This window comes from Equus przewalskii, chromosome 8 (genome assembly GCF_037783145.1).
Source record: "Equus przewalskii isolate Varuska chromosome 8, EquPr2, whole genome shotgun sequence".
NCBI classification, from domain to species: domain Eukaryota; kingdom Metazoa; phylum Chordata; class Mammalia; order Perissodactyla; family Equidae; genus Equus; species Equus przewalskii.
Genome location: NC_091838.1, coordinates 57,161,626 through 57,305,804, shown reverse-complemented (window position 1 = coordinate 57,305,804; position 144,179 = coordinate 57,161,626).

The window sequence follows — 144,179 nt, the reverse complement described above, 5'->3', positions numbered from 1 at the left end:
AGATTGGCCATGTGTGGGCACAGAGAGTTCACAGAGGGAGGAGGTCTTTGAGAGAATAAGAATGGGTGAGATCAGGCTCAAGGAGAAGAATTTGTCATTTATAAGAACATGAAAATATTCCATGGTAACAAGAGGAAAGGCAGAAAAGCTGAGTAAAGAAACAAGTTTTTTGCATATGATGTTAGGAATATGTGGATAAATTCATCTGATAGCTTTCATTTTCTTAATGAAATATGAGAAGTTACTGGAAAAGTATATGTAATTGGAAGTTTGAGGAAAAATAAGTTGTAACATAGATAGATCATGGGGAAAGTCAGCTTATCAGGCAACAATGTAGATTTGATGTTGTTGAGACAACGAATTTAAAATAAAATCACTGGTCCCCACTTGTGAGATGTACTTCAGCCTCTTAGGTGAAGGCATTAAGAATGCACAGAAATTTTAGTCTATGACTTGGATAGGGTTGGAGTTTCATCTTGTGAATAAAATCAGGAAAATGAGAGACTACAGAGAGAAAGGGAGAGAGAAGAGACAGTTGAGGTATTTGCAAGGACATGTTTATAATTATGTGTACTGAAATCTAAACTTGATAAAGAAGGAAATGAAAACAGAAATAAAGTAGTGGATACTAAAAGGAGTTGGAGCCAATGGAATTGAAGTCTGAGTGAAGTTAAGTATTTCCCATGGGAGTACTATGGAGAGTCCTGGGATGGTGATGAGAGAATGGACGCTTGAAATGATTTCAGAGGTAGTGTAGTTTTTGAGGAGAGAGCAAGGTCTTGGATGTTATCACAAAGTGATAGAAATATTTTGGAGGTAAGGAGTTAATCTCTTTCCATCTCTTTTCTTTCTCCATATTAGTGAAAGCAAACACTCCTTTTTATTGTATAATCTTCCATCATATGATTTTATCATAATTTATTTAACTAATCCACTACTTTGTTGCTTCCAGTTTTTTTTCTATTACAAAGGATATAACTCAAAGTATCATGAAAATTTGCTATTTTGTCTAAAGGATATATTTTAGCCATAAATTTTGTTTTCCAAGAGTAAGTGTTCCCCAGAGAGTTGAGCCAAAATATAGTTCCCAAAATATTTTATTAAGATGCAGTTTTCCAAAGACCCTCACCTGCAAGGAGTATCACAAAACTTTCAAATTTTCCAACTGAAAAGTGATATGTCACTGTTTCAATTTGCATATCTTCAATCATGAATGATTTGGGGCCTTTACTCTCGTTCGTATTTCTTTTCTATAGGGAACTTGCTCGCAATCCTTACCCATTTATTTCTGGGGGTTATTCTTAGTTTTCTTATTGATTTTTAAGTGCTATGTGTTAGTTTAACTTGTAATATACACTGTTGACAACATTGAAATGGTGCTAGAAATTTATCCCATGGCTCAGGAGTTAGAAGAACACCCATTCCTGCACGTCATCACTTTCATTGGATAATTCCAATCTTTGTTTTCCTACCTGATGGCAAACATCTTCTATCACTATTGTTTAAGTTTTGTTGCTTCAGCATTTAAAGCTCTCAGAGAATGCCCACTTTCCCCCATTTGGATGATTACCAAATAAAAACACTTTTACATAAATAATCTTACCTCTAACAACATCTTCTTGGTATAGGGGCAGAAACTTGACACAACTAAGCCTTGCAGAGCTTTTTCCTGATAATTAGTTTAGCTTCAGGTCAATAACTGAATCTCAAAACCACTATGGTTTGAACTATGTAGACATATCTGACTCACACAGAAAATCAGAGAGAAGAGAAGAAAATGCCCTGAGAACTTTCAGATCTCTTGTTCCAGGTCTTATTAAAGTCCAACAGAACTGCTGCCCTTTCCTTAGTAGAACATGTCCTTGGAGAGAAACGAGGAGCCTTCTAAGAAATTCTCTGATTTACCTAAGATATCTCTGCATTCAACAAATATAATCTTAACTAACAAAGAAATAGTGTAGTCTAACATATACACAGTACGCTGAATTCACCTGGGCATGTTGGTTGACAAACTGTTAGATGAAACAATGGAACAGGGAATTTATGAGGATTGAAAAGGTCTTTTCTGAGTTAAGAAACTTAAAAGTGTAGGTCCTCCTATGAACAGTCCTATCTTTCCTAAATTGTGCAAAATATATCCATGATGTAGGAGTCTACCAAAGCTTTTCTAGCAACTAATTTTATTTTACCTTCAGTAAAAGAGGAACCATTACATTTATTTCTCCTCACCTTCATCTCTTAAGTCCCAAGACTTGCCCACTTTTTATTTTAATAGAATTTGCTTAAGTAATATACCTGTTTCTTTTGTTATTTTCTAAACTTCAAAGTTGTCCTCCTTCAGTTTTGCTTTTCTACATTTGAGTTCTGTCTAATGATGTCTGTTCTCGAAAATAAACTTTTCTATGCCTTTTACTACCCTCTTTGACTGTTTTTTATTTTCACAGCTCCACATGTCTCACAAAAGGTCTATCATAAAATATACTCATAATTCTATTACGGTAAATATTCTGGCTTTGGTTTTCAATACTATTTAACCTAGAAACAAATATGAGTTCACATCCTCAGAGATAATATGGGCACCTCAATATGATGTGTACAGGAAGGATATAATCCTATACAAACATAGACAGACTTACGTAATGGGCTTTATGACAAGTGAAAAGCTGTTGTTTTATGTGTGCATACTACAACGCTAGATGCAAAAGAGGAAAATATAAAGTAATTTGCTTACAGCATCTTAGAATTTCCTAATTGTTGGACCGTTAGAGATGATACCCGCTGGAAGTACCAACAATAATTTAGATCTTATTATCAGACTACTTATTATCAGACTACTAAGATCAAGTGCTATAAGCACTTGTGATTTAAGTAAATTAACCTCAGTGCTGTAATCAAGCATCCCTTTACGGTGAAGACCTTTCTGGCAGTTCCACTTGAGCACAGTCAAAAGGAAAGTGTAGCATTGCCCATGCAGCTGTTCTCTTTGCGCTACTTGGATTCGTAGAAGGATGAGTTAAAGCAATAAGCTACAATTTGGCCACAGCTGGATATAAATCTTTTTTGTTTTTTGTTTTTGCTTTGAACTTGTATTAAGTCTGGTGCTGGCTGAGTTATAGGAGTCCTACAGGGGCTCTCTGGATGCAACTTTACACATCACTGTTCAGACTGAATAGAGATTTTAAAGATTACTTCCTCCAAGACAGTAACTACTGATAAATCCATGTTAAACAGATGGTAAGATGAAAAGTTAGACACAGTCCAGAGGTTTGCCTTAATCTTAGAAAATTTTCATGTTCTAGCATGAGCCTCATGATTTCCCAGCATGTGAACTTTTATAGAACGACAGCTACAAACAACATATTAAATCTCTGAATATGTCTAAATGCTTATGTAACTTTCATCATTAGTCCTTGGGAAACTGTCCAGCCTTGAATCTTTATTTTTGCTATCTTAAAATTTTGATTTGTTAAACAGTTCAGCTGCCACCTCATAAACAAACGTAGAGACTACTTCTTAAAAATTTATCTTTTCTTTTTCTGAAACCCCACAGCTACTTCATGGGGCTATTGACACAAAATATTGAGCAGCTGCTTCCCTAAATATAGACTGGAGGAGGCTGCTTGAAAGATGGAAGGGCAAAAAATAATATAGACATGAATCTGAGCAAAGATGAAAAGCAAAGCTCCATATTTTTACTCCTAAACTTGCTTTTCCTCCATCAGCAGTAGAGAAACTGACTTGTATCTTGAGCTTTTATCATAATTCATATGCTGTAATGCTAAACCGATGCTGAAACATTCCACTTGCCTTCTATGATAACTTAAAATTCTGAAATCAAGTGACACTTTCATTGTCATTAAATATGTGTATGAACAAACGTGTAAAGTGCACTAAACTTTTTATGCTAAGAAGCTTTTTCTGTCCATCTTCAGAAAGATGTTATTGTATTTAAAGCTGCTTTCATGAAGCTGGTAGTTGAAAATAACACTGTGTTAACTAAATTTAGATAAGAAACTACTGCTACCATTTTCTCCCTAAAATTTATTTTGATAGATAAGGAAGACAGAGAAATATTAAGAAATATATTAAAATAAAAATGATACGTTACATTATTTTGTTCTTTAGACAGGAGTTGAAACATCCATTGGAAATACAGGAATGTAGTAACAAAATTAATAACAAGGAAGTTATTTAAAAATCTCCTCAAAGTAATGGTAGTTAATGGATTTATTGATTATCTTCAAATACAGTATATCAGAACTTCTAGTCTTCGAGCAGAATTAAAGAACAGGTATCTTTCGGGCGGTGAGGGCTGGTCTGGCATAAGTTGAGAGTGGGGATTTACAAAAATAGCAAATAATATTATTCTAGTATTTGGATAATTGGGAATGAAGTGTTAAATTACAGCTTTGCTAATACTATCTAATTTCTTCGACAAGTATCATAAATAAGATTTTTCTTTAACAATGTGAAACCACTTTACACGACAGAAATAGTGAATGCATTATATTTTGGCTGGTTCATTATGCCATGGTCCGTGAAGTAGAGGCTCACGATCTGAATGCAATGAGGTGAAAGCTGCATATCGCACCATGCTAAGTGCACACGTTGAGAAATTCACCTACCATATGCCGTTTGCATTGTCTTCAAATGCGAAGGAAATTATGCGGAATGTGAATGTGACACAAAACACATTCTGAATTTCTACCACTGCAGAAGATGACAGAAAAGGTAGGCTTCTCTTGTTAAATTAACTAGGATTAAACACTTAATAGACATCATCTCCCCACTCTTTTTATTGCTACATGTCTGCACACTCCTTAAAACACCACGATTGAGCTTAAGCAATATTTCTCTCTCTTCTCTGTCTTCTTTCTCTTCTCTCTCCTTTCCCTCTCTCTCTCTCTGTCTTTCTCTCTTGTCAGTTTAAATTACTTGGAGTGAATTCTTAATGTTTTGTGAGAAGGAATTGTATGTTGGCAGGAATAAAAATGTGTACAGAAGTTGAAGTAATTGCTTGTGACTTCTCATCAATTTGAATATTTTCGAAATGAGTACTAAGGTTAGCTATCTCCATATTATTTACATTGAGAAACAAAACCTAAAAAGAAAAAAGTGCACAGTTTAGAAACATAGCTTTATAGTTAAAAGGTATTCTCTATGAATTCTTTACACTTTTTAACTTTATGAATATTGGTAGGTAATATACTATCTCTGTGTCCTTATTTGTGATTGATTTTTAAAAAGCTTTGCTTGTTTTTCATCTTTTTAAAAACAGCTAAAGATACTTCAAAAATAAAATCTCTGTACATTATTATAAACACAAATTTCCTCTAGTTAAAGAAAAACAAAAAAGATAATATTAATTACTAGAAAATTATTTATTAAGTTATAAGATGTAAATAATAGGGTGATGAGATTTTGATAAATATTTTTGTCACAGTCATCACTGACACAGAAAAATATGACTATCCAGAATATTCTCAAAGAATATCACTGTGTTGTTCTTATTCCTGAAAAAGAAATAGGCTGGGGAGAAATATGAAAAATAATTCTGAAATTATTTGTCTACCCTTACAATATTTGCAGGAAGCCAAGTTTTATCAATTTTTCTCTTTTCCAACCAAAAGATCTGTACTACAGATGTTAAAAAAATTCAACTGAGTGGATTTTAAAGATGTTATTGGCTTTATTTAATGATTCATGAATCGGGCAGCATCCAATCTAGGAGATAGAAATGAGCTCCAGAAAGCTATATGAGGAGAGAAATTTTATAGGCAGAAGGGAGTAGGATAAAGAAATTTATAAAAGGCAAACAGCAGCTTGTTTATTGCAAATTTACTTTCCTTATAGGGGATGGCAGGGGTCTATCAGGAAGATTACTTAACTAAGGCTGATCAGGCCATTCCTGATTGACTGGTTTAATATTTCATTTGTGGGAGAGCCAAAACTGTAATTAAGTTAAGTCTCAGTTTGGTGATGTGGGGCTTAGCATAAGTGACTTCACTTTGGGCTTGTTGTAAACACAGCCTAAGGCCAAGAGAAATCATAAAATATCATCACAATATGGAAATACTAGAGGACTTCAGGTATCCAAAAGCAAACTTGTTAGTAAAAATAACCCTAATATACTACCCTGACTTGTGTTAGATATTGAACCCTCAGATGTGATTTCTAACTCACACCACAACCCTCAATTATTGCTCTTCTATGTATGAGGATATAGAGACTTGTCATGCTTAATTGAATTGCTCAGTAGTTCACAGCTTGGAAGTGCCTGAGTGAGATTCAAACCAAGGTGTGTGTAACACCAGAGTCTCCTGTCTTTCTGCCTTATCATTCTAGCTTCTCATTATCTCCATACATTTAAAAAATTCTCTTAAGCAATTCATTCTGTGGCCAGACTATCTGGCTTCAACAGTCTGCTCTGCCATTTGCTTACTGTGTGACCTTGGGCAAATCACTTTACTTCTCTGCAGTCCAAGTTTCATCATCTCTAAAACGGGGTTGATAAGCACAGTGACTGGATCACACAGTTTCTTTGAGACTCAAATTAGTTTATTCAGCAAAGATTCAATTAATATGTGTAAAGAACAGAACTGTGGATGGAGCATTGTAAGTGCTATCTAGCTGTTTCTATTATTCCAACCTTCCTCTTTGGGCCTTGATTTCCTTGTACAACTTGTTTAGTGAAGGTAATAATAACAGAATTTTAAGATTATTTAGTGATGCCATCATATTTTAATAACCTTGAAAACATTAAGAGAGTGTTCCCTGCATAACAACAATAATATATAATTTTGAAAGCAGTAAGAGTGTCTGTTTTCTGATATCCAGGATCAGGAGAATAATTTGAATAGTAAATAATATTGAATTTTGATGTAGGTAACTGAAAATTTGAGAGACAATAAGCAAAGAGAAGCTTCTTTTCTTTTCTGAGGATTACCTCAATTAATACAAACAAAGCAATTGAAGGGAAACTGGCATATAGTGAATACTCAATAAATGTTAGCTATTATTGTTGTGCATTACTCACCATGAAAATACTCCAGTGTCTAATAAAACACCTAATATTAGGCACTCAATATAAATTTGTTAGGTTGTGTTAGAAGGACGTAACATTAAGCCAACCTGGGGGATAAATGAATCAATGTCTACGTCTTTATATCTTCCAATCTAATGAAGAATAATGAAAATCTACCCAGGATAATTATTTTAATTTGAAATTTGTCACAGATATGGGCATCTTTCCAACATTAGGCAATAAATTGAAACACAGATGTTGCCAAGATATCAGAATTCCTGGAGCAGTGGGGCTTCAGTGATTATCACATATATACGCTTTCGCTTTGAGCAAGGTAAATCCCAATATTTAAAGCCCCTGAATTATCTTTTAGTTATAATCATTGTCAATATAGTGTTTTATATTCAATATTACTATAGTCTTCATGACAAAGTGTATAAAAAATTAACAAGAAAATATAGTTGACTGCACCCAAAAAGAGTAGTTTATTGTGTCATATGGAATTATTTTAGAGTATTAATTTTTATCAAATATAGAAAGGGTTAGCAGATAAATGAGAGTGTTTTTTAGCTCCAACTTAGGAAAGAAGTTAATTTTCCCATCAAAACCAGAGACTATTAAAAAATCTTAATTGCTTTAAGAGTACAAATAACCACAAGTTGCCGAGCATGAGAGACAAAGAAAATTTGAAAATGAGAATAAAAAGATTGAGTCAGAATGTGTCTGGGTTCCCTCCAAAATGATATGTGTATTTTGGTTAAAAAGCATTTTGCAGATCACATTAGAGGAAAGAAAATTTTCCTTCCTTTGCTCTTCCTTCCTTCATAACTTCCTTCCTTCCTTCCAACTTCCTTGCTAACCTCCTTCCTTCCTTCTCTCCTTCATTCCTAGCATTTCCTTCCTTCTTTCCTTTTTCAACAAGCTGTTTCAACAATTTGTCAAGTGGTTATTCTTTTCCAGGCACTTGTTAAGCATGAAGAATATTGTGAAAAACAAAACACAACAAGGTCTACTCTTGTGGAACTCACCTTCTAGTGGGAGAGGGAAAATTGCTAAATAGTTAACAAATAAAATAATGTCTGGTTGTGGTACGTGATGCAAATAAATATAAGTCAGAGAAAGAGGACAGAGAAAGCTGGGGAAAATAATAGTATTTAGGGAACATAGACTGAAAAAGACCCCTCAGAGACAACATTTGAGCAGAGGGACATGAGGAATAACAATTTGAATACCTAGGGTAAAATTATGCTATATGGAGGGAAAAGCCTTTAGGTAGGCATTTCTGATATTTTCCAGGAACAGCAAGGAAGTCAGTATTGCTAGAAAAGTAGTGGGATCGAGGGTTGGAACTCCACAGAGACAGGACTGGCAAAGTCAGCAGGGCTTCACAGGCCATATTAAGGAGCAAAGACATTCTTCTAAATGTTAGGAGAAGCCACAAAAGAAATCTGAGCAGAGTCTTGTTATCCGATGTATAATTTTACAGTGAACAGGCAAAAGATTTATTATAAATGTTGGATGATTCATTTTCCCTAAGTTCTGCTTAGTTTCCAGAAGGCTGTGAGTCTTCCTATCTTGGAGTGAATCCCAACTCTTGAGTGACAAATTATTCTTATACCTCCTCTATATCATTTTTAAAATGTAAACTTGATGTCTCCATATTGAATCAAATCTTAAAATATTATTTTTCATAACCCAAGTCAATGGACAGAAATATTTCAGTCACTGCTTAGGTCAATGTTCTCTGGATTTAAGTACAATCAAAGTTCTCCTTTGCTGTTCTTTCTGAATAGTTTCATTTCTCAAATGATTGATAGCCCAAAGGAGATACACTTAACCTTTTGATTTGAATGTTATATTATCCCATATGAAGATTGTGTATAAATTTTTAATTCATGGTTAACATTTACTTAAATATATGAGACTTTTATTTTTATGATTTTTAGACAATTTTTTTCATCTTAAAATCATTTCTGTCATACAGTGATGTGCTGGTAAATGTTTCCTCTTCGAGGGAAAAAAATAGGTGTCTATAGACTTACACAAATTTATTATAAATTCCTCTGATATAAGGGGTATGTAGTACACAATGTACAAATAAGAATAAAACATACAATACTTTTTATTGTAAATTCCTTATAGCCATTGATTCTCACAGAATGTTTTCATTGATTTTCGCTATACTCTGTATCTGTACCCAGCTATGATTGCAACTCAACCGTGATTTGACAATGGTGTTTCTGTCCAATCCACGGACTCTTTCCTCAGTAGAATTATTATTATCAATTCTGATATAGGATCTACTATTTAGCTATTTTTTAACCATCATAAAAATTATATTAATTAAATTGAAACTTCTTTTAGCTTTCTACACATGTGGAAAATTCACTGATCCATGAATGATGTGAGGGAATTTTTTTGTCAATTACAGTAATCCTGGAAGAATATTGCCTTATTGTTTGTGTTATAGACCATATAACTGCTACAGACACAAAACACTTTTATCTTTAATCTACATTGTTAGTGTTTTCTCCTTGTTAACCTGTACCAGGAGATCACCTTGTAAACTCTGCACCAGAAGTTGGTAAACTTTCTGTAAAGGGCCAGAGAGTTAATATTTTAAGATTTGCAGATCATAGAGTTACAACTACTCAACTCTGTTTTTGTATCTCCAAAGCAATCCTAGACAATATGTAAATAAATGGGTGTGGCTATGTTTAAAAAAATGTACATGAAGAGGCAGGGGACTAGGTTTAACCCAGAGAATGCTTTTGGCATCCTCTGTTCTAGACAATCAATAAAACAATAAATCAAGTCATGATTTATAATTTTTGCCAATTTTTGAGTTGTAAATTCTCTCACCATAGCTGAGTTCAATCTATCAACTGGACATTGCTGAACAGAGTTGGGAGAGATGTGCAGTAGCATGTCTTTATATTTCTACCACACAGATATAATAGGCATAAATACCTCAAGAGCATGTATAATTATAAAATGTAGTGAAATAGAAAGTAATGAGTTTTGAGTAGTTATTACTTTTGTTTTAATATAATTTATTTAATTGTAAGTTTAAGTAATTTAACCATTAATAATGGCTGAGTTTAACATGTCCTGAAAACTTAGCAATCATATCTTGGAAGACAGTACAAGATGGTTCTGGCACTCTATCGAATAAATAAGCATTTTTGTGTGTTTCTTGGGTGTAAATATGAATTGGTAACATACATACTTGGTCTGACAAAAAAATAAAAGACTAAAACTGATTTTTAAAAAGGACACTTTAACCTTATGACATAGGAAATAAAAACAATTTTTTAATGCCCTACTTTATAATTAAAATGAAAATACAATATATGTCCTTCTTGAAAGTGGTAGGCAGGACCAACTTTGTTCTTGAGAACTTTTTCAGGCTTGTGATTAATGATTCCATATGTTAGGCATTGATCAAGGTAATAAGCCATTTGTATGCTTGGTGAGGCCAACTTACAGTACTAACCAACTGCCACGCAATTCAGACTGGAGCACGCAGGATTAGCATGGAGAGCAGATCAAGTAGAATGATCTCTTAGGAAAATATATTTTGTTAATTCTCTTGATTTAAATTATGCTCAAGATATTCTGCACAACTCATATCATTTCAAAATTTTATCTTTGGATTATTTCCTTATGGTCTGGAAAGTTTAAATGCAGTGTCAGACTTTGAGCAGATGAGGTGACTGAGTTTCACAATCTGGCATGTACTTGATATAACATGTGCTGCCCAAAATTCCAGTTCTTTCATTGATGCAGAGGAAAGCAATAGATACTTTTGTGCATACAGAAAGAATGCTAAATTCTTGGACTTAATCTGTTTTCTTTGTGCATTAAGTCACTTAGATTGTTATTGGCCACTGAGTTATGGTTTCTCAGCTCCAAACACAACCTTCTATACTCATCTTGAAAGGCTGCAACTGGGACTCTGCAAACCCCCCTTCTGCTTTGCAAGCTGGTTGCTGCTGGCCTTTGCAAAAGGGATGCTAACAGGAAACTGAAAAGTTGGAGGAAGAGAGTACCTTGTTTTTCTTGTTTGCTTCTCATTCACTTCCTGTTTGTTTCCTCTTCCTTGAAACATTACTCTGGCAATGCTGCTTCATGCTGACATTGACAGTTTCTGCCCATCACAACAGTTGAATCGAGTTTGTTTTAAAACCAATTTCATGGCCCCCTCAGAGACACCAGCCCAAGTCAGCCACCACATTCTCAACAGAGTTCAGTGTCCCAGCCCCACAGCACTCCTCCTCTAAACTCAGAGACACTGTCATTAGCTGAGCACTGTCCCTTTCTCAACTGTTGTAGCATCAGCTCTGTGAAGCTCCTTCAAACTTCTAAGTTGTACAATTCCAATGCTTTCTCCTTCTATTCCCCAGTCATGAAAGTGGAAGCTGCTTCCTGCACTTGCTGACTCCATGACGTCTTAGTGTTCTCTGTATTTTCCATTAAATAATTAACATTTAATTATTATTAATCATTTTAATATTAAACTTCCTCCTTTAAAAACAGTACTAAACGATGGACTTTCTGTTTTCTGAATGGACCCTGACGTTAAAAGAATCACACACCATGATCTAGTAGGATTTATCACTGAGATGCAAGTATGATTCAACATATGAAAATCAACAAATGTGATACACACACTAACAGAATGAAGGCTAAAAATCATATGATCATCCTGTTGATTGCAGAAAAGTGTCTGACGAAATTCAACATCTTTTCATGATAAAAACTTTCAACAAATTAGGTATAGGAAGAATGTACCTCAACCTAATAAAGACCATATATGAAAAACTCACAGCTTACATCACACTTAGTAATGAAAAATTGAAAATTTTCCTCTAAGATCAGTAACAACACAAGGTTGCTCACTGTTGCCAGTTCTATTCAACATAGTACTGGAGGTCGTAACTAGAGCAATTAGGTAAGAAAAAGAAATAACAGCTTCCAGAATTAGAAGGAAGAAGTAAATTTGTCTCTCTCTGAAGATGACATAAGCTTTTATATAAAAAAATCCTTCAGACTCTACCAAAAAACTGTTATAACTAATGAAGGAATTCAGTAAAGTTGCAGGGTACAAAATCAACATACAAAAATCAGTTGTATTCCTATACACTAACAACAATCGGAAAGAAATTAAGAAAACAATTCCATTTACAATAGCATCAGAAATTATACAATAATTGGGAATAAATTTAACCAAGGAAATGAAAAATCCATATACTGAAAACTATGTCATTGATGAAAGAAATTAAAGAAGACACAAATAAATAGACATTCTGCATTCATGGGCTGGACAGCTTCATACTGTTAAAATTCCTTACTACTCAATGTGATCTGCAGGTCAATGCAAGTTCTATCAAAGTACCAGTGGCATCTTTTACAGAAATAGAAAAAAATCTTAAAATTCATAAGAAACTGCAGAGAACTCCAAATAGTTGAAACAATCTTGAAAAAGAAAAACAAAGCGGGAGATATCATACTTCCTAATTTCAAAATATATTACAAAGCTACTGTAATTAAAGTAGTGTGGCACTGGCATGCAAACAGACATATAAACTAATGAAAGAGAATAGAGAGCCCAGAAATATTGCCACACATAAACAGTCAACAAACCTTTGACAAAGGCACCAAGAGCACACAATGGGGAAAGGATGGTCTCTTCAATGAATGATGCTGGGAAAACTGTATTTTTACATGCAAAAGAATGAATCTAACTCCTATGAAACACCACTCACAAAAATTGATTCAAAATGGAATCAAAACCTAAGTGTAAGACTCCAATCTGTAAAATTTCTAGAAGAAAACACAGGAGGAAAGCTCCTTGCTATTGGTCTTGGCAATGATTTCTTGAATATAATACAAAAGCATAGGCAACAAAAGTGAAAATAAAATAGTGAGACAACATCAAGCTAAAAAGTTTTTGCAAAGCAAAGTAAAATATTCACAAAATAAAAAGGCAATCGATGGAATGGGAGAAAATATTTTCAAACTATACATCTAATAAGGATCTAATAACTGAAATATATAAAGCATTCAAATATATTAGCTCATACAACTCAATAGCAAAAATCAAATAATCTAATTAAAAAATGGACAAGGGATCTGATGAGACATTTTCCAAAGAGAAAACACAAATAGCCAACAGGTATGTGAAAAGATGCTCAACATCACCAATCATCAGGGAAATGCAGATCAAAATTACAATGAAGTTTCATCTCACATCTGTTAGGATGGCTATTATTAAAAAATGTGATGTAACAAGAGTTGGCTAGGGTGTGGAGAAAAGAAAATCCTTGTACACTGTTGGGGGAAATGTAAATTGGCACAGCCATTATGGAAAACATCATGTAGTTTCCTCAAGAAATTATAAGTAGAACTACCATATGATCCAGCTATCCCACTTCTAGGCATATGTCTGAAGGAACCAAAATCAGTATCTTGAAGATATATCTGCACTCTCTTATTCATTGCAGCATTACTTACAACAGCTCAGATATGGAAACAACCTAAGCGTCCATCTACAGATGAATGGATAAAGAAAACATGATATATAGATATATATACATATAAAAGATATATATATATATAATATATAATATAATATATATAATAGAAAAGTCCTCAGCCATAAGAAATAACGAAATCCTGCCATTTGTGACAACATGATGAACCTGGAGGACAATAGGTTAAGTGAAATGAGCCAGACAGAGAAAGACAAATACTATATAATGTCACTCATATGTGGAATCTAAAATAACAAACAGAGTCAAACTCAATGAAACAGAGTAAAATGGTGGTTGGGAGGGCCTGTGGGATGGGGGAAATGGGACCATGTTGTACAAAGGGCGTAAACTTTTAGTTATAAGATAAATAAGTTTTGGGGATCTAATACACATCATGATGACTATAGTTAATAATAATGTATCGTATACTTGAAATTTGCTAAGAAAGTAGATCTTACACACTGTCACCACCCACACACAGGTGGTATGTGAGGTGATGGCTGTATTAATTAACTTAATTGTGGTAAACATTTCACAATGTATATCAAAGCATCACACTGTACACTTTAAATATATACACTGTACAATTCTATTTGTCACTTGCATTTTAATGTAACAGGAAAAATTACTGGTTCATTAATGTTGTGCGTTCCTATATTTATCATAGATAAATAGGATCTGTACTTCTGCTGCTTTTGAACAATATTTAACTTATCTGTACTGCATGATGGGATATTCTCTAATGAATGGTTTTTTTGTAATAGAGTTGAATAAATAGTGCCTTAAAATCTTGAGCAGCCCCTCCAAAATCTTTCAAGATTGATATGTACTCCTTCTGATGACGTCACGAAGCTCCTCTGTGCTGTTTGTGAAGACTTCTATGGTTGGCATTCCAGGAATGAATTTGAAACTGGAGATTTTGAGTCGAAATCAAAATGCACTCTTACTTTGGTAAAGCAAAAGGGAAAACCGAGAATATTATCTAAAAATAAATAAATAAAAAGAGACTTTAAATTTTTGTCTCAAATTTCAAGATAATTATGTGAAAAGTATTTTAGTTTTTCTTAAAATTGCACTAGATGACTTTTACATTTTCTACTTTACTTTGCCTAAATTTGTAGAATATGAATTACAATTTTACTCTTGATGTTGAGAACATATCTTGTTTTTCGTTTTTTATTTTTTACTTATTTATCATTAACAGGGCCCATAACTCTATATTTTAAAAAATCTTTTAATTTTTATTTCTTTTTTTATATCCAGCCTTAATTATTATCTAATTAGTTGGCTGCCAATCAGTGACACCATATGTTCTGTGAAGTGCTAATTACATTGTCAGATTATACAAATGTTTCACAAAAAATGTGACGATAATAATTTCAGTAAAATTGCTGTTTTCCAGCTAGAATTATGAGAGTTTAAGTAGGAAAATGATTCTTGCATAGAAAGATTGGCCCTATGGATTTTGATTTTTGACACATTAGTGGCTTAGATATATTTGGGGCACCAGGGATATTGAACTCTAACTGGTACAACTACACTCAACAAACAAACGAGCCTACTTACTATTTTACATAGGGCATTCCCATTTTGACTCCGTAATCTGGACTTTTTTTGGGTACGTGTGAGGCAGATTATCGCTGAGCTAACATCTGTGCCAATCCTCCTCTATCTTACATGGGACATCCTACAGCATGGCTTGACAAGCAGTGTGTAGATCCATACCCGGGATCTGAACCTGCGAACCCAGGGCTGCTGAAGTGGAGCATGCAAACTTAACCACTACACCTCCGGGCCGGCCTCTGAAATCTGGACTTTGAATTTTAATCCATTGTGTGAAGTACTGCAAAATAGTCACTTATATTTCAGTTTTTGTTTGTCATATTTTGTTATGAACTTGGTATTGGGGTAGTATGAGTAGATATTAAAGTTATTGATAAAATAATCATTATATGTATTGAAGCAGAAATCTTATAAAGCCTAACAATTTTATTTTCTCAGTGAACCTTACTGAACTTGTCTTTTTTGACTACAGGGCTTGTCCTAATCAAAAGGTGTGTTGTCCATGACTCGTGTTCAGCATGTTCAATTACAAGGTTCATAGTTGCATATCATCCAGTTTTGTGTTTGTCATGTTAAATTAGGACTACAATGACACACCAATGCTGTTGGCTAATAAAAATACTTGTACCGTTACCTAGTAATCAAAGTGTTTTATGTGTGCCTTATTGCAGTAATGACAACGTATTAATATAACTCATCAGAATTTATATGACATAACAATAAAAAAACTTTTAAATAAGCAAATGTAAAAGTGAACTTCTAAAATGACTGAAATACATAGATTCATATCAATGGCCTTATGTTTTAAATTGAACAATTTGTGATACCCTCCTTGACGTCTTATATTTATGCATCATCATTCTCTTTTTTAAATAAATTTTAATAGTTTTAGAGTAGTTTTAAGTTCATAGCAAAATTGAGATGAAGTTAGAAAGATTTCCCATGTACTCCCTGCCCCTACATGTGCATAGCCTGCTCTATCGTCAGCAACCCTGACCACACTGGTGCATTTGTTTGTTACAATTGATGAAGCTACATTGACACATTATTATCATCCATGACCCATAGTTTACACTAGGGTTCACGCTTGGTACTGTATATACTATAAGTTTGGACAAGTTTAATGACACTTATCACCATTATAACATCATACAGAAGAGTTTCACTGCCTGAAAATCCTCTGTGCTCTATCATCATTCCCTTTTCATTGTTAGCGATGGTCATGTTTCTTGATTACTTCTTTCTAAGATTTTGGTCCAAATATGAAGACTTCAGTCTTCTGTGTGTTCACTGAGCAGTCTTGGAGAATCTCAACACTCTTCTCCTCTGATGCAACACTACTTCAACACTAACTGTCTACTGCTTTTGACTGACTATAGTTTATTTCATTTATACATTTTTAAAAATTATCCTTTTCAAAGTGTAATATATCAATTATACTTATGAAATGATGGGGGAAATATAGAATTATAAAGACGAATATCACCCAGAATCTCTGGCACAGAGAGAACTACTGCTCACATGTTGGTGTCATATGTCATCCTCTCCAGCGCCACTGAATATTCTTCATAAACACTATTTTTGATAATTGCATGATAATTCATTGTTAAAGTATCCATTTCCTATTCCTTGCATTATTGTAATGACTATCTTTGGATATAAATCTTCAACACATTCTTGCTTTTCTTGTTTATAGCTGATTCCTGCAAGTAAAATTTCTAAATAACAGGTTTGAACCAGTTTTAAGCTTCTGAATGTATCTTTCTAAATTCTGTAGTATTTCTGAATTTAAGGTAGCACTTTGATTGAAGAGGAGAAAACCATTTATAATGAGTGACTTGGGGACATTCTTTTATTTTTTTCTTGCCTCTCAGTCTACTGTGAAGGCACAAGGTTATCTCAAGTGCCTCTCAGCTTCTCTGACAGATTCAGATATCTAAAATCGATCCCTTCAAAGAAATATTTTCAATTTTAGTAAGTGTACGATATGTATGGATAATATAAGTTAGTGAAAGGGGAAAGAAACTGATTACTCTGCTGTTCTAAATGGATTTCATGATGGCTCTGCTGTTTTCTCCAAGACCTATACCTATTGTTTATAAATTTTATCCCAAACTAGTTCTCCTCTGTGAATTCTGTGAGAAAAGCTTTTCATTCCTGTGGTATTTTTGGCTACACGCCCCTCTGCTCTTAAACGTCAACCCATGCAACACATATTCTGTGTGTTCCAAGATTTCTTTTCATCTTTGCTCCCTTGCCATACTCTCATTTTATTTTCAGTGCTATTATGGGTTTAAGGCTGTTTTAGTTCATTTGAGCTGTTATGACAAAACACGAGAGACTGGGTAGCTTGTAAACAAAAATAATGTTTAAACAAATATTTATTTCTGAGGGCTCTCGAGGCTGGAAGTCCAAGGTCAAGGTGCCAGCATGGTTGCCTCTGGTCAAGGCCCCTCTTCCTGGGTTGTAGCTGGTGCCTTCTTGCTTTATTCTCATATAGAAAGGGTTAGGGAGCTCTGTGGAGTCCTTTTATAAGGCATTAATCTCAGTCAGGAGGGCTCCATCCTCATGACCTAATTACCTCTCAGGGCACCTTTGGAGGTTGGGATTACAACATACGAATTTTGAGGGGGACAACTTTAAGAAAAAAATTATTGTATTCCCATCATTGGGAGTTGGAGAAAGGGGATGTAAAGATTTTTGTTCAACTTAAAATCTTTAACCAGCAATCATTACATAGTTCAATTGTCTAATATTTATTTTTCTCTGTTTAGAATTATTTTTATGTTTATCTTTCCCATGCTTATCTTATTTTTACTTACTCTTGAAATGCATAATAAGAATTTTAAATGCTCCTTTTGACAAACCTACAAGAGAGTAATAATAGTCTTTATGTTTTCTTTAACTTGGCAAAGCCATATTCATTTATATTGTTGGTTACAATAATTAACCAGATAGTGCCAAATGGCAGAATCTATGACAGAGTGGCTTGCAGTGCAACTTGAATTCTTTAATTATATTTTTCCGTGTGGGTATACGTGCATTTGCTATATGTGAATGGTGGTTCACTTATAGCTATCTTACACCCAGCTTCTATTAATCATATATGCAATTAGTTATGCTTATGAGAATATCAGTCAAGTATTTGAATAAAATTAAAATGCATGATGACATGAATTTCTTAATTTCCAAACATATGGGGAATTTTTAGTAATCTTATTTGTTTTTAACACAGTTTTCCTGAGGTCAGAGAAAATAATGCATAAAATTTCAGTCATTTGAAATTTACTGGAACTTGCTTTGTGACACAGAATTTGGTATTTTTAATAGAATCTCTCTGTATGTTTTTAAAAGACTAAACATTGTGAGGGTTAAGTGTTCCATATGTGTCAACTGATTATTTACTAATCACATTGTTCAAATATTCTATAATTTATGTTTTTAGTTAATTTATCAGACTCAGAAAGATATGTATAAAATATCCCGTTACGCCTTAGGATTTGTTTATTTCTCCCTTTATTTCTGACAAGCTTTGCTTTGTGTGTTTTAACCTATGTTACTATTTGTCCTGACTATGACTTTCCCCAGAATAGCAAATCTACTGAAAGAAAATTGGATTAGTCTGTCATGATTTATTTTTCTTGCAAGGGTGCTCAGAAATTATACTTTATTAATAAACAGAAATTATAAAATAGGTTTATGATTGTGAACAAGGCAGTTTTAAGTATCTCAGTTTTCGGTGTCTCTGTTTATGTTTCTATATTTATTTGATTATTTCTATGTATTTGTCTACAATCCACTTTTCTCCTTAAATTCTTGGGTACTTAGAAGAGGACATATGATTCCTCTTTTTCATTTTCCTGTAGATCTCTGTCCTTTATCGCAAATACATCACACTGGAAAATGGAGGCAGGTAAATCAGAATGCTCAGATATCTCTTGTCCCAATATTAGCAGGTTTCAACACAAATCTGGTATTAAATCAGTTATGTCTAAGTACCAGGTGATCTCAAGGTGTTGATTGGTTTCACTTTTGAAGTTCTTATGACACTTAGATTTCTGAATTTATGTTTACTTGAATCTATTTTGGGGATTTACAAAACATTTTGGAATATTCTGTAACCATATCTCCTAGAAAAAATAAATTATTGTAGGTTTTTTTTTTTTCTTAAAGATTGGCACCTGCGCTAACATTTGTTGCCAATCTTCCTTTCTGTTTTCTTCTTCTTCTTCTCCCCAAAGTCCCCCACTACAGAGATGTATATTCTAGTTGTGAGTGCCTCTGGTTGTGCTATATGGGACGCTGCCTCAACATGACCTGATGAATGGTGCCATGTCCGCAACCAGGATATGAACGGGCAAAACCCTGGGCCGCCGAAGCAGAGCGTGAGAACTTAACCACTCGGCCACAGGGCCTGCCTCTATTGTAGGTATTTTATTTGAAACTTTCTCTGTAAACTAAAATAACTAAATTCCACCAGTTTTACTTATGCTATGCTGTGTCATGCTTGATGAAAGGACATCACAGCCTGTGGAGACATTTCAACTCTGGAGTTCTACAGACCTGAGTTTCAATTTATCCTCCACTGCTTACTGACTCTTTTAAATTGAGTAAGTCTTAATTTTCTTATGTACAAAATTTGGTAAGGATATTTATTACATTAAATAGTTTTTGTATTAATGAAATAAGGTGATTTTAACTGTATAGATTTATACTACCAATTGTTTATCATAATCTACAAGTGACATCTTTAATCCAATGATAAGGATATGTTCAGTTCATAACATACATAAATAAATTAAATTAAAAATAGGATTTGCCTGTCTTCCTTTCTCTAGAAAATTATATATTTTTAATGGTTTCATAATATCAGTAGTATACGCTCACATAAAAACATATACAAGAATTTTCTACTTGTGGTATTTTAATATTTAGCAGGAATTCAATAAAATTTGAAATATGTTTATTTTGCTAATTATAATTTTTAGGAATAACGAGTTTAGGACATAACACAATTTTAATATATAGAAAGAGAGTCGATTCTAGTGGAACGTAAAGTGTTTGGTAATGCCTACTGTCAAGATGATAGGACTTCTAATTTTGCAAGGATTAGCTGCCTAGGATAAATATTTGGGGTATCTGTCTTGAAGTTAATTTTTTTCCTACTTTAATTTTAAAACCACATTAGATGTGTTCAATGACTATTTGAGAGACTTTCTTTTGGTACACAAAGGGAAATCCATCAATTAGTGTGTCTCATTTGCAGTAAATGAAAATGAAAAAGTCCTAATTACTGTATATTATACAAAACCTTCAAACCACAGCTGCATCCTACCAATGATTCACTAAAAAATCTCTAAGTAACCAAATCTGTTCTTCCTAGTATTTTAAAACCCTCATATGCACAACACATGCCTCTCTGATTGGTAAACATAGTTAGAGCTTACTGTACATTAAATCATCATTGGAGTCTTCAGAGATGTCTGTGGAGTGCTTATCTGTGAATGGTGAAATTTTCATATGATGCTATATAAATAATAAAATAACATGTTACTTTACTAAATTCTAACTCTATGCCAGGTGATTATAACCCCTCATATACATTACCTCATTTATTCTTTATAAAAACATTTTGAGATAGGTACTCTTATTGTTACTATTTTACAGAGGATGAAATTTAAGGAGAAACAAGTAAGGTAACTTGCCCCAAATCCCAGAGTTATCTCTTACTTACAGATGTTTTCAGCCAGCTGTTCTGACTCCATAGACCCAAGAGCTGCACCATTCACCTTATGAAGAGTGAAAGTAAATAGAATTAAAAAAAATAATTTAAACACTATACATAACAAGTTATCTCATCGAGCTTAAGGCAAGATAGTATGGTACTTGGAAGAGAGCTCAATTATCAGCTTCACAGGGGAAAGGTCATGCACTCTGAATAAAGAGATAGGAGGAGAAGGAATGAACTGTAGAGTCGATCTAATATACCTGGACTATATGACTGGTGCAATATTTTTTTGTAGAGACAGCAGGTGTGAAAGAGTGAAAGGGTACTTACAACCGAACAATTTGGCCTTCCAATCTTTAAAACCTTGATGGCAATTGCAGAAATTGGAAAAAAAAAAAAGATGTTACAAAGCTAGGAAGTAGAGATGACAACTCAATGCCCAAAGGACCGTGAAGCGAAGTAAATAAGTGAACCACAGTGTAAGAAAGGATATAGAGCGGTGCCTTTAAAGAGCAAAATTTCTCTGTGTGATTATTTCAAAAGCCAAGTACATACAGCAAAATTGAAACTCTGTTAACAACATAGTTTTTGGATAAATGGCTTTTCTATATAAATATATATTAAATATATATGTGCATATATGTATGTACACATATATCCACACAGTGTTTCATGTATCTTGCTTATTCTTGGTGAAGCGTGTGCGTGTGTGTATGTGTGTGTGTGCATGCATACAGTTATTGAAACAAAGGGCAAGGCATAATCTTTATTTGATCTTGGAGAAAGAATCACTAAATGGAATTTGATTGGCCTTAGCAAAGCTGAAATGTATTTCTGATTAGTGTTCTAGTTAGAGTTGTTGAAAACTGAACAACTGAGACTTGGATAGTGGCAAAAATGGCTGCCCTTACAAGAATACAGGCTAGGAGCTAGCTGTGAAAAGAGCCATGTTTAAAAGCAGGGCGACACATATGGGAACCACAGGGGAGGGTCAGGGCAATGGACTCAATGAAAAGTTATACTCTGAAACCAGCACTTTTTCTGTTTTTTCTTTAATTTTTAATGAATTATTGCTAAAATTTAGAGAAAAGTTTTATCTGTGCCGTGGAAAGATTTTTTCTTCAATTAAACTTGGAAAATTAAAGTAAACACAGTTTTTTTCCCCCAAATCTAGTATTGTGCACTGGCAGTAACCCCTGTAGGAGGCACAAGTCCATAGTATGGAGCTAAGTATCAGTGAAATCTAAGCCATCATCCAAGACTGACATAAGAGCAAATGTGAGGGAATCTGTGCAGAAAGACTGTGCCATGCTGTCTTCCAGGAGTACAAAATATTTCCTGGAGATACAAGGATTATCTGTTAAGGTAGGTTTATAATCTGTAAAACACAAGCTGCTGAACCATGGAGGGAATTTATGTAATATAAATATGTCATATACAATCTATAGTTAATGGGGTAAAATAAGGCTATGATAGTTAGGTGCTTGCTTAGTGGAAAGCAATAATCTAATCAGATAACAATTTTCAGAAAATAGAATAGGAATCCTCCAGATTTCAGATAGAAAGCAGACACCGAGCCAGTTCCTATCATAATATATATATATGGAAAAATGCTAACTTTACCCTTGTTAACATAGTTTTCTAAGGTAAATGTGACAATGAATCTGTTTTTTGTTTTGTAGCAAGAAGTCGAACTCAAGATTAGCTGTAAAGTTTTATTCAAATAACCTATCATTCCTTTAATTTTTAGTTGGCCATTTGTGATAAATAGTTAATAAAAGGTTTGAGTGAATGTAAGGAAAAAACTGAAGAGATCCTTGGGCCACTCTAATGTGGGTCAGGAAGTATTAATAACCCACTTATTAAAAATCAATTTATTGATCCATGAGCTAGACTACATGGATCTGGTTCTAGGGACACTGATAAGAACATTTGATGAAATTTACCCAAGGGAAAAGCAATAAGAAATTTTCCTTGGAGGACAAAATGAAAAGTAAACTAAAATTAAGATACAGGGTGCCATGAGAGCATTAAAAAAAGCCATGTAAAATGGGACAGGGAACACTTCTCTAGGAAGTCATACCTAATATAGATTTTGAAGAACAAAGTTAACTAGCTAGATATCTAGGTTCATAGGATGAGATGACAGAAGACATTGAAAGCAGAAAGTATAGCTCATGAATATATTCAAAGATGAGAGAGAATATTGTCAACAACTGAGAAGAGTGTGAGATTTTACCCTAATTGCAAGGTAACAAGGTTAGCCTTCCATAGTTTTGTGGATTTGGTATGAGACATGCAACTCCAGAGTCAGAGACAAAGACCTGCTGATCGCTCACAGTGTTATCTGTATCCGGAGTATCAACTTTTTTGCACTGGATCTCCAAGTCCCACTTCCCACAGGATGAAATAAAGAGAGCTTGATGATACCTGTAAACACAGCGGGTTGCATTACAGGAAAGGAACACAGATTTGGAGGAACATGAACCTGTTACAGTGAATAATGATCATGTTTGTCCACTACTCCAGAAGGGGACACTATCTCTATCTTCCAGCGATACAAACAACCTTCTCTTTACTCCTGAGGGAGATATTAGCTCTACCTTATATGATGTTCAGCAGTTTTCTCTTGTGGACTATTCACGTGCTTTGACGGTTCAAGCATCCCTAAATAGAGATTTTTCCATTCTTTTCTGTCTGGGCCCTATAGTTTTCAATAGCAGTGGACAATTTTAATAATTTCTGGGCTTTGAAATTTGGCAACTTGCAGGAAGTTTTAATTCAGCCCCAATATTTCTATATGGTAAGAGTCTGGAATTTTTATTGCTTCTAGGTGATTTTTCCCCAATCGAGAGATGAGGCAGATGGCATATAATCTTGCTTTATTGCAGGAAACACGAACAGAGTTTTCGCAGTTCCTCTTTCACAGATGGAGGCTTCTTAGAATAACCAAGCTTTATACAGGAGTTTCAGTTCCAACTGCCTCTACTCTAAGCACCTAGGAACCTATTTAACGTTCACATGTGGATATTACATACTTGGCCCATAAATTTTAGAGCCTATATCAGGATCTGGACCTCCAATCGTCTGTTTCAGCATTAAATCATGCTTACAGTTCTGACATTGTTTTCTTTTTTTAATTTCTGGTAATTAGAGCACTCAATTCCATTCTTTCAAGCCCAGATATATTTGCTGTTGGTGGTGTTGTTATAGTTCATTTTATATGTTTATTTACTAGATGATTTCATCCAATGAGTTTGAATGCTATGTATATGCTGCTAAGTCCCTAAATGACATACCTAGTCCAAATGTGGTCCCTGAATTCTATTCACACATCCAGATGTTTTCTTGAGATAACTATGCTAGGTACCTAAGAGATTTCTCAAAATTATGTAAAACTGAATTGTCTTAACTCACATTGCCACTCCTAGATGAGACATTGTCTTCTTGCATTTCCCTCCATATTAGTAAACAGGACTTTCATTCTTCAATTGCTTAGGCAGAACCCTTTGGAGTCATACTTGACTCCCCTCTTTCTCTCACATTCATGTTAAATTGTCTAAAAATATTGTTGACAATTCCTCTTAAATATAATCAGAATCCAACTACTTCCCAACACATCTACAGCACCTACTGGTCCAAAGTCCAAGTTGTTTTTTTTTTTTTAAGATTTTATTTTTTCCTTTTTCTCCCCAAAGCCCCCCGGTACATAGTTGTGTATTCTTCGTTGTGGGTTCTTCTAGTTGTGGCATGTGGGACGCTGCCTCAGCGTGGTCTGATGAGCAGTGCCATGTCCGCGCCCAGGACTCGAACCAACAAAACACTGGGCCGCGTGCAGCGGAGCGCGCGAACTTAACCAGTCGGCCACAGGGCCAGCCCCCAAAGTCCAAGATTTTTATTGTAAGAGTTTACAAATTTGTCTTCTTACTTTCACTTTACCCCTCTACCTACCTAGATTAAACAGAATGGTCTCAATGAAATTTTTAAAATCTGAATTGTATGTTACACCTCTCCTCCAAATCTTCCAGCTTCCCAACTCCCTCACAGTGAACTCTGATACGTGTCTCAGGATTTACAAGGTGCTCAATAATGTATTGCATGACCTCATCTTTCTGAACACTTTGCTTACCATTGTTCACACACATTGGCCTTTTTATGGCTCTTTGACACGTAAAGTTGAATCATATGAAATAGCTGTTTTGGTTAGTGAAAAATGGTCAGTTTTTGACTATTTTATATGACAATTTATTAAGAAAACTGTCACCTTATGGCATTTGTACTTGATGCTCTATCTTTTCTCCCAATGACCACTTGAACCCCTCATTCTCTTCTCTCAAGACTTGTTTAAATGACATTTATAAGATAAGCCTTCACTGACCTTCTTTATAACAAAATATAAAGAATACTGCTTATCTTTCTTTATTCTGACTCTGCTTTATTTTTCTTCATCAGACAATAACCCCTCCTGACACTATATGTTTATTTGTTTATTCACTTTTTCCTCTAGAATATAAGCTCTTTGAGGGAAATGTCTGTTTGTTTACTACACCAACTGTAGTGCCTGTAAAAGTGCTTACCTTAGTGATGTCAGATCATATCCCCCACTCAGCAACAATGATCTGGTGTCCATCGATGGGAAAAATTGCCTTTGGGGAGCTGTGGGATCCAACACCATACGCTAAATGACCAGGCAGGAGTCTTGCCCACCTGTGTGAAATTAGGCATAGATTGCTTAACTATGACAACAAATGTGTCATCAATAAAAGAATAAATTGATAAACCAGACGTCGTCATCATTAAAAACTCTTGGTCTTTCAAAGACATTGTTGAGATAATGAAAAGACAAACCACAGAGTGAGTCAACATATTTGCAAATAATATGTCTGATAAAAGTATTGTACCCACAACATATAAATAACTCAAAATTCAATAATAACACAAATAACATATTTAATAAATATGCAAAAGATTTGAACAGGTCCTTCAACAAAGAAGATACATAGTTGGCAAATAGGTGTGTGAAAAGAGATTCAACCTCATTAGCCACTCATGAAATGAAAAAACAAAACCACAGTGTAACGCCATTTATTTTTGTTAAATGGTTAAAATTAGACTAACTATATCAAATATTGGTGAGAAAATGGTGTAACTGGAATTCTCACTAACTTCTGGTGAGAATGTAAAATGGTACAACCATATTTAAAACCTATTTGACAGTTTCTTAAAATTTAAACAAAATGAACCATATCATACATTCTTATCACTACTAGGTATACAAGCAAGAGAAATAGAAGCATATGTCCATACAAAGACTTTTGTATGAATGTTCATAGTAGCTTTATTTGTAGTAATATAAAACTAGAAACAACCCAAATATTCATCAACTGGTTAATGAATAAACAATGATATAGCCACACAGTGCAAACTTTCTCATCAATAAAAAGGAATTAATTATTGATATCTGCTACAATATGGATAAATCTTAAAATCATTATTCTGAATGAAAGAGTCCACACAGAAAAGACTACACAATATATGACTCTGTTAATATTAAATTTTAGAGAATTCAAACTGATCTATATAGGGACAAAGTAGCTTAGTGCTTGTTTGGGGACGAAGCTGGCAGGGAGGAGTGCCAGGAGTGGCAGAAAGAGCAGAAGACGAATGGTCACAGGAAACTTCCTTGGGTGATGGATGTGTTCTTTATCTTGATTGTGCTGATATTTTCAGAAATATGTACACATAGCAAAATTTATCAAGCTGAAATTTTTTAAATGCATAGTTTAAGTGAATTATGCCTCATTAAAACTTTTTAAAAGGAAAATTAAATGAAATAAAACAATAAAAGGAATAAGTCACAGATGAAATTCTGGTGGTTACTATTTTTAAACAAAGAGTTAATGCTGCATTTCCTGGCAACTAATGCTTCAATAGAAACATAGTTCATTATGAATTTTCTCTGTGATGAAAGAAAGTAAACATGTTTATCTGAAGGGACAAACTTCTTCCAGTCACAACTGAAAGTGGAATTTATTGTGTAGACTCTTATTTAAATGCTAATGTCTTCAACTACAGATGTGCAACAGACTCAAACAATTTTTTTCAATCTAAAATTATCATTTTGCCTTTCTATTAAAGCTGAATATCTAGGAATTAATTGGAATTTGGTAAAGGCACCACTGCAGGAAACTGAATTAGCTATATTATTTCCAGGTATTCTAATTAAAGCAAAATTTAGGAAAGGAACTTAGGTACAAAGACAAGTGAACACTTGGCATGTCCAACAGGTCAGTTATCTCAAACATGAAATGTCTTGAGCAATTATCTATCAAATGTTGCATCATAATCACTTTCTAGTTGTAATTTCTCACAATTGCTGGGCGTGCAAATATTCTCTGACATTGCTTTAAAAACCCACATATATATACCTGATGTAAGAGTGTGAAGGTGTTTAGAAATGCTCCCTGCATTCTTGCTCATGCTGTATGTTACCACATATAGTATATGCATAACACATATTTGACATGGATATAACTTAAGACAGGTGTCAGGAACTTTGATCATGAAAAAATTTCTATGAGGCTTATATAGATTGGATTTAAAGTGAGAAAATCCTGCCATATGGAGTAAAATAAAATACAGAGTTCTCTTATAACAAATATAAGAAATCAAGTTTCTAGGAGCCAGCCCAGTGGCAGAGTGGTTAAATTTGCATGCTCCACTTCAGCAACCTGGGGTTTGCAGGTTCAGATCCTGGGTGTAGACCTAGCATGGCTCATCAAGCCATGCTGTGGTGGCATTCCAAATAAAATGGAGGGAGATTGGAACAGATGTTAGCTCAGAGACAATCTTCCTCAAGCAAAAAAGAAGATTGGCAGCAGGTGTTAGCTCAGGGCCAAACTTCTTCATCAAAAAAAAAAAAAAAAAGTTTCTACTGAAAAGCAGAATGAAAAGTACTAATTATCACCAAAATTTGAAGGTTGACTTGACATGTATTAAGAGAGTTGTAAAGGAAAGTAAACTTCTAGCTCCATATATTAAAACGGCCTAAATACTTACTGTCTCTAACTCTGGGAACTTTTAAGGATAAGAGAAGTACTAAATTGCTTTGATTTTTAATCTACTAGAATTTTTAACTTTTTTAATTTTTTAATTTTTTTTTATTTTTAAAGATTGGCCCTGATCTAACATCTGTTCTCAATCTTCTCTTTTTTTTCTTCTATTACTTCTCCCCCTGGTACATAGTTTTATATTCTAGTTGTAGGTCTTTCTAGTTCTGTTATGTGGGATGCCACCTCAGCATGGCCTGCCTGATGAGCACTGCCATGTCTGTGCCCTGGTGAAACCCTGGGCTGCCAAATCGGAACATGTGAACTTAACCACTTAGCCACAGGGCAGGCCTCATAATCTACTAGAATTAAGCTCCATAGATGCAGGATATTCCTTTTGTCCAAATTTATGTGTGAATTACATAGAATAGTGTCTGACAATATAATACTTGCCTAATTTAAATATCTGTATATCTGATCTATCTACTATATTTTTGTTCATTCTCTTGGTTTTATAAAATATTATCAATTACAAATATGATTTCTTTTTATGGAAATCATTGGTGCAGTGACCCAGGATTCATAAAATCTTTTTTTTAAAACTGTAGAGATAAATAAGAAAATTTTATTAAATATTTGGAAAACCTAAGAATAGTGACAATAAATCATTATCAGCAAGAAGATATTTTAAGTGAATCAAGCTTTTGTGTCATGTTCAAATGGCAGCAATGAACTAGAAAATTACTATACCATTTCAAAGACCGTGCATTAGATGTTGTAATAAATCACTTACTGAAGGCTATTAGAGTTTAAATTAAATTCATTTATAATTAAATTCAAAGGAACTTTGAACATACTGCTTGAATTCAAAAACTATGTTTGATATAAATTCTAGTATTTGTAATAGCATTAACACTTCAAAAATATCATTAAAATGTCACATCAAGACTGGTGTACTGTGTACAAGGACTGAATAAATTTAGCCAACTTTCCTGGATTAAACAGTTCAATGAAATTGGAAATCGACAGTTTTGCTCTTTCTTCTTTTGAGTTTTTACTGTTACTTTTACTGTGGTAACAGTGGTTTATAACATTATATAAACTTTTATTTTTCATAAGAAAAATAGTAATGTAAACAAATTATAGAGATGAATCTAAAGATTATTGAGGAGATCTTTGCTGTGCGATAACACCAAATAATCAAAGAACATTTGCCCAAAAATCATTTAGTTAAGCCTCCATTTTACAAAAGAGGAGACTTGGTTGATACCGCTATTTCTTACATGAAAACTCATTTTCATATAGAGGTACACAGTAGTAGGAATAGCATCAGAGAGTAAATAAGCAAATATATGATGTTAGAGGCAATAAGGACATATAGCTTTCCCCATGTCACTGATAAACGGAATTCTTTTAACCATGGAACAAGCCTTCCTTTCAGCAACCATTGAAAGCACCAATCATCCACACTGGAAAAGTTTGATCACTGATGTATATTTTAATACATTATGAATGATCAATATCTAATTTTATCTTGAAGCGTGTTTTGGTGAGAGAAGAGGTGTGGATACTTGAACTGGAGGATGCTAGGTCAGAAGACGGGCTGGAAAAAGAAGCTCTCAGTCCAGCACGCAAACATCTTGTAAGACAATTTATTTGGTCCATATGATTAAATTGAGAGTATAGGTGAAAAATTGAAGCTTATATCTGGTCAACAATGAAAATAAGAAAAAAAACCACAAATGTTTTGTAGCACAAGAAAGAGAACTTGGGTTGGTTTATTTTATTTACTTAATTTTAAGAAGCAATTTTGAATAATTTCTGTCAAATTTTAACAGAATGAAAAAAAAAAGGATGTGAATCAATTAAGAAGCATGAATGAGTGCTTACTCTGAGATTAATACGTTCAGAAATTTTTCTATGGACTATCAACCTGAAATGAGCACAGGTTTGGGAGCAGATAAATCTGGTTTCAAACCTTAAGTCTATCACTTAGTAGTCAAGTGATCTGGGAAAGTTCCATACGTATATGAGCCTCATTTGCCTGACCTGAAAAATGCAAAGTATGAAAATCAGAAATACTGTATGAAAAATGTCTAAGAGTGTCTGGGGTGTGGCAATTCCATGAAATTACTTTACGATTACTACTACACTACTTCTGATATTCCTACTAACATTATCTCTCATAAGCATAAAGCAGGGAGCATAGATGTTGTTGGGGAAGAAAAATGGGCAGGTGTAAAGCAAAGAGAATAGAAGACAATAGAGAGCACAGTTTAAGGCTCAATTTTGAAATTAAGAATAATGAATTTTAGAGAAAACAAAGGGAGATTGGAATAGTTAAAGAAGTCTCTGTTGATGATCTGGGGCTTGACCAATGTTTGAGAATTCGTAAGGTCTGGACATGTGAAGTAAAGATACAACTATTCTAGTCACAAAAATTAGGTAGGAGTAAAGACAGCGACAGTAAGAAATTACCCTAATTGGAGTGGCTGTAGAAAATATAGGCTTACTTTGAAGATTAAATGGGATCATGCATCATAATCACAGAGAACATTTTTTATGTATTTTTATTGTGATAATATGTGCATTACATAAAACTTACTATTTTAACCATTTTAAAATGTACAATTTAGTGGTATTAATGACATTTTCAAAGTTGTACAACCATCAGCACTATCTATTTTCAAAATTTTTCGATAGAAACTCTTCAATCATTAAGCAATCACTCCACATTCTCCCTCCTCACAACCCCTGGCAACCTCCAATCTGTTTTCTCTCTCTACGAAATTGCCTATACTAGGTAGTTCATGTAAGTGAAGTAATACAATATTTGTTCTTTCAGTCTGGCTTATTTCACTTAGCATAATTTCTTAAGCTTTCATCCATGTTGTACCATGTATCAGACTGAATAATATTCTATTATATGTATATACCACATTTTGTTTATTCATTCATATCTGAGGTTGTTTCTACCTTTTGTCTATTGTGAATTATGTTGCATGAACATTGGCACACAAGTATCTGTTCAAGTCCCTTCTTTCAATTCCTTTGGGTGTATACCTTGGAGTAAAATTACTGGATCATATGGTAATTCTATGTTTAGCTATTTGAGGAACAACCAAACTGCTTTCTATAGTGGTGCACCATTTTACATTCCACCAGCAATGCATAATGGTTCCAATTTCTCCATATCGTTGTCAACATTTGCTATTTTCCATTTTGTTTGTTTGATAATAGCCATCCTGATAGATGTGAAGTGCTATCTCATTGGGTTTTGATTTTTATTTCCCTAATGACTAATGATGTTGATTGAACACCTTTTCATGTCCTTATTGGCCATTTGTATGTCTTCTTTGGAGAAATGTCTATTAAAGTCCGGTGTCCATTTTTTAATTAGGTTGTCACAAAGAACATTTGAAAGCAAGCAAAGCAAATTAAATATGGTATAAATGAAAGATCTGTTTGAGTCTCAGAACAGAAGTGTGATTTCATACCAGTAGCACATCATACTGATACTACAAACAATTTCAAGTCCTTTGTCTGTTTGTATACAAACAAACATATGTTCCATGACATCATCCCAACTAACTCATTTTATCTTCACTTTGAAATTAGCAAAATAAGTATTATAGAGGTTAAAATATCTTAACCCAATACTCCACAGGCCTGTATGCAACCTGTATACTTCAATTAGCAAAAAAAAGAGAAAAAATCAATACAGTTACTATATACTCTGAAATTCCTGAAAACCAGACAAAGAAAAAATAATAGCATCTTATAAATAGTCTGAGTAAAAATATTAACAAGAATAACTGGTATTTTCTATACAATAATAATAAAAATTTAAAGCCCTTAAAACAATATCTTCATAGCATTGAAAGAAGTAACCTGTCTTAGTATTCTAAACCCAGCAAAACAGATTGTAAGAATGAATATGAAATGAAGATGTATTTAGACAAAGAAAGAAAAAGAGACTTTGTCCCTACTAGGCTTGAACTAAAGTAAATATCAACGTGTTATTTTAGGAAAAAAATGAAAATAATACTTAATAAATGTCACAAAAAGAGAAAATATATAGACAATAAGAATATTGAATATGAAAATAATAAGAGTATTAAGATATATATATATGTGTGTAGTGTCTGTAAGAAAAACAACTTACCAGGAGGGAATAATATTATTGGATACAGTAGTATTGTTTTAATTATTTTACTGAGTCAGATTGGTTTATAACACTGTGTAAATTTCATATGTATATTATTATATATTAATTTCTATATAGACTGCATCGTGTTCACCGCCAATAGTCTAGTTTTTATCCATTGCCATACATGTGCCCCTTTACCACTTTCGACCTCACAGCACTACCCCCTTCCGCTAATCTGTTCTCCTTTTCTATGTGTTTGTTTATATTCCACATTTGAGTGAAATCATATGGTGTTTGTCTTGCTTATTTTGCTTAGCATAATACCCTCAAGGTCCAACCATGTTGTTGCAAATGGCATGATTTTGTCTTTTCTTCGGCTGAGTAGTATACCATTGTATATATATACCAGATCTTCTTTATCCATTCATCCGTTGATGGGGACTGGGGTTGCTTCCACCTCTTGGCTATTGTGAATAATGCTGCAATGAGCATAGGGATGTATAAATCTCTTTGAATTGTTGATGTTCTTTGGATACATACCCAGTAGTGGGATAGTTGGATCATATAGTAGTTCTATTTTTAATCTTTTTTTAGAACTTTCCATACTGTTTTCCCATAGTTGCTGCATCAGTTTGCATTCCTACCAGCAGTGTATGAGGGTTCCCTTTTCCCACATTCTCTCCAATATTTGTTATTTCTCGTCTTGTTAATTATAGCCAATCTGATTGGTGTTAGGTGATATCTCATTGTAGCTTTGATTTGCACTTCCCTGATGATTAGGTCATGTTGAACATCTTTTCATGTGCCTCTTGGCCAATCTGTATATCATCTTTGGAAAAATATCTGTTCATATCATCTGCCCATTGTGATTGGATTGAGTTTTTTTTCCCCAGTAATTTTATTGAGATCATAATGGTTTATAACATTGTGCAATTTCGGGTATATATTATTGTTTATTAATTTCTGAATAGACTTCATTGTGCTCACCACCAGTAGTCTAACTTTTGCCCATCACCATACATATGTGCCCCTTTATCCTTTTGCCCACCCCCTAACCCCGTTCCCCTCTGGTAACCACTAGTTAGTTCTCTTTCTCCATGTATTTGTTATCTTCCACATATGAGTAAAAACATGTAGTATTTGTCTTGGTCTGGAGTATTTTGCTTAAAATCCTACCCTCAAGATCCACCCACATTGTTGCAAATGGGACAATTTTGTCTTTTTCTATGGCTGAGTAGTGTTCCATTGTATATATATACCACATCTTCTTTATCCATTTGTCCGTAGAAGGGCACTTGTGTTACTTTCACATCTTGGCTATCGTGAATAATTGAATAATGCTGCAATGAATATAGGGGTGCATAAATCTCTTTGGATCATTGATTTCAAGATCTTTGGATAAATACCCAGTAGTGGGATAGCTGCATTGTAAGGTATTTCTACTTTTAACTTTTTGATAAATCTCTATACTCTTTTCCATAGTGGCTACACCAGTTTGAATTCCCACCAGCAGTGTATGAGGGTTAACTTTTCTCCACATCCTCTCCAACATTTGCTGTTTCTTGTCTTGGAATTACAGCCATTCTGACAGGTGTAAGGTGATATCTCATTGTAGTTTTGGTTTTTTTTTGAGGAAGATTTGCCCTGAGCTAACATTTACTGCCAATCCTCTTCTTTTTACTGAGGAAGACTGGCCCTGAGCTAACATCCGTGCCCATCTTCCTCTACTTTACATGTGGGATGCCTGCCACAGCATGGCTTGCCAAGTGGTGCCATGTCCACACCTGGGATCCAAACCAGCGAACCCCCAGGCTGTCTAAGCAGAACGTGTGAACTTAACCACTGCACCAGCAGGCCGGCACTCTCATTGTAGTTTTCATTTGCATTTCCCTAATAATTAGTGATGTTGAACAGTCTTTCATGTGTCTGCTGGCCAACTGTATATCTTTTTTAGAAAAGTGTCTGTTCAAATCCTCTGCCCATTTTTTGATTGGGTTGTTTGTTTTTCTGTTGTTGAGTTGTGTGTGTTCTTTATATATTTTGGAGATCAACTCCTTGTTAGACAAATTATTTGCAAATATTTTCTCCCTGTTTGTGGGTTGTCTTTTCATTTTGTTCATGGTTTCCTTTGCCTTGCAGACACTTTTTAGTCTGATGTAGTCTCGTTTGTTTATTTTTTCTTTTTTGTCCCTTGCCTGAGTAGACAGGGTATTCGAAAAGATGCTGCTAAGACCAATGTCAAAGAGCATACTGCCTATATTTTCTTCTAGGAGTTTTATCATTTCAGGTCTTACATTCAAGTCTTTAACCCATTTTGAGTTAATTTTTGTGAATGGTATAAGATAATGGTCTACTGTCATTCCTTGGCATGTGGTCTTCCAGTTTTCCCAACACCATTTATTGAAGAGACTTTCCTTTTTCCATTGTACATTCTTGGCTTCTTTGTCAAAGATTAGCTGTCTGTAGATGCATGGTTTTATTTCTGGGGGTTCAATTTTGTACCATTGAATTATGTGTCTGTTTTTCTGCAAGCACCATGCTGTTTCGATTACTATGGCTTTGTAGTATATTTTGAAATCAGGGAGTGTGATAGCTTCAGCTTTGTTCTTTTTTTCCAGGAATTCCTTTTACTATGGCTTTGTAGTATATTTTGAAATCAGGGAGTGTGATATCTTCAGCTTTGTTCTTTTTTTCCAGGAATTCCTTTTGCTGGTTGGTGTCTTTTGTTTTTCCACATAAATTTTAGGATTCTTTGTTCTATTTCCAAGAAGAATGTTATTGGGATTCTGATTGAGATTGCATTGAATCTGCAGATTAATTTAGGTAATATGGACATTTTAACTATGTTTATTCTTTCAATCCATGGACATGAAATATCTTTCCTTTTCTTTATGTCTTCTCAGACTTCTTTCAATAATGTTTTATAGTTTTCAGTGTTTAGGTCTTTCACCTGCTTGGTTAAATTTATTCCTAGATATTTCATTCTTTTTGTTGCAATTGTAAATAGGATTGTATTCTTGACTCCTCTTTCTGCTAGTTCATTATTAGTGTGTAGAAATGCAACTGATTTTTTATGTTTATTTTATACCCTGCAACATTTATGTAGTTACTGATTATTTCTAATAGTCCTCTGGTGGGTTCTTTAGGGTTTTCCATATAGAGAATAATAGTATCTACAAATAGTGAGAGTTTTACTTTTCCTTTGTAATTTTGGATCCCTTTTATTTCTTTTTCTTGCCTGATTGCTCTGGCCAAAAATCTGGTACTATGTTAAATAAGAGTGGTGAGAGTGGGATCCCTTGTCTTGTTCCTGTTATCAGAGGAATCGTTTTCAGTTTTTCACCAAAAGTGTGATGTTGGCTGTGGGTTTGTCATATATAGCCTTCATTATGATGACATAGTTTCCTTCTATGCCCATTTTATTAAGGGCTTATATCATAAATGGATGTTGGATCTTGTCAAATGCTTTCTCTGCATCTATTGAAATGATCACGTGATTCTTATTCCTCATTTTGTTAATGTGGTGTATCACATTGATTGATTTCTGGATGTTGTACCATCCCTGTGTCCCTGGTATAAGTCCCACTTGATCATGGTGTATGATCCTTTTAAAGTATCGTTGTATTAGATTTGCTGATATTTTGTTGAGTATTTTCACATCTAAGTTCACCAGCAATATCGGTCTGTAATTTTCCTTTTTTGTGTAGTCCTTGTCTGATTCTGGTATCAGGGTAACGTTGGCCTCATAGAATGAATTAGGAAGCATTGCGTTTTCTTCAATATTTCAAAATAGTTTGAGAATGATATTTATTAAATCTTCTTTGAATGTTTGGTAGAATTCACCAAAGAAGCCATCTGGCTGTGGACTTTTATTTTTTTTGAGAGATTTTTGCTTACTATTTCAATCTCTTTACTTGTGATTGGTATATCCATATTCTCTATTTCCTCTTGATTCAGTTTAGGAAGGTTGTATGATTCTAAGAATTTATCCCTTTCTTCTAAGTTATCCAATTTGTTGGCAAATAGTTTCTTATAGTATTCTTTTATAATCCTTTGTATTTCTGTGATATCTTTTGTAATTGCTCCTATTTCATTTCTAATTTTATTTATTTGAGTCTTCTCTCTTTTTTCATATGGCTATACTGTTTCTAAGGTTCTTTCATTGTCAATGAAGAGGTAAAAGTATTAATAGACTTTGGTAATTCAAGTATGAATATCATAATCCTTGAGAAATCACTAAAATAATGAAAACTGCATGATTTATAAAAAATAGTAATTCAAAAAAACTCACTACAAATATGAGAAGAACTTAGAAATAGGGAAAAATAAAGAGTATATATATAATTTTACACTTTTATAATTAGATAAAATGTAGATAGAGTAGATGCTCTAATTTCAGAATATCAAGTAAATTAACCCAAAGAAAGCACATTGTACTCAAAGGAAATAGAAGAATGGAAATAGTAAAAATACAAGAAACAAGATTAATACACTCAAAACAAGAAAAATTCATAAAATTGGTAGCACCTACAATTTTTTTTTTGAAAAAGCTAATGACATTTATAAGGTTCTGGTGAAAATAACAAAAAAAATTACAAGCACAAGTATCGTGAACAAAAAGTAAAACATCCTGTATCTTACCAGTATTAGCAAACTTTTTGAGAGAATGGTGTAAAAATTTTTGTGAAATTAATTTGAACATTAAGATGAAATTAGATAGGTAATTTGATGATCAAAATGTACCAAAATTGACATAGGAAAAGAGAAAAACTGAATAGTTTTATCATTACTAAGGAATTATATTTTCCCACTAAGAAAATACCACACTCAGATTGCTTCACAGGAGAATTAATCAAATATTTGAGGAACATATAAAGCCACATTTTCTCCTAAACTCTTTCAGAATGAAGAAAAAAAGTCAGCCCTTGTCACATTTTTTCCTAACCTCTTCCAGAACAAAGAAGAAAAAAAGACCTGTCTATGTAGCCAACAAATCTTTGATAAGAACACTTAAAAGGCCATCACCAGAAAGAAAAACAATAGGTCAGTTATCTCATAATATTGACACAAAAATGTTCTAGGCAAACTATATCTCCACTTCCGTGTTATCTCCACTTCTATAACCAAGAGTGTAATATGGTAAAACAAACAAAGTGGCTCGAAGATCAGAGATAAAGTAATCAAAGTATTTATTTACTGATGATATGTTTATGTAGAGAGAAAATCAAAATGGATCTAAAATACTTTATTAGAATTATTTAATAAATTTAGTGAAGTTGCTGATTTAACATCAGTAGAGTGGCAAAAAGCAGGTAGGCAAAAAATTTTAAAATGTCTTTTAAAGCAGCAAAAAAATATAAAATCCAAAAAAATAATGAATTTAAAATGTGTAACTCTCTTAGGAAAATTTAAACTATTTTGAGAGAATTTAAAGTAGATCTAATACATGGAGAATATGATCACATGTTGGAAAAGTTTTATTATAAGGAGGTAAATTTTCCACAAATTTTGCACAATTTATGTGTGCATCTGAGCATATAATCTTTTACATCAAGATTGAGAGATAATACAATACAATACCAAACTTCAAGAAAATTATACATGAAAAAGACAAGCCAATTCCAAAATTTAAGTGAAAAAGCAAGGAAATAAAAATTGCCAACATATTTGATGGGACAACAACATAGGGTGACTTTTTTCCTATCATTTGTCAAGATGTATTATAAATCTTATATAATTAAAGCAGTGTGGTATTATATAAGTGAAGCCAAAAAAGGACAGAAAGAGATTCACGTTATATTACAAAAATGGCACTACATTGCATTGGGTAAAGATGTTATCTGGAACAAATTGTGTTGGTTCAGCAACATATGCACATGCTAAAAAGTGAAACTTCACCTTTATTTCAATTATACGTAAAATTTATTTAAAATATAATTCTGTACAGCAGAATAATAAACATCATACAAGATCATATAGGAGAATATTTTGAGCATGTTGAGGTAAAGAAATATTTTTTATATAAGACAAAAAGGTCTAACCATACATAAAAACACTGATAAAATGGACTACATGAAAATTAAGAAATTCTATTCATTAAAAGACTATTAAAATGTACAGTCTGAGAAGATATTTGCAAAACACAAAGGCACAAAATCTTCAGGATATATGAAACATTTTTATAAATCTATGAGAACAAAGTATAGAATAGAAAAGTGAGAAAGAGACTTGTATAAGCATTTCAGAAAAGGAATGTCAATGTCCAGTAAACAAATTAAAAGTCAGCAACCTCATTAATACATAGGAAAATACAAATTAAAGTCAAAATGCAAATTAAATCACAGCAGAGGGATAAAATTAGAAAAAAGAATAAATAACTTCATTAATACCAACTGTGGAAAGAATTGTGGTATATTCATATGTGGGATGAATAAACAAACTATACTTGACACACAATATATGAGAGGATGAAGGCACACATGAGACATATATAACACAGATTCCATTAAATAAAAATGGGCCAAAACTAATGTATTAAAGCTGTACAAAATCTACCAAACAAAAGGTTATATGCATTGGACAGCAACCGGTTGGAAGCCTCCATACTTGAGAGAAGGAAAGCATGTGACGGGAGCCTCGCACGCACCTCAACCTTGCTCTTCAGGGCATTTTCCAAACTGCTACAGCCCCCCTAGGAAGGAGAGGAGGCTAAGATATGTGTGGAAAGACACTAAAGTAGAGGTCGATGGAGTTAAGGAGCCCCCAGATTCTTTGTAAAAATTTACTTCAGATACTTGGCTGACTTCTGAGCTGTCCATGTATAAGGTGAAACAATGCAATTCTAGCAGAGAATAGCTTCTGGGAGGAAGAATGCTAAACAGAAAATTAAAGAAAATATAGATAAAGTAGCTAAAATTATGGAGAATTTCAACAAAGGACTAACATCTTCAAAAAAGAGTCAAATAAACATTGCATTAAATAATATAGCGACTAAAACTAAGAATTCATTGGATGTAATTAACAACAGACTAAATACAGGGGATGAAAATTAGTAAACATAGTGGCCGAACAATAGAAAACGTCTAAACAGAAACACAGAGGAAATAAAGATAAAAGAGATGTGGGACACTGTCAAAGAATCTAACATATGTGTAATTAGAGGACAGGGATAACGGAGTGATGAGAAAGGTCTATATGTCCATCCGGATAGCAGTTGACAGGGTATTTACATGTGGAAAATTTCATTGAATTGTACTCGTAATATTTGTGCACTTTATTAAATATAATTTACAACAAATTAAATACGATACTTAATATAGTAAGTATTTGGGCCACACTTACCTTTTAATGTGGTACAGTTCGGGACGGCAAATCATACAGCTTCCCAGATAAATCTTTATCATCTAGAAGCGGAAAAAGATATGAGAAGAGTAGGGTAAATTTTCTAGAGGAGGAAAAGTAAATTAGAACTGTGGAACTGACAATTTAATATCTACTGTGTCCAGGAATCACAAGCAAACTACTGGCTGACGGCCTAGAGCGATTTATATGATGAATGAAGCCTGCATTTGAATTGCAAAATAGTGAAGCTTGTTTGTTGGACCAACTCACTGAACCTAAGAGTGAGCCTAACCACAAATATGAATACTTCACTTGACTCTGTTATTATCTTACTGTCCTTATATATGCATAAATTCTTATGGAGATGCACAAATATTGTTTGTTTGAAAATGTTCATAGGGTGAAATGTAAATTTGTAATGGGTGATGAAGTGACAAGTATTCATGACGTGAAGGTAGACAGAAAAACTCATTATTTCAACAAAGATATCATGTGGAGAAAAGACTAGATCCTGTTCAAACATATTGTATTTGTACACTTGGGGAAATGTAAAGATCTTAGAATTTCGCTCTTCTGGAAGGCAATAGTTTGTTCTAATATAAAAATCTAGCACAAGGAAGTGACAAAAGAAAATAAAGGCATGAATACAGTAAAAATTTGAAGAAAGTGGGGCCAGCCCCGTGGCCAAGTGGTTCAGTTCTCGCCCTCTGCTTCGGAGGCTCAGAGTTCGCCCATTCAGATCCTGGGCGTGGACCTGACACTGTTGATGAAGCCATGCTGAGGAGGCATCCCACATAGAGGAACTAGAAGAACATACAACTAGGATATACAGCTATGTACTCGGGGGTTTTCAGGAGGAAAAAAAAAGAGGAAGATTGTCAATAGATGTTAGCTCTGGGCCAATCTCCCAGAAAAAAAGACGTTCTTTTAAAAAAAAATTGAAGAAAGAAAGTACAGACAGAGGATAATCAGAAAAGGCTTCACACATGATAATATCCAATTTGAATATATGAGGTTTAAGATAGAGGCTGATATGTAAGTAGAAAGACGGAAGATTAGTTTGAAAGACAATGATGGGCGTTAGTTTATAATGTAGCTTAGATTATGCATATATACCAAATTTATTATCTAGCAATTATGGCAATGGAAAAAAAGGAAAAACCTTGAGATAATGAGAGATATACTAGTACTGGACATAGGTTACTGGAAGCATCTGTTTATTTTCCTCAATGTCTCAAAATATGGAAAATTAACTTGGTTTATATTTTGTTTTATTTTGCTTCTTTCTATGTGTAAATCTTGAATTTTTTTTGCATTAGATACAAATATTTGTGAGTTTTATGCAAATGATTTGATACATGTGCATTAGGCTGCCTGTGTCTCAAACCATAATACTTGAAAGGAATACTGACACTTTTTTCCAATAACTTTTAATTTTCCCTTGCATTAGAGCAACTTTAGAGTTGGTTTTGTGTTTATCTGCTCAGATAGGCAGAACACATACATTAATCAGTTTTTTTGAATGGGAATTGTGACTGGTGTTCAGCTAACACTAGAAGATTTTCCATGATATTATTTTTAATCAGTTAGTTGGCCTCAAATGAATGTCTATTCGTTAACTTAATTAGCTTTTGCAAAAAGTACAAAAGATGGAAAAGTAGGTGGCCACAGGAAAGTAATTCATATAAAGCAGGGGGAATCCTTTTACTAGAAAATAAAATAAATTAAAAAAAAAATCTTGAGTTTATGAGACCATTTGTTTGACCATGGGAAAGCCAATCATGCCCAGACTAGACCTCTTACCTTAGAGGAAAGAAAGAAAACAAAAACAAAACAATCATGGATTTGTTGAACGCTTACTAAGTGCAAAGAATTGACCCAAAGTGTTGTAATATAGTTCAACATCATAAAACATTTCATTCAGTTCAAATTATCTCTTCAAGAAATATGGACTATTCTTCCCATTTTACATGTGACAAATAAGAACTTCCACACCAATAAAGCTACTTGGACAAGTAGCAGGGTTTGAATGTCAAAGTGACCAGGTGTCAGAATTCACCTGAGAGAATTCATCTGGGACAAGTTTGGAGTCACTGAAAGCCAGTAGTTTTTGTGATTCCTACCCAGAGCTCTGCTGTGTGTCCTGGAGACAAGGAGATCCTGAAACTTTTACATTTCTTCTGTCATTCCCCCATCCTGAAGATACTTTCAGGACCCCAGGGTAAGTGGAAAAATTTCTAAAATGCAATACACTTCTGTATTATCTTATATTTTAATCATTCACACAAGTCTGGATACTTCCAACTGATTTGTCTTCCATTTCACTAATTTCCCCCCTTTTCTTGTGACTATGTATGCATAATATGATATCAAATAGGTTTACTCAATTGTTATTTTCAGTTCCAGAATATTCTATTGACTTGTATTTTATAGATTCTTGTCTCTTCTGAAACTGTCTATGTTTATCTCTATTTTCCCAGGACCATAGTTATTTTACTATCTCTGTATAAAACTTCCATACCTGAATCCTCTCTAAATTTATTTATATTGCTAGTATTTTTAACTGTTTGTTAGTCATTCACACCATTTTTTTAGTATGCCGCAGAATTTTAAATTGTATACAGGATATTGAGTCTGACGTTTCATTGAGGTCCCAGATATTATCTTCCTCCATGGAGAGTTAATTTTTCTTCTGCCACGCAGAAAGCACATAGGTAGGTCATTTCTTCCTGCCTGTCATTTCATTCTAACCCTTTCTTCTAGGTCATGGCAATTACCTCTAAGATATGGCTCTTCTTGGATTTCAACCGATAAAATAGGGTATTGATCAATGGCTCCACCTTGGCAGGCTCTGAACTCAACCTCCACCTCTTTAGCATCACGCAGCTGCTAAAATTTCTGCTCAGCACTTTAATCCCACGAATGCCACTCTTTACTAGGTTCCTACCAGTTTAATCTTGCACAGTGGCACTTTGGGAATCAGTAAAAACCTTGAGGGGAATTTGCACACAGAGTTTGGGACTCATGCTGCTGAATTCCTGCTCCCTGTGATGTTACCCCTCAAATCTCAGACTGTTTGGTAGCCCTGAATTCCATCATCTCTCTGCCTAATTTTAGACTACAGCTTTCTGCTGTAACTCTTTTCCTTGTACTGACTATCAACAACTTCCCTTAGGGAAAAAACCAGGGTGAACGTGGAGCTCACCTTCTCTTCCCTTAGGTATTGCAGCCTGTTCCCTTCTGCCTGTGATGGTTGCTCTCCATTGCCTTCAAATATTTGCTACATGTAGTTTTTCCTTTCTATAACAGACTAGTTCAATATAAGCTTCTTAGTCATGGCTGACATTGGAATTCCTTTCTGTAAACTATTCTAACTACATACATTTCAATTACTAGGATAATAATTAAAAACAGAAAAGGAATAAAAGAAAATAATCACATTTAAGAAAAAATATTAACTTCGGAGGTAAATTGTGTTCTGTTGGTGGCAACTATATTGGAAGTTGCAAGATATATCTCATTCCTGTTTTAATTAAATAATTTATGGTCTGGTCCTTATGACATTAGTGTGCTAATTCAGAAAAGCACTGACTAGGTATCAAAAGAATCATCCTTATTTACTTCTTAATGCTCTTTTGGTCTGGGAACAGTTATTAATCCTTATTTTTCTAATCTATTATTTATACTTACAGTTTTATTTTGAAAAATGTGATAGTGCATATTAATCTGTTTATTAAGTTATTCAATAATACCTATTATGTGCTCTTTTCTAATTGTGGAGGATAGAGAAGACAACAAAGAGATAAAGTCCCTGATTTTATAAAGCTCTAAAAATACACGAGCCAGCCCAGATGGCCTAGTGGTCAAAGTTTGACATGCTCCACTTCAGGGGCCTGAGTTCATTTCCTGGGTGCAGAACCACAACACTTGTCTGTCAGTAGCCATGCTATGGTGGCAGCTCACATAGAACTAGAATGACGTACAACTAGAATATACAACTGTGTACTGGGGAGAAGAAAAACAGAGAGGAAGATTGGCAACAGATGTTAGTTCAGAGTGAAACTTCCCCCTGCCAAAAAAAAAAATTTGGTAGAGGAGAAAGCATAAATAAAGTTAAAATGCATAAATAAGATCATTTGAATTATGATATTTGAAATATGATAATTTAGTGGAAAGTGACAGGTCAGTGTGGTGAGGAGAGTAACATTGGATAGGAAAGCTTCTCCTAGGCTTGGTATTTGAACTAAGACAATAAACAGGCAAGAATCAGACATTTTCAAGGGAGAAGAACAATTGCCATGGCTTTTAGAAACCTGTTTCTAAAAAGGAAAACAAAATGGTCAGCGTGACTACAACATAATTGAAACCAGAAATAAAGTGGTAAAATAATAAAAAGAAGGAGGCTGAGTGAGATCTAGTAAGGTATTGCAGATTATGTTAAGTTTTTTGGTTTTCATTTAAAGTGCATTGGAATCCATAGTGTGGTTGCAGACAGATGAAAGTCATGATGTAATTTATGTAAAAAAAATAAAATAAAACCACCCTTGCTGCTGCTGTGTGGAGAAGGGGGTGGATTAGTTCAGACAAGAATGGAGTAAGGAGACCTGTTGGGAAAATATAATAGCTCTTGTGAGATTTGATACTGGTTTAAATTAGGTTGAAGAGATTCAAAATCGAAAAATATGGGTAATTCATGATACCTTTTGGAGTTAGAATCCACTTTTGTTGTGGAGTTGAACGCAAGGGATATAGATAAAAAGGGAAATCAGGAGAAATTTTTAGCTTTTATTCACAAACATATTTTAATACCCTAAAACCACACTCAAAAATACAGCAGTTTAATAAGACTTTCAAGCATTGATAGAAATTACATTGGAAACAATCTTTACGCCTGTGCCACTGAACTGCAGAGATAAGATAATGCTGTATTTATTTACTGTTGACTTCAAAATTACTTTCACTAAACATCAATATAAAAATATGCAAGCATTTCCATTTGAGTAGTTAACTGCTGGTCAATACAGCCAAACAAAATTGATTTGAATTTATGACTTGAAATGAAAAGCATGAAACCTAAATTACACAGCAATCGTGTACAATTAATCATCAAGTGCAGTTTTCAACAGTGCTCCAAGGTCAGATCTCATTGATGGTATCCGCATCTGTTGAGGAGAAAAAATAAAATAGTTATGAAGTCATGTTATAAAGTGTCAATTAGACAGCGTTTGAATAATTACAGAATTTCTTCCTGATCTAAGATATTTGAACACTTTTGAGAACTTTATTTGTCTTTAAAGGCTAGAACCAACGAAATAAACTTGATCTATTTTGAAACTGATCTATATAATGGCAAACAGCTAAATTAAGGTTCAAAATCATACTAACAATAAATTTAATATTCCCTATGAGTTTCTCATGAGCTTCCTTTCCTCCCTAGTTCTCATATAGTCCTTTGATTCAAATTATCTTTTTCTTGGTAGTTCTCATATACTCCTTTGATTCTAAATTAATTGAGGGTGTCACAGGTCCTCCTAAGTAATTTGGATATACAATGCTGGAAATATTCTGAATAATCTTTTGATGCAGACCTTGTTGGTCACAGGACAAGCAGACTCAGAAACACTTGCATCCAGGCTGAGAGCCAGGTAGGTGAGGGGCAGACAGCAGGCTACCAGTAGAAGTGCCTTAGAAATCTAGAAATCATGGCTAGGATCCAAGTGGCAGGACAGCAGTTACAGTCCATGGGGGATTAGAGTACTGGTCAGATTAGCAAAGCCAAAGACTCGGAGGGAGTCAAACACAGGGATCCAGTCGGTCAAACATAGAGATCTGGTTCCCATAACTAAAGCTTGGAGAAAGCGTCATGGGAGCTAGAGAAAAGCCTAAGTCTAATAATTAGAAAAAAAAAAATCAGGGCCCATAAAGATAAAGGGCTATTAAGTGCTAAAGAGTTTTGCAGGATTGCTTAATTAGCCCTTTGGTATAGACTGGGTCCAGGGGCAAGCTTATGACTTGCAGGTAAAAATTAAACTGTTCCAGTCATGAAGCAAGAAAAGGATTCCAGATAGACCCTTCCATCTTATATTTTAAGGAGCAAATGAAACTCAGGAATAATGTCTAAGAACACGTGTTTGCAAATATATAAACAACATTTACATTGGCAACAAAAATAGATAAAATGTTTACTAAATGGTGAAAGAATTTTTCACTGTGTGTAACCTCTAAGTGTTAGTCAATTTTGTTTCTAGTAATATGCCTGGCTAGATACCTTAAGACATTCTCCATCTGAAAAATAACTCAAAATTCTGGCTAAAATATTTTATGCAGTTTTGGCTGACACACAAAAGAGCTAGCTGGAGAGTAAGTGGAAGCTGGAACACAAGGAAGAAAAGACAGTGCTGAGCACAGAGGTCAGCAGAGTTCTAAACTTACTGTTGCTCTGATGGTGGTTGCAAAACTGGTTGACATTGAGCTTTGAGCTTTGGCTGGCAGAAGACAATACCCAGATACTACTCTGGTTGGAGAGTCTTGTAGGAAGCCATCTTTCAGAAAGCTGTGACTCCAAATGTCTACACCAGTAACATTAGGTCCAACCAGGAGTAAACGCATCCTGCATCCTTATCCCAAAGGTAGTATCTTCAAAGTATTAAAGAAGTTAAATGCCAAGCGGAAGTCCTACACTCAGTGAAAATATATTTCAAGAACAAGTGTGAAATAAAGACGATTTTAGGTAAAAAAAAAAAAAAAAATGGAAACTACAATCAGCAGACCTTACTAGAGAAATTCTACAGGTTGTACTTTAGGCAGAAGGAAAGTGATCCAAGCAGAAAGGTCTGAGACACATTTAAGAAAGGAATAGCTAAAAATGAGATAAGTATTTTGACATATCTAAGTGCATATTAACTATATAGACCAAAATTAACCATTGTTTCATTGTACATGAACATGAATTATATTATTTTAAAAGTAAAATTTAAAAAAGATTTAAAGAAAACAAAAAATACAAGAATCAAGTAGAGATCAATGCTGAAAGTAGATTATGAGACAAATATTATGATTAATCAAGTTCTCTGCTCCAGAATGAAAATAATGAAAATCAACATTCTGTATATTAAAAAATCCATTAAAAAATGAACATGTGCTGCATATTATGTACAATAGCACACAAATGTAATATGCTTAGTAATAAATTCAGTAATTACATAATTATAAGGCATAAATTACTATAAGTTATTATGAATAAATAAGGAATTAAGAAGGAATAAATAAATGCATAGATATACTATGTCCAAGACTGGAAGAATAATAAAGAGGCTAATTTCTACCAAAATGATGTAAAGTCTTGATATAATCCCAATCTCAATCACCTTGGGTGATTTTGTGGACATTAACGGAGAGATTCTGAAATTCTTTTTGAATAAAATGATAGTACTAACTCTATCAGATATCAAGATTTATTATGAAATCTATTCATTAATATATAGAGACAGTAAACAGAAACTTGGGACAGAACAGAGATCCCAAAAATAGACCCAGTAATAATATGAACACATTATTTAAACAGACCAATGGGTAAAAGATTAATTTCTCAATGAATGGTGTTGAAACAACTAGGTAACAATAAGAAAAAAAGTGGTACTGGACACCTACTTCATACCAAACATAGAATCAATTTCAGATGAAATAAAGATGTAATATATAAAGCAAAACTTTCAGATGACAATAATGGAAAGTATGTTTATGCATTTAGGTTATGGGCATATGTTAAAATACACATATACATGAACAATAAAGGAAAATTTTAATAAATTTGAGGACATTAAGACTTCTGTTCGTTGAATGACACCGTTACAACTCTAAAAAGAAGTCACAAATTAGAGAAGACATTTGCTTCAAAAGTGCATAACTGGTATATGTGCTATATAAGAACTCCTATAAAACATAATGAAAAAACATAAAAATAAACTGATATGTTTATAAAAATACCATATAGCAACATAAGTGGATGAACTACAGCTGCATGTGTCAACACAGATGCATCAAACCGGATGTTCAGTGAACAGAGCAGGTCACAAAGAAGTTCTGCAGTGTGGTTTTAACCCACCTAACGTTTCAAAAGGTCATAATTAAACTGTATTGTTTAAGCTTACATCCGTGAGTTCTAAAACTCTAAAGTAAAACAATGGTATAATTGTCACAAAAATGGGGATATTGGCTAACTCATGGACAGAAGAAAATGTTCTGAGTTGGGGGATACAGGGAGAATTCTAGGATATTCTCAATATAGTTTGATTCACAATTTTTTGTTAATTGTTCCCTTATACATTTTAATTTAAACTTTTATTTATTCTATTAATGCATTTTAAATTTATTCTTCTTTAAACAAAAAATGGATAAATTAAAATAATAATACTCATTTGTTCCTTTATTATTCAATCATTCTTCTATTTATACACAATAAATTATATGAAGGCGCCGGCCTGTTGGCACAGCCGTTAAATTCACACATTCCACTTCAGCAGCATGGGGTTTGCCGGTTGGGATCCCGGGTGCGGACATGGCACCACTTGGCACGCCATGCTGTGGTAGGCGTCCCACATATAAAGTGTAGGAAGATGGGCATGGATGTTAGCTCAGGGCCAGTCTTCCTCAGCAAAAAAAGGAGGATTGGCAGCAGATGTTAGCTCAGGGCTAATCTTCCTCAAAAAAAAAAACATTACATGAAGTCAGAATAAGTGAAGTTTGCATGTTCTTGTTACACCAAGAGGGCTTATATTAGCAATTACCTAAGAAATATTTGAATATATTGTAATGAAAGCTAAACGTATATGCGTATTAAATGCTACGGTATGTTAGCTTGGGTTATTGTTTTTGGTTGTTCAATCCCCACTGCCTTGTGACAGAGGATGGGCACAATAGTTCCTTGCACTATTGATGTGGTTCTTGGCCATGACTTATTTGGGCCAAAAAAATCTGGAAAGAAGTGACAGCATATTTGTTTCTAGCAAAAGTCAGAAGAGATAGTACGCCTTTTTGCACAACTCCTTTGTGGCACTAAGATCTGCCATGAGAAGGGTGTCTCTCAGATTTCTGCTGATTCAGGAAGAATGTGGAGTGGGAAAGCAGAACTAAACCAGCTCCATAGTCTGGATCCCAGACAAGCACAATAGATTTACAAGTGAGAAATAAATACCTATTGTGAAAAGCCACAGGGTGTGGGTGATTTGTTTCACAACATCATTGCAGGAACAGCTGACAAAGATATATTGGAACAATCAAATGGAAAAGATTAATTCTGCCATTAGTGGAAAGTGTTAAGCAAGGCATGAAACAGGGAATGGCGTTTCACCTGGACCTTAGAAGATGAGTTGACTTTTGAGCTGAATTGCCTAGCTCTTTATCTTATATTTATCAGTTCAATCAGTGTAACAGAATATGAAAATTTGTTGATAGGTACATTGGTAGCAAGTTTGGTGAAAAGCTTTAGGGAAAGCATTTCAAAACAATTATCGGTGCAGTGATGGATAATACAATAAAGTTAACATTGTGTTTTTAAAAAATGAAAATATCATTTTGTAGAATAGTCGTTTCAAATAATGTAGTATCTCCCTAAATCAGATTGCAATCTCTGGAACACTATGATCTTATGCATTTTTATGTCAGTTTGTCTGGATAACCACTCCCCCCATCGTCACCCACTAGGTTATATTCCTCTATAGTACATTCTCAAAATGCTGTTCACTTCTCCTTTATATCGGCAATCAAAATGTAATAACAAATGATTTGTATAAACATTTGTTTCGTCTTTTTCTCTCCTTCACTAATGGTTTCTAAATGTGGACGGAGACTGTGTCTGTTTTGTTCCCTACTATAGAATGCGTGGAGCACGGATGGCACTCAATAAATATTTATTTATGAAGTCCATCAATAAATGAAAGAACATGGGCTTTGATGTCAGATGAATCGGGGTATGAAAACCCATTATATCTTTCACTAAATTTGGATTGTAGATAATTTATTCATATCCTCCATATTCTCAGTTTTGTCATATGCAAATTGGATGTAGTGAGCATTGGAGAAATAGATGTAAACATCACTTAAATGATAGCTCTCATTATTATTTAAATGCTTGATAGTCTATGTAGGAATTTAGGAAAGAGGAGAGGTTGATGTACAGTTTTTTGCCAGTTCAGTTTACTGTAAAAGCTCACAGGAGAAAATTCCCCATGTAGGAATAAGGACATAGGAATGAACAATATGTCTTTCTTGGGTTTTCTGCTACATAAATAACACTTTTTCTGAATGATCATTGCAAGTGTAGATCTAACAGCAGATTTCTATAATTGGCCTATATATTTACTGTCTGTATTACCTAAACATCACCTTCCTGTGGTTATTTTGCTTACTTGAAGCCTTAACAAAGACCATAAATGGAAAAAAAAAATCAGAAAGACCTTTCTTTCAGACAGTCAAATTCCTTTTAAGAAATATGTTTTTGCATTTCATTCTATAATTACAGCACATAAAGTTTGTCCTGAGAATTAGACATTTCGCTGCATCTTGCCATCTATTTTCTGGAAAGTGAGTTTTCCTAGATTTCCACCTCTGCCCTCTCATGATCACTCTTCATTATAAAATAGTTTTCTCATCGTCTTCAAGCTGCCCGGCAATTTCGGAAGCAATAACAAGAAGGCTGTAGTTTATTTATTAAATTGTTTGCTTGAATTATGCAGAAGTGCCTTGCTGTGCTTTAATTTAAACTAATAGCATTTCCTTTAATGCTATTACACAAATAAAAGGCTAATAATTTAGCCTGTGTCTGCCCCCCACTTGTTTTCCAAATATGAGATTATATATTTGAGATGAAAAAAGACAGAAATTTGCATGTTTTCTTTACCTAAGTAATATTTTGCATATTGGAAATAATTGCTATTCTCCCTCAATATCTTCAGGTTACTTTATATGCAAGAAATCTCTAAACACTGCAATGCTGTCCTTCCTGCTCATGGAGAATACAGCTAGGGGTTATATGAGTGTGACGTTAGAATAGCTACACCTGCATTCAAACAAATGAATGAAAATCAAAGAGGTTTTTTTTCTCTTTTCTAAAATAGAATTGGATTCATTTATACATTTATTTATTTATTTATAATTTATAAACCATAAAATTTACTCCTCTTGGTTTACAGCTCTCTAAGTTCTGACAAATGCATATAGTTATGTTACCATTGCCACAAACAAAATGCAGAGTTATGCTATTACCCAAATAATTCCCTCATGCTACCTTTTCTAGTCAACTACTTATCCTACAACCTCTGAAAAACACTATGTTCTCCTTAATTCTAAGTTAAGAAGAAACTTTTTTTTCCTGAGGAAGATTTGCCCTGAGCTGGCATCTGTTGTCAATCTTCCTTTTTGCATGTGAGCCACTGCTACAGCAGGGCCACTGATGAGTGGTGCAGGTCCACACCTGGGAACCCAACCTAGGCCACTGAAGTGGAACACGCTGAACTTAACCACTAGGCCACCAGGACTGGCCCAACAAGAAACATTTAATAGAGAATTATAGATATTTATTACAAGACATTTCAATTTCTAGCTTGTTTAAATTTTGTAGATTTTTACTCCTTTTGCATCTAATTCAAACCCAGTAAGTTTTATGAGATTTTTTTTTAATCAGCATTCCCAGATTGATATTCTACTGAACATGTTTCTGCAGTATATAATAGGTGTCTTATGAATAAAAGTGTTTCATGCTTGAGTAAGTTTAGAAATCTTTGAATTAAACAATTCATCCTTTCAGTATCTGTCTCCCCTAGATTCACAATAAAATGCTTGCAGCATGGTTTCCATTGATCATTTGGATGCAAGGAAAGATCTATGAAACAATAGGCAAGTCTGAAACACAAAGATCTATTCCTTTAAGAAATACAATAGATAAAGAAACAAGGCAGCTGAAACACACTAATTGAAATTTCTGTTTTGTGCATCAAAAATTACTGAGGATCCATATAAATTCAACCAGAAATTCACGCAGTCATATATAACATTAACAGATGTAAAGCAGTGTATATGAAAGTGTGCGGATGGAAAGAACTTCCTACAAGTCCTTATCATTATGGAGACTCAATCCAAAATGTATGAACACTGTATCTGAAATTTCGACTCAAAATTAGAAACTGGGAATGGCCTTGAAAAACTGTGGCACAATCCAGGCAGTAGAACAGGTTGTTGGTGTGGATTTAATTGAATGGAGTCTTATACCTAAGAAGAAATGTTGTAATCTCTTGCTTATTTTTATCCAGCATGGACAAATATGTGTTTCTCTGATATAAATTAGTAAATTCACACTTTTATAGTGTCAATGAGTAGTTCTTTAAAGCACATCTTCTCTGAGTGGTCATGAGACTTTGCATATATAATTATCAGATTCAAATTAACAGTACCTTTCCCAGGCTGAAGTGGATGGGATGAAGGAGAGACTGATACTACAGTCTGATACTGTACTTTTGATAAACTGACATTCTTTATCAGATATATGAATACTTTAATAAAAATGAGAAACATTTATATCAGCTTTACTATTATAGCAATTCACAGCTGTTTTTAAAATTAAGCATAACGGGTCAGTTACAAGTCTAGTCCGTTTTATGATTTGCAGTCCTCTCAGTGAAGGATTAACTGCTATGAGAATTGCTCTCCTGCTGTGCACAATAAGCAAAAAGACATACATGAAACAACAATTTTCAGACATTGAAGTACAGGCATCAGAGGGCTTTTTTTCCTAATTGAAAGGATAAAAGAAAATGAGATAAATCCTAGGACTGCCATTGTTTAATCTCTGGAGTCAGTTTCAGGACACAGAGCACAGGACTCAGGAAATAAAGATTAGATCTGGGGAAGGCCAAGGCAGATAGAATTTACAGGTCCTAATACTGGATAAGAGGAGTTGCATATAGAGGACAGGAGGGAGGGGAGAGGGAGAGAAAGAGTGAGAAAAGATGAAGAAGGGAGGAGGAAAAGGAGGAGGAGGAGGAAGAGAAAGAAGAAAGAAGAGAAGGAAAGAGAGAGAGAACATGTTTGGCCTTGTCTTAATTTGTGCCTAGATGGGAGAAAACATCCTTAGACTGGTAAAAATAGAATTGGGATTCCAAGATCTCACAGAAGATGGAGAATGGTTCATGATCACTCTACTTGGAGTAGAGAGATCTCATAATACATGAGTCTCTGGATAGAGCTAAAACAAAGCTTAAACAGGTCTCAAAAAGATCAAAGTGATCTGAAAATAATTGCATTCAGGAACAAATTTCAGCACTGTTTAAAAGAATACAAAATTATGTAGTACCAAGAATGTTAAATCCACAATATCCACAATGAAATCAGCAAAATTAGCAGACATGCAAAGATGTGGAAAAATACCACTCATGAGGATTTAAATCAATCAATAAAAACTGAGCCAAAAAATGCTAAAAAATTTGGGAAATTCAGTTTGTAAGGAAAGATCTTAAAACAGCACTTAGCATATTTACATTCAGTGAGGTAGAAGAAAAAATAAACACAGTGAGCAAAGGAATGGAAGATTTTAAAAAATGTTTCTGTTCTAGAGATAAAAATACAATAACTAAAATATTTAAAAAGTACACCAGTTATAATTAAAAGCAGATTAAACACTGCAGAAAAGATCAGTGAACTTGAAGACATAGTGAGAGAAAACACGAGGACTTCTATTCTTACTGCTTGTATCTTACATTATACTGAGTGTCTTAACCATTGCTATAAGAGAAGAAAAAAAGTAGACATGCACATTATGAAAGAAGTTAAACTGTGTTTATTCACAGATTATAGTATTGGTTATGTATAAAACTGTTTAAAAATTTACCAAAAAGTGACTATAACTGAAAAGAGAGTTTAGGAAGATCACAAAATGTCAACTTTATTTTCATATGCTAGCAACAAATAATTGGAAATTGAAGTAAATTTAATACTACTTACAATAATTTTAATAGCACATATTTTAGCATCTAAATGCATAAGATACTTGAGGAAAAGTTTAGCTAGACATATACAAAATCTATAAACTGAAAACTAAAATAGCACTGTTGAGAGAATTAGTGATATCTAAATAGATGGAGAGATACACTGTTTAAATGAACGGTAAGATTTAAGATTGTTAAGTGATCAGTACTCTCTACACAGGTCTATAGATTCAATTCAAAAACAGGAAACGCCACAGGCTTTTAAATGTTTTTTGCAAAAATTAACGTGTTTTTTTCCAGATTTATTGATATATAATTGAAAAATAAAATTTGTAAGATATTTAAAGGATTCCCCAATTGAGTTAACACATCCCTTACCTCACATATTTAACTTCTCTTGGTTGTTTTGGTGAGAATATTTAAGTTCTACTCTCTTGGAAAATTACAGTTATGCAATACAGTATTTTCAACTATAGTCACCATGTTATACCTTAGATGCTCAGACCTTATTCATCTTATAACTGAAAGTTTGTACCATTTTACCAACCTCTCCCTATTTCCTCCCTTCTACGCTTTGTTTCTATGACTGTAAATTATTTGTTTTTTGGATGTTTTTAGATTGCATGTATAACTGATACGATGCAGTATCTGTCTTTCTCTGTCTGGCATATTTCACTTAGCATAATGCCTTCAAGTTTCATCCATGTTGTCACAAACGGAAGGATTTCCTTCTTTTCTATGGTTGAAGACTATTCCATCATGTGTAGTATATATACATATATATGTATGCATGTATGTATGTGTGTGTGTGTGTAATATATATATATATATATATATATATATATACACATAGACCACATTTTATTTATCCATTCATCCTTCAAGGGGCATTTAGGTTGTTTCTAGGTCTTGGCTATTGTGAATAATGCTGCAATGAACATGGTGCAGATATGTCAAGATAATGATTTCATTTCCTTTGGATATATATCCAGAAGTGGAGCTCCTGGGTCATTTGGTAGTTCTATTTTTAATATCTTGAGGAACCTCCATACTGTTTTCCATAGCAGCTGCACCAATTTACATTCCCACCAACACTGCACCAAGGTTTCCTTTTGTCCACATCCTCATCAGCATTTGTTATCTCTTGTCATTTTGAAAACAGACATTCTAACAGGTGTGAGGTGACAAGTCATTGTGGTTTTGATTTGCATTTCCCTTACGATTAGTGATCTAGAGCAACATTTTTTTGTTTTTTGGGTTTTTTTTTTAAGCAAGATTAGCCCTGAGCTAACATCCATGCCCATCTTCCTCCACTTTATGTGTGGGACACCTGTCATAGCATGGCCTGACAAGCAGTGCCATGTCCACAAGTGACATCTGAACCAGCAAACCCTGGGCCACTGAAGCAGACGCTGCGCACTTAACCGCTATGCCACCAGGCCGGCCCCTAGACCACCTTTTCATGTACCTGTTGGTCATTTGTATATCTTCTTTGGAAAAATATCTATTCAAGTCCTTTGCCCACTTTTTAATTGGATTATTTGGTTTTTTTGCTATTGAGCTGTATGAGTTCCTTGTACATTTTAGATAGTAAATCCTTATCAGATATATGGTCTACAAATATTTTCTCTCATTCCGTAGGTTGCCTTTTCATTTTAATTGTTTTTTTTTTGCTGTGCAGAAGGCTTTTAGTTTGAGTACTCTCAATTGTTGGTGTTTGCTTTATTACTTGTGCTTTGAGTTCATATCTAAAAAATCATTGCCAAGATTGATGTCAAATAACTTTATGTTTTTTTCTAAGAGTTTTACAGTTTCAAGTCTTACATTAAAGTCCATACCAATTTAAGTTAATTTCTGAGAGTCGTGTAAAATAAGGGTCCAATTTCAATCTTTTGAATGTGAATATCCAGTTTTTCCAGAACCATTTATTGAAGAGACTATCCTTTCCCCATTGAGTTTTCTTGGCTCCCTTGTAAAATATTGATTGACTATATACGCAAGGGTTTATTTCTAGGCTCTCAATTCTGTTATTGGTCTATGTATCTGTTTTTATGCCAGTACCTCACTGTTTTGATTAATATATAGCTTTGTAACAATTTGAAATTAGGAAATACGATGCCGCTTTGCTCTTTCTCTAGTTTGCTTTGGCTAACAAGTTATTTTAAAATTTATTTGGAAATTCAAGTGGCTGAGAATACCCAAAACAATTTTGGAAAAGAAAAACAAGTAGGACTTACGCTCCCTGATTTCAAGACTTCCTGTAAAGCTACAGAAATCAAAGCACTGTGGTATTGGCCTACAGATTAAGAAAAGAGAAAGAGATCAATGGAACAGAATAGCAAGTCCACAAATTAACTCTGCATATAGTCAAATGATTTTGACAAAGGCACCAAGGGGATTCAGGGTGGAGAGTATAGTTCTTTCAAGAAATGGTGTTGGAAAAATGTAATGTCTATATGCAAGACAAGAACCTCAGTTATTAACTGATACCATACAAACTGAACTCAAAATAGATTATAGACTAACCATAAGTGATAAAAATATAAAACATTTAGAGGAAAATATAGGAGAATATGTTTTTGAATTTACATGAATTTTTGTTAGTGTAAGATTTCTTAGCTAACTCACCAAATCACAAACTATGTAAAAATAATTACTAACCTGTACTCCATCAAACTTCAGATCTTCTGCTTTTTTGAGATACTCTTTAAAAAATGAAAACTCCAGCCATTGGGGGAATATACTCGCAGACCACATATATAATAATGGATTTGCATCCATGTGATAATTAATTTTATGTGTCAATTTGACTGGGCTAAGAAATGCCCAGACAGTTGGTAAAACATTATTACTGGGTGTGTCTGTGAAGTTGTTTCCAGAAGAGATTAGCATTTAAATTAGTATACCAAGAGAAAAAGATCTGCCCTCACCAAAGTGAGAAAGGACCATCCAATCCATTGAGGGCCTGCATAGAACAAAAGTGTGGGAGAATAGTAAATTCTCTCTCTCTTCTTGAGCTGGGATGTCATCTTCTCCTGCCCTCAGACACTGGAGCCCTTGGGTCATGGGCCTTTGACTCTGGGACTTACACCCATTTCTAGGGCCTTCAGCCTTCGTCTGGAAATTATACCATCAGTTCCCCTGGTTTACGGGCCTCCCAACTCAGCCTGAATTAATACCACTGGCTTTCCTGGTTCTCCAGCTTGCAGATGGCAGATCGTGGGATTTTTGGGCCTCCATAATCATGTGAGCCAATTCCTATATTAAACATCTTATATATATATTAATATATATAAGATAATTTAATATAATATTATATTAATATGTAATAGGATATATATATATATATCCTATTGTTTCTGTTTCTCTGGAGAATCCTGACTAATACAAACCAGAATATATAAAAAGTTAACACAGCTCAAAAATGAGAAAACACAAAAATCCAACAGAAAAGTGAACAATCACTTTACCAAAGAAGAAATATGAGTGGCAAATAAGCATAAGACATAATTCTCAACAACATTTACCATGAGAAAATTGCAACTTAAAACTACAACGAAACACCAATAAACACTCTTAAAATGACCACAATCAAAAAATCCTGAAAATACCAAGTATTTGAGAGGATTTGGTGAACTGAAGCTCTCATACTTTGTTTTCGGGAATGCAAAATAGAACATTCACTTTGGAAAATAATTTAGCAGTTTCTCATGAGGTAAAACGTAAAGTCACTGCAATACACAGTAATTCTACCAACAGTATTTAACTCATAAAAATGAAAACATATATCCATACAAAGTATTGTATATGAATGTTCACAATAGCCCAAAACAAGAAGCATCCTAAAATGTCCACCAACTTCTGAATGAAAGGATTAAACAAAAATTTTGGCAAATATATTCAGCGGAATAATTCTCACAGTAAAATGTATAAACTATATACACAAAAACATTACGGTGAATTTCTAGAAGATATGCTAAGTGAAATAAGTCAGACTCATATTATATACTATATTATTTCATTTATATGAAATCCCAAAAAATGAAAAACGAAATTATAAAGACAGAAAGTAGATCAGTGGTTGCCAGGGTCTAGAACTGGTGGCTGATGATTGAATTCAAAGCAGCTTGGGGGAAATTTTTGGTGTAATGGAAGGGTTGTAGACCATGACTTTGCAGTGGTTCCATGACTATATAGATTTATAAAACTTATTCAACTATAGACTTAAAATAGGTAATTTTTATTTACTAATTTTTAAAGATAATTTTTTAGAACAATTTAAAGTTCACAGAAAAATTGAGACAAAGGTCCATAAATTTCCCATACATTCCCTTCCCCCATGCATGCATAGCCTTCCCCATTATCAGCATCCCCCATTTGAGTGGTATGTTTGTTACTAGTGACTTACATTGACACATCATAATCACCTAAAGTCCATAGTTTACATTAGTGTTCACGTTTGGTGTTGTGCCTTCTATGAATTTGGACAAATGTACATCATTATGGCATCATACTGAGTAATATCACTGTCCTAAAAATCCTCTGTGCTCACCTACTCATCACCCCTCCGTCTCCAACCCCTGGCAACCACTGATCTTTTTACTGTCTCCATAGTTTTATCTTTTCCAGAATATGATAGAATTGGAGTTATATGGTATGTAGCCTTTTCAGACTGGCTTCTCTTTCTCAGAAATATTAACATGTCTGAAGTTTATAAGAGACTGCTCTTGGGGTCAACAATTGAGAGGGAAGTGAAGAAAGTAAGATTAGGCAGAGGGAGTCTTGAGCTACCCCACGAGGAGCTCTGGCTAGGATACTGTTCAGGGTTGTCCTGAGTTTCGACAAAGGTGTTGGACTTGCGCAGCCTACATTGAGCCTTTGGATGTGGCTCAGCCCAGGAAAGGATCTGCAGCTCCTTACTCGTGGACTTCTCAGCCTCAGGAACTGTGAGAAATAAATGTTTCTGTGTTTAAGCCACTCAGTCTGTCGTGTTTTGTCATAGTGGCCCAAGTTGATTAGACAAAATATTATTTGTAACATGAATTTTTTGTTCATGAACAGAAAAGAATATGTGTTATATTTATAAGATTAAAAATTTTTCTCCTCTGGTTAAATTCCCTTCCTCAATTCTATTAAAATTAAGCCAGACCTTTTAAATGATTCTGTCTTATAAAGAAGATAATATTGTGTGTGTGTGTGTGTGATTAATTCTCTTTTTAAAATTGTTTATATGTTTATTTTTACCTGCCTGAAAGAGACTTAAATTTTCCTAACATAGTTTATATAAAATTCTCTTATTTTTACATTTCACTGCCGGTATTGTTAGATACATATGTTTGTAATTGTTTTAACCTATTAATGAAATGCACTTTTATCATTAAAATTAGTCCTCTTTCCTCAAAATAAGAAGAAAGACAAGCCACAGATTGGGAGAAAATATTTGCAAATCATATATTTTTAAAAATGTGTATCCAGAACATATAAAAAAATACTTACAACTCAATAATAAGAAAAACAACTTTAAAAATGGGCAAAGTAATCAAATAAACATTTAAACAGAGAAAATACATGAATAACTAAAAAGCATGAGAAAAGTTATTCAAAATCATTAATTATTAGAGAATGGCATGTTAAAACCACAGTGAAATATTATTACATATACACATATAAACACAAATCACTATAATAAAAAAGATATTTTAATCAAAAGGAACAATATTATACCATGGAAGACAGTTAAGCGTAAATTCAGCTGAACTGTCCTTTTCATAACTCACATTTTGTACCAACGAGTTTTTATTTCCACATCATTTAATGTTGCCTTGGAAAGCATCATTTGCTCACGTGTTTGAAGACTATCTACAGTACATCCATCCCGGAAAATGGCGACAGGCATCTGCAGTTAGATTTCTCTCTCAGGTATTACCATGCCTAGTTCTTCCCAAGGTGGGTATCATGCTTTTCAGGACTTATTCTTATTCAAAGATGCACTGGAAATTTACTCTAACTTGATTCTCCCTTTGAAAAGTTAACATATCTACAAAAGGCGACACAATTCTACACTGAGTGAAACAGTAGCTGATACCTCTGAAATACAGTATATCTCTTCCTTAAGCAGGGATTGTTTTTCTTTCCCTTGCTGCATACAAAACTGATATACAAGGTTAACATGTTTATATACCAATAGGAATATTTTATACACATATTATTACTTTATAATAATATCTACTATTGAGAAAATTAATAGGCTATTCTGTACAAAATGGCTCTGAGAGTATATAACACAGGAGACTACTGAGTATAGAAAAATCAATTCTTATCCCGGATAGTTAAAGTGCTGAATTTAAGGTGTTATGTCTGACAGCAAAGAAACAGCAAGATCAATTCATGCTCCAACAGGGGAAGATTTTATATAACAGGGAAAGGAGTTGGCACGTAGAAATAAAGTAAGAGGGGCCGGCCCAGTGGCACAGCAGTTAAGTTCACACGTTCCGCTTCTTGGTGGCCCGGCGTTCGCCAGTTTGGATCCCGGGTTGGGATACAGCATTGCTTGGCAAGCCATGCTGTGGTGGACCTCCCACATATAAAGTAGAGGAAGATGGGCACTGATGTTAGCTCAGCGCCAGTCTTCCTCAGCAAAAAGAGGAGGATTGGCAGCAGATAGCTCAGGGCTCATCTTCCTCAAAAAAAAAAAAAAAAAAAAAAGAAAGGAAAGAAAGAAATTAAGAGAATATAGTAAGAGAATATAGGAAGATTCTCCCTATTGCCAGCCACCCTACAATGACTGGGCTAAATTCCAGAAGAGAGAATACAATTCTGATAGCTTAGTCTGGTAGGCTGTTTAATGTCCTCCCCAAAGATATCTGCATCCTAACCCCTGGAGTCTGTGAATATGTTATCGTAACTTGTAAAAGGGACTTTGCAGATGTGATTAAGCATCTTGAGTCAGGGATATTATCCTGGATTATTTGAATGGACCAAAAATGATCACAAGGGTCCTCAAAAGAGGAAGGCAGGAGGATCAGAGTCAGTAGTAGTAGATGTAACAATGGAAAAAGAGGGGGGAGTGATTTGGGAATGGGCCATGAGTCAAGGAAAGAAGATCATCTTTAAGAAGCTGAAAAAGGCAACAAAATGGATTCTCCTTTGAAGTCTCCAGAAAGAAAGCAGCCCCGCTAACATCTTGGTTTTATATTTCTGATCTCCAGAACCGTAAGAGAATAAATTTCTGTTGTTTTAAGCCACTGAATTTATCAGAATTCATTATATCATCAATCAGAGCTAATTCATTTGGCAAAAATAAGCTGTACCCTGATTCCCCATAGAACTTCTTGAGGAGACAAGAGCTTAAAACCCCCCATGATCTGACTTAGGGTGGGAAAAGTATAGTAGAAAACTGTAATTACAGAAAGATAATGTTCTGAGGTTGTTTTCTGCTACCTAGCTGAATGGATGGTAATAATTGAGATGAAGTTTAATTATAGACAAAGAAAGAATGTCGTATTACTTGAACAACAGAAGTTCATTCCTACAAGTCTGACTTATTCTTTGGCTTGGCTAATTTAAGTTTCAATTTGGAAAAAATAAATTCCTTAGCTTCACCTTAAGCAGCTCATTGTCAGTTTTCCCTCAGATATTAAAAAAGAAAAGAAAACATTGAAATATTTAAACCGAAACAGGCATTCGTAACAGTCGCAGTTTCCTCTCTCATCAGTAGACCAGGATAACTGAGCATTTTGGTAAATAAGATGCTTAGAGTTTGTCATTCAATTTCCAATTAAAAGAAGAATCCCCATGAGTTCCTTGAACGTCTTGTTAAGATTAAATCTTCAGTGGTTGTATTTGCTCCTTACTGTGTTATGGAAAGCCTAAGATTGTGTACTATAGTGAAGTGGCAATTTCTAAACTGAGTTAAACAAAACAGGTATAAGTAACAAACAATCGTCCTTGATTCAAGACCAGAAGCAAATTAACATATATAAACACTATTAAGCAATGAATATCTATCTTCAATTTATTTTAGCTTTTACAAAATCTAGATGAAATAATTTATGAACTAGTCATTTGTGAATGTCCTAATGCCCTTTTTATTCCTATGAGTAAAAAGATATGATATCCAGTCACAAACTTAACACCCATCAGGGTTGTTTATATATTAAGCTTCAATTTAAATTTTCTGTATAAAATATTTTAGTTACTAATAAATAAAGTTGAGGCAGATAGATGAGGGTGGATTTTCTAGAAAAATAAAAATGGGTAAGAGAGGTTCTTAGCATCTCTGAAACAATAGTGCTCTATTATACTTTTATTGACCCTATTATTTGTTAATGTATCCCCCCTCCCATGCAAATCTATAGTCTATTTTCTACAGAAAAATGACAGTACTATTTTAAAAACAAAATACTACATCTCAAATGATTTTTCAGTTAATAAGATTCTAGATTACTTGCTCTGTGCCTGAAAATCACTTCATCTTGTTGTATTTAATTGTGTTGCGAGTACCAAACTCTTTTGGTACACCAAACTTTTTAATACGTTATTTCAAAAATTAATTAATTTTGGTGAACACTATGTATAACAAGAAGTTCTTTGTATGTTGGGAGACAATAACAAACACCTCTTATCATGGAATATATGACAGTACAAATAAATGAGAGATAAACAAAATAAAGTATGTAAACTAGTGAAAATAAAGCTCCTGGAAACAATCAACTATTACTTCCAAATACAAAATCAGCACCTGCATGAGTGATATGATAGAGCATTTGTCAGAAACCTCCTCAAAGTCAAAAGTAATAATAACCACCATCTGAATGCTTAATGTAATCATGGTTATATATCATGTATAGATTAGTAAAGGTAATTTTAAACCATATAATTTATTTGTAAGATAGCCCTGGATACCAATGAAGATAAGCAAAATCTATCTTTGAGGTCACAATAGATTCCAGATGGGCCTTATTAAGTGACAAACATGTTAAGCGAATGAAGGATAATAACTATAATAAGAAGCTGGGTTCTAACTTCAGATTTAAATTTTCTTGAATTTGCCATCTTCCCTGTGGTTTTCTGCTTGGAAGTCACAATTAGTTTATTATTGCTTAACAGCAGGAGCCTTCTGAAATTCAATTTTGTGAAGGTTTGAAACTTTCTTTGATTATCCTCCAGGAACCTAGAAATATTTTATAAAATTTGAGTCTTAATATTTTTATCTTGATTCAATTTTATAAATTAAACTACACGTTAAATGGAATAAGAATGTTCACTATCTAAGCAGCTCTTCACAGGCCCCATTTGGAAGATATATATTTTTCCACAGCAATGTGCGTGGTTCCATGCCACGTTGCAGATGATGGATATATATGACTTATATTTGCCTTTTTAAACCTCTATATCAGATAGTGTTTAAAGTGGTACCAAATCCATATTCAGAGTTTGAATTGCAAACACTAATGGTGCTTGCTGCTACTGCACTTAATATAAAATGTAAATAATTGGTGTTAACTGGAGTCAAACATTGCATATGGATCACAGCAGACTATTTTCTGTTTTAGCTCATGCAGTATACCCCTGTGTGATACTTAGTATTACGTGTCTACTTGGGTAGTTATTTAACGTATTTTACAGATGTGGTTAACATCCACAATTGGTGACTTTAAGTAAAGATTATCCTTGATAATGTGAGTGGGCCTCATTGAATCAGTTGAAGACCTTAATAGCAAAACCCAAAGTTACCCAGAGAAGTTCTGCCTGAACTTCCAGCCTAAGGTTGACCCTACAATCTCAAACTCAAGACTCATATCAACCCTCTCTGGGTTTTCAGGTTGCCAGCCTGCTCTACAAATTTTGAACGTGCCATTCCTTACAATTGCATGAGCCAATTCCTCAAAATGAATCTCCCTTCTAATTCTCTCATCTGCCCTCTCTCTTGAGATATATATAACTAGATAGATAGATATCTCCTATTATATTATATATAATATTATATTATATATCATACATTATAACTATGTATCTATTATATTTACAATATATTATACATATGATATAATATATAATATACAAATATTTATTTATATCCTATTGTATACATATATAATGTCATATATATCATATATACATAATATATATATTTTTCTGGAGAACCCAACATACTCTGGCAACCACTAATCTGTTCTCCATTTCCACAGTTTTATAATTTTATCATTTCAAGAATGTTGCTTGAATGGAATCATACAGTATGTATCCTTTGAGATTTTTCTTAGCATAATTCTGGAGATTCATCAAGATGGTGTGTCTATTAATAATTTGTTCTTTTTTGTTCCTGATTAGTATTCCATGTATAGATACACCACAGTTTGTTTGCTGATCCACCCATTTAAGGACATCTGGGATGTTTCAGGTTTTGGGCTATCATGAATAAAGTAGCTATGGACATTACTGTACAAGTATTGGTGTAAAAATAAATCATTATTTCTCTGAAATAAAACCTCAGGAGTCCAACTGATGGCTCGTACGGCAGCCGCATGTTTAGTTGAGTAACAAACTCTCTCCCTGCTTTCCAGAGAAGCTTTCCCACTTTACATGCCCACGATTAATATAAAAGTGATAGAGTTTCTCAGCATCCTCGCCAGTGCTTGCTGTTGTCACTATTTTTTTAAATTTTATTTTAGCCATTCTTATTGGTTTGTAGTACTACATGAAAGGGGATTTAATTTGCATTTTGCTAGTGGCTAATGATAACGAACATCTCTTTATGTTCTTATTTGTCATTTCTATGCCTTCTCAAAACGATGTAGACTGATTCCATCCATTTTCTTTTTCTTTTACAAAATGCTTTTAGCTATTCTACTTCCTTTACTGTCCATATAAATTTTAGAATGATCTTTTCTATATCTAAAAAGTATCTGGGTGGAATTTTGATAGCAACTGCAGGAAATTTATGTATGAATTTGGAGGGAATTGACATATTTACTATGTTGAGTCTTCCAATCCTTGATCACAGTCTATCTCCATTTGTTTAGATTTTCTGTGATCAGAATATTTTGGTTTCAGCATGCAAGTTCTACATGTTTTGTTAGATTCATAGCTATTTATTTCTTTTTTTTTAATGATTGTAATTACTATTGTATTTTCAGTTTTTGTGTTCATGTATTCATTACTAGTATATAAGTATATGATTGTATTTTATATGTTGATATTGTACCCTGAGATCTTGCTAAACACTCTTATTCATTTTAGTACTTTTAAAATAGATTCCTTGAGATTTTCTACATAAAAAATCATTTTTATTGCAAATATATTCAGTTTATTTCTTCCTTTCCCATCTGTATATCTGTTATATCATTTGCTACCCTTATTTCATTCCACAGTATGTGGAATAAGAGTGGTGAGAGTGGACATCCTTACCTTGTTTCTGTTCTTGTGGAGAAACGTTCAGTCTTTCACCCATAAGTATAATGTTATCTATAGGGGTTTTTTCTAGATGTTCCTTATAAACTTGAGGAAGTTTTCTCTATTCCTTACTTGTTTATGATTTGATCATGAATGGATGTTGAATTTTGTCAAATGCCTTTTCTTCATCAATTAATATGATCGTAAGATTTTTCTTCTTTTGACTGTTAATAAGGTGGATGACACTGATTGATTTTCAAACAAGGAACCAGCCTTGCATACCTGAAACAAGCCCCACTTCCCATACTGTATAATTCTTTTTACGTATTGTGGATTACATTTGCTAATATTTGTTAAGGATTTTTCTGTCTGTATTCAAAAGGCATATTCATCTGTAGTTGTTTTTGTTTTGTACTGTCTTTGTCAGGTTTTGTATCAGGGTAAAAGTAGCTTCCTAAAAAGAATTGGAACATATTCCCTCTTCTTCAGTTTTCTGGAAGGGGTTGTATAGAAGTGGTGTTCATTCCTCCTTAAGTGTTGGTAGAATTGTACTGTGAAACGCTCTGGGCCTGGATAGTGTTTTGGAGGGAAAAAGAAAGAATATGAGAAATGATAAATAACCAGCAAATACAAATAGACTATTTTATCTTCTTAAGTTCTTTTAAAAAATGTTTTTCAGTTAAAAGCAAAAATCATAGCATTGTATGATGAGGTAGTTGAAGGATGAAGATGTGATATATACAAAAAATATAACATCAAGGGGAAGGTGAAAGGACACCACTTGTTGTGGTAAGGTTTCCATATCTTAGTTGAAGTGGTAAAATGTTGATTCTAAGTAGACTGGAAACTTCAGTTTGTAGATTATAATCTCTATGACAACAACTGAGAAGAACACTGTACACAGACATATAGTCAAAAACGTAGTTCATAAATTAAAATGGAATAGTAAATACATTAAAGTAACTAAAATTAAAAAGCAGAAATAAGAGGCCGGCCCAATGGCACAGCAGTTAAGTTCACATGTTCCTCTGGTGGCCTGGGGTTCACTGGTTCAGATCCCGGGTGCAGACATGGCACCACTTGGCAAGCCATGCTGTGGTAGGCATCCCACATATAAAGTAGAGGAAGATGGGCACGGATGTTAGCTCAGGGCCAGTCTTCCTCAGCAAAAAGAGGAGGATTGGCAGCAGATGTTAGCTCAGGGCTAATCTTCCTCAAAAAAAATAAAAAAGCAGAAATAAGTGAATGAAAAACAAAGGAGATAAAACAAAGTAAAATGATACATTTCATATATAATACAAATATCAAAAATTACATTTAAGTCATCTAAACACACAAATTAAAAGACAGAGACTGTCAGAATGTATAAAACATGCCCAAACTTGTCTGGTGGTCTAAAGATTACCATGGGCATATCAATACTATTTATGATTCCTTTTTTATTGATTTATCTCATAGATTTTTCATGTTAATTAAGCTATATTATTTTACGCTTTTCCCTGTGGTCATTGGTTTTAAAACTATAAGATTATTCCTAAGGAGAAATCTGCATGTGAAAAGAAGTAAAGCCTTTCTTAATTAAAAAATAACTTGGAAACATGCAAAGAAGAAAGAATGAAAAGAGGAAGAAAAGAAGCAAAGAAAGAAGAACAGAAGGAAGTACAGAAAAATGGAGAAAGCAAGAAAGTAGAAAAAAGGAGAGAAATACAAGGAAAGTTTAACCATTATTTTGACAATTGTGTTTGAATTACTTGCAGATGTTTATTTTTAGCTGATGGGGATTTATTTCTGCTTTCAGCTAATGAATATCATTATTCTTTCTTTTTGGAAAATAGAACTATTCATCTCTTATTTTACTAAGAAAAACAAAAAAAATGTGAAATGTATTTTTCTTCTCTATGAAGAAAGAAAAGTGACAATATATAAATGAAATTTCCTTTGTCTAAAGAACTTCTTTTAGGAATTACTTTAGAACAGCTCTATTGAAAATTAATTCTCCTAGTTTTTCTTTATCTGATAATGTTTTTATACCTTGATTCCTGGAGAATATTTTCACTGGCTATAGAATTCTGGGTTGACTATTTTTTTCTTTAAGCTTGCTGAAAATGTTGTGCCATTTCCTCCTGGCCTTCCTAGTTTCTGATCAGTAATCTTCTGTTACTCAAATCACTGTTCTCCTTAAGTAAATGTTCACATTTCTCTGGCAACTTTCAAGATTTTGCATTGTGTCTATTTTTTTTAGTAGTTTGATTATGATATGTTTGTGTGTGGGTTTCTTTTGTTTTGTTCTATGAGAGGTTCACTGACCTGGAAGTTGTTTTATCTGTTGAGTCAGTATTCAAATTAATTGATGTGCTGATTAGATTGTAATCCACATATGTGTAGCTCTTGGTTGAACCCAACAGTTAATTTTAACAAGCTTAATGGGATTATTTTCCAAGCTTTTTTCTCTCTGTGATCTCCAGGTTACTTTATGTTTCCCTGTGACCCACTTTTCAATTAGATGGCCAGAAAGCTGAATCTTCAGTTTTCCCACTCTTTGTGAAACTATACGACCTTGCACTCATGTTAAACCAAGCAACATGAGAACTAGAAGAAATTCACTGCATTACTGTTATCAAATAAGTTATGCTGGTAATATGCAAACCAACCAAATACCTGAACACTCTTCATTCTTTCCTCTGTTTACGTTTCTGATAAACTTTTCATTACCTGTCCTTAAAGAACATCTCCAGAAAATTTGAAATTTAGTTAGCCCTTAACCCACTGTTTTCCCAAAAATCTAGCTCCTATAAGATATATGGCAACTTACTACATATTAAATACACAAAGTGATATTTCTATCTTTTTGTAAATGGAAACTAAAGCTTACATTGGATTAACGCAAACTTAAACATCCTTGAACCTGACGTAAGGGTGATAAAATTCTAGAATCTTTTTCTAGGACTTTGGAGCTAATTTCTTCTCATCATTTGAGTCTCCACTCAATTATCACTCATTGGGTGGGGTCTTCTCTGACCACCCTATCTAAAAAATTTCCATTCCCATCACCTTGTTATAATGTATTACCTTTAGAACACTCGCCTCTTTTTAAATTAACTTACTCATTTATTAATAAGTTTATTGTCTCTCCTCACTTGTAAAATGTGCATAATATCAGAGGAGGGCTCTTATCTAATTTAAGTTGTAGATTTCTAATCGCCTATAAGAATTCTAGCACAGTATATTCTATGAAAACGTAAATGGATAAAATAAATGTAATATAGATAACCAAATAATGAGGTACCTTGTATATCCTATTAAGAAGTCCAGACTAGTCCTTCTTGTTCAATGGCAAATGATCAAAATGATTTAAACAATGTTTTTAAAATATTTAATTCTTTTGTAGATAATTATGTTAGCAGTGTGGAGCATGCAGAAGGAACAAGTATGTGGTCATGGAAATTTAAGAGATGTTGCTTACATATACTTTGCACAACACCTGATACATAGTTAGTCCTCTGTAACCATTGGTTGTTTTTATTAATATTTCCAGGCAGCATAATAGATTTTGATTAAACATTTATGTGGGTAGAACATTCTTTGGAGAAGTATTAATATTTGTAATAGTGAATTATTTGTCTTTAATGCAATTGCCTTTAAGGGCATTTCTCAAACTGATGCGTCTTGGGACACTAAAGCTGTGAAATAAAAAGAGTGTATAAATCAAACTTTCAAAATTCCTGTGGTTAAATGTATTCTAAAATGTTGGTTTGAACAAACATAAGCTGCTTTCTTAAAACTGGACCACCATGGGTACTTTATATGCTAATATTTAACGTAAATCTTTGGAAAGTGTTATTTTATGGAGAATTCCTTAAATTCGCTTGGCCATTAACTCTTCCTCTATTCCTAACCTGCTATAATACTATCATTCTGAGGAACACCAGTAGTGTGGGAAGAGCTGCTTCAGAATTTTAAGTGTGTGCATTCAGCTAACGTTATCAATCTTGCTTTCATTGTTCAGGGGGAAGAATACTCCTTCTAGAATATTGAGAATTTTGATTTTAGACTTATTTGATCACTTTCAGTCTTGAAGTAATTTCATATCTGTTATATAGACTGGCTTTTTTTTTCAAATTGCTAACACAACATTCGTTTTTATAAAAGTACACCAGAACACTTCATTAAAACTGATTTCCTTGGCTTTTAAAAGCATTCACCTGGAACTTCTGTAGTATTTTTAAATTTAATTACATAGGCTTTTGTTTTATCGCTAAGCTATATTACCCAACATGTCTTGTCGTTTTACAACTGCTTCTTAATCTAGGAAATATTGCTTAATAGTCATCATTGAAACCATACTGATTTATATTGAAAATAGAATTTTTAATGTCAATGAAAATCAAGTATAAATGAGTTCAGTTAGTTTTTAAAACTTTTCAACAACATTAACTATCATTTTAGTGTCTTCTATTTAAATAAAATGGAATAATTAATCCACCCATTCATAGAAACATAACATTATAATGTAAGCATGTTGTGTTTCTCCCAGTTTCAAGTAGTAATAAATTATTGAGACAGATGAAAGTAAATTCAGGGACATAACTTTAATAACACCTTTGTGATCAGTCCTTAATAAAAACATTTTTCAACACTGGCCATTAATATCTCTAGTGAACATTTCTTCAGAAGGCAGACATTTGTTTTATACACCTTATATAACATATGGGATAAATTAGGCTGTAACAGGGTGAAACCCATTAAAAATCAAGCTCAATACTTCCTCTCTTTTTGTGAGATCATATTGAAAACATTGAAAACAAAGAATGAAACCTTTTATATTTAACACAACTAAAATGTACATTATTTAGTTATATATAAATCTAATTAACTAAAATGTAAATTACAAAGTGATAATTATGACAAATGAGTGTTAATAAAATGTAAGATCATTCAGAAGATGAAGAAATTAGTTTCCCCACAAGATCTCATAAGACAATCTGGAGAAAATTATACATATATAGTTAACATTCAAAAAAAAAGGCAATAATTTAGCCTTTTAATTTTTCCCTCCACCTACTTTCCTATTTACTTACCTTGGGAGGTGTAAGGTTTATAGAATTGTACTCTTTATATTCCTAAATACTTAGTAAAAGAGAGTGGTAAATTTGTTAAAATGTCAAGGTTCAAGTGATTTTGTTAAAAATCATTTTACTGAAAAGCAAAAGCTAATGTTTGAGGCCCAGATTTGCCTTTATCACTAACACTTTAAAGGACAGATGTTTTTTCAGGTACACTTTTTTTCAAAGCTAAAATGATGTTTGGGGGCAGATAATGTCTATCTTTTGAAGTGAGGATTTGGTCTTTAAGTACTTTAGAATATGCTGTAATCTCAGATCTTGTAAAAGAAAATGAAATAGTTATACAATAATATCTCTCACCAAATGGCACCGATCTGGAAGACTTAGCTTAGGCATGATTTTCACCTAAGAGCAGTTCTTCTCCATGTGGGAAGAATATCCTCTTGGCAAAGTAGACATTTTCCAGAAAACACAGTGGTATACTAAAGAAAGAAAAGTACAACCTAAGTCAGACATTAGATCAACAGATCTAAATTTACTGATTAATAGAGCCAAATAGTGACAATTTTATTTTCTACATAGCTTACTAACAAATTTATCCTATAATGTTAAACATACAATCTGAAATAGTTGAATGTTCGTCTTCTCTTTGCTTCATTGTTTTATTATCAGATAGGAACGAGGCTAAAGTGTTAACTTTGTACTACATGTTCAATATCCACTGGACAAATTAATAGTTTAAATAAGACTGTTAGAAAATTATAACATTATAGCATGGATTAAAATTTTTAATCTCAGTTATAAAAGATAAGTTTCAGTGTGTTTAGTTTAATTGTTATGAGCAGTTTAAGTTAATTGAAATATATTTAAATAATGATTTGTATAAACTATAATTCAGATTTTATAGTAATCCTAATTGATATCCTGCATCCTTTAATTTATATTCATTGTCTTCTTTTATTATGCTAAAGACTTATCTAGTTGTCTTAAGATTAACTAGGACACATAAATATCTATTTATGATTTCCTTTTTCTACACTTTTCTTATAAAATGTCCATGTTAAATAACTATATTATATTATACTTTTTCCTGCATACATTCCTTTTAAATTACAAAGCTATTCATAGGGAGAAATTTGCATGTTAGAAAGCAATGCTTTTCCCAAAATAATAACTAAGAAAAACTGTGAAGAAGAAAGGTTAAGGAATTGAATTTTTCAAGAGTGATATATTAAAAAATGCCTGACCTAATATGCAAATATTTCTGAAAAAGCAAGAGGTGCTAGGCGTGTCCTGAGCTCAGTTTTATCCTAAAAAAATGGGGTTTTGGCTATTAAAATATCTGAATGCGAATTTAAGATTCTTTAGAAGATTGAAAACTTTTGCATATTAGGTCAGTTAGATAGTTATTTCAAACAGTGCATCTTAAGGAATTTACGGGCATGATTTTATTCCTTTACACTGGACTCTCTGTATTTTGGAAATGTCTGTCATATACTGTTACTCTAAAGAAAATTTCATAATTTACAAAATCCATGGAGTTAACACCGTCTTTTTTGTTTGTTTAAGAAATAAATTTACATTTCAGTTGAAGTTATCCAATAGTATGGGGACTGCTGGGATAGCAATTGCAATTTTACGATTTATCTCAAGCCATAGTATATGTGTGTGTATGGGTGCAAGATAGATAGGATATATATAACATATATATGCAAGCATTCATAATATACATCGATCATACATATGTTTGTGTGTGTGTTCAATTTATTATATATATTTTGTTTAATATGTTAAATACTGTAGGTATAATAGTATTAATTTTAAGCTTTCAGATAAAGAAGATTTTATCTCCTTACAGAATGGATAATTCTGTAAATTTTATCTTTGGCATTATTAATATATGATTGAAAATCCAAATCTCATGAAAGAGGTTTTTCCTTTTAAACCTTTTAAAAAATGTTACAAGACTTAAGCTTACTTTCTACATATTGTTTAACTTCTCTACAAATTCCCTGCTTATGCACAGTTTATCTACTTGAAATTAAATGACCATGGGATCCAGGACTGCTTACTATTTTGAAGGCAAAACTAGCTTCCATGTCATTTCCCTGATTTTACAAATGCAAAATGAGAGATGTAAATGACAGATGGTTATATATTTTGATACTCGCAAATAAAAGAAAATCCAACTCCAACAGACTTTTATCATCACGTATCTATAACTGCTGAGACAGTGAAGTTTCCAAGATTGCCCAATTTAACAGATCAACAATGTTATTCAGGACCCAGTTTCCTTCCTTCTCTCCATTTTGCTGTCTTAAGTTCTGGCTTCATATCCAGATGGCTACAGCAGTTTCAGAAATCATAACATGCTTGACATTATCCAGAGGAAGAATAAAAAGTGCCCCTTTCTCTGAGACTCTTGGATCTCATTGGCCAGAACTTGATTATCTGCCCATCTCTGAACCAATTACTGTCATGACAAATAAAAATATTCTCCGACAAATAAAACACCCTGATGAAACTGGGTTAGAACTTCCCCCGAGGCACAAGGCTGAAGAGGGGAAGGTTAGATATCTCAACAAAATCGGTTTCTATTGTGGAAAAGGGGAGAATGGATGCTGTGTAGACAACTTTCAGCCTCCACTATTGAAAGATACTTGAAGGGCAGTGCAAGTGAATTAAAGTTATACAACTGCTAATGAGTTCAGTAATTATGCATTTTAAGGCACCCACAAATATTTGATGAGATAGCTGTCAACATGTCCTAAGTGTAGCAGGATATATGCTAGGCACACAGAAATTATAAATGAGTACTATGTTTTATAAAGGCCATCACACAGCTAAAAATCTGAAGTAGAGTTGTACAGATGTTATAAAAAGTGTTTAGCGACAAATTAATTAATTTTTGTAGTTCTGTATGAAAGGACACTTGATACATTCTTTTAGTTAGCACACATCCCTAAGAGCAAACATATTACCATAAATTTAATGCATTACAGACACCTGAAAATGGCATCTATATTAAAAACAAATACCAAAATGGTAAAATGTTATATGATCCTAAGAAATGTGAATCCTCCGAAAGGAGGAATACATCTGGAGGTAGGAAAAAAAATCACCTATAAGTATATAATTTTTCAATGGATTTACTCTCTCTTATTCCTTTCCTATGCACACAATTCATATTTACTACGGAGTCAGAAGGGCTGGATCTTGTAGGTAAACAGTCTTGGTCCTATTTTCTGTCGAATGACCTCTAAAAGTGCCATGTAATGTGTTCTATACAAAATCCGAAGATTTGCACAAGTCTGCCATTATATGCATAGATTTCTGTATGGTTTTAGCATTCACTTTGGATGACTGTTTCGACTTTTCTGATTACATCACAGTTCACTCATGGTGAGACAATTATCATGATAGATTCTTCTGATATCTTATCAGTTATTACCATTAGATGTCAGGGCATAATTTGTCTGTTGATAACTTGTTGTTGCTGATTGTATCGAGAACTGATAAAATGATGCAAGTCACTCATAAAAAATGTACTTTTTACACTAATTAGTTGACATATTTCTTTGAATAGGCTTACTCTAGCAATTGTCAAAATATACACGCTTCCTCACCTAGATTCTTATTTTTTTCTTATTGAAATATGAAACAATAATCATTTCCTAACTTACTGTGCATCTGTGCACAATCAAAATTATTTTTAAATCACACAATAAAATGTAATTATTGGAATCATGTAGTTCATTCTCTTAAGATTTGAAGTCAATATAGTATTTTCTTCACTGATCAGAAATTGAGATTTATCTAAAGCCCCTACCTATCATTACCACAATTTTCCAACGGGATATATTTTCAGAAAGCAGACAAAGAAAAATCACACACAATTTCATTATAAACTGGAAATTTAACTCCAGACACTAATGTAAAATTCCAGTAAGTTATATTGGGTTATATATAGAAATTTATTTTTCTACATAAAATGGGCATAAACAGTAAAGAAAAATGTGAGCCATCGAATTATTCTATTTGCCTTAAATGTTAAACTTAAATTTGTTCATTTAATTAGACCCAAAGCCATACTTTTGAGCTCCAGGAGGAAAAAATGCAGACATATTGATGTAAAACACTTGGGGGAAAAAAGAATCAGGCAAAATAAAAGACTTCCTCTAAAGATGTATAATCAAGACACTGTAATATTGGCAAAAATGTAGGTATATAGATTAGTGTAACTGAATATTAGCGTACAGATATTGATCCTGACACATATGATTAACTGATTTTTGACAAAGTTCCAAAATAAAGTCAATTGGGTAAAGGAAAAGTTTTTCAAAAAATTGTTCTGAAACAACTGGATATACATATGGGAAAAATACCTGACCAAAACTTCACAACACGCACAAAAATTAACTTGGAATGGATTATAACCAAAGTGTAAAAGATAAAACTATAAAATTATGACAAGTCCGGGGAAAAAGAATCTTTGAGAACTTGGGTTAGGAAAAGATGTTTTAGATAAGTTACACAAACCATAAATTACAAAAGAAAAGCTTGAAAAATTGGAATTTAACATTATTAAAAATGTTTGATCTTAGCAAATCAAGAAAATTAAAGACAAACCACAGAGTGAGATAACATATTTATAAATTATATATACAACAAATGACTTCTGTGCAGTTTATGTAAAGAATTCTTATAGCTCAATTAAAAAACCCAAAAGAGATGGGCATAAAGATGGCCATAAGTATTGACAAGGATGTGAAACAACATGAAATGCACTACTGCTACAAACAAGAAATGTTGCAATTACTGTAGTTGGCAGAAATTTCCTCAAAATGATTAACCTGCACCTACCATATGATAATGTAATTTCAACCCTAGATATGTAACAAAGAGATAAACAAAAATATATGTCCATGCAAACACTTATACATGGATGTGCCTAGCAGCTTTATTTGTAGTACTCAAAAGTGGAATCAAGTCAAATGTTCATCAACATTTGAATAGGTAAATATATTATTAAATATCTATAAAATGAACAAGTATTCAATGATGAAAAGGAACTATTTACACACTCAACAACATGCATGCATCTGAAAATCATCATGCTAATTGAAAGAAGCCAGACACAGAGGAGTATATACTATATGATTTCCTTTATAGAAAATGCAAACTATTCGATATTTACTGTGATGGTTAATTTTGTGTGCCAACCTGACTGGGCCAGTAGGTGTCCAGATATTAGGCCAAATATTATTCTGGGTGTGTTTGCAAGGGTGTTTTTGGATGAGCTTAACATTTGAATCAATAGAATTAAGAAAGCAGATTGCCCTCCTTAATCTGGGCAGTCCTCATCTAACCAGTAGAAGCCTTGAAAAGAACAAAAAAGTTGACCTTCCTGTGAATAAGAGGAAACGTCTGCTTAACTGCATTGAGTTAGGACATGGTTCTTTTCCAGCTTTTGGACTTGAACTGAAATGTAGGTTCTTCTTGGGTGTTGAGTCTGACTGCTTTCTGACTATAACTGACACCATCAGCTCTCCCGGTTCTCAGGACTTTGGATTGATATATTTAGATCATATATATATATATCTATATATACATCATCGGTTCTGTTTCTCTGGAGAACCCTGACTAATACATTGACATAAAAAGCAGATCAGTGGGCAAAGGGAGGAACAGATGGGGATATGAGGAATTTTCTGAAGGTGGTGAATATCTTTATCTCGAATGTGCTATTGGTTTCACAGATGTATTCAACTTTCAAAATTCATTTGTACACTTTAAATAGATAGTGTATTTATGTAAATTATTTCTCAATAAAGTTGATCAAGGAAATAAAAGAGTGACTACCCATGGGTGGCTTTCTGAAGAACAATGTTTCTATCATGCCAACACAAGGGCATAAGCCATGTCTCAGTCATGCCTTTAATTTTGATCAATCTTGGAAGTAGAAATAGGAGAAAACTGAGAGAAAAGAAAAATGACCTCCTGTCTAATTTAGCTAATTTAGCACTGAAACCTAGAGGAATTAAGATCTCAGCAAATGCGTCGTCTCAATTTTCCTTTACCACACAAATAGCCATTTTTAAATTTGGTTATTTGTTTGACTTTTTGGAGATTTCTTCCATTGGAGAGCCTATAATTCCCCATTCTTTGAGTTCTTGATGTCATAGTGTCCTACAGCATGACCTTATCCCCAAATACACCACAGGGGTAAAAGATGACTCACACAACATCAATATTGGCATATTTCCCTAATCATAGTGATTGCATCATTCATGGCCATTCAGAGTCCACCTGTGAGATGTGATAGGTAAACTTTGGGACTGAGAAGGAATCTCTTTCTTTTTGATACTGACACAGAATTTTGCAGGCTTGCGTTTATCAGAGGCCACCATAGGCAAGGTTCTTCACTGAGTGTGAAGTTAATTTAGAGAAATGGAGAGATGAAGAGAGAGAGAGAGAACATGCAAGAGTGAGCTCTGATGTTCTGATGGTTACATTTCACATCATAGATCTTTCTGTGCCACAAGCTCAAGGACATTTTGGGTATGATAGCCAAAATATTCTTCATTGCTTAAGCTAGTTTTAATTACTTTTCTGTCAATTTCAAGGAAGTGTATCCTACTACACCAAACTATATTAGATATACCTAACATCAGATATTTTTTAAAATATATATTTAACATAAAATAGTGGCAGCATGTTTATTCTGCTAATTTTTTATAATTGTTTCGAAAAGGCAAAAAAAGGATAGCTTAAACTTTTAATTTTCATGTTTTGTCTTCTAAAATCTTAAGTGTCTCACAAGATAAATTAAGAATAATTTTAACACTTTACATAAATGTTTTGTGTTTTAAAACAAAACATAAATGTTTTGTTAATAGTTTGAGGAAACAAGTAAAATTAATGTATTAAAAAGGAATAGCTCCATCATGAAAAACGGACATGTAAAACTGTCTTGTATACTGATTATCATAGACTAGATCATCAGAGGAAAAAATAACAGGAGTCTACTTTTATAAATATATAATAAAAATTCTATATATTAAAGCAATGACAATTATAATAACATCTAGAAATAATTTAATTTTTATTTTCATGTATTCTGTACATGTTTCTGTGAAACCAGCATGAATCTTTTTATCTGTAGCATCTGGCATAAAGCCTGATACATAGAGATTGCTCTGGAAGTATTTGTTGAATAATAGGAACAATACATGGACATTCAAAAGAGATTACTTAAAATTAGAAAAAAAAATACTGCCATATTACCAGTAATACACTCACTGGGGAGTTTTTTCTTTGCTGTTCTACTTTTTGAGTAGTAGACTTGGGTGTACAGTGTACAGTCTCGGATAACACATTCTGCTTCAATGCATAGTCACTCTCTCTTAATCTATTGAGTATAAATTCAACACAAACAAGAGTATAGCACTTTTATGGGCTACCATTCTTGTAAGAAGCATAGAGATTCTTGTGATTTTTCACTCTCAAGCGAGTACATTCCAAGAAGTCCCAATATGTCTCTAGAACACTTGAATTATGTTTCTGGAATCTATCCCATACTTACTACAGAAGTTGATAGATAAAGCAAAGGACCAAAAATATATATACTTCAAATATAACTTAGTAGTCTGCATAATACCAAGAAATTTTTGGGTTCTGCATATTGGTCCATAAATATGTTCGGCATGGTTACTGAAATAAAACAGAATTTGCTGTAAAGGAATTACTATTCAAAATTCCATCAGTATAATTCATTACAACATGTACTTGACATTTTCATTGGAGTAACAAACATTTATTTGTTGGACATCAAGTTTTCAAGTGAGCTAGTATGTAAGTGGCAATCAAGATAATTAGGGTGGTAACATCCATAAGAGTACCACCTAGAGACATTGATTTCATGTGATTTAAATTTCATGAATTAAACTATTCATTAGTATTAAGAAGTTTTTCCTTATTTCATTATATATCTATTAAAATTTTAAGACAGGGTAATGGATCCTTAGTCAATAAATTCATTGATCAGGGTGTTCTGCTTCCAGTACATCAGAGTAAGTCCACTCAGTCCAGTCCATCCGCTGATAACAACTATACACTCAAGAAAAAATACAGAAAACAATCATATGAGAATTTGGACTGGTAAACACATGAAGGCAGATTGTTGGAGGGAGTCAAAACTTGGAATTTTCCATCTTTTTATGGCTTTTCCCTTTTGGTGGATCAGAGACCCAAATCAGCAAGGTGAAGTGGATAAAACTCTGATTGAAAATTTGCTATCTCTCTGGGTATAGGAATCAGTGAGAGGAGTCTGCGAAAGTGAAATTACAGAGAGGGTAGTGGGCATCTCAGAGGAGAGAGATCAAAGAAAGGAGTTTCTTAATTCTGTGTATGAATCTTACTTAAATTTCTAGCAGGCTAATGAACTAGGAATGCATGGGACAGACATAAAGCAGCACAGTAAAGACCTAAGGAATTGTACTGATATTTGTGCCTGCGCACACACAGGTGAGAAAGCTTATAGTCTGAGTCTAACCAGATTAACTGCTTATTCAAAATGAAAATATTAACATTTTTCTCAGAATTGTAACAGAATTCAAAGTCTATACAATATAATATTCCAATGTACAGGAAGCATCCCAACTTTACTCACCATTCAAAGAACTAAGAAATATAACCTCTTTCATTGAAAAAGTTCATCAACAGATGCTAACTCCAAAGTAACTTTGATATTGAAATTATAAGACAAGAACTTTAAAGCAGCTCTTAAAGTTATGCTTCATCAACCTAGGTGCCCATCAAGGGACAAATGGATAAAGAAGATGTGGTATTTGTACACGATGGACTACTACTCAGCCATAAGAAATGACGAAATCTAGCCGTTGGTGACAATGTGGATGGTCCTTGAGGGTATTATGCTGAGCGAAATAAGTCAGAGGGAGAAAGTCAAACACTATGTGATCACACTCATAAGTAGAAGATACAAACGACAAAAAAAACACAAAACATAGCATTGGAGATTGGACTGGTGGTTACCTTTGGGGAAGGGGGGAGGGGGGAGGGCAAAAGGGGTGAGTAGGGTCACATGTGAGGGGATGCACTATAATTAGTGTTCGGGTGGCGAACATGATGTAATGTATACAGAATTCGAAATATGATGTACATCCAAAAAATAAGAATTAATAAAAAATTATGCTTCATGATGTAAATGACAATACATTTTAAATACATCAAAACAGGAAGTAACAGCAAAGAACTTGAAAATATGAAAATAAATCAAATAGAAATTTTAGGACTGACAGTAAAATTTTAAAAAACAGTGGAGAGGTTTAATAACAGATTAAATATGAGAGACGAAAGATTCAGGAAACCTGGACATTCATTAAATTAAATTAATAAAAATGTGGGGAAACGAAAAAAGTAAACAGAATTTCAAGAACATCTTGGGAAATAAAATTTTAGTAAATCTAGTACAAAAATATATTAAAAGGAGCAGTACCTAATGAACAAGTAGGTTTATTTCGGGAATAAAAAGGTAAAAGACAATTGGCATTTGAGAATCAGTCAAGGTAATCTGTCATATTAACACATCAAAGGAGAATCCCAGAGTTAAGAAAACTGCACAGATTAAGGGCACAGACCTCCACAAGACTGCCCTCACTTCAGATGGCAGCTGCCAGTTTGGGAGTCCTGGGCCACCCTCACCTCTGACCAGCTAGCTACAAATTTGGTAGTTCCCACTCTCCCCTCAGATTTGATAACTTACTAGAACAACTCATAGAACTCAGGAAAGTTCCATATTATGATTCTAGTTTTATTATAGCAAAAGGATACAACTTAGAGGCATGTGTTGGTGAGCATTTGGAGAAGTTGGAATTCTCGTACATGTCTGGTGAGACCGAAATTATACACTATTTTGGAAAAATTTGTATGGTTTCTTAAAAGATTAAATATATAGCTACCATATGACTCAGTGATTCCACTCCTGTGTTTTACTCAGGAGGAATTATAACATATGTCTGCATAAAGACTTTTATAAAAATATTCAGAGCAGCTTTATTCACAATATTTAACAATTGAAAAGATAGTCCATTTAATAGATGAGCAGATAAAAAAATTATGGTATATTTGTGTAATAAACTTCTATTCAGTAATAAAAAAGAAGAAACTACTGATGAACACAACGGCACAGATGAATCTCAGAGTTGAGAAAAAATCAATCAGGCACAACAAAGACACATTGTATGATCTCATTTATATGCAACTCTAGAAAATGCTAATATATCCATGGTGACAGATAGCAGACTAGTGGTTGCCTGGGTCAAGGTGAAGGAAAGGATGGACGGCAAAGGGACAAGAGGAAATTTTTAGGTGCAGGGAATGTGGTGTATACTGATTGTAATAGTGTTTTCCTAGATGTGTACGTTTGTCAAACTCAGAAAATTCTACTCTTTAAATATGTGCAGTTTATTGTGTATAAATTATACTTTCAATAAAGTGTTTAAAAGACATTCTGTGATCATTTTCATATGCCATATATCAACTTCAGAATGTTCATCTCAAATTGTCTTCTTTTCGTTTTCCATCACATTATGCTTTCTTTTCTTCTTCTATAAGCCTTTTTATTTTTCCCTTGCTGGAACAGCTCCAGACTTCCGCCTTCAGAAAATGTGTTCACAAGAGCATGTACCCTGAACTTTTCTCTTCTCTCTGTCGTATTGACTATGATTTTCATGCAAATATTTTATATATCTCAGACCTTGCTGTCCTCTCTCCTGAAGCCCCATTGCTTTTCCAACCGGCTAGTTAAGAGATCTAGATGAATTACCAGCTTAATTCTAAATTTGAACTTGTCTGAGGAGATATTTGAGAGGATGTGACTGCCAGTGGACCCACGAGCTGGACCTGGGCAATCGGAGGCTCCTCAGTGCCTCCTCTGTCCTTGGAATGTACATTCTGCCCACCATTCACACACTAGGTGCTGTTTCAAGAATTCAGCCTTAAGAGAATAAGATGTTGTTGAGATCCTCTGGACGGTATGCTTGACTGGAGTCAGTTAAGGCCTCAATACAAATTTTTAAGATTCTGGCTGGTGAGTTCAGAGACTGACTTGTCTTGTGGCAGCCCAAGACAAGCCTCATATGTAAGTTCCCTTGTTTATTAAACCTGCCACCTACCAATCTGGAGTGGTCTGCCTCTTTCTTCCGTCTCTCCTTGTCCTCTGTGTTTGGGGGCCAGTTTCAGATTTCACTCAGGAAACTCCCTAGGTTGTGAACCACAGAACTTCCTGAAACAAAGCAAAAAAATCACAGTACTTTTCTGTCTTTTGAATACCTCATTTCATCAATAGCAGTAACAGACTCCGTCTTTGCCAAGTTTAACACTTTAGTTTCTTTGACTACTCTGTCCCTGCATCTCTATTTTATTTAGTTTAGAATCAAACAGAACTTTCCCCTTTAATATGTTCTCAGAATATGATCCTCGCCTTCAGTTGCCACCACCACCATGGACCTTCATTTCTTATTTTAATTAAAATAATCTATCATTGTTTTTTATTATTAATTATTAAAGTACTTCCAAGTGATAATTCTTTGCACACAATTGTAGGTACACACATGTTCTTATTTAAGCATTAAAACAATCTCCTAAGTCTTAGTATTCTTTCCAATAATAAGTGCAGAGAGTTAAGTAACTTGTCAAGGTCACACAGAGAAGAAGTGCATAAATGTGTACTCAAACCTAGGCAGTCTATTTCTTTTTATTATTGAAGTGAAAGTCACTTAACATATAATTAACCATTCTAAAGTGTACTTTCTAGTGGCTTTTAGTTCATTCACAACATTGTGCTACCACCAACTTCTCTAGGTTTAAAACTTTTCATCATCTCAGAAGGACATCCTGTATGCTTCAGCTGATAACTCCCCCTTCTCTCTTCCTCCTGTTTTCTGGACACCATGAATCTTTTTGTCTGTAAGGATTTACCTAATCTAGATATTTCATATAAAAGAAATCATACAATAAGTGATATTTGAGTCTGTCTTCTTTCAAGTAGCATTTTCAGGGTTCATCCAAGTTGTATTCTGTAGCAGTGTTTAATTCCTTTTGAGGGCTGAATAATATTCCATTGTGTGTATATACCATATATACCACAGTTTATTTATTCGCTCATCCATTGATAGACATTTGGGTTGTTTGCAACTTTTGTGCTATTGTGAATAATGCTGCTATAGACATTTTTGTACAAAGTTCTGTGTAGGCAAATATTTTCATTTCAGAAACTCTACCTATTTTAATAGCCTATGATGGGACAAATTAGCTGATGATGTATCAGTCATTAAGCATCCCACTATGCTTAGATCTTGGGAAAAATTACAGTCATCAAGGTTGTAACTAAACAGAATTGCTTGACTTCCAGAGTCAGTGTGAAAAATGAGGACTCCTAATTTAGAATTATGGAATTCTAGCTCTTTTCACTGATACTCATTACTTAGGGAAATCATAATTTGATTTAGGTATCCACAGGCTATTCATTTCAAAATGTGTATGTGGAGTAACTCTTATGACAAGGCACTATCTTAGGAGTTAGTAATTTAAAGATGAAAATTCATTATTCCTATTCTCATATAGTTTGCATTCCTGAGAAAAGAAAATAATAAAAAATCCAAATACGATAAAATAATTGTTTAGTGGATGTCTCTGAAAACTGCATAAGCATGTGAGAAAGAATAACTGAGTTTTCCTAGAGGAGTTAACATTTTTGCCATGGGTTAAACAACAAATATGAATTTGCTACTAAGTAGGCAATCAACCGGAGACTTTTTCTGATGGATTGAATAACATAAAGGCAACAAGGCAAAAAAGAACACAGTTCTGAAGACCATCAGCAGTTTTTTATTGTTGAAGTATAACTAAGGGTCTAAATTATGAAGAAATCATGCAGAGAAACCATGGAAACCGTGCAGAGACACACAGATTTTATTCTGTAGGTGATGAAGAATACGCAGACAGCCACATACAGATCTTTAGATTGTATTCCATATTTTACAGAATATCTAAATATATCCAAAACTATCACTCTGGCAACACGTTGGACAGAGGAAAGGAGCGAGGTCTAGAGGCCGTGAGAATATAAAAAGGTCATCATCTAGATGAGGAAAGAGGATGTCCTAAAGTAAGACAGCAGCAGTGTGGATATAATGGAAGGAATGAATACAAAATATATTTCAAATCTAAATTGAAATGAGTTAAGAATCAATTGTACCTTGGAAATAAGGAATACAGTACTATACGCAAGAATTTTTTGGTAGTGTCTTTCACTGTCAGAAAACACAGAAGGATAAGCAATTTGGGAGAAAGAAGATGGGCTTGGTTTGAACACGTTTAATTTCTCCTTTGTAGGTTTCATCAGGGTGAATGCGGGTTACATAAGGGAATTTGTGGCCCTGGATCTCAGGAGTAGAATAGTCATGACCGCGTAGGTGATTGCAGAAATATAATCACTACAGAAACTGTTTCAAGCTATTGTTTCAAGTCATAATCCTGCACCTTTAATTCAAAGTTTGTTTTGGGTCCTATGAGAATAGTAGAATGTCTAGAAACAGATCCAGTTAAACAAAACAATGTAATATTTTAGTTCAAAATATTAGGAAAAGAATAAATTTTTCAACAAGAAGACTGTTTGGAAAAGATAATAATGATTTGGAATTCGACCTCAACGTAAAAATGTAATCATAAAAGAACTAGAGATAATGGCAGTATAGGAGGCTTTCTATTTCTAGAGCCTTCTTAATCCTACAATACAATGGTCTTTCACAGAATTTAGCAACCAATGAGAGAAATAAGAAAAGACTGAAATTGTAGTATGAAGTTTATATTTGAATAAAATCAAATGAGTACCACAGTTGTGAAAGACAATTGACTCTCACTGGTAATTTAGATAAATATCAGAATAGAATAAGATGTTTATAAATCTTCAGATACAATATCATTTCATTATTACAGTAAAATAAACTTTGAAGCCATAAATGACCAATATTAAGAGAGCATTTAAATTACAGTATATTCAGAGAAGGTAATATTATGCAGACACATAGTAAATATATAGTAAGTTATATTAGAAGTATAATAGTCACAATCTATTGTTAAAAGGAAAAAAGGCAGCAAAACAATATAGACAACTTGGTTCCAATTTATGTATAGATAGTGGAAGTGTGAATTTTCTTTTTGTTCTCTAATTTATTTCTACAAGAATATGTATAAATTTTATTATTAAAGTAATAAAACATGAAATCATAGAAAGGGTTGTCTGTATGGTGTAAAAGCACCAAGAAAAAAGTAAATATTATAAAAATTAAAGAAAAGAGAGCCTAGTAACAAGTGCAAATACTATTACATCCCATAAGATGATGAGCAACAAGTGACCATTTTATTTCTCAAATACGAAGGAACTGGAAAATTTATTGGTTGCTCTGTTGTGGTGATTAAGTTAAAAACCAGAATGCAATAGATTGAGGTGAATATAGGGTTAAGATAGTGGATATAGCAGCAGCAACTTTGTCTGGTTCATTGATGAAGTCTCAGAGCCTGGAACAAGTCTAGCATAAAGAACACCTACAACAAGCATTTTTCAAATTAATAAAATGACTGAACAAATGAATTAATATATAGTTAGAAATTTTCCTGAAAAAATAATAAATGAAAGTAGGATGAAGTTACTATATTCTGAGTTGGATATATTGTCTTACTTTGGATTTCCTGAAAATGAGTCAAAAAATGTAAATATAGAATTTTATTTGACAAACGTTCCTAGGAAGCACAAAAAGAGGTGGTATGGAAAATGAGGCAGGGAGTGGCAGGCAGACACATTTGATGGTCCCTTGATCTCTGCATCCTAGTGTCGCACCCCATATAATCCTCTCCCTTGAGCGTGTGAATGGTACTTGCAACTTGCTTCTGACCAATAGAATGTGGCAAAGGTGGTGGGATGTCACACCCATAATTATATGTTACATGATAAAATAGTCTTCATCTTCATTCATCTATTCATTCACTCATCCATCTTCCAAATGCTTGTTAAATGTTTGTTATGCACCAGGAAGGTAAATTGTGATAAGGGCTAAAATGAGGGTCTATAGACCATTATAAAAATTCAAGGAGCTCTAGTCTAAGCTCCATCTCATGGCTGGCACATTCAACAGGAACTTTTTTCTTCTTGGAAGGTAAAAGAATGCTTTTGTATCCACATAAGAGAAATGATACTTCTGGCCCCCTTACACAGCCACCAGACACAATTCTGCCCTGCACCCCCACCTCAGATTTTTCATTCTTCTCTCTTTTTATGCAGGCCTGGATCTCAAAGAGATATCTGCACTCCCATGTTTATTGGAGCATTATTCACACAGCTAAGGTATGGAAATAACCAAACAACCCAATGTCTGTTGATGGATGAATGGATAAAGAAAATGTAGATAGATAGATATAAAATCCTAAAAATATCTACAAAAATATTAGTTAGTAAATTAATTCAGCAAGTTTGTAGGATATAAGATCAGTATACAAAAATGAATTGTATTTCTATGCCCTCACAATAAACAATCCGGAAAGAAAATTAAGAAAACAATTTCATTTAAGGTAACTGCAATAAGAATAAAATATGTAGCAATAAATGCAATCAAGGACATGCAAGATGTGCACTGAAAACTACAAAATACTGCTGAAAGTAACTAAACTATTTAGTAAAGTCCTAAATAAATGGAAAGATAAGTGCAGTCAAAGATGTTAAGATCGCAGTACTTCCCAGAGCAATCTACAAATTCTTTGTAATCCCTATCAAAATCCCAGTGGCTTTTTTTTGCAGAAATGGAAAACTGATACTGAAATTCATATGAAACTGCAAGTGACCCTGAATAGCAAAAACACCCCTGAAAAAAGAACAAAGTTGGAAGGCCCACACATTCCAATTCCAAGACTTACTATAAAACTTCAGTAATCAAGACAGTGTGGTACTGGCATGAAGATAGACATAATTAGATTAATGGAATATAATTGAGAATCTAGAAGTAAACCCATAGATTTATGATCAGTTGGCTTCCTACGATGATACTACCACCATTCTGTGGCGGAGAGAACAGTCTCTCCAACAAATGGTGCTAGGACACCTGGATATCTCCACACAGAAGAATGAAGTGGCACTTTCCCTCACATCATATACAAAACTGAACTCAAAAGAGATCAAGGCTTAAATGTAAGAATTAGAAGTATAAAACTTCTAGAATAAAACATAGGGATAAATCTTCATGACTTTGGATTTGGCAATCGTTTCTTAGATATGATACCAAAAACACAGGGAACAACAAAAATACATAAATTGAACATCATAAAAATTAAAAACTTACATCCATCAAATGACATCGTCAACAGAGTATAAAAAACAACCTACAAATGAGAGAAAATATTTGTAAATCATATATCTGACAAGGGTGTAGTATCTAGAATATACATAGAACTCATACAATTCAACAACAAAAGACAAACTTTCCAATTAAAAAATAAGCAAAGGAGTCCTTTCTCCAAAGAATATAAATGAACGGGCAACAGGCACGTGAAAATATACTCAACACAACAGAGTTTCATTTTGGGTGATTAAAATGTTCTGGAATTAGAAAAAGGCAGTAATTATACAACATTGTGAATATACTAAATGCTACAGAATTGTACACTTTCAATGGTTAAATGTTTAATTTTAGGTGTATCTTATCACAATAGAAGTATATGGATACTATTCTTTACCAAAAAAAATCATGAACGTTGCATCCTTAAAAATATATAACACCTAGAAAAGAAGATAGTTTATAAAGCAGATTCCTAAAAGAATGTTATAAGTGAAAAAAGAAAAAGATAATCAGATTATGTGTTCTGGCAGAACATTTGAGAAAGTACTTTCAACTAAACAGAGACAGAAAATATTTTATGAATTTTGCACTGGACTAGTAGTGTACATATGGTTTGAACATGTCAACAAGTGGGTATACACTCAATCCAGAGGGAATAGCATACAACCAGGTGGCTATTTGAATAAATGAAAATTACTGTATGTGACAAAGCCCCAAACTTAGCATATCCAGAACTTGAGCTCATTATGTTCTTCCTGATCATTCCAGCTATTATATTCTCAGGTTCACTTAGTGGCACAGCCAGAGATTTCAAAGCAGAAACTCAACATTATCTTCCATTTGTACTTTTATCTGATTTCTGCCTGTACAAAGCCCTGTCACTTTTGTGTCTTGACTCTACTTCTAAGCGCTCTGAGGTTCAGAGTTAACATAAGAAGATCTAAGGGATGCATGAACTTTTCACCTACACAAAGAGAGAATTTTTAATGGAATATCTTCTTATACCCAATTAATTACATGTTTTTCATGTTTCTTAATGATCCCTGCCCTATGAATATATAAATTGCAGATTTATTTATAATGAGTTCCGTAGTCAGACTAGGGTGCACCCTTGTAAGAGTATTCTGTACATAGGGCTTTCCTTCTAATAAATATCATTAATGATTTTGCCTGTAAGACTGTCAAATCACCATGTTTGCAACGGTATTTGGCCTGGTAATATACTCCTTTCTTTTTTAGGAGTCCCTGATAACAGAAGAAAACAGATCACAGGCATACTTTTAAACAACCTCTTCCCACAACCATTTAACTGTTTTTCATCCCTTGCACTTTATGTTTTTATATCATTTGTGAAAACTTTTTCTATTATTTGAAGCAAATTATCCTCTCTCCTTTCATACACGTTTAATAAATGCTCCTATATTTTAAGCATTCCAAGTCTAGACTGTAAGCCCCTCATGACATGGAATGTGTTTTGTTTTTCTAGGTACACCACATTGGGTTAGCCTACCACATTGCCTGGCACTTAGTAGTCAATTTATAAATGTTTGTGAAATAGCAGAAGGAAGAAATGATTTTATGAGAAACGTTGCCTAAGCAGGATTTATTGTAACTTCATAAAAATGAAACAATGTTATAAATATGGTAAGCTCCGATGACAGCACCTGAGCAGTAGCAGATTAAGAATTGTTTCAATTCACAAGTCATTTTTCACTTCAATGTAAATTAAGGAGAATTTATGAACAGAAAGTAACTCCTTTTTAATTGAATATTTTATGGAGATAATTGTAAATTCACATGTAGTTGTAAAAAATAATACAGGGAGATCTTATGTGCTCCCTACTCAATTACCCCCAGTGGTAACTTCTTGCAACAGTATAATACAATATCCCACCAGGATTTGACATTTCTCCAATATGATGATCTTATTCAGATTTCCCCAGTCTTACTTGTACTGATTTGTGTGTGGCTGTATTTAGTTCCACATATTTTTTCCTATGTGTAGGTTTGTATATCCACCACCACAGTCAAAAAGAGAATTGTTCCATCACTATAAGTATCTCCTAGTAACTAAAGAAGGATTCATAACAATAGAATGTATACAGATGCCCTTTTAACTCAATCACCACTTACACACTTGATTTTTTGTTGCTATCAAGTACGTGTTAAAAAGAGACATCACATGACTTAAGGGATTGTATTTATATGCACACACACACACACAGATGCACATTAAAATAATCTTAAGGAAAGCATCCTCCAGATCATTCACTGTCTTTCAAAATAATTCTAGCATGAAGAATGTAACCAATGTCTCGGGAGAAAAATGCTTGAATAATAAATACAATGTAACAAATTATGTACTACTTTCTCTTTGATTCTCTGAGAACATCAACTTAAAATGTGATCAAATAAAATTGTCTACTTTGCTCTGATACTGGGATTATATAATTTCAACATCAATATCTTTCTGGCCTGGTGTTCCCAGCAATAGCGTTTATTAGAATAAGACAGTAAAAGTCGGGAGGAGAGCTGAGCTGCCATTCAATGTAAAATCTACCTTATGAGCAGGCTTCCAGAATTGTTACTCATGCATCACATGAGACCCGATACAGGCTCATGAAGTGATTGGGGAAATGAGATAAAGAGAACAGAAAAGAATAAATCTACCATATATACTCCTTTTTTGGTTTTATTGCTTAATGTATCCACCTAGAAAAAGACAATGTAGAACTCCTTTTGTAGCCTTACAAAGACAGTTTTAAGGGTTAAAAAATAAAATTAACTGCTGGAGGTTCCTCAAGGAGCTGTGAAAATTCTTAAGCAATGTTATTTTCAGTAAATAAGCTTAGAGAGAGATATGAGAGGGGCCAGCCCAGTGGCATAGCGGTTAAGTTCACACGTTCCACTTTGATGGCCTGGCGTTCACAGATTTTGGATACCAGGTGCAGAACTATGCACTTAGCAAGCCATGATGCGGCAGGCATCCCACATATAAAGTAGAGGAAGATGGGCATGGATATTAGCTTAGGGCCAGTCTTCTTCAGTAAAAAGAGGAGTATTGGCGGCAGATGTGAGCTCAGGGCTAATCTGCCTCCCCCCCCAAAAAAAACGGAAAAAAAAAGAGATATGAGAATGTTTGTCAGACATTATGCTTTTCATTATCAATTTATGATTTCCCAAGTATATTAAGATAGAAGACAGATTTATTTACTCAAAAGTAAAATAACACATAATAACTGGCATTTTTACAGTTACTTTTATCTCTATTACCCCAAAATACCTTTTCTATTCATGATATATCTAGATTGTAGCTGAATCACTGCCATGATTGTAGTTAAAAGAGCTTAGAAATGAATGAAGAAACTATAAAAAGTCATCCATTCAGTAACAGTGATAGGATAGGATCAAGTTCTGATAACTGAAATACATTTTAAATTATTTAGAAAGTAATTATCTGTCACATAATAAGCGCTTGGAAGCACTTACTGGTACTGGCACAAAAACAGAAAGACAGATCAATGGAACAGAATCGAGAGCCCAGAAATAAACCCACACATCTATGGACAACTAATTTTTGACAAGGGAGCCAAGAACATACAATGGAGAAAGGAAAATCTCTTCAGTAAATGGTGTTGGGAAAACCAGACAGCCACACGCAAAAGAATGGAAGTAGCCCATTATCCTACACCATACACAAAATCTAACTCAAAATAGATTAAAGACTTTACTGTAAGACCAGAAACTATAAAACTTCTAGAAGAAAATACAGGCAGTACACTCTTCAATGTTGGTTTTAGGAGTATCTTTTTGAGTACTATGCTTCACCAGGCAAGGGAAACAAAAGAAAAAAATAAACAAATTGGACAACACCAAACTAAAAAGTTTCTGCATAGCAAAGGAAACCATCATCAAAACAAAAAGGCAACCTAATAATTGGAAGAAGATATTTACAAGTCATAAATCTGATAAGGCGTTAATATCCAAAATATATAGAGAACTCATACAACTAAACAACAAAAAACAAATCACCCAATTAAAAAATGGGCAAAGGAGCTGAACAGGCATTTTCCTAAAGAATATATACAGATGAGCAACAGGCACATGAAAATATGTTCAACGTCACTAATTATTAGGGAAATGCAAATCGAAACTACACTATCACCTCATTTCCCTCAGAATGGCTATAATTAATAAGACAGGAAACAAGAGTTGGAGATGGTATGGAGAAAAGGGAACCCTCATACACTGCTGGTGGGAATGTAAACTGGTGCAGCCACTATGGAAAACCATATGGAGATTCCTCAAAAAATTAAAAATAAAACTACCATATGATCCAGTTATTCCATTTCTGAGTATTTATCCAAAGAACATGAAAACACGACTGTGAAAAGATATTTGCACCCTTATGTTCATCGCAGTATTACTCAAAATAGCCAAGACTTGGAAACAACCTAAGTGCCCATCAAAGGATGAATGGATAAAGAAGATGTGGTATACATGCACGATGGAATACTACTTAGCTATAAAAAAGATGAAATCTTGCCATTTGTGACAACATAGATGGATCTTGAGGGTATTATGTTAAGCGAAGTAAGTCAGATGGAGAAAGTCAAATCTCATATGATTTCACTCATAAGTGGAAGATAAAAACAACAACAAACAAACACACAGATACAGCGATTAGATTGGTGGTTACCAGGGCGAGGGGGCGAAAGGGGTAATAGTGCACACATACAGTGATGGACAGTAATTAGTCTTTGGGTGGTGAACGTGATGTAGTCTATGCAGAAATCAAAATATAACAACGTATACCTGAAATTTATATAATGTTATAAACCAATGTTACCTCAATAAAAATAAATAAATAAATAAAATTATCTGCCATATAGTAAGTGCTTGAAAGAAGCACCCACATTTTTATCACTCTTATATTATTAGGAACTAACTAATCCTTTTGACTTTTCCGCTAAAAATAAAATTAGTTTATATAAATAATATTCGGCAAACAGCTTCAATACCATCAGCTTTCTAATTCTCCAATATATAATAAAACCTATGGTTGGTATTGGTAGGGGGCCATGCTAACGTTTTCTTAGTGATAGTTGTGATTATATATCAGCGTATAAAAACCAAACCCTCAAATCAGTGAGTTCTGTGTGTTAACTGTGTGATTCTTGCTTGGAGTTTTTCATGAGGTTGCAATTTGATGCCAGATAGAAATGCACTCATCTGAAGGTTCTACAGGACTAGATGTCTAAGATGGTTCATCCTTATGGCTACATTTAATGTTAGCTGAGGGCTCTAAGCTCAGCTGTCAATGTTGACCAGATTACCCTTCCTTTTGGGCGTCATGTATGAGATCCAGCAGGAATGTCTTGAGAGAGAATTGCCCAATAGTGAGCATATATGCACTAAAAAGAGAAGAAAGCCTAGGATGGAGCTCTGATGAATAAATATTTTAAAATTGGGCACAAAACAGTAGTCTGAAAAATGGAGGTAAACCAGAGGTATAGGAGGAAAAGAACATTATTTTGACATGGAAGAACTCGGACAAATGCTGCTGAGAGGTCAAGCGAGATAAGCATTAATTCTGTGTCTAGTGCTTAGCAACAGGCAGATTATTGCAGACTTGGGAACACAGTTGAATCATATGTACGAGAGTGATAAACAAATGGGAAAATGTAGAAAAGTGCAGAGGACCTTAAAACAGAGGAGAAGGATAAGATAGCAGTGAGACAGAACCTATGCTAAAGAATTCCTTCACTGTTTTCTTTTGCTTTATAGATTTTGTTTCACTTGTTTTAAGAAGTGGCATGCTTGCAATACTGGTAAGAGGACACCAGTAAACAGAAATGCTGGGGACACAGGAAGAAAAAGGAAAATCTATTATTTGAAGTATTTTGAAATCTCCATCTTTCACATTGTGCTGGGAAAACATTGCATTGCTATGACAGTGACTTACAATGACTTTTGTTCAGTAACTACTCACTGTGGTTGAACTCTATATGCTTATAGGTTGCAAGAGGAAGTTTCCCACTTATATATTTTTCCTTTTCTTTTCAGCTCAAATATAATTTTTTTTTAGAAATTATTTCCTGATGTTTATTTGTCCTGTTTTAAATGTATATAACATTCTCAGATTTTTTTTCTGAAAGACTTTAGGAGAAATCAATAGAACATTTGAGAGAAAAGCAGAAACTTTGTAGCATAAGATAAATTACATCAAAACAATATACACAACTGACTTTTCCTGAATTTACTGAGGGTGATTGTCATGAAATACCATTTAGTTTATTAAAATAAACATACGAAGTAGTTGTATGATGTGTTAGTAGTAAGATGTATTCCATTTCAAAAATATAAATAAATTATAAATAATTAATAATATTAAATATTAAATAACAATAATTAGCTTATATGACCTCTCATTTTAAGAGTTACATGAACATTAATCAAAGTGACACTTCGTATTTTGCTTATACGGTTGAGATAGATGATGATGTTGGACTGTTTCCATTGATTAGTCTATATATAGTCATTAATATTTATACAAATTTTCACTGACTCTTATTAGAGTCAGGCAATAAGCACATTTTCATTAATCAAACAAAAGTAACTTATTTGTGAATTGGGATATCCACTAAAGAATGAGGACATCACTGACAATGAATTCTTAGCTGAACTTTTCACATTATCTCTCGTTGTACTTCTAAAGCTGCTGGCAATAGATTAGAAATACTTTGCGTATATTATTTGCCTAGATTGAAGGATTGTGATCTCAGTGACCTTCCTCCAAGGATGCGTTAACAAGATTGATTTAGAGATCTGTCACACAGGAGCTAGAAAGCCTTTGTCAAAAAGTATTCATGATTATGAATAATTTATTAACATAAACATTTCACATCAAAGCAGACAGTTCACATTTTCTCATTTTAATACTCTGCTGTAAAATAAGTAATTAGCAATTACGGGATCTCCTATATCATAATACAAATATTTTACCTTATTTTAATTGCACCCAGAAAAATGAGTACATTTTTAAAAATAAGATGACATAAAATTAGAACTACATAAACATTAATGATAACAATGGAATAAATGTAGTAGTAATACACATCAATTTCTAAGTTATAATGCTACTGCTAAATAATAGGACAAAAAATATATGAAGAGAATTAAAGTCAGTTTTATACTTCTTGTAAACATTATTAATGTCAAGATCTGAATCATTAGGTAGATATATACACAATCTACAAAATCTTATCTCAAAATAAATATACACACATACAAATACATTTTTCTCATGTTGTGCAAAGATTTCTGCCAAAATTTAATAATATGGGAAAAACTATTGAGCAAAAGTGTTTTCTTTTGGGGAATAGGGAGTCAAAGATAACGGTCTGGCAAGACCCTGAACTCACCTCCTCCCACAACACACGGAATCTACACCTACACACAGAACAACCCCTGAAGAAGAACGGAGGGCTTATTGAACAGCTTCTGCACATAGAGGGACCATGTCGGAACGGGTGGGAGAGACAGGGATACGGTGTGGACAAGAACTCCACCCCGGCGCGGCAACCTGCAGCTGGGAGGGATAGCACTGATGACCAGCGCACAGGCTTTCCCGCCCTGAGACGCAGCGAAAAGTATTTACTTTTTTCTCTTATGTTTATTCCTCTAAATATCCTTCTCCCCTTATGATTTATTATGTCATACCTTTCGGATCTGTGCATAATTTATGTGCATTTTTCTTACTTTTTTATTTCTTTCTCTTCATTGCATATAGTTCACAAAGTTATATTTTTTTACCCAAAAGTCTTATAAATACCATCATTCTCCTTAATTCTTTGATAGAATCGCTTTGATGATATATTATGGCAATACATCATCAGGCCGTTATCGCACTACTATTGCACTATTGTAATACTTCAAAAAGTCCCAATATTCTGATGTTAAAGTACAATAATTAATCATAAGAGTAATTCTAGTAGATCTATAGTAATGGCTTTATCTTTTTTAAGTGTTCTATTAGAATTGAAGCAATAGAATTAATTTAAAATGTAGACAAAATAAAAATTGGCTACAATATGCTACTGGTTTATCAATAATTTATACTTTTACCTTCATACTGCAATGAAATGGTATTTTCTTAGTGGAGTTTAATCATGTATGTTGGGGTGACTGAGCTCTCATAAATTAAGTAATGTGACCCTTGACCCTTCATTGGATTAATTATCCATTTCTTAAACAACACCCACAACCAAAGGGAATATTGAAGCAAGATACTGAAAGTAGCTTAATTGTATCAATTAAGCTACTCTCACTGTTGCAAACTCTCTTCATTTTTTTATTGTTTTCCTGGTACATTGTTGTTAAGAGCAAAACAAAATTATATTGCTATAATTATAATTGTTATGTATAACCTCGATTTAAATATTTACCTACGTGTGCTTTGTATTCGGATGGATATGATTTAAGTTCATAATTTGAAGAATGAAGACAAGTTATAAGTTGACGCAGGGTGATTTATTATAAAGTATAAAATTGAAATGGGAAATTGATACTTTAATTCTGGCAAACAAATTAGATCCCTGCAACCATACTGCAACGGAATTTAACAAAAATGGCAAGTGACTACATTTGTTAAAGTCACTTATTTTATGTAACTATTAGGAAAGATTCTGTCATTTTTCCAGAAGTAGCCTGAAAGTTCCTGATAGGGAGATCTAGAGAGAGGTATGAATGTAAAGAAATCAAGATATTACAAACAGTGTGACCAAATTAAAATAACAAATGTAGATAATTTCACTTTAGGTTTTAATTTTGCCTATTATTACATGTGCTAGGTTTTTTCAGTATTGACCCCCAATAGTTTACTCCTCCCTATATCCATGGCCACAAGACCTCTGGGCTTGGCTATATGGCTCACTTTAGCCAATGGAACCAAAGTTCACACAAGCAGAGGTTTGAAACTGCTTATGCATTGAGTTTGTCCTCTCTTGCTTCTTGGACCACTTCTGCCACAATGTCAACAAGTCTTGATTTATCTTAGAGAGAATAAGAGCCCATGAGTAGAGAGGCCTTGCCATCACAGTTGGGGTCTGAGATATGTGAATTAGTCTATCCCCGACCAGAGAGCTGCAGCTAATCCAGCCCCAACCAGATGAATCAACTAGAGAATCCACAGAAGAGTGAGATATAATGTGTTTCTTGTTTTAATCAAGAAGTTTTAGGGTGGTTTGTTATACAGCAAAAGCTAGCTGATACTTTGGAAAGAGATACATTGAGCAACGTATATATACTAATAATAACTTCAGTTTGAATTATTTGAAAGTTTAATCGTAATGCATGTTTATTTCCTGACAATTTATATTGACATTTAATTTTATATTATTATAAATTTATATTTTATATTATATATTTCATTGCAGCTTGGTGGACAGTCCAGATGTCATTGCTGAAAGTTTAACTAAACTAAATATGTTAATAAATATTTCAAGTTTTCTCTTTTTATAAAGTGAATTCACATTTTTTTTCTCCGTTTGCATTAGTAACTATGCAAGTAAAAGTGAAAGTTTAACACAAAGATAAAGAAAAATAGTTTTATTAAAAGCTTTGATAGTTATTATCTAGAGTTAAGCAAAGCAGTTTCATTTAATACAAGCATTCGTTTAATGAGAATAAGAAATTCAAAGGGAAATACTAATATAGTGTTATAAAGGGAAACAGCAACATGGGTAGGCTGATTAAACATTAAAAGTCTCCTCTTTTTCTCTTTTTCTCTCTCAGTGAAATATATGGAGTGGAATATACATATATATATATATATATACATACTTAATATTACATATATTTAGTTACTTATTCTATGTAATATAAATCTCCTTATAAAATAACTGATGCCTAAGATAGATAGAGTGCACCTTATTTGAAAGGCTTGTTATGACATAGTTAACATTCTCAATGTCATTTTCTGCTAAGTAATGAATTATAGGAGTAACACTCGAATAAAACTACAGCAACAGATAATATGTATGACAAGAATGCCATTGAAATAAAATAGTAAAGGAGAACCTTTATAAATTTCGTGGCAATAGAAAAGAAGCAGGTACAGAACAATTAATGTGCATTCAGATGTTAATTTTAATAAAATGCAAAATATGGGACATGGAATATATTACTTCTTAGATCATAAATAATAGAATTGTATTCATGTCTTTAATGCAGAAAACTATAACAGAAGAGTAATGTGAAAGAAAATAGACTTTTTATGATTGTACATATTTTCTAGAAAATATAAGAACATAATAATAGAATTGTAGTAGAAAGCATTTGGGTATGGAAAATAAGGAAAGAAAAAGATCCATATTATAGGACTATACTATACTTTACTATACTACCCAAGGGATTGGCTAAGTAAATTTTCTTATCTAATTGCAGATGATAAAATTCAAAAATCAAAACAAAGTACAATGTTGGTTGGGGAATTGAAATATTTTAAAATATTTTGAATAAGTCATATATTAAAATAAATTATATGATAATTATTTCAAGGGTTGTAAAATAAATTTCTCCTTCATTATGTACAGAAGGCTATAAATAATCAATATGTCCTGTTCAAAACTATGCCATATCCTATGTTTGCCTTACAACTATTATGTGCAAAATATTAAGTCAATGTCATCTCAATATTTTAGAAAGGAACGGAGGTTAAGAAAAGTTAAATGATTCAAACAATGTCAAAATGGCGAAGCTCTATTCCTCCCACCAGATCCAATAACTTTCCAACATATTATGAAGTTATGTGTATGGGAATATTTTTTATAGATATAATTCTAAATTTCCAGACTGTTTAATGATACAGAGAAATAAGATCTTTAGAATGAACCACCATGTTATTTTGTCATGTGTAATATTAAGAGAATGGCAAATAGAGCGCAGTCAGATTCTGTGATTGCAGAGATGAAATTCAAATGAATTTTTGTTACAATTTTGGACTTATGAATAGGCAGAATATGCATTTTTATTTTTTAGATTAATAAGAAATCACCCATAAGAATAAATGACTCTTTAGTATCTAATGAGATCAGAAAATCTTTCTGTAATTGAAAATTTCAAGCACTCTGCTGGAGAAATAGAATATAAATTACATTATTCCTCTCTCTCTCTCTCTCCCTCTTTTTTTTTTGATGAGGAAGATTGGCCCTGAGCTAACATCTGTTGTCAATCTTCCTCTTTTTGCTGGAGGAAAATTGTCCCTGAGCTAACAGCTGTGTCAATCTTCCTCTATTTTGTATGTGGGATGCCACCACAACATGGCTTGATGAGTGGTGTGTAGGTTCGCGCCTGGAATCCAGGCCCATGAACCCCAGGCCACTGAAGAGGAGCATGCAAACTTAACCACTGCACCACCAGGCCAGCCCCTATTCCTTTTTTTAACAGATGAGGAAAATGACATTCTAAGAGGATAATTTTCTCAAATCATCTCAACAGTATATTAGAGGGATCTAATGTATAATGTGGTTCCTAGGATGCCAAATGCTCAGCATGTCATGACGTCAAGGCAAAGCAGAGGTCCTGATACTTACACCTTAAATAGCTGCCTCAATATATGTTCTAGGTTTATTTTGTCGTTGCTGTGTTGGTGGTGTGGCCAAGAGAGATTTTGAGAAGATGCTGAAATAAGTAAATGTGACATTATTCTTGGGTATCAATTTTATAGATTTGATTTTAGCTTGTGAATTTAAGCATGTTGTTTTGAGTATAGCAGAAAAAAAAAAACAGTGTGACTACACTGTGTAATACAACACACAGTTTAGAAGTTTTAAATGTTTTCCCTATAGCATAAGACCCAGTGTTTTTGTACCTCTCTTAATACTTATAGAAATGAGATCTGGGAGGAAGCAAAGATTATGCATGCAGTCTGAATTTGAAGATGTAATGTTCTAGGTTGTTCTGCTTTATTGTGAGATAAGAAAGACAAGGATATGAATGTGAATAATGATATACATTTCTGTACAGTGTATGTATACTCTTGTTTTTTGATGAGCTGAAAGGCGTGATGTACATGGAGTATGTAGCACAACAACGTAGCACTGTAGCAAGGGAAGATTGGCTTTGTGGATGGGACTTCTCTGAAAGGCTGGCAGAAGGAAGAAACTGACTAGGAGAAGAAATGATAGACCGATATTTGAATGAAACATGTTAGATCTGAAGTTGTGCTTGACTCCTACATACAATTCCCATTATTATATAAGGATCTAGGCACTAGATAATGACATTGGCAACGTATATTCTTAAACATTCTTGGACATATATACACACACCAAATAAACAAAAATCTTACCCACATAATTTTAATTGATGTTCATTTGTGCATTTCTTATCTTAACTAGACACTGGGGTCATCTATAGATTTTTTTACAATCAACATTAATGATTTTTCCACTGTGCCTCAGTTCTATATTGTGTTCCAAGTTACTCTTAAATGTACTTTAATTTCCCAGAATTTTAAGACTATATTGAAATCTCTACACGAATAAACTAATTTATGTACATAATAAACAGTGTCAAATCCTTTGAATAAATAATGCCACAGCAGTTAAACCATTTATCAACTAAGAAAGCTAATGTGATAAATAGAGAGGAAATCAGTAGTTGATCATTTCTAAGCATATTCTGTGGGCAGAAATGAATAAAATTCTGTTGACAAATTAAAAAATTAAAGGATGGCTATTTCTATGAAAAATTATCTGCTTAAATGGACTGAACGTTAAATCACAAAGTAAGTGTTATACTTTGAGTTATAACTGATATTCTTGGCGGCATCTATTATACTCCCTTGAGTAAAGAAAAAAAAATATGAAAGCAACAAGAGAAAAAGAAAGAAATCCAATCAGATCACATTAGTAATTTCTTGTTAGGTGGCCAATTTTTTTAGTAATCCTATTGGTGTCAGAGGTTACTATCATCAGCCCATTATTGTTTGCCTGTTATGATGAATATGTTTAATCATATTAGAAAAGTTTACATCACATTTAGAAAGACAAATATTAATGTTATATCAAGTAGATCTTAAATATTAAGGCACTTCTATAATGATTAACAAAGACACATTAAATTCATTCTTCTAAGTTATAATCAGATACTTAAACTCATTTTTTTCTAATTACATACAGTCAACTACTTCTAAGGTAATTTTGGAATTATATTTTATTTCTTAGTAGGGTCTTAAGAAGTGTTATATGTAGGGGCTAGCCCGGTGGTGCAGTGGTTAAGTTCACATGTTCTGTTTCTGCAGTCCGGGGTTTGCCAGTTCGGATCCAGGGTGCAGACCTATGCACCACTTGTCAAGCCGTGCTGTGGCAGGTGTCCCACATATAAAGCAGAGAAAGATGGGCATGGATGTTAGCTCAGGGCCAGTCATCCTCAACAAAAAGAGGATAGGCGGCAGATATCAGCTCCGTGCTAATCTTCCTCCAAAAAAAGAAATGTTACATGCATTTATTATCATGGAAGTTATTCTACCATGAATAATTGCATATTTTCATGTCTTTCTAGGCTTCAACCAATACTATTGAATCAATAATTTTAATTAAATTCATGAATCAAAAGCACGTAAAATACAGAAATGAACATGCTCTATTTTGATAAGCTCAGTAACATATAAGGGTTGAGATCTATGTTATATAGAAAGGTTGAAGTAGTGTTGAGATGTCTCATATATTGTATAGATATGTTGAGTATGTGTTTGAGTGTTGATGCACTCTTTATGATAAAAGTCCCAATGATGAAAAGAAAGTAAATTGAAAATTCAGCATTATAGTTTTCTTGAGTCAACAAAAAAAGGTCTTCTCGACTTTATCAAATTTCAAAGGCAAGTATTACAAACTAAGAATAAAATAGTTAGCTCTCATATGTTCCCTTACCTTTAAATTTATAATATGCTACATGGAGTTAGTTTATATTTGTATTTAGCATTTACCTCTCCAGTTTCCCTAGGCAATAGACCATAGTCATAGCATATTTAACATTAAAGATTTTAACTAATCTCGAATTCCTTTAAAGTTTCATAGCATATAAGTTTTACATTTGTTGAGGCATAGAATTCAGTTCACATGCTTAGAAACTGGCAAAACAGTCTGTCATAGAGTGATTGAGTCTAGCAAACTACTCAACATCTGCACTGCAATGAGGCTTTGTTAGCCTGCTGCATTTCCGGCAACTTCAGGAAGTCATAAAAATGGTTTCAAAAATAAAAGTACCCTGAAAAGGAATCAACCGCTTGTTTGGCTGATGAAACTGGTAATACAACGAAGAGGCCCAGTGCAAATAATTCTTGCCCATAAGCTAAGCAGGGGATAAATAAAAGTATGACTATCCAATTTGGTAATTGCAGGGTTATGTGGTCATGAATAAGTGACCATATGACTTCACAGAATTTTTTTTAGAAATTATGAAGCTATTATACTCAGTATTCCTGCCAAAGCATAAATCCCTCACTCAATAAGGATATCATTTGAATAAGAATTGAGGTAAGTTAAATAGAGTTAAGCACGAGATTCATTTTCTTGATGGAATCCTTCTATGAACTAACAGATTGTAGGAGAACTAATATGGTCAATAATCTAAACTTCAGAAAGAGCAAATATTGGTTTAAATATTTAAAAAATAATCTTCTCTTTATAATTGTATATGAACTGGAGAGGAAGCTGTCCAAATAACTATTAAGCAGTGTTCTCACACGAAAGAATCAAACAAAAAGAATGGATTTTAGTTTAATTTTAGGAGAAAATGCCTTCATAAACCTATAAACTCTGGGAGAAAAAAAGAAATGTGTCAAGTTTAGGGAAAGAGATGATCATATAATTCACTGTGAGGTTGAATATCAGAATATATAATTAAGCTACGCTTGCCCTATGGTTATGAATTATATATGTAAGGCCCCAAAAATAAGAACTTTTTTTCATAATTTTCCAGGCCACTTAAAAAAATTCCTGCATCTGATGCTATACTTTTGGGACTGATTTTATACGTTCTACAAGTAGAGAAATTTGTTTCTTCACAGGCATTTAGGTAAGACTCTATTCATCACAGATAACTTTTTGGACCATCCATGAAAGCTGTCATTGTAATAATGATTATTAAGTAAATGTTACTTATTTCTATTAATCCCATAGAGTTCAGTTCCACTGACAAAACTTAAGCTATTTTTCATTTAAATAGCAAGTGCTTAGCAAAATTTCATGAAATGACTCAAAGCGATATGAGTTAACTACCTGGTAAGTATATAATGTAAAAACAGAAGGTTTGTTTTGAAAAAATTTCCACAGAAACCCTAGTAAAATTTAGGGGGCCTGAATTTTTGTAAATATAGTGAAAATTAACAATAAAGGCAGTATTTCTGACATTTATTGGGTTTGTACTAATGTGCTAGACATGGTAGTCACTTAACGTGAGGTATCTCAATGAGTCTCACACCTATGTTTAAAATTAGTCATGAATTGTCAAAACTTCTTGAAAATTTGCTTGGCTATAACTTGGTGAATTTTCTATATGTTTTTATTGAATTTTTCATATTTACTCAGCTTAATTTGAAATAAACACTTGTAACCAACAATTATAGTACATATTTATGTAAGATATATAATTTAAAATATTTAGGATTTGTGAAACAAATCTCTTAAATTATATATAAGAAAATTCTATTTGCTAGAAAGGTATATCCTTAAATTTTTTCTGCTGCTTTAGCTTTCTTTCCCTAAGAATCTCAAAAGATACTGAGAATATCTCATTAATCTGTGAAAGCTTTTGGTGACCTTAGTGACAAATGTTCTAGTCTCCATTTCACAGGTGGAGAAACTTGGATAGAGAAAGGTTAATTTGTCTGTGTAAGTTGATACATCATGTCAATGGCCGAGCTCTTTAGAAGAATTTAAAGTTCTTGCCTTGTTGACTACCATATTACTCACTAGATCATCTTCACAACATTGAGAGACAGAGTAACTCAGAACAGAATAAAATATTTTACAATTTCTTGGCCACAACCACACTTTGGCCTGCGGCTACTTCTTCCCAACATCTTCTATTCCTGATTCTAATATTCATCTTTTATCCTACTCGTCTTTAAAAACACACCACAGGAGGAAGGAAGGAATGAACACATGAAAGCATGATAAAGAAATATTGCCTTAGTTATTGTCTTAGTTGGTATAATCACTTTCTTGGGCATAAAGAATCTAAGAGTAGATCAGGGCTCAAAAATAATCTCTTAAGAAAGGGTAACAAAATTGAAGAAGATTAATTCTATTTTGTTTGGAAACAAGACTGAGTGGATCATAGTGGATAAAATAAAGTACTTCTGCTTTTCTGCAGCCCAACTGACCATACAGAGATCCACATAAACAAACAAAAATATTATTTTCATATATCTAAACTACTTGAGAATGGAGTAAAAAAAAAAGTCCTCCAAATTTTTCAAAAGATTCTGTTCATCTCTGACAAAGCATTGTAAAAGGAAGTTTTAATGCTGTCAAATACGACCAATGCAAACATATTAAAATATGCTTTTCCATCTAGAAAATCTAATACCAGGTTTATAAAACTTGTCATAAACTCAGTTATCAATCTCTGACATCTCAGAAAAAGAATCAATAATTTCATTTCTAAAGTAATCAATTTCTCTTCTTGGCAAAAATACTTATGCATTTTATATTAAAAGAAGTCATGCTGTATAAATTTCTTCCAGGAATCTAATTGGGAATCAGGGCTACATGTCAGTCAAGAGATTCTCACATAAGTTACTTGGTTTGTGTTTCTTGGTTTCCGCATCTTCTATGTGAGATGGAACTGGAGACATTGTGACTAGTAGACTATCAGGTATCATCCCACTGTCTTTAGCACAGCTTCAGTGTTGGAGTGGAGGAGAGTGAAGCAACAAAGCTCAAGTAGTGTATTGATTCATGAATCTAAGATCAGGGAAAGATGAAAGTCAGCTTAATGCATAGGGATTGTTGTCAAAAACTATGTCCCAGTTTCTCCACAACCAACGAAGGCCATCTAGATGCTTTGCACATCTTCACTTGTGCTTCTGTCATCACCATTAAAAAAATATGCCTGAGCAGGGGAAATGATGAATAGACACAGCTCAGAGGATTTTGAGAGCAGTAAAAATACTCTGTATGATACCATAATGATGGATACATGTTATTATACATTTGTCAAAATCCATGGACTATAACACACCAAGAGTGAACCATAATGTAAACTATGGAATTTGGGTGATTATCATATGTCCATATATGTTCATCAATTTTAACAAATGTGCCACCCTGGTGGGAGATATTGATAAGGGGGCATCCTATACATATGCAGTAGTAGGGGGTATATGAGAAATCTCTGTACCTTCCCCTGACTTTTGTTATGAATCTTAAATTGCTCTAAAATATATATTTTAATTAAAAGGAAGATAAATAAAGAAAGGATATGTCTAAGGTAGCCCACTGGTCTCAAAAGGAGGATGAGAAATACATAGAGAAGAGCTCTTAGCTGACCCTCATATGCATGAGCAAGAAGAGCCAAAAATCACCTAAGCCCAGCTTACATCAGCTGACACCCATCCCACTCACGAATGCATAAGCTATAATGATAAATTGGGAATATTACTTAAAAAAATTAATTAAATTATCCAATTCCCTGTTCTACAGCTCTTTGCCATGTGAGTTGACTAATGAACTCCTTTCATTAAGAAGAATTCTCTATCTTCTATTCCTTAAGCACTTGCTTTGAGCAATAGTATTTGATGGTAGTAATCTGTGCCTATGGTTAGCGTAAACCACTTCTGTTCATTTTCTTGGAATCCTGCCACATTATGTGACAAGCAAAAGGTAGCCTGCTGGAGAACAAGAAACCATGTGGTTCTGAATACAGTTAGTGAATTCATTCCAGCTGAGAACCTAAACATGTAAGAAAGCCAAACCAAGATCATCACTTCTAACTATCTGGTATGCATTCAACTTCAGACTTACGGGTAAACCCAGATAAGTCCAGAAGAACTACCCAGTAAGAACAGCCTAAATCACTGGCCCACAGATTCATAACTTAGGGTTATGAGTCACTATATTTGGGGATGGCTTGTTCTGCTGCAATTGCTACTTCATATAATAAAAAAACAATGTTATTTTAAGTGGTTAAGTTTTGTGTTAGTTTGTTTTGCTTCAAAGATAACTATTATGCCCTGTTTGTTAACAAATGTTCATGTTGTTTTAGCATAAAGAAAGAAAAAAATCTATAAAATGAAAATACTGGTTATGGGGTAAAGAAATCACACTATAAAGCTCAGAGAGAAAAAATACCTCTAACAGTATCTACAATGGGACCCAAAGAATATTTCAAGAAATGATAGCATTCTCAGTAGAACATAGGAAATCATAATCTATGGAAAGTAGGTTTTAAAAAGATCTTAAAATATAAGGAGAGATTAGACTAAATAATAAATGGCAAAATAATGAGAATAAAGAGGGAGGGATAATCTCAGTCAAGATAATCAAGGCAATGCTGTCATGAAAACAGCATTAAAATCTTGGTTTCATTTCTTCCTCTCAATACAGGTCCATTGAAGGTTACTTTGAGAAGAGGCATTGGTTGTTGGTAGTGATATATAGAATGGGTGGGAGGAGGAAGAGACCAATGGCAGGATGGAGGCTGTGGATAGCCCACGTATTAAGTAAATTAAGTGGTTTCAGTAGGAATGGAAAAGAGAAAACGCTAGAAAAACATTGTGAAGAACTGATAGAACATGGTTAGAAAATGTCATATGCACAGAAAACTATGAGAGCTATGAAGCTTGCAATGTTCTACAATTTCCAAAGGGATTTGGAATATAATGTTTAACAATAATGGGAAATTTGTAGGTGTATTCAGAACAGACTAAATTATTTTTTAATTGACTAAAGCTTTGCCTTAGATTTTAAAAACTTGGGAAACATTTATTTTATTAAAAATAAAAGTTGCAGCAAGATTTGGTAAGACATAAGGTGGGTTTTGAGAAGTACATTATTATTGACACCATTTAGCAGTTTGTTAGACGATAATTCTGAAAATAAAAAATTCAAGTTTGGAACGCATTAGTCAGTCTCAAAGGATATTTTACTGGGAAAATATGGTATTGCGCTGTTCAAATAGAACTTTTTTAATGAGCTGTTTATTATTTTACTTCGATTTTATAATTATCGAAAGCATTGATTTTGTGGGGGTTTCAAAATTATTTCTGCTGCTACATTATAAATAGAAAATGTGTTAGTCTGAGTCACAGAACTAACTTTGTTAAACTGGTTAATTGTGATCTAATATGCACATCTTGAATGTGAAAATAATTATAATTTGCATATATGTTATACAAAAAATAAACCCAACCATTCATATTAGCTGAAGGAAAATATATTTATTATAGTGCAAGATTTTTACAGGATTTATTCTCACATAGAAATTAGTAATCTTACATATATAATATTTAACTCAGTTTCTCCCTGTGAATAATGGACATGGGGAATGTAATTCTGAATTAATACTCGCTAAGCAGAATCTGAAGAGTTTAGGTCAACCTTGGGGCGGGGGTGGTTATTGAAACTTGTTTTTTTAATTAGGACTATCTCAACTAATCTGGATATATTCTAGTACAGCAGAAAATATTTTGAAATGGGGTGGTTTTATAATTCAGTTCAAAATCCAGTTCCACCACTTTCTAATTACTAGACCTCTTGGCAACTTATTTCTTTATATTAGTCCCTTCATTTGTAAAATAAAGAAGTCACATGTCCTACAAGGTCACTTTGAAAATTAGTAGTGATATTTATAAAGTAGAGATCACACAGCCTGGGAGATTGTGATTGATGATGACAGAAATATGGATGATACGACTGATAAAATTTATTTAGCCTTTATGTGTCAGTAACAACAAAAAGTATTTTTTATATATTTTTGTCAAAATTTCTTTGAAACGACTCTTTGTGGAAAGTATTTTAGCTTTCACTTTACAGGTAAGGAAATTGAGTATTAAAAATGTGCACAATCAGTTTAAAGCTTTGTTAACTAAAAAAAATATTGAAGGGAAGATACAAAATCATGCCTAAATGAATGTGCTATTTAACAAAGTTGATAGGCTGCCATGCCCATAAAATACGTTCTCTCCATTTTCTATCTCTCTAAATTTTATATTCTAATTTTAGATAGGACATATATTCCACTTACTATAGTCCAGACTTAAATATATTCTGAAAGTCACGTAGTTAGAAGTGGCGGAGTTGGAAGCTTACCCAGGTAGTTTTAAGTGCTAAATGCTAGGCTGACTCTCCATGGAATTATTAGTTTCGTTTTGTTCATATTTTGAAGTAACTTGCTAATGGTCTAGTTTTCAGTGTTTTAGCTCCTGCCTTCTGAAAAACTTTCTCTTTTTGCTTTCCATGTTTCCTTTAATTAAAATCCATGATTCCTTTTTATAAGATGCAACTACTGTCACACTCCAGTGTCTACCTCAAAAATCCAATCTCAAACATGGCATGTACAATGGAGTCATATTAAACTACCTGCAATTTGTTTAAAATTCCTGTTGCTTTATGTTTCTATGTTTGTGTACATTATTATCTTGTCACTTAACCAATCAGTTGAATACTTCTTGAATGAACTGAAAGAATAAAAATGAGAAAAGCATATGAAATTCTTGACACCATGCCTAGTACATATTGACTGCTTATTATGTACTTATACTTTCACTTGTACCACATTAAGACCAAAATTTTGATGTCATCTTTGCCTCTTTGATTTCTCTAACTTGAAAATACATCCAGAATCTGGTCATCACTCACCATCTCCATTGTTTCCACATTAGTTCGAGCCAAGATGTCATCATCTTTCATCTGCATTAAAGTAGTTGGCTCTTATCTAATCTCCCATGTTCCAGCTTTACTTTCAGTCTTTCTTCAAACAACATGAATGATTCTGTTAAAATTGATGAATACATAACTCCCTTACTCAAAATGCTAACACTCCCATGATTTTCCCTCTCGAGTACTACAATTTTCTCTTTCCCTCTCTCTCTGTTCTTGCTATACCTGTACTGACCTTCCTGATTTTTCCTTGAATATACCAGACATGATCTTAATTTAGGATGTGTGTACAGGCAGCTCTGTCTTCCTGAAACTCTCTTCCCTTGATAGCTGTGTGGCTCACTTGCACAGATCTTTTAAGTATTTTCCAAAAGGTCAGTTTTTCAGTGAGGTTTTTGTTGTTATGGTGGTTTACCCTATTTAAAATTACAACTCTCAACATCCACTCCTATATTTCATTTCTAATTTATATTTCTCCATAAAACTTATCATTATCTAAAATACTGCATACTAACATTCATTTTGCATATTATCTAACTTCCCTAGTAGAACACGAAGAGCTAGAATTTTGTTTGATTATTTCTTTTTGTTTTTATGTTTTTTTTTTTTTTTTTTTGAGGAAGATTAGCCCTGAGCTAACTGCTGCCAATCCTCCTCTTTTTGCTGAGGAAGACTGGCCCTGAGCTAATATCCATGCCCATCTTCCTCCACTTTATATGCGGGACGCCTACCACAGCATAGCTTGCCCAGCGGTGCCACGTCTGCACCTGGGATCCGAACTGGCGAACCCAGAGCTGCCGAAGCAGAACGTGCGCACTTAACCACTGAACCACTGGGCTGGCCCCTGTTTGATTATTTTTATATCAACACCTAGAACAGAGCTGGACACATAAAAAGCACTCAATAGCATTTGTTGAATGAATAGATTGACTAACTCTTTTTACTGATAATTAAATCATGAGCAGTTCCTCAGATTATTGTAACCTGTTCCCAAACATGATGTCTAATGACAGCAAGTGATATTCAGATTATTTTAGCTACAACCAACAGAAATCCAACTTACACTATCCTAGGTAAAAAGAAATGCATTTGTTTAATTAATTGCAAAGGCAAGACTCCGTAATTAGGCCATCCATAGTCAGGGACTCTGAACTACCAAGACACTCTACTTCTCTCTGTAGATTGATTATATTGTTCCCCATTGTCAGAGTCTATCTCCAAATGGGAGAAACAGGGTCAGCTCCATGGGCATGAAACCTGTACAGTTGCATAGGGTTCTGTGCTCAGAAGGGCCCTGTGTTTGGTTTAATACCCTCCTGTTGCTGTCTTGAGATTTGAACAATGAGCCCTCAATTTTCATCTTGTGCTAGACCCTCAACATTATGTAGCTGGACCTCAGTATAGACCATTGCCCAAAAAAGCTTTGAATTCTTTATTTACATATTTTATCCACTCCGAAGAAAAGTGTTTTTTCCTTCCCCTTTGTTCACCACTAGTGTCAGTTCAAGATATATTGGGAACTCTATTGGCCCACACTGAGTCCCTTCTCATTGTTCTACACAGTACTGTGTTTGGAAAGAGAGATATTTAAGGAGATGAGAGTTTCTCCTGGACAAGAGAAGATCCCAGATATAAATAAAGGTATGTTTACAAAAATAAAATTGGGGAAGGGAAGTCAATTACAAAAAAAACAGTAGATGTAGATTACTTTGTATAATTTTGGAATTTGGGGATGTAATAATTTTAACAATTCCTCTCTTGTTTACTTTGCTCTTATTTTTCCACATTAGGAATACTACCACTGTGAAATCTGACTACATAAATCTTTTCCCATATTTGATTCTTTTTCTTAGGTATGAAGTCCTAGGAATTAAATCTATAGTTTATTATAATATATGAAGAAATTTAGCCTTTTGGTTTATACTTTCAAATTGATTCCCAGAGAGATTATGACAATTTATATTCTCAGTCAATCATGAAGGTGTCACATTCTCAGCATCTTTACTAGAACTCACTATTACCTTAACATGGACTAATAATGTGACAGGTTAAAAAGAGAATCTCTATGATCAAAGTATAGTGATTTGCCTTTCTCTGAGTCCTAGTAAAGTGGAACACAGTTGTTCCATATTTATTAGAAGTGCTTATTTCATATTTTATAAATTGCCTACTTATGTCCTTTGCTCATTTCTCTGTTGTTTTTCTTATCAGTTTACAGGGAGGGTTTCAATCTTGTCTCTTTCATAACGTGGCAAATAGCTTTCCATGATGATTTATGTTTACTTCTTTTACGTTTAATTTACAACAAATTTTTGATGTATCACTTTTTGGGGGGGAAAGAGAACACGTAATTGGCTGTGTTATACTCTGACATTTGTAATACTCCAAATAGACAGTTTCAGACTTGAATATATAAAATAACTCTAATAAATCAGTTTCATTAATAATCATTAACTATCCACCCAAATCCTCACTGCCAACTCCCATAAAGTCATATATCAATCTCATGAACTGGCAAAGTAATGGATTTAATATGTCATGATTCTAACCCAATATTTCCATGCACAAGACACACCATAATCATTTTTGCCATTTCTCTTCTTTTACTCTTTCCTAGGTAATGTTATTTAGAGACCACGGGCACATCTTCTTGCCAGTCTGTAGTGATCCATGGAAAGTCTATCAAAATATCACCATTACAAACCTATTTTTTCTCTATTAAAGTGTTCCCCAAAGAACTACAAACATTCCTTGAGATATGCCATCTTCAGTTATTAAAACTAATGCCTTAGCAGGTAGTTATGTGTGGCTCAAGTGAAGACAGTCAGATCTATGCTGAAAAGAGATATGTGTGAAGAGATGGGAATTCTTTTACACTCCTACTCTTTTGAACTGTAATGCAAATTGAAAAAAAAATCCTATCCATTATTCTGTACTGAATAAGAAGAATAAAATATGTTTCTAATATTTCCAAATTATTTTCATAATCCTCTCCAATTTTTTAGTAGTTTATTTATTATTAATAGCATGGCATTTGCTATATGCTTGGCAATGTTCTAAGTACTTCATATACATTTACACATTTAATCCAAACAACAAACTTGTGAAGTAGGTACTGTTATTAATTCCATTTTTCACACTTGAAAAATTCAAGTCCAAAAGGTTATGTAATGAAAATAGAGGTTGGAGTCTGATACAAACAGAGTGTCTTGAATTTGAAGAGTGAACTCCCAGAGAAAAAGAAACCACAGGGAGATAAACTCCACAACTGCCTTCAAATTCTTCTGGAGTCATTGGCTAGCTCCTAAATGTATATATATGCTCAGTGAGACTATGAGAAATCCCCCAAACACAGCAAGTTGGGAATAGAAATAAGATCTGCTATCTCTACATTTAACTTTTATTTATTTAACATCCTGGCTGATTCAAGAAAAAGGAATAGCACAGGAAAGAGGAATCAATGGAATAAGTTTTGAGAAGAAGAAATAAAATATTCAATATTTGCAGGTGAAGATTGTGTAGCTAGAAAATACTAAGTTTTACGAATTATTAGAAATGAGTAAATTTAGGAGGGTTCTTAGAATCAAAGTCAATATACAAAAATCAATTGTACATTTACATACATTAAAAACAAACATATGGAAAATTAAAAAAAACTTCAGAGAAATGAAAATTAAAATTCAATAAGAAACAATCAAACACTCACCAGAATGCTTAAAATTAAGAAAAATTTCAAAGCCAAGAGTTAGTGATGATGTACAGCATCTGGAATTCTCTTATGTTTCTGATGGAAGTCTAAAATGGTATAACTGCTATAATAATACTGATTGATCTTATTAAAGCTAAGTGTATTTATACACAATGACTCAGTAGTTCCCTATCTGATTCAGAAATGAGTACTTATGTCCACCAAAAATACATTCAAAAATATTTGTAATGCCTTTATTTGTAATAGTCACAATTTGGAAAAAACTACCAATCAATAATAGAATAGGTAAATAGTCTGTGATATATTTATACATTGGAATATTACAGAGCAATGGAAAAGGATGAACTCCCGACATGTAGCCTAGATAAATCTCATAAACATAACTTTTAGGGAAAGAATTCATGAAAGAATTTGTAATTTGTAATTTCAATTACATTAAGTTCAAAAATAGACTAAAGTAACTTGTGGTGAAAGTCAGCAGAATGATTACCCTTGTGGGATTTGCAGTCTGGTAGCCTTCTGGTGCTGGAAATAATTTACATCTTTATCTGAGTGGTAGCTGCACATGTATATACACATGTAAAAATCTTCCAACTGTGCACTTAAGATTTGTAAAATTTATTGTTTTATCACAATAAAAGTAATTAGAGTCCAAAAAAAGCTTATGTAACATTTCTTTCTTTTTTCCTTACCCAGCAATATGTATTTACCTCCACTCTCATTTTGGGGAAACATCCAGGGAAGCAGAATGCTGTTATTAAGTCACTATAGTCCTACATTGGTTCTATCAAGGATATGAAGGAAAAGAATGGTGGTTAATCCAAACTCACAAATAAATATATACAAATTTACTAGAATAATCCTGTTGGAATCCTTGAACTCCAGCCCACTCACAGGTCATTGAAGATTTTCAATGTGTAATTGACTTCCTGGATTTCTCCCTTTAATTCCTCAAGGAGATATCTTTTTCACCCTCTCCCCCTCCCGATGCTGGAATATCCAAGGGCTTTTCCCAAGATCCTCCTAAAAGGGACAAGCAAGTTATGTTGTAAATATCAAATTATGAATACAAACAGCTCCTTTTGCTTGAATTCTTCCCCAAACGTAGTGAAGGAATACATCAACATAAATTTTCTTTTAACTCTGAAAAGGTCATTGTATTTTATGGTCCCCTGAAGATTTTAACTAAAATATTTAGGAATGTTCAACTGAAGAAAATGTTTGCATATTAAAAAGGAAAGCAAAGATGTGATTCTTGTCCCAAACAGCTTTGTATTAGAAATGAATGGACAAAGAGGGCTGCTGAAAGATGAGCAAAACTGATCTAAAACACAAAAAACTATAAGCGATCTTACTAATGTGTTAAGAATTTGTACTCTATATCTTTGCTTTTTTTCCATTTGTATTATAGGTTTTCTTGGTAAGTTCTCCTCTCTCTCTCTCCCACATGTTCTTTATAGACAAAAATACTTATTCCTGTCATTGATTTAGCTGGTGGTGGTAGTGTAGTCTGTGGGATGGCAAAGAGCAGTTGACTACTCAAACACCAGCACTGTACTATCACTCACCAAACAACTCACAGCCCACAAAATGACACCAACTTCAGCCAAGAGGTATTCACAATATAAATTCTTGCTATTAAAGAACGAGTCCTCAGTTTTGTTTTTTTTTTTTAAAGATTTTACTTTTTTTCCTTTTTCTCCCCAAAGCCCCTCGGTACATAGTTGTATATTCTTCATTGTGGGTCCTTCTAGTTGTGGTATGTGGGACGCTGCCTCAGCGTGGCTTGATGAGCAGTGCCGTGTCCACGCCCAGGATTCAAACTGACGAAACACCGGGCTGCCTGCAGCAGAATGCACGAACTTAACCCTTCGGCCACGGGGCCAGCCCCACGAGTCCTCATAGATCCTTATAGATGGAAGATACTATATGGACACAGGTCCTTCATCTGATTAGGAAAGAAATTGAGGCTCCTATAGATTAAGTATGTAAAGGAAGGAATGAGGTGAAAAATACTGGTGTTATTATAAAATAAAGATCTGCCTAAGATGGGATTAATCTAATTTTTTTCTTGGGGAGTAAATGAGACTTAAGTGGAATCCTGAAGCCTACCAATAGTAGCTTTAGTGGTAACAGCCATGGAGGATTTTTCAAACAGCAGCAAAATCACATAGCGTGGCTGATGTTTAGGGGGAGATAAACTCACATTTACTGACCATCTTCTACGGGATAAGTATGATAAAAACAATAAGCAGGCAGAGTGTTTTATAAAAAACAAATTAGCAAAGCCCTTTATCTCACTGGAATAAAAACATAAGCCTATAATATTAAGACAAAATATTTTAATTTTCTTGACAGAACTATTAAGTTACTAATGAGTTGAAAATATTTATTTCATTCACAGCACAATTTAACTACTTTTCTTACTTGAAAATAACCCTTGCCATTTATTCACTTGCTTTCGTTCCTTTTGAAAATACTGAAATTTAATTAGAAAATTTAAATCTAAAATAGGGAAGCGCCTACATCAAATAATTAACGCTCAATGATATAACCAAAGTTTCTCTACACTTAAAAATTAACATAGTCCTTAAATGAAAGTTATGAGTTACATTTCAGTTAATAAAACTACAGTAACAATGGGAGAGGTATATTGCAAGCATTTTACCAGCTAAGTTAATGCATGTACTTAACATGCATTATTCTTTACAACAATTCTTTGAGGTAAGTACTTGTCACAGATGTGTTTCCAGGGAGATTAACACGTAGGAAGTATAGTAGAGAGTGCTCTTGGTAAAAGATACCTGTAGGATGAGAGGAAGGAAGCAGGAATGAGTAAGGAGGGAAGTTAAACTGGGGTGTTCAGTATTTTCTGTGGGGAACTCTAATGCTGCAATGGTATTTTAGAATTACCTCCTTGGGGTAAGGGGTGGGGCCTTTGTATCTCCACAGCGACAAGTAACTGGAAGTCTCTGGAGGGGGCAGGACTTGGGCAAGGCATTCCCTTCTCCATGAAAATCCCAGTAACTGAGAGAAATGAAAGAGATAAGATGGGAATTGAGTTCTTACTGGCCTTTCATCTACAAACATTTCCTGATAGTGTTACAGGGTGGTTGAGACCAAACTGAACACTGAGTGAAGGAGGCAACCATCAGATGGATCCCCTGAAGCAACTGAAACTTGCAGGGCAGCATTCCAGAGAGGAGAGGGCAGCTCAGTTCAGAAGAGCAGCCTCAGAAGTCTCAAGGTGGGTTCCCCATGGTTTATCTGGCTAAGAGTTGAACTGTATGTGAGCAGGGTAAAACTAAACTAGGCTTCTAAAGTGATGTAAGTGGAAGAAGGTACTTAAAATCACATAATGCCAGAATTCTGGCCCAAACAGAGTGGAGAAATTATTAATTCCCAAGAAACTCAGAAGAGACACCAGAAATACCGCACCTTAGGAATAGAAATACTATAAACCAACCCTAGGAAAACTACGTCAAGACATGGAAAGAAGAAAAGTTGTCTGTAAAATAAAAGCTTGCAAGAAAAAATTCAATGTTGTTGAAAGACAGCATAATCCAGATCTCTAATATAATTCAGATGGAAAAAAAAAAGTTCAGAAAAATTTAGATAAATCTTTCTGATGTAACAAAAAAATTAGTGAACAGAGCTTCAGTGATAAATAGGAATATTGAGTGGTCTGATGTGCATGCCCAAAAACAAGAGAATGGAGAAAAGGGAAAACAAATATTTGAAGACACAATACACTATTGACAAAAAATTCCCACTTTTAGTGGAAAAGAAATCAATATAGAGATACCAGAATCTCAGTGAATTCAAATGCCCTACATGGTGGAAAAAAAAAGAGAGAGAGAGAGAGAAAGGAAGGGAAGAAAGAAAAACTATCAACCCATGATGCTAAAGCCCGCAAAAATATCCTCCAAAAGTGAGAATGAAATAAAGCGATTTTCAGATAAATAAAAACTGAATAGTAATGAAAATTCTCAGGCTGAACACTAATGAAAATGTTTTCTGCTAGAAAACTGACTCTAAAGGAAAGAATGAAGAGTATTACAAATTACAGTTATGTACACAAATTTAAAAGACTGGATTTTCCTCTTAATTTGCTCAAATGTCAATATCTGTTTAAAGTAAAAATTCTATCTTTATAATGTCTGATTTATAAGTATATACAAGTAAATTATATGATAATAATACCAAAGGATAGTAGAGAATTTATATTCTTGTAACATATTATAAGAAATTATATTCTTTTAATAGTCTTACATTTGTGAAGTGTGAATTGTGAAAAATAGAGTGTGAACTAGCAACACAGTAATTCTAATTCCTAAGAATGAACATTTTAATACCTATCCCAACCAAAAAAAATGCAATTAAAAAGGAATCTCGCTAACAAGTCAATTGTGGATATAATATGGAATAAAGAGCCAATTTATAAAGTGAAATGGGATAAAATAAAAATAAATAATAAAAATAATGTGGAACAAGAAATAAACCAACTTGGGCAAATAGGAAAAAATAGCAAGATGGTACATTAAAATCAAAACACATCAGACCAAATTAAATGATATAGAGCAAATAATTAAAACAATTAAAACAACTTGATACAAAATGCAGTACAACCATTTTGTAAACCTTTAGGCGGTTTCTAAACACTTCAAACATGGACCTATCCCATCACCCAGAAATTCTACTCCTATGGGTGTATTCAAGATAATTGAATATATGTGTTCACAAAATGATTTAAACAAGAATGTTCACTGCGGCTTTATTCATAACAGCCTAAGACACAAAAACAGTCTGAATGTCTCTCAATAAACAAATTGTGATACATTCCTATAATGGGTTAGCACAGAGCAATAAATCAAAAGGATGAACAGCCGACATGCCTATCAACTTGGATGGATTTTCGAGCACTATGCTGAATGAAAGAAGCGAGAAACACAAGAGGACACAGCTTGTGATTCCATTTATATGAATTTCAGTAATGGACAGACGTAATCTATGGTGATAAAATTAAGAAGAATGTTTCCCTCTCTGGAGGGTGTGTTTATTAATTAGGAAGTGACGCAGAACACTCTGGAGTTATCTGGGTGGTGGCATATATGTAATTTGTTTGGTAGAATTTTTCCTATCAAACTGAGATGATTTATATTTAGTCATTAGCAGTTAGTGTTGTTAACCTTTCCTCTGTCATCAGTGTTGTTCATATTTATTTCCCATCTTAACACTTGTTTTTCTACTTTGTTATACTGGTTTTTTACAAGTAGAAATAATGCATTGTTATTAAATAAAAACTGCTATTTCCTATCCTACTTCTACATTGAATAAAATGTCTTAAATACATTTGTTTATAAAAAGCAAACTAAATATTTTTTTAATTTGTTTAGATTTATAATACACAATTTTTAAAATATGGTATTAGGTTACAATATGATGTTTATGATTTTTCTATTCACTAGTTTGATGGCTTACTTCCTGGCTTGCCATTATATTATGAGACTAGTGGTCTTATCTGGAGTCATCAATATGTATATTGAGAGTGCTATCACAGTAGCTATAGATACTCAACATTAATCTGAATGAAAAAAGGAATTGATAATTTATTATCTTATGACTCAATGTTTAATAACTTCATTGAAGTATTAGAGAACAATCATGTTGCTCACATTTCCAAGTGACTATGAAGAAAAATATTGAATAATGATGTCTTTATTTAGACAATGAGCGCATGCTTACCTGCAGCTTTTTTCCCTATATGTACTAACTAGTTTGACAAATGACAGACACAAAGAATTGTTTTTCGATTAGATCTTCACCATTGAAATAACTGGAAAATATTAACAGGCCCTTGCAATTTTGTTGTACTGGAACAGTTGTTTTTAATGGTGGAGACCTCCTGCTGTGGCTGTTTGACTACCTACAGAGATCCTGCGACACTAATATGCCTCAGTCACTACGAAGAAGATATGGAGACTGACGCTGTGGAGAAACCATTTCCAAGTTAATCACTTTTCTTCAATAAAACAACAGTTGGGCCCTAAAGTACTGTAATGCAGTTTTAGAAAATTGAGGTGTCATGAAATAAATTTTTAAGAATTATGCAACATGCTTTTTTTTAAACACTACCCGAAAACTACATTTTTAAAGACTCATGGTATTGAAGTTTAGAACCCAACATGAGGTAGCCATCACATTCATGGTGTGATCCCTATGGCAGTACATTCTGAACATTTGATGATTAAACTCCATTAACATGCACTTAATGTACCAGCACTGATACTGGTTTGTGAACATAAATATCCTATATTGTTAGGACTTAACTGTGTAACATGTTTGTAGAAAGCTTTGCAAATAGGTATCATTAATGGAGTTGTTTTTTGTTATTTTTTTACTTCATAAGACAAAATACTGGATCCCACTCCCGCATTAAAGTGATGATAGGAAAATATGCATGTGCATATGATTAATAAAACTAGAAAAATAGTCCTTTGACTGTAGCTAATAGTAATCTTTTTTTCTCTCTGTTTATATTTTCTGTGAAATATTCTGGAAGTGTGAGAGAGCTGTGAGGTACCAAATTAAAAGCTGAATAATCAGAAAAGACTCAAGTTAAAAATTCAATTATATTAACTTTAGAATACATAATAATAAACAGTATTTTTTAAGCACTCATGATTGTGGACAAAGTTATTCATAGAGGTTACGTAGAAGACTATTTGAGATACTTTAGAATCCACATGGTATGCATATTTGCAAAACCAGCTGCATCACCCACAAAAAATGAGCCAAATCATTTTTAGATAATGGTTACGACGCCATTTCAGAACTGGTAAGAAAAGATAAGATTAGCACTCAAAAGATTTTGAGGTTTCAGAGATCACTACCGGACTTGGGATCAGGCTCTGGGAGGGCAGCAAAGGAAGGAATAAAAGTCAAAATCAATCTTGTTAGAGCTCACTGGTGACATTAATTCTGAGATTATTTCCACACTAACGAATAGAAAAAGAACGAGATAAAAGGTGATTTTTACAGCCCCATCTCAGACTCAAATATTCAATGAACCTAAACTTCTTTCTGGAATTGAAAGAGCAATTTCCATGGCAATAAACCCTTATCATTAGCCAAATGGAGACTTATAGCAATTAAAACCCTTACATGACAGAACCCTTAGCGGCCTCATAGAGTGAGGCAATCTTTCACAAGAAAACTATTATAGGCACAATAATTTGAAAAGAGAAGTAAAATTATTTCTATTTGTATATCATATGATAGTATATCTAGAAAATTCAAGAGAATCAATAGTAAATGTAGCAAGTTAATACTACAGCCAACTATAAAGCATACAAAAATAAATTTCTGTCATTAGTGCAAACTAGAATCAGAATATTTAATGTGTGATAAATTTCTACTTATAATAGTAGCAAAACATAAAATACTAAGAAACAAACTTAATAAATGTGAAAAACCTTTTTAAAGCAAACTTTGAACCATTCTGTAAAGATACAAAAGTAGACTAAAACATTCTTTATACTTAGATAAGTATTATCAATCTCAGATATTAATTCTGCTTGTTAACTTCACCCCATCCTATAAAATATTTTTAAATATGGAGTCAAAAATTTGATTCAAATCTCATATAGAAACAAACACTTAAAAAGAATAGGGAAAAATATGAAAATAGCAATTTAGATGATCCATACTATACTTAATAATTAGAATTATGATTATGACATATAAATATTTATTTTACAAATTTAATAATAATAATTACAATGAAATAACATCAACAAAAATAATAGCTTTAAGAATAATTAAGATATCATAATAAAGATTCTTCTGGATCAAAACCTAATATTTTCAAAGAACAAATATGCGTAGATGAAATTATGATAGTAACTACTGGGATCTAAATTATTTGACCAAAAGATCCAAAAGAAGAAATGTCTCAAAATACAAAGCAAAATGCTAAACTAAAGCCAGAGTATCTAAAAAGCAAATAATAAAAGTTTCAGAAAGAGAAAAAATGGCAAAAAGGATAGAAATAAATTAATAATAGAAGGAAAGTTTTCTGAGGTGGAGAATGCCTTAGGTTTTCAAGAGAAAAGAGAATAAATATTCTGCTCCATGCAGAACAAATGAATAAAGACATACAACTTTTTTTATCTTTATATTTTTAAATTTTAAAATCCAGGAGCCAGACCTGATGGCTTTGTGGGTAAGGTTTGGTACTCACTGCTTTGGTGGCCTCATTCATTTCCCAGTCACAGAACCACACCTCCCGTCTGTCAGTAGCTGTGCTGTGGCAGCAGCTCACATGAAAGAAGTATAACTTACAAGTAGGATATACAACTACATTCTGGGGCTTTGGGGAGGAAAAGAAAAAGAGGGAGATTGGCAACACATGTGAGCTCAGGGCGAATCTTTCTCTGCAAAAGAAATAAATAAAAAGAAAGTGAGAGTATTTTAAAACAAAAAAATTTTAAATCCTGAAAGCCAAGTCTAAAGAAAAGAAAAGCAAGAAAGAGCAAGTTATCTTCCGTGAACTTAGGGTCAGTCCAGCTGACTTTCCCTTGACACATCTGGAATCTAGAAGATAGTACTCTCTTTCTCATAAAATCTGCCTGGCTATGCAAAACTATTATAGTCATAAATAATGTAAATATATTCACTCTATTTTTTAGTTGCCACCTTTAGACAAAGAAAATAAGTAAATTATTTTACTGATATTAAACCTGACCATTTGTAAAGGTAACAAAGGTAGGAGGGAGAGAAAAGAGATGCAACTAAGCGGAGTGAAGTGGCTTTAATAGTTTTATATAATAAGATAGAGAACCTAAAAGTTCTATCTATAGCTAATGAAAGCAAATAAAAAGTATCAATAGCTCTTTAGGACTGCAAACTTAAAAAAGGAAGGAAAACAGTGGTGAATCTCTGCTAGGAGTTTAGAAGTGAAAAATCAATGGATGCTATGTGACATTTTTGAAGACAGGAAGGAAATTATAATCAGAACTGAAAATCGAAATAACAAAATTTCACATTCCTTGGAGGAGCGAAACTTGGTGGCTGGTGTGGGACAGGGAAGACATTTGCTGCTCCTTCTCAAGACATCTTTGGTATGAGTGACATTGTATGTGGATTTCACATACATTATTTGTGAATTTAAAAACACAATAAGAATACACAGAATAATAATCAGATTTACACCTAAGAAAAAGAAATCAATAGAGTATATTCCTCCAATATAAAAACAAAAGATATTCAGAAACTAGAAAGGAATAAAATATACCATTTATAATAAAATGCTAAGGAAAAACCAAATGTAGAAAATAGTAAGCAATGCAAAAATGAGAAAGATATAAAAGAATCTTCTTTTGTTTCTCATGGATAAGAAGACTGTTTTTCAGATGTTAATTCTTCCTTAAATATTCTATAAAATTAAATTAATAAATGCCAGCAGCTTACTTAAGGTAAATTTGACAAATAATATTGACATATAGAAAAACACATAATAATATTCAGAAAAATATACATAAAAGACAAGAGGACGTTACTGATGTATCAATTATTTTAAAGTTAAAATGATCAAAGTTGGAATATGTAGAGAGGTAAAACAAGATTTTATTCAAAAGCATATGGAAATTCAGTATATCATCAGAGAACTGACTTAAAAATTGTTGGATTTTCTATAGGTGTTTGGAATTTATGAAGCAGCCGTTTGGAAAATAGCAAATCTGCAGTTCCAATTTAATGCTTAGAACAAAAGACATTGCAAACAATCAAGCATTTAAGTTACAAAATCATAAAAGTTAATGTACAATTAAAAATTTAAAAATTTAAAGTGTGAAAGGCTTTCCTTAGAAGGCATAAGTACAAAACAAAACAAAAATTACTAATGGTAGTCCTATTTACACATGAGGAATCAGGGTAAAGTGAAGTCTATTTGCCCAAGGATATAGGGATAAGTATTAGCGTAGCTTGGATCCTAATCCATTCTTTGAGTTTATTTACTACATGCTTGCGTTATTATCATAATTAAAATGATACCTTATTAGTATTAGCTAAATGGAGGTCTCCAAATAACATTACAGTTATTAAATAGTCTCTAATCAAGGAAATGTTTTTGATGTGTTTAGGTTCATTAGGTTGCTATAAATGGTGTAATTCAGTTTGCCAGTGAACCAAGCTAATGACACAACAATCATTGATCTTGTAGATTTAGTATTAATTGATTCCTCTTCTACACTGGCATAGTATTCTAACTAAACTTTGATCAGAAGATTTACTTCATCATACTTTGTATTTTGGGCACTTGAGAAAACAAGTGATTCAGTCTGTGGTAAGCCTGTACAGAGCAAAGACTGTGCCTTATTCATCATTGTATCTCCATAGGCAGATGAAGAATAACTTTAAGTTGAATTGTTCTATACAAAAAAAAGTTTATTATGCAAGTATTCTTTTTCCTATGCTGTGTGTATACTATCTAAATCAAGGGGAAATTTTAGCATAGATATACACGATAAAGCACATATAGGATTTACTTTTGTCTATAAATATAATTCATATGTACATTATGAAAGACTTCACAATCTTTATGCATAGGGAAGACTACACAACAAGTATCAATAGGTTGTACAATGATGGGTTAATATAAGGAAATAAATTAAGAAGTGAATAAATTACTAGACTAGAGGTATTTATACTGTTCCTTAACAATAGATGGAAACTTTTACGCTGCCAGTGGTATTGTAAATATCTCACCAAAGATCCGAAGTGGCAATTAATCTCTACTGACACATATCTAGACTCATAGTGGATGACATTAATTTAAATATCTCTATATAAATAATACTTCTAGCGTATGTTGACCCCAAAGGAGCAGCGCTTTGGAGCCATCTTTTACATATTAATACAGTACATTAGGTTCACTAAACACTTACCCTTACCATTTGGGTATATTTTCTTTTATTCAATTTCCTTTTCTTCTATTTGCTATTATAGCATTCTGATTTTGATGTACTAAATCGATTTCTAAACTCATTAGGAAAACACTCTAATACATAAAACAAGAAACATTTTAAGCATATACTAAATGCACAGATTTTGTTCAGCCTTTTGTTCCAATTTCTTTAAATTGTAAGTCATATTCAAGATGGAAAAATGTTGGATATAGAAAAAATACTTAGAAATGAACGTGAAAGAGTAGTGTTTAGTGGTATAATCTGAGTGGATTTACCAGTAATTTTACATGTATATGAATCCATTAGTTCTCCATATTTAAAGAAAGTTAGCAATTGAAATATTTAATTCCTTCCTGTACTACTTATCTGCTATTTGCCTTTTATTTTATAAAGTTTCTAACCCAGTTCCTAGTTCTATAAATATTGATGGCACATTATGGTATTGCTAGAGTTATAAACACAATCATAATGTTGGTTTGTTTTCCTATTCAAACTGACATATTTCAATCCTTATTTTTTGTGAATGCATTTTAGAAATGCTGCTAGAAACGCGCTTTGCATAGACAAGCGTAAGGTTCAATTTTGTACATTAGGTGCTTTCAGGAGTCTTATCTAATATATAGAGACTTCAATAAACTTACAAAAGTTTTGGAAAAAGATACTCTTTAAGACCACAAAGAAAGACAATTTTCAACAAGGAGAAATAGTTGGGCAAAGAGAAGCCGTGAAGTCACAGAGGCACAGATCAGCCTAATGCTCAGTCATCAGCTCTGACTCTTTTCAAGCAAATGCATTGAGTAGCCTGAAAAGATAGTGTTAGTGTCAGAAATGGAGCAAAACTGTGCAAATCACAGCCATAGTTTGAAGCAAATGCTCCATCTGAAAATATGATTGGGCCCTTTTTGCCATTCCCATTTTGTCCCTGCCCACACCACCACTTCCCTAAATGCTTATAAAAATTAACTACATAAGATGAGTATAATGATTGGATTATCAACATACCAACAAATATAAAACATATGTAGTTAAACTCAATATTAACATAATGCAAGTGAATGGAGCACAGGGTCAAGGAGGGTGGCAAATGATGTAATGAGTACTGGGGAGGACTGAATGTAGGGATAGCTTGTGACACAGGGAGAAAATGTATGTTCTGGAAATGTGTTTGGTAATCGAAGAAGCTAATAAGACTATCTTTTAATATGTTTGTAAAAAAATGAGCTCTGGTTTTCAAATGGATGGGAAGAGCTATCTTTAAGGAGAGATGAGTTTTATTTGAAGATGGGAAGTGAAGAATATATTCATGGAAGAAATGATATAATAACAGTTTGAGAGACGGGAGTGTGGGAGAGCACGATGACAGAGGAAACATGGAAAATTATAAGGAAAAACTATTTTGGAAACACCTGACCAGAAGCATATCAATTTTGGAAATAAAAATATGATAGAGAGATTTTACTCCAACTGTCGCTAGGAAGATAGTGGGCACTTGAGGCCTTCATGATACAGCGTGTGATCTGGAATAAAGTGGTCTCCTGTGAGATAATATCACTTTACTTCTTTTTCTTTAGGGATTGGAATGCTGTGGTGAAAGTAGAAGCTAACAGAGCATGACTCTCCTTTTCCAGCCTGTGGGGTGATAGCTTGAGGAAGGGAGGAAACAAGGATGGTGAATTCAATAACAGCAAATAGGAATGAGGGATGAGTGAGGAAGAAGTCGCAAGAGTGTTATCAGAGTTGGAGGCAGCCCAGAATGTTGGATACCGAACCTCGCAATGGTAGGAATACTATATTGGAACTGCAGGAAAGCTTTAGAGAAAGCTTTGATATCCAGCAAAGCCTGGAAAATGATTAAAATCTTTCTAGAATATCACAAACAATAAAGAAAAACACAACTAATCAGATGCATAATTTCTCAAATTGTTAATTTATAAAATATTGACATATTGGATCCAGAAACACATTGGATAATCAAGTACTGTGGTAAAATAAAATTTATTTGGACTGTTGCTATATTGATATGTCATATTGGACTTTTCTATACAATACAACTAACTCTGCATACAGACATTAACATATTTTCTTTTTCACATTTTTTTCTCCCAGTTGCCCATCATTAGCAGTTCACCCCAAATTTCTCCCTTTTGAGCAACATTCCTTGAAGATTTCAGGAGGTCCTAGTGCTTACAGAGTTCAGAAGGGTCAGTCCAGGACCAAATATCAACCTAAGAATAAACTAGAGTCTAAATGAACCGGAGTATTATGAAAACTTCTCACCACCAACCAGTGCACATTGACGCCAGTTGGTGTACCCTTTTCTGGGACCTCGTGTTTTGGCTTGGTCATCATCTCATACTCATTCTACATCCGTTGTGGATTCTGTTTAAGGGACATTTCTATCCTTTCCTGAGAGAAGAATTTAGGCAGAAACACCTGGCCTCTCTCACTGGGCTTCTCCAGTACTGGGAGCACCATTTGGAAGCTCAGTCTTTTTCTCCCTGAAAGTGTGGGGTTTTTTACAAAGTAAGCTTCCTCACATCAAGAAAGAGTTCTGTGCAACATGTATTAAGCTGTGGAAGTGTTGACTGAATCCCAATATTTTCTATTAGATTTTCCTCCCTTCCTGTACAACCTCCTTGCCCCGTGAAAACACCAGATGACTGTACACCTACATATGCAAAACAAAGAGAAAGTTTATGTGATGTTTCCTGAACAAAATAAGCTATTTTTAAAGGCAATCTTACTATGCTGTACCATGTATTTTAAGTAACTAACTTAACAGCTGCATTGTTACTAAATGAAATTTTATTATATACAATCTTGTTAAGTGCTTATTTTCCCTGAATTTGTGTAATTGCTAATTCAAAGAATACGAACATTTAAACATCACATTATACATTGCCATATCACCTGCAAACAGACAATGGGTGTTCATCTTACTTTGCATTTGGCAACCATTAGTTTTTTGTTCATACTTTTTTGATTTGCTAGATTAAAAGCAAATTGTATCTCACTGTTTAGAAGTAGAAAGTCGTAATCAATTAGGGCAACTTTATTTAAACGAAACATAAAGTTAAAGAGCAAAAACAGGCATACAAATAAATATGTTCTTTTGTTTCACTCTTTCTAATTTCAGGAGTAATTGATTTTGCTTTCGAAAGAAAGTTATAAATTTCTGAAGCCCCATGGCTGTGATACACTCTGATTTATAAAACTAAGTGCAAACTGGTAGATGAAACATAAAATGTACATATGCTTCACAGTGAAAACATAAGAATATGTGTATTTTTTTTAAGATGATCATCAAAGCTTTGGCTGAGGTAATATATTTTGGTTAAAATGAATTTGAGCACAATCTCCACAAGTCAGAGGCACTCAAGTAGATGGTAATTGTACAAAACAATTTGCAAGGTACAAATTTTCTTGAGATACCAGATTATAGAAATCTAATGGTGCTATTCCCAGTTTCCTAATAACGCATTAGATTTATTTCATGTCCTGTGATAATGCTCAAAACTTAGACCTTGCAAACACACCAACTGATATATTTAATATCTACTCTAAGGGAAAACAGAGAGCCAAAATGACATATTTTCTGAGTACTGATGCTGCAATTATACATCTTTCTTCCCGTTTTTACTCTATATTTCATTTTCCTCTTCGATTCTACCAATTTGCATTCTTTTGTCCTTCTCTCGATTCCAGTGAAATATCCCTCTCACTCTGTTATTAGTAACAACATTTCTATCATCTATTCCACTGTTTCCTTTTTCCTTTTTAATTGAGGCATGACTAAAAAACGGACAGAGCTTCAGTGAGCAGTTATATGAATTTTGAGAAATGCATACAGCCATGTACACATGTAACCCAATTAACTCAACATGACCCCACCCAATACAAGAAATTTCTATCACCATAGAAAATCTTCTCATTCTACTCCAAAAGCCCTCTTCTGACTACTATCTCAATAAGTTTAGTGGGGTTTTTTTCCATTTGAGAACTTCATATAAATGGAATCATAGAGTATGCGCTATTTTTGTAGTTTTTTCATTCAACATGTTTTTGGGATTTGTCCATGTTGTTTAACATAACAACGAATTATTTTTATTGTTCAGTAATATTTCATATTATAAAAATACCACAATATGGAGATCTGTTCTCTGTTAATAGTCTTTTGGGATTTCTAGTTTATGTTGATTGGAATAAAGCTGCTATGGAACATTCTTGCACAGGCTTTTAGTGGATATATATTTTTATTTCCCTTAGGAGGTACTTAGGAGTGGAATTGTTACCAAAGCATATATGATTGATTACTTTTATAAGAAACTATCAAACAGTTCTCCAAAGTATTTGCATAATTTTATATTTCCATCAGAAATACAGGAGAGCTCGTGTTGCTCCTCATCCTTGTCAAAACTGGATGGTTTTGATATTTTTGGTTTAAACTATTCTAGTGTATGTGAGGTGGCAAGTCATTGTGCTTTTACTTGGCATTTTCTAGATGACTAATGTTGAGCACTATTTTATGTGCTATCTGGTATTTCGTCTATCCTCTTTGATGAAGTGTCTTTTCAAGTATGTCCTTAATTTTCTATTGAATTATTGGATTTTTTTTGTATTGAGTTGTAAGAGTTTTGTATATATTCAGATACAAGCTCTTTGTCAGAAATATGTATTATGAGTATTTCCTCTCAGTCCATGGTTTGCATATTCTTTTCCTTCATAGCGTTTTTAAGTGAGCAGAAGTTACTCATTTTGATGGAGCTTAATTGATTAATTTTTCTTTTATGGTTAGTGTTTCGATTGTCCTATGGAATCTTGGATTAAGTGAAGGTTGCAAAGATATTCTCCTTTGTTTTCTCATAGAAGCTTTATATTTTCTTAGATTTGTGTACAAAAAATGATCCATTTCAAATCATGGGTTTTTTTCCAATTTGGCTTTCTGTTATTCCAGCAACATTTTTTGAAGAGACTTTTTTTCTATTGAATTTCTTTGGCACCTATTTCTGGACCCTACACCGATCCACTTCTTTTAAAATCTCAATGCCAATAAACACTCCTTTGATGGCTGTAATTGTCTACTAAGTGTTCAAAACACGTAATATACACCCTGCAACTTTGTTCTTTTTCAATATTGCTTTGTTATCCTGAATCTTTTGCAAACAATCCAAATTGCCCTTAACAGGTGAAAGAATAAATAAACTGTATTATATTTATACTGTGGAATTGCAATCATCCATTAAAAATGAATCTCAAAAGTAATATGCTGAACAAAAGAAGTCAAACAAAAGAGCAACTACCTAAGTGAATCCATTCATAATACATTTAAGAACAGTCACAACTAATCTATACTAAAATATAGACTGTTAGTTGTTTTCTGAGCTGAGGTGTAGGGATTTACTACAAAGTGGCATGAGGAAATATTCTTGAGTAATGGAAATGTGCTATATTTTGACTGGAGTGGTAGTTACATGGCAACATTCATTTGTGAAATTCATTTAAATGTATACCCAAAATACGTGCATTTATTGTATGACAATGAGGTTGATTTTAAAAGTTACCAACTATAATTTGGATTTGTCTTATTTTCCCCTTTATTTCTGTCAGTTTTGATTTTATTTATTTGGAAACTCTTTAAGTACATTCACAGTTAGATTCCTGTTTATTGATGAATTGACACCTACATCATTATGCTCTTTATCTCTTGTCTTTAAGCCACTGTTTGATGATTACTGGTGCATGACGTATCTTTTTTTATACCCTGTTAACAAAGTATATCTTTTTCTCTTAGCATCATTTTATTTTAAATTGGTTTCTTGTGGACAGAATTTGGTTGGGTCTTGCTTTTTTAATCTTTGTGATAGTTTTAGCCTTTAGTCAGAGTATGTAGTCATTTATATATTTTTAAACTATTTGAGATAATTCTAGATTCTCATCTTGTATGCATTTCACCTAGTTTTCCCCAAAGACAACATCATGCATAACTACATTACAACCAGGAAATTGATATTAATAAAGTCCATTGACCTCAGTCATATTTCACCCATTTTTTATACATTCATTTGTGTGTACGTGTTTGTGTGCTTTGTATTTAGTTCTTGCAAGTTTACCACATGTGCCAATTCATGTGGCTACTGCCATAGTCAAGATACAGAATAATTACATCACAAAGATCACTTTTGTTACTTTTTAATACCACAGCTACCCTTTCCTCACTATCTCCATAGTCCTGGCAACCAATAATCTGTTCTCCATCTCTGTGCTGTTGTCACTTCATGAATTTTATATAGATGGACATGTACAGTATGTCAGCTTTTGAGAGTGAAATTTTCACTGAGCACAATCCTCTTGAGAACCATCCAAGTTGTTGCAAATATCAAGATTGTGTTCGTTTTAAATTCTGAGTAGTATTCTATGGCAAATTGTGTCAGTGTAATCTTTCACCCATTAAAGTACATTTGTATTGCTTCCAGTTTTGGTGTATTATGAATAAACAATATCCATGTACAGGTTTTTATGTGAAAATAAGTTTTCATTCCTGCGAGATAAATGCCCAGGAGTACAGCCACAAGCACATATTTGGTTTTGTAAGAAAATTCCATGCTCTTTTACAGAGTGACTATCATTTTACTTCCACGCCAATTATATTTAAGTGGTCCGATTTCTCCACATTCTCACCAGCATTTGGTGTCATCACCGTTAGTTTATTCATTCATCCATTCATTCATTCATTCAAGCCCTTACAATCAGTGTGGTGATAATTTATTGTGATTTACTTTTCATTTTCCTTATAGCTAATTACATTGACTATCTTTTCATGTGCTTATTTGTCATCTAATGTCCTCCTTAGTGAAATGTCTGTCCAAGTATTTTTCTCATTTTCCAACTGGATAGTTCGTTATTTACTGTTAACTCTTGAGAATTCTTTTGGTGATCTAGATACAAGTTTGTCAGATGTGTGATTTACAAATAATTTCTCCCAGTATGAGGCTCGTCTTTGCATCCTCTTCACAGGGTCTTTTGTGCAGTTATTAATTTTTATGACGTCCAAGTTATCCATTTTTCCTTTTTATTTATTTTATTTTGGTGCCTCTCCTAAGTGTTCCTGCACCATTTGTTGAAAAGATTATCCATTCTCTATTGAATTGCTTTTGTATTTTTGTCAAAAATCAGTTATGTGGTCTACTTCTGAGTTCTCTAGTCTATTCCATTGATCTATGTGTTTATCCTTCCACCAAAACCACAGTACTTTGATTTTGTAGCTATTTAGCAAGCTTGTTAAGTCCTGTTAACCATTTAGATAGGGTGGTTCCTCCCACTTTACTACATTTTTTCCAAAAGTGTTTAGCTATTCTTGATCATCTGCATTTCCATACAGATTTTAGAATAAACTTATATTTGGAATGAAACAATGACAAAAAACCCTTGCTGGTATTTTTATAGAAATTGCCATTAAACCTATAGATTAATTTGGAGAGATCTGACATCTTTACTATATTGAGTCTTTCAATCCATGAACAAAGTATGTCTCTACAAGGTATGTGTTTCACTCTTCTTGATTTCCTTCATTGGCATTTTGTAACTTTCAGCATACAGGTCTTATACATATATTGTTCAATGTATAACTATTTAATTTCTTTGGAGTGTTTATAAATGATACTGTGCTTTTTATTTTGGTCTCCATAAAATTGTCTGTTCTTTAAATAACTGTATTTTAAAGAAATTAAGAAATAAAAACTCATTCATTATATTTACCCACATATTTGACATATCCTATGTTTTCAATTTTCTTTTTTGTAAATTCAAACTTCAATCTTACATCATTGTGTTTAAGCCTGAAGAATTTCCTTTAACATTTTTGAACTGCAGATCTCTTGTTCATGAATTCTCTCAACAGTTGTATATCTGAAAGCGTCTTTAATTTTCTTTCAATTTTGAAAGGTATTTTTCAGTAACTTTAGTATTTCAGAATAGCAAACTTTTCCTCCTCCTCCTTTTCTGCCTCCTCATTGTCTTCTGTTACCACTTTAAAGGTGTTCATTTTGGCTTTCGTTGGCTTTGATGAGAAATCTGTGGTTATTTATATTCTTGCCCCCAACATGTAAGATGCCCCCCTGACCAACTGTTTCTGATATTTTTTCCTTATATTTGTTTTTCAACAATTTGACCGTGCTGTGCTTCAGAGTATTTACTTTGTATTTAACCTGTTTGGTTTCACTGAGCTTCCTACATTTCTGAGTTACTGTTTTTCATAATATTTAGAGAAGGTTAGACACTTTTTGATTAAATATTTTAATGCCCTATTCTGACATGCTTTTCCCCCTAGGACTCTAATTGGACCTGCTTTCCATTAAATATTATTATACACACCAGTGAATCTCTGCATATTTATTTTTTGTCCTGCATATTCTCTTTGTATTTCACAATGGAGCAGAAGAGGAATAGGAAAAACTAAACTAATTGCATCATTACTTATAATACAAAACTAGTTAGTAAATGTCATCTCGAATGAGAATTATGTGAGTTCCATTCATAAGAACAAAAAACAACCCTTTGTAACCATGAAAAAAATATACACAAAACAATCACAAAAAAATGGACCACAAGTGGAATATTAATAAAAAAGCCATGAAACAGTAAGCATAACATAAAATGATGTGAAAATTAAGAGCAAACATATTTGCCTTATTAAAAATGGCAACATTGTTATTTAAGGAAAATGTGTGTGTACTAAAAGAGCTATGAGAAGATTAAGACATTGATGTTGCCAAAGCCTGGCTGTTGGTATCAGAGATCCCTCCAATGACATTTTTCTTTTTAAGAAACATAGGCATGTAAATATTAAACACAGGTACTAAAACCAAGGGCTTCTGTCATTTTTTCAACTAAATTTTAAGTAAATATCTACTAACCAGATTGTTGTTTGACCTTCAGTAGTTTGGATCCAATAGTTTTACACTATTTTCTACTCTAGGATTGGAGTAGGAGTTATGTTTAAATAGTTTTGAGTTGTATTAGAAATATTTCCTGAGATGACTGATATGAAAATGGTCATTAAATTATTAAATCCTATACCAGAATTATGTAGTGGTTTTCAGTAATATAAGTATCCCATCTATTTCTATCTTCCTTATGTAGACAGATACGCATAATCTAAGGGAAAGAAAAGGTGATTCTGCTAGTACAATCAGATATTAGAATAGAGAATTGAGAAAAGAGAGAGCATACTTGCCATTCGCAAGTTTTAAAAGTATGGCAGAAGGGGCCAGTCAGGTGGCACAGCTGTTAATTTCGCACATTCTGCTTTGGTGGCCCCGGGTTTGCTGGTTTGCATCCCGGATTCGGACATGGCACTGCTTGGCAAGAGATGCTGTGGTAGGTGTCCCACATATAAGTGGAGGAAGATGGGCATGGATGTTAGCTCAGGGCCAGCCTTCCTCAGCAAAAAGAGGAGGATTGGCAACAGATGTTAACTCAGGGCCAATCTTCCTCACCAAAAAAAAAAAAAAAAAAAAAACCCACAAGGCAGAAGTCCAATTGGTTGTCAATTGGTTGCATGCTTTGAACTTCTCTACCTTATACTTAGCAGTAATAGGATTATATTCTTGAATAAGTGATTTTTTTTTAAGAATACAATTTCTTCTAATAAAGAATACTTCTCTGAACAGTATTCACCAAGACTTTTGACTGATCTAATTAAAGCTATAATAATCCAGTCACACTTCTCATCTAGTGCCCCTTATTACCCTTCAGGTAGTTTCCTTTGCAATACAGCAAACCATGGCCAGGTCTGGGTTAAGGAAAATTGGATTCATTAGGGCAGTGGTGACAAATTATCTTCTGCAAGAATTGTTTAACACAATGGGTCAAAAGAGAAGAAACTAAACAAAAGAAAAGAATGGTATGAGAATGAATAAAGAATAAAATTGCATATTAAAAAAATCAAAGCAATAGAAGAAATTTTTAAAACTGAATAAAAAAGGTAATGCAAACTGTAGCCATAATGACTTTTCTTGTCATTAGAAGTATTACATTCTCATTTCTTTTATGATTATATGTGGCATATCCCAGTCTTTATGGGACTTCATCGCATTTAGCAAAAGCAATACATGCAAAATAACAGGAAACTCTTAGCTTTGAAATAATGGCTTATAGGCAATAATGAACCACTAATTTTCCTTGGCAAAAGTTGATAGCAGTTAGTGTGGGTTAAAAGTTCAATCTGATCCAGTATTTGATTTGCTCAAAGTTGAACTTCATTAAGTATTACATAAGCACTTTCCTATCTTCCTATGATATATTTTGCCAATATCAAAAACTGGAAAGGGATTTTTTAATACTTTTTGACATTTGTGTGTTATTCATGCACTAATGATTTAGTTAAATCCAGCTTAGGATAAAGTCCCCCCAGGCATACCTAATGTGAAATGGATTTCAACCCACGATTGGATTCAGTGCAAAGTAATATTATAGTGTTAGGTAGAATTGTTCAAATGATTAATTTACTAAATTGTGTAGTGTCTTTATGATGACCTGTAAAATAAGCACATTCAATACTCTTGATTTTACTGCAAAATTGTCTGTGGATCTTCTAAAGCTTCATTTGACTCTTGCAAAAAAACCTGTGATATATAGTACAAATGTACAGATGCAATCATGCCTGTAGCAGATATAAGGAAACTAAATCTTTGAGAAGGTGAAGCAACCTTCTGATATGCTGTAACTATTTAATAACCTGGCAAGGATTTAAGTTTGCTTTTATGAATAACAGTTCTGTGCTTTAGCCCAAAACTATGAAATACATAATATATACTAATATGTGACATATGCATATATACAATATATAATACGGACATAGAATACATTAAAGAAGAGTTACACATTTGCTGTTCTATACAGGTGTTGTTGAATCTTAGAAAAATTCCAAAACTAGCAACATCTTTGTCTAATTTTATTAATTACTTTTTAATTAAATGTAGTAAGTCAAGATGGTCAACAATCTGTACCTTGGTAAACTCAGGAGGCCCATACATTATAATATACCTTATTATTAATGGAATAATATTTTTAATGGAAATTTGATTATTTACTCAACAAATACCACTGTGAGCATAGCATTGGGGAGTTACTGTAAAGAGACACACAGATGAAGAAAGTGAGGAAATGTGAATATGAGCGAGTTTTCAAAAGAGTCATAAAGATCAATTGTGTACCCATATACCTAAAATCCAAGCTCTACTTTATGTGTTTTATAAGAGAAACAAAGTAATTATATAAATTGTAAGGATAAAAGTGATATAATAAGAAGCTTTGTAGAATATGGATTTTGTACATGCCTTAGAACGACGAACAGGTTTTGAATATAAGGAAAAAAGAGAAACAGGCATTTCTGTCTCAGACAGTAGTATGGACAGAAAAAAAGAAACAGGAAAGATTGAAACTTTGGGGTCATGTATAGATAAGAGTCTAGAACAGAAGATATTATTCAAATGAATAGGAGATAGTATTGGAGATGAAACAGGGCCAAGTTATGGATGGTATCAAATGAATGATAAATGCTTTAGGATTTATACTGAAAATTTTAGGTAGGAGAATTGCATGATAACAGCTTTTGCTCTGGGAGGTATATATATATATTTTTTTAATAAATTGGAAGTGAGACAAATTGTTGAATGGAATCCATTTGGGGACAATAGAACAGGTGAGCGTCAATGCCTAACTAACTTGGATTAGTGTTAGTGGGAATGAAGACATTGGAAGAAATTCAAATGATTGCATATGGGAGAATCAATAGGAATTAGCAGATTATTTGAATGGCAAGAAACATCAAAGAAAATGAAGAGATCAAGAACACATACAAGATTATATTTTAAATCTGAGTTTCTAACCTGTTGGCAGCAATGGCATTAAGGATTGGCATTACTATTTATATAATGAGAATTTATTTGATGTCTTATTCTATTTCAAGCCTAAGTGCTAAGTGTTGGGATAACAGTTACAGACACTGATCCTATTTTCAAAGAATTTACAAAGGGACAATACAGACTAGCAAGCATTTTCTGATTATTCACTATGTGGCCATCGCTAATCTAAGTACCTTATGCACATTATTTCATCCAATGCTAAAAAGCCCCTAAAACTTGTGATGAATACATAATTTTTTTAAATGAGAAAAATGCACCACGAAATATTTTTTGAGGCTTGCCCCAGGTTAAATAGCCTGCAAATTGTTGGGGTTGGGATTGAAACCTAAAGAATAAGATCACCAAATATGATGCTAAAACACTGAATTTTATTGCTATAATAGAGGAGGCACAACATGCTCAAGGAGTAAGGAGAAGGATATACTATCAGGAAATGGGGAACCCAGAAGCAGATCTTAGAAACAATAGAATGCATTGTGTATTTGAAAAACAAAAGACACTGAGTATAGCCTGAGAGTGGGTTGTCAGGTCAATTATGAGAGATAATGGTGTAACCACAGTCCCTCTAGGAACAGTTCAACCGACCCCATCTTATCAACAGAGTAATTAAGAGTGGTTTTTCAGGAACTGAGACCCCTGGTCCAGTTCAGGCCAGTGGAGATCACCAATCCATCAAATGAGCCTGCACAAATGCCCAATAAGTGAAGTCATAGGGGCAAAACCTCCACCCTCAGATCACGCTAGCATCACCATTTTGTGAACACGCATCCTACGAAGAGGCATGAAGCTTGACTATGCTTGCACAGATCATCAATTACCTCACTTCTCCTTGCCTTTAATCATCTATCTCCATGCTTCAGACCAGCCTGCCCTTCATACCATAAGTTTTGCCCCAAGCCCTGGAACAGGGACAGATCTGAGAGCATATGCCGCTGTCTCCTTGCTTATGGATCTAGCAATAAAGCTGATTTCCTCTCCCAAAAGCTGATGCTGTAATAATTGGCTTTTTTTATGCACATCGGGCAAGAGAATCCTAATTTTGTGCAGTAACAATGGTGTAAATAAAACTAGATAATTCAAATACTTCTAAGATGTGGTAAAGAAATTGGTCTTTAACCTAAGAGCAATAGCAAGTTCTTTACAAGTTTTAAATAGGGAAGTAACATGATTAAATTTGGAGTTAAAAAGATAATTGGCTGAAGAGATGTGAACTGAACGTGGGAAGAAAAAGCAAGACAGGAGGCAGGGATAAAATTATGTCCTTGTGTTGTTATGCAATCAGAAGTTGCATATGCCGTGGCAACATAGAGAAATATCAGATTCCTGGAAGTAGAACCGGCAGGACTTAAACATGGGTTGAATGTAGGTAGGTGGAGAGGAAAGATAGAGAACAAATTTTATGTTCAGGATTCAGGATTGGGCAAAGTAGAAGAATGCAGAAGAAGGAGCAGGTGGTGTGATTTACGACATGTTTGTATTACACATATTAACAGAAACATGGAAATGGGAGGAGCCCCTTGGAAAAGATAATGCTAACTTTTGCTCTAGACATACTAATAGATACTGGTAGGACGTTTGGGTAGAAAGAGATGTCAGGGGGCCGGCTCCATGGCCGAGTGGTTAAGTTCGCGCACTCCAATGCGGCGGCACAGGGTTCGGATCCTGGGTGCGGACATGGCACCACTCACCAGGCCACTTTGAGGAGGCGTCCCACATCCCACAACTATAAGGACCTGCAGCTAAGATATGCAACTGTGTACGGGGGGGTTGGGGAAATAAAGCAGAAAAAGAAAAAAAAAAAAAGGATTGGTAGCAGTTGTTAGCCAAGGTGCCAATCTTTAAAAAAAAAAAAGAAAAGGAGATTGGCAACAAGTTGTTAGCTCAGGTGCCAATCTTAAGAAAGAAAGAGATGTCAGTCATTTAGAGTCAAAGGATCTTCCTCAAGACAAAAGGAGTCTTTGTATGTAGACAGGATTTTTAGTGGATTTTTTCCCCCAAATTCTTTCCATATGGTTCAGGTAGCACCTACTGGCCCTTGAAGTGGTTATGCGGCCAAAGGCTGGATAATGAGTATACAGCATTCTACTTGGCCCTTGTCACCCTAAGACTGTTGCAAGGATGGACAGATGACCTAAGCCACACCCACTAAATGCAATAATTTAAGCAGAGGCTTTTACTGGATACGTTAGGAAAGCAGTATGCTCTTTCACAGGGATTTCAGTCATATGATGACTGATGGCACTGGAGACCTTATTGTTTAATGGTCTGGTAAATATTTTATGAAAACAAAGTAAAAGCAGAGCCCACAGAAGGAGAGGAATAAACTCTCGATGGAATCATTTAACCATTTAACTGACTCCAATGATGGATGAATCCATAAAAGTACCAATGTTCTTTTCAGTTATGTGCGCAAATTGTTTTCTTTGATATTTAAGCTCACTTGAAATGTGTTACCATGACTTGCCCCTGACATGGTGCTTACAAATATAGGAGTCATTCACAGAAGGTTACATTTAGAATCCACACAATTTTCAAAGAATGGAAGAATGGAATTAGTTGATTTGTTATATCTAATCCCAATTATATTTAATAATTTTTGTAACAGTGCTTATTTTAAGCAATGGATGAGATTAGCCGTCATCTGCAAAGTAAAATCTGTCTTCCTAAAAGATGGGCTTTACCACTGTTTCTATCAAATTAATATATATTCTCACTAAATGTTCTTTTTTCTCATAATTAACCTAAAAGAACTTATACAAAAACTAAAGAAGGTAAAATAAAACTTGATTTAACTATGGAAAATTATTTTTCTATTTTTTTATTATCTGGACTGATATAGATACAGTTAAGTTCCATGACGATAAGATGATTTAGTTCAAAAATTAATACTTTTTCTTAATTAAACTACAAAACCTGAGGTAAAAATTTATTTTTCACCTGTTGGTTTCTTCCTGTGTGATGCAAACATTGGCCTTACTTTTCTATTTTATTTTACGTTTAGACTTTCTGTAGTTTGGTATTTTGGTGCCTGATGGGATCCATCAGCTCTTTCAGATTTTGCACATCCAAGACTATTCAGATTGTTCTTTTATTTATATCCATCTGGTCAAGTGATTACAACCACTTCTCTCCCATGTAGACTCCACAGCAGCTGTTACCCTCACCTCTGGTGCCATTAATATAATACACACAATAAGAAAAGCATCTGCAGATTAGTTTAAAGTTTAAGTAGTAATGAAATGTGGTAGCCAGAAATATATCAAATAATTAATTCTTAATATGGCCAAATTTGCTATATTAGTTTACAGATGTGGCAACTATAGAGTCATCACTTCTTTTGTTAGAGCTTCTATCAGGATTGACAGTCATTTTGCAATTGCCATATATAAGCAATATACAGGCGGGAGGGAGAAGAAGACTAATAGAGGAAAAAGAATAAAATGCAAGGAATTATAATAAAATTGATAAAAGATGGAACTAGTGGTACTGACTTTGCACAATTACTAGCCATTTACTCATCTTCTTTCTTTGATTTGATGTAGTCTTTATTGTTGGTTCAATTATGTTTCACTCTAACTCAAATGTTTAGGTACGCAATGCTGGAAAACAAATTCCTACTTTGCCCATTGCCCGCTACCCTGTTTAGAAGAAACAATGTGCTCTAATTTCGGTTCCCCCTTTTTTTTTAAGTCCTAAGAGGTTTACATGTTTGCCACTTGGTGCCATCAATATGTTGGAATCTAAAACAGAGACCAGCTTTGAAAATTCCCTGAGCAGACAAAACCAGGTTAGTCATATGCACAAAGCTTAATTTAGCATACTTTGCAAAAACTAACTTGACCTGGGTTATTTCTTGCTTATACCTCAGGAAATCATAAGCAAAACTTAAACTTTTTCCCAAAATTGATATAAGGTAATTACTACCCACTTCTGTATCATTTAAGAAAATTCTAATATTACTGTATAACCAATCACTATGAAGAATAAGCAAGTCACTGCTTTCTCCCTATATAAGCAGCTTTATAAGAAGCTGCCCCTGAGCCTCATTACATGTTTTGGTTTGAATGCTCCTGGTTTGCAAACTGTCTTTTTCGTACGTGCACAATAAACTTTTTACTAATTACTACTTCGATGATTTGTTGGTTATACTTATGTTACTGCTAAGCTTTTGACAATTATAAAACAAACGCACTAAACGTACCCAGTTTTGTATGAATAGTTGGAAAACAGATGTCAAGTCCAGCATTCAGTGTCCTTCCTAAAGGTTTCCCTTAAGGTTGGTCTTCTTGGCTTTGGCCTTCAAGCTGCCAGGCCAGACACTTGGGAAATGTGCAGAGGCAACTTCACACTCGCCCCCAACAGTTGCATTTGCCCCCAAAGCGGCTTGTTGGTTGCCCTGGTTGCTGCCATTGTGGGCCCAAGGCTTTACTCTTAAGCATGCCTCTAAACTCCACTCAGTCTTCATTATCTCATTTGTCTGACAATATTCCTGCATTTAGCTGCCTTAAATCTGAAGATCACTTACTTCTGTAAGACTCTCAATATTTCAAAGTGATAATTTTATGTGTTATGTGGGGGGGGGTAATCTAATTTTCAATTTCATTTATATTGTGCATAAAAATATAATACATTATTTGGGGAGTTATCTTCAAATTTATAGAGCAATTTGATGATGTATCCATTATATATAACTTTTGGAAATGTAGGGGTCATTTATGCATTTAAAATTTGGAATTAATTTTTTTTATGAAGATTAGCCCTGAGCTAACATCCACCACCAATCCTCCTCTTTTTGCTAAGGAAGACTGGCCCTGAGCTAACATCCATACCCATATTGCTCTACTTTATATGTGGGATGCCTGCCACAGCACAGTTTGACAAGCGGCCCACACCCGGTATCCCAGCCAGTGAACCCAGGCCACAGACGTGGAGCTGGTGAACTTAATCACTATGCCACAGGGCTGGCCCCATATACTCAGATATCAAGCATTTCTACAATTGCATGCTAGATTTCAAACAATCTTCAGTGATGTTTCTATTGGCAAAGTGAAGTGGAATGATAAGCGATTACCTGAAGAACCTTTTTGATACCATAACTGCTGTGCTCTGTTTTCCCCCAGGTAGCAGTATTTTCTGTTTGCATGTAATTTTCCTTCTACCTGTTTATTCTGACAGTTTCTTTCTTTGTTTTACACTACCTCTGTGGCTTCCACAAAATCAATGTTTATGAGAAATTTAGTGTACAAAATCCTCAGTAGTCTGCTTCTATGCAGAGCATCCATTCTTCGATTTCTTTGTTAGAGATGCTATAAAAACTTGCTTATTTGTGGATGTTTATTCAGTTTGGGCTTTTGTAAAGTGGCTACCTAGATTCTCAAAGAAATCTTGTTAAATTTGAGAGAATTAGAAAATAGCCACTTTCAATGTATCTAGCCATTTATCATCTTAAGTATTGACACGTAGTTCCTCTTAATTACTCACACAAATGTCTGATTTACAATTAAACACAGTTTCATGGCAATTGTGTATTTCAAATTTCACTTTTTTTAAAATTCATAATCTATCTAATCATCAGCATTATTAAAATTAAGGGGTCGTCAAATATTTATCTGCCTCTCTCACAGTTAATGATCAGCAGCCACATAGTTACACAGACAACTGCAAGCAGTTACCTTGAACAAACACGACATGCATGTTTAAAAATACATAAAGATTGTTAAATTATCTCTTATTTAAGAACTTGCCTAATTCTTACACATTTTTTTTTTAAAGATTTTTTTATTTTTTCCTTTTTCTCCCCAAAGCCCCCCAGTACACAGTTGTATATTTCTCGTTGTGGGTTCTTCTAGTTGTGGTATGTGGGACGCTGCCTCAGCGTGGTCTGACGAGCAGTGCCATGTCCGCGCCCAGGATTCGAACCAACGAAACACTGGAACGCCTGCAGCGGAGCGCGTGAACTTAACCACTCGGCCACGGGGCCAGCCCAATTCTTACACATTTTTAAGTAAAATATAACTGCCTAAATCTAAAAACATGTGAAATGTTAAATCTTCCTTTTTATACCTAACCAAAATATAGTCAAAAGCAGTAGATATATGCAAGTTTTATTTGAATAAGTGTTTTTAAATATCGTACGTATATACATCTGTTTATCTGGTAAATTCTTCATTTTGATAGGTTTACTCAATTTTCACAAGTGTATCTTAGGGAGAAAGAAGAGAGGGGAATATGAGAAAAGTGCTTCTAAAAATAACAAAAATAAAAATATATAGAAGCAATAATAATTTATATAATTACAATGCCATTATTCTGAGTTATTTTCATAAGTAAATATATTCTATGTGTGTATAACTTTTTCCAAATGTGTAATCATCATATATAAAAATACATAAATAGCTTGCATTATTTTACTAATAATAGATATATAACAAATATTCCTGTTTCTAAGGGAGATTTTATAATTATCATATTGAATGTGTATAATGAGTCACTTTGTTGATATATTATTATTTATTACATTTTTATAAGGCTACTGGAGGTTCAAAATTTTGAGAACAAATTGCTATGGCAAAAACATGAAATTTGCTAGGAGTAGATCTCAAGTGTTCTCACCACGGACATACACAAAAAGCTAACTACATGAGGTGATGGATATGTTAATTAATTTGACTGTGGTAATCATATCACAATGTATATGTATATCAAAACATTATGTGCTGCACCTTAAATATACACAATTTTTATTTGTCAATCATACCTCGGTAAAACTGGAAAAAAGTATTAAAGTCTTTCTGTTTCTTGCTAAGAAATGTAAAATTGACTTCTATAAGAGCAAGGCCAATAGCAATGAATAAATACACCAGTTTTTATGACATTAAAAAAATATATTGTTGGGCTTTTAATTGTAATTGCTTTATCCTTATAAGTTAATTAGGGAAGAATTGATTTCGTAAGAATGCTTAATTTCCCCATTTGAGCATATGATGCATTGCTCCAATTATTCAAATAATAAAATATTTTAGTATAATATATTTTCTTTATTGAAGATCCTCTACATGTTTCATAATATTTACTACCAAATTAATGATTTGTTAGTGTTGATCACTCACTATGCTTTTTAGCTGGGTCACAATTTACAAAGGATATTTAATCCTATGCCAATTTGCTTAAAACTTGATTTTATTAAGTTTATTAAGTGAATGTCAAATACCGATACATCCAAATATAAATATCTCTTTTCTCAATTATTAACTATATTATATTTCTTAACATAATGAGCTTTATATAAAGGTTCGTGGTTTTGTTTTAAATTCTGATTTAGTTTTTCCTAAAATTTACAGTTCTTCATTTCTTCTTTTAAATGCTGATTAGTATATACATGTATATCTTCTTCTATGCATACCTTAATACTTCCAGAACTTTAAAGCCTTATATATGTTTTAGAATGTATTTTAGATAGTCATATTGACTTTTTGGGGGGCTGTCATTCTAAATCACGCCTTTACATATATTTTTGTCTCTTCTATATTGTACTTCCTATAATTTGATTCTCTTACTAGATGATGAAAGTCCTCTTTCTATTTCAGGCTCCAAATCTTTTTATTGGAGGCCCTAAAGCCCCTGATTTCTGGGGATTCCCTATTGCCATATCAGGGTGACATAGTCAATTCCAGGTTGTTCCCAGGCTGCATCTGCCTTTAGGAGTGCAGAGGGCAAAGAAGATTTAGCATTGAGGCAGCAATGTAAAGGGAGTAATCATGCAACCCTCAGGTATCTTCTATTCATGCCAGCTTTGGCTGTAATGTCCACTTTTCACATCTAATATTTTGTTGTCATCATCTCTCCACCTGAGCATCCATTAAATGTTTATATTTCACTCTGCCACCTGGTCATGTTTTTATGTGGGCATCTGTCCTGATGTCCCTTCAATCTGGTGGTACTTTCACATATTGTCTAACAATTGGTCAGTGAGAAATTACCAACTCTCTTTCAACACTCTAAGGTCATGGGAAACTTGTAAGGCTCTCTCAGGTTTATTTGCATAGACAGTCCACCCACCCAGTTATTTTTATTTTATGGTCATTTTGCTGGTATAGCATGGCAGAAACTGTGCATGGTTTATTGACGTCTGGGACTCCGGATGTATATGAAACATCTATTATTGAATTCCCAAACATATCTCATTATCCAAATGTTGGTGCATGCTGCATTTTCCCTTCCCCAAAACCAGGGCAATCTCAAGCCGCGTTGCTTTATTATCTGAGTTTCTCATACCTCAATCCATTATCATTGAGGTATTTCTCATACCTCAACCATTATCCGGGAAAGTAAGAAATTTTGCCTTTAACTAATAATGTGATTTTAGTACCCATGAGAGAAAGGACCTCAGAAGGCCCAGGTTCTTACAACTCAGAAAGCTCTTATCTCTTACTTTTTTTTTTCTGTCACAAGTTCCCCAAGTTCACTTTAAAAAGAAAATCGTTGAGTATTAATTCTGTTTTGTTTTGTTTTTCATAATTCTGATCCAACTATCTTACACTTAGGCCAGTAAGTGTTGACTTCCATGTAGAAGGCAGTACATAAAGTATCTGAAAATACTAAGGAAGAGGCACTTGTTAATGTTAAAATATTTTAAGATCTAGGTAGATTATTTTAGTCCCATGATTGATTATCATATCTAGCCTATTTGGTCTTTCCTTTTCCTTAAGGACTCCTCTCATAAGAAGGATTGTTCAAAAGTGGTTGAAGCTCACTTGGATTACCTGGATAAGAAGCTGCTTGGGGCAGAGCTACTTGTCCCTTGTCCCCTTTTCTTAGTGGGAAGAGTTGTACCCAAACCCATTTTCTGTAGAAATGTTCTACCAATCTTTGCCACAAATTCCCAAACGTATCTCTCTTTCCCCAACCAGAAATGAGGCCTACAGAAATTCTCACATGCCTCAATGTCACCTTAGAGTTCTGGGGACGTGGCTTTACTAAATCATCCCTGTAAACAGCTGATCTTTGAACCCAAAGAAACTAGCACCTTGAGGGAATAATCTTTTGTACCCACTCTACAAGATGGGAGAGAGGAGGCAACATCTCTCCCCTGAGCACAAATCCATTTATAAATTTAATAGAGTTCTCTAGCCCTTTTGTGGAAATAATGGTTATTTGAGCAACTCGTACCTTGCTTTCCTTACTGTAAATTTGGCTTTTAAGTTTTCACTGTTAAACCTATTATTTAATTCCACACCATTTGATGGAATCTGTCCCAAGCACTGTGGTCTGATAGGCGTAACCACAAAGGAACCCAGTTTGCATAATGGTGCCGCTATTTTTCATGACTGCCACATTGTCTCATATATATTCTATTTCTTTTTAGTTCTTCAGATATTTTTAAAGTATACAAACTATCTCACAAATCTGGATCCTTTTATCCTTAATTCTGTTGTTTCAAGGGATCATATATATACTTATTTAGAAGGACCCATTCAATCCCATAATTTTCTTTTTTTCTCCCTTGAATATATTTCACATCCATTAGTCCTAACAGTTCGATGTTTACTGCAAAAGAGTCATTTCAGTATTTTTGTTTGACTTCTTGATCTTTTCTGTACTTGACTCATTTTTTTTTGGAAGTGCAGAATTTTTCATTAGGTCAGATAATATTTTTTTTTTCTGTTTCCTTATTTCTCTCTTTCACTCTCTCTCTCTTTTGCAGACTGACACTAATATAAGACAGATTTGAATTTCAAATTGTAGTAGGACCCTTCTTTCAGTTTGTCCTAGCGGTGATATGGTATCAAAGTCTGGAGATTTACTTGAAGAGTTCTTTCTCGCTGCCACTATCCCCCCCACCACCAAATGTTTACTCTACTTATTAGTTTGCATGTTATGTATGAGCATCATGTTCTGTTTGTCCATTTACTCCTTCCAGTTCTTATGCTGCTATAAAATCTGGAGCTGAATCTCAGCTTTCCTAAGGATGGTCTGTGATCTGTGTGTTATGTTGCTTGACTTCAAGTTTTAATTTAGAGATCAAATTAGCTGGAGGAATCTCCTCTACTCTAGTATGTTTTCTTAGTCTTCAGTCTATCTTTGGAGCCTAATGCAAATTTGGAGCCTAATGCAATCCTCACAAATATTTCCATTCATTAATATTGACTTGGGACTGGAATCACGTTGGTCTCACTCACATTTATTGAATTGTAGGGCAAGAAGTTTAGGACAAGGAGTTTGGAGCTCAGTTTGGGTTTTGAGAATACCTCAAAATTCTGTCTTATTATTCTGGAAATGATAAGAAATTGCTCCTAGGATTGGATTATATTTGATTCTTATTTCAATTGAGATAGTCCTTGCAGTTTCTTTGGTGGCCCTCAATAAATCATGCCTGCTATTATACCTGACAATCACAGTCGGACCCCTTAAATCCAGATATTGAATCTATGACTTGCTTTAATCAGCAAAATGAGGCAG